The sequence below is a fragment of the Pelophylax lessonae genome (genome assembly GCF_965119305.1).
Source record: "Pelophylax lessonae genome assembly, chromosome: 8".
NCBI classification, from domain to species: Eukaryota; Metazoa; Chordata; class Amphibia; order Anura; family Ranidae; genus Pelophylax; species Pelophylax lessonae.
This window is the reverse complement of record NC_138775.1, coordinates 279647267-279791445: the sequence shown is the minus strand read 5'-3', so window position 1 is coordinate 279791445 and position 144179 is coordinate 279647267.

Here is a 144179-nt window from a genome sequence, read left to right as displayed (position 1 = left end):
AGCCCAAAGCCCGCTGACATAGGACCTTATTAGGACATACCTTTTTTCATCTTTCAACATAATTTTCCTTAGTTGCTCTCGTCATTTGACCACATGATATCTCCGAAGTCAGTGCTGGAAGACCTCCTGCTGTCAGATGTTTTGATTGCAGATCTAAATGGGAAGAAGATGGTATGAATGGTATAGTATATTCACACAGGGCCACCAGCACAACATACTTTCTTATTGGTGCATTCCCAGGGAGACAAATACCCCGTATTCCTCCCCTGGATTCCATTCCCAACCTGGGAAACATCTAGCAACATGGCTGAAAGACTACCTCCCCCCCGCCCCCACCCCAGCCCAGAATAGATGTGCCAGGCTACTAGCTTGGCCTTTCAGCCAAACTACTTCCGTCATCATGTTTTATCACAGTTACATGATAGTTTACATTTTTGGGGTTTTTCGAGATGTGCAAAGAAAGATCACACAAACCCTTATAGATAAAATCAAACTGTATATAACATTTAATTAGGAGGTGACAGATAAAGACTAAAGATAACAAATTTAATGATATTAAAAATGTAACAGGAATACTTAGCTATAGGTAGAATGTACAGTAGATGCTCTTCCAAGGGTCCCCGCCTGTTTTCCAATGGCTTGTCAGATGATCAAGACAGACACGTGCTTATCGCAGTTCTTTTAGAGGACTAGTTTAAAACAAATTTGGCTGTGGTATATACAGGCCTAGTGAGATACTGGGAATTAATAGAGGGAGTTGTCACAGATATACAGTAAATGGGGCAAAATGACATATTACACTGGGAAATTTGAATAATCCATCAATAAGTAAATAGAATGTTGGGAAAAATGTGGAGAATCTCTCGGCTATTTGGAGAGTCTTAAATACATTGTGTATTTAGATAATGGGAGAAACATTTTGTGACGGTATTCACCGTCACTGGAGGTGAGGAGCAGATACTTAATGGTTTGAATTGGTTCAGATGGGACAGTATCATTTGTCAGCAATATCTTCATATAGAAATATGAAGATTTTATCCTGTTTTTTTAGACTGTTATAGAACATTGCCATGAAGTCTGACTCCTAAATAATGTGTGTATTCCATGTCCCTGCATGCCAGACAGGCTTCCCTATTGTTTGTGTATTGGGAGGGAATGTGGATTGTGCATGTCTCATTGTTAAATGCTAATAATGACCTCTCTTGTTCTGTCTGCCTTAATATAAACGTTTTATGGGATGTATATGTGTATGTGGATTGGCTGCTAAGGGGGAGGGGGGATTGTTTCACAATGTATATCTTTGTGTACACTTTTTAAGAGTGTAAAACTCTGTTTTCATTGGATTGTGAATGTCAGGCCTGTTTTCAACAAGGTCCACCTGGGCGGTAACCTTGTGGAGGAAAACTGTATAAAAGTCTGTTTCTTGTTCAATAAAGTAGAGTTATACTTCACCCTCAATCTAGAATCCTGTCTCTCATTGGAGGAATCGGCTACAAGGGATTAATATGTCCTCCATACTCCCTTGGATAATCACTACTCTCTTGTAAGATCTTGTGTAAGAGCTTGTTCTCTGGGGAAAGAGAGGTTCACCCACGGGAACCTGGAGCCTTGTCGTAGGACCAGGGTGGGTAGGAGATGGTGAGACCCTAACCAAGCTGTGGCGGTTCGTGGGGTCTGAAGTGTTTACGGTGTCTGGTGGAGTGCTTGGAGCCCTCAGAAAGCACTAGGAGCATACGTCAACGGAGGTACCTGGTCGGGGTGTCGGTTGATCCGTTACACACTTAATAATTATTTGTTGTATATAATATAATTCAAGTTTGAAGGAACTGGGTGTCAGGGAATCCCTGTAAGAGGCCTGGCGCATAGATTTGCACATGCGCAGGGTACTTCCCGAGAACTGGCTAACAGGCGTGCGCAACGGGAATGCCCATAAGCATATGCACAATTGCTCTTGGCCCCATACTGGCTGTTTAAAGGGATCCCATTCACATTTTCTTTGCTTACTGATCTTCAGCTGTGTCCTGTGTCCTGGTAGTTTCCTGCATGTTCTGCTGTTGCTGACTTGGCGTGTTCTTGACCTGACTTTGGATTCCACTTCTGCCTAGCTGTTTACCTTCGACCCAGCTTCGTTCCTGACTTTGGCTCTGCTCATGACTTGGTACCGCGCTGCCGGCCTGTTGACGACCCCGGCTATTCCTAAGACTCTGTTCCTGCCTCTGATCCTGGCCCTTGGTCCTACTCGAGTGCTTGCCTGGCCTCCTGCTGCATCAGCCGTGCATACCGCTGTTCGCTCCAGCCTCTGGAATCTTGACATGCGACCTATCCAGAACTATCAGTTTAAGCTGAGTGCCCCTTTAACTTGGACCAGTCTTCCGAATATAACTACTGTTCCTGCTTCTCTGGTTCCACGGTCTACTTGGAGTCGCATTCCCGCTGCGGGTTCTGCAATCAACACCCACAGGCACTCGTGTCCCTCCTGTCCCTCGGCACCCTCTGTCTCATCCTCAGTGGGGCCAGGGTGGGAGATATAAGAGAGGCCGACCTCATCAATTCAGTCTCCTATCAGGTACGTGACACTGGGTCTCAAGAGGGCAAATGGAACCTATGTTTATTGATAAAGATATACGGTATGTATATATTGTAGACTATGAAATATTTTTAAACTAAGAGAACTGGAGCAAAAAGTTTGGTGCATGTGAATTGTGTGTTTTTGTAGAAAGAAGAAAAAGAAAAGTTTAACAAAGATGATCTGAGTTAAAAAAAAAAAGAAGACTAGTTTATAACACGTTTGGCTGTGGTATTTACAGGACTAGTACGTAATGACCAATGGAAACTGTTTGGAAGTGACATCAACTTTTAAGGAAGAAAGATGGCCCACATTTCCTGAAAGGACTTGGATAGCTTGGCCAAATGGTCAGTTTACAATGACATTCCTATAGCATTATGTCAGTTAAGGTAAAACCATCCTTATGTCCTTAAATGGCCCCTCAACCAGGTTTTGGAGTCATTCCTATACATTACTGAGCCACAATCAATGGAAAAATGAATTTTTCCATCACATCAGCCATTGAGGTTTCCATATACCTAAGGAGAAGTTACTAGAGGAAGCCTGTGGTGGCGAATGTCTCAGGTGGCAGAAAAATCTCTCTCTATAAAGCCATGCTGGTTATCAAACCTTTTCCGCCACTCAACTGAAAACAGGGAAATCTATTTTGGCTGATGATCTTTGGGACCTCCTTTGTTTTTTTGGACATGCAGGAACAGATCATGTTGCCCACAGGAACTAGTCAGTTTCTGCAGTCCGCCAAGTGCTGCAGGGGAGAAAATAAGTGAAAATCGAGTTTACTGGTATGGGTAACAGGCACTGTCTCCTCTAACCAGGTCAAGGTGTATCTAAAAGTAGATGGTCAACTGAACTTGTTCTGTAATGTTGAATATGTTTCATAGTTTATCTAAGCCACTTCTTCAGTTCTAATGAGTGTCAGGAATCAGATATCCCAGAATTTATATCCACACAGGGAGCACAGAAATCTTAATCTATTCACCATGGAATGTGTTAAGGCAAATGTTGACTGTCAAAAAACAGAATTAGGAGGTGTGAAAGTTGTGAAACCATCCTCTTCTAGTTACATAATTCCATTCTTGGTGTTACTAATTGTAGCACCCTCCTAGGTAGGTGCTAGGAAAAGTATAGTTGTGGCCCTGTCTGCTTATCAGGAGGGCCTGATCTGTTAGCATCTGTCACATGCCTCCAGGTGTGATCTGTTGAGTCATCATTTTTTCATGGTGGGCTTCCTAATGGCAATAATGGTGGATCATACCTGTGCAATGTTAGTTGGCATATCAGCTTGTAGTCTTTACATGAGTGACACACATGCCAGAAGCCCATGTACCATTTTAGGCATTGAGCTCTTGTATTTTGTACTACGAGTTGATGTATTTGTCATGCGTTTTGCCGCACAATGAAAATGCTGTGTTTGGAGTGCCATTAACCACTTAAGCCCTGGAGGATTTGGCTGCTCAAAGACCAGGCCCTATTTTGCGATTTGGCACTGCGTGACTTTAACGGACAATTGCGCGGTGGTGCGACGCTGTACCCAAATGAAATTGATGTCCTTTTTTTTCCCCCACAAACAGAGCTTTCTTTTGGTGGTATTTGATCACCTGTGCGGTTTTTATTTTTTGCACTATAAACAAAAAAAGAGCGACAATTTTGAAAAAAATAACAATATTTTTCACATTTTTTTATATGAAATTCTCAAAAAAGAAAATGTAAAAATCAAAATTTTTTAACATTTTAGGTCAATTTGTTTTCTGCTACATATTTTTGGTAAAAAAAAATCACAATGAGCGTATTTTGATTGGTTTGCGCAAAAGTTATTGGGTTTACTAACTACAGGAAAGATTTATGTCATTTTTATTGTTTTTTTTTAAACTAGTAATGGCGGCAATCTGCAATTTTTTTTGCGGGACTGCGACATTGCGGCGGACAGTTTGGACCCCTGATTGACATTTTTGACACTTTTGGGGATTTCAGTGACATTACTACAGTAATCAGTGCTATAAATATGCACTGTCACTGTACTAATGACACTGGCAGGGAAGGGGTTAACTTTATTGGTGATCAAGGGGTTAAGTGTGTCCCTAGGGGCGTGATTCTAACTGTAAGGGGGCGTGGCTAGAGAAGAAATCACAGAGACATGCAATCCCACATAGCAGGATCGCATAGCCTCTGTCATTACTTCAGGGAGAATGACAGGCGGCTGTGTTTATATCAGCTGTCTGCCTTTCTCCCTCTCCTGTGGAAGATCGCGAGGGGCCGGCGGACACATGCGCTGGCTAGGCAGGGAACGAGCGGGGGCGGGAGCGCGCCGGTGGCGGCGTGCGCTCACCCCCTACAGGCTCGTGGGCGAGCGACGTAGGTCTACATCGCTTTGCCCAGGAGAGGCTGACTGCCGCAGTAAATAGTCGTGTGGTGGTCGGCAACTGGTTAAAGGAGTTGTAAAGGCAGGAAGGTTTTTTTATCTTAATGTATTAGGATAAAAAGCCTTCTGTATGTAGCAGCCGCCTCATCACCCCCTAATGCTTACCTGAGCTCCCTCTCTATCCACGGTGTCCTCGGCTATCCAGGGACTCTCCCTACTGATTTGCTGAGACATTGGCTCCCACTGCTGTCAATCAAAGTCAGTTAGCCAATCAGGAGAGGGAGTGAGCCAAATGGCAGCCCTGTGTCTGAAAGGACACACAGAGCTGCAGCTTGGTCTCGGGTGCCCCCATAGCAAGCTGCTTGGTGTGGGGGCACTCAACAGGAGGGAGGGGCCAAGAGCAGCAAAGAGGGACCCGAGAAGATGAGGATCGGGGCTGCTCTGTGCAAAACCAACTGCACAGAGGAGGGAAGTATAACATGTTTGTTATAAAAAAAACGAAAAAAAAAAACAAAAACAAGATTTTACAATTACTTTAACCACTTGCCAAATGCTTACTGTATATAAACGGCGGCAGAGTGGCACCTACAGGCAGAATCACATATATATATACGTAATTTGCCTGGGAGGAGCTAGGGGGCGAGCGCGTGCCACCGGCGGCACGCTCCCACCCCCACTCGTCAGCGGGGAAGCCGGCGTGTGTGTCAGTCGGCTCTGATTGCCGCCTGACACTGGCGATCGCTCCCCGCTGAGGGAGAAGGGCGGTCGGCTGATGTAAACACAGGCAAACGTTCTTCTACCTGGGATGATCACAGAGACCATGTGATCCTTCTATATAGGATCACAGGTCTCTGATTATTTCACAAGCCCTGCCCCCCCCCACAGTTAGAATCACTCCCCTAGGGTCTCATTTAACCTCTTGATCACCAACAGTATTAACCCCTTCCCTGTATATGCATTATTACAGTAACAGTGCATATTTTTAGCACTGATTACTGTAGTAATGTCACTGGTCCCCCCCAAAAGTGTCAAAAATGTCAGTTAGAGGTCCGATCTGTCTGCCGCAATGTCGCAGTCCCGCTAAAAATCGCAGATCGCCGCCATTACTAGTAAAAAAAACAAAAAAAAACAATAAAAATGACATAAATCTTTACTGTAGTTAGTAGACGCGATAACTTTTGCGCAAACCAATCAAAATACGCTTATTAATTAAAGTGGTTAAGGGGGTAAATCCTTCCGGGGCTGAAGTGGTTAAGGGGGTAAATCCTTCCAGGGCTGAAGTGGTTAAGGGGGTAAATCCTTCCGGAGCTAAGCGGTTGAGGGGATAAACCCTTCCGGGGCTGAAGTGGTTATGGGGGGTAAATCCTTCCGGGGCTGAAGTGGTTAAGGGGGATAAATCCTTTCGGGGCTGAAGTGATTAAGGGGGTAAATCCTTCCGGGGCTGAAGTGGTTAAGGGGGTAAATCCTTCCGGGCTGAAGTGGTTAAGGGGGATAAATCCTTTAGGGGCTGAAGTGGTTAAGGGGGATAAATCCTTCCGGGGCTGAAGTGGTTATGGGGGTAAATCCTTCCGGGGCAGAAGTAATTATGGGGGTAAATCCTTTCCGGGGCTGAAGTGGTTAAGGGGGTAAATCCTTCCGCTTCAGAAGTGGTTATGGGGGTAAATCCTTCCGGGGGCTGAAGTGGTTATGGGGGTAAATCCTTTCCGGGGCTGAAGTGGTTAAGGGGGTAAATCCTTTCCGAGGCTAAAGTGGTTAAGGGGGTAAATCCTTCAGCTCCAGAAGTGGTTATGGGGGTAAATGCTTCCGGGGCTGAAGTGATTATGGGGGTAAATCCTTTCTGAGGCTGAAGTGGTTAAGGGGGTAAATCCTTCCGCTCCAGAAGTGATTATGGGGGTAAATCCTTCCGGGGCTGATGTGGTTATGGGGTAAACCCTTCCGGGGCTGAAGTGGTTAAGGGGTAAATCCTTTCCGAGGCTGAAGTGGTTAAGGGGGTAAATCCTTCAGCTCCAGAAGTGGTTATGGGGCTAAATCCTTCCGGGGCTGAAGTGATTATGGGGGTAAATCCTACCGGGGCTGAAGTGGTTAAGGGGGTAAATCCTTCCGCTCCAGAAGTGGTTAAGGGGTTAAAACTTCCAGGGGTGAAGTGGTAAAGGGGGTAAATCCTTCCGCTCCAGAAGTGGTTAAGGGGGTAAAACCTTCCGGGGCTGAAGTGGTTAAGGGGGTAAATCCTTCCGCTCCAGAAGTGGTTAAGGGGGTAAATCCTTTCGGGGCTGAAGTGGTTAGGGGGGTAAAACCTTCTGGGGCCGAAGTGGTTAACCAGTTGGTAGAATGAGACCTATGATATAAGAAGGTATATTGATTTTGCATTACTTCAAAATTTTTCATTAAAGCCCAGATCCTAATTCATAACAAACACAAAAAAAGGATATAAACCTCATTAGATTATACTGCAACATTTCTGCTCACAGCCATGCAAATGAACTAACAGAATGGCGTGCTGGCGTCAAGCCTTCCGTTGCGATATCTATTTCTCCCCGCCTGTCTTCCCCTCTCTGGCAAGACATCCGTTTTTGCCAATCTGTGAAATAGCTCCATTGCGCACTACATTGATCAGCTTTTTAATATACATTGTTGACCTTAATGACGGTCTATTGAGATGAGGGCAAGGCTTGTCTGATCAGGTTGAGATTAATCCCCGACCGCCGCTTCTGAAAATGCATGAAAATGCACTCCCTCTCTTTGTATTAAAGCGCGCCGAGGACCTTATGATTGATTGACTAGTTTACAAATGAAGGTGATAAAATTAGTTTGAGGTGCACATACATTTCTTAAAGCGAGGCTGGCTGGCCCCTCGCACAATGAGCTTTGGACAGACAGGCAATCTGCGGCGCGCGTTGAGATTTATTGACTTGCACCGTAATGTTACAATTGCAGCTGTGACTCTCAAATTCTTCCCCACTTTGCTTAAAAAAAGACATTACGGAGTTATGGGCTCTCCGAAAGTCACTTTTCTAATAAATTCCTTCCCGGAGATGGAAACCGCAATTCGGAATCTGGCGGTTTAACCTGCATGTAATGATAACGCTTATTTCGGTGACGGGATTGAATGGGAATAATGATGATTTTTTTTTTCATCTTGTATCAAATCAGGAGGTTAAATGAATCGAGGTCCCAATTCAAAAAATGGAAAGGCTCGGTCCAGCCAAAACTGATATTTGAGTTTTAGGGGGGATACAGCCGTGTTTCCACTATCCAAATGGAAGACCTTTGCATTGTAACTCCCCAGGAAAATTATACCTTTCACCTAGTTAAAGGGTAGTTCCACTTACGTGGTGAAAAAAAATAGCAAATGAACTGGCAGGCTCCAATTTTTTTTTTCTTTGATATGCAGGGGATTATGGGATTATAATACCTAGATAGGTTTCAGGTACTTATGCTAGCAATATATACAAATAAATGCTCATCATGATACAAACTCCAGAGGGAGGATTTCATATTCACTTGGAGTTCTGCCGTCAGAGTAGCACCCTCCTTCAAAAGCAAAACTAAAGCCAAACAAATCAAAAGAAAAAGAGTTTCTACTTTAATAATAAGCTTCAATCCAGAAGTATCCCTGTAGTACTTTTTTTCTGACACTAGAGGGCATCTAGTCTGATGGTCATTCAACTCACTTCCTCTGAACTCAGGTCATCCCGGACGAGCCCCCAACCTGTGACTGGACAGTAAAAGGAGAAGCAGCACGGTGATGAGCTCATCTCTCTGTCACTCTGCTCTCTCCTCGACACTAGATGGCATCTAGTCTGATGGTCATTCAAATCACTTCCTCTGAACTCAGGTCATCCCGGACGAGCCCCCAACCTGTGAGTGGACAGGGAAAGGAGAAGCAGCATGGTGATGAGCTCATCTCTCTGTCACTCTGCTCTCTCCTCCTATCAGCATGCTTTTCCACAGCACAGGAGCTGAGTGGCTCCCTGTGCTGCTATTTCCTCCAGTCCTGCTGTACAGGGTCTGCAAGCGGTTGATTCAACTCACTTTCTCAGAACTCAGGTCATCCCGGACGAGCCCCCAACCTGTGAATGGACAGTGAAAGGAGAAGCAGCACGGTGATGAGCTCATCTCTCTGTCACTCTGCTCTCTCCTCCTATCAGCATGCTTTTCCACAGAACAGGAGCTGATTGGCTCCCTGTGCTGCTATTTCCTCCAGTCCTGCTGTACAGGGTCTCCAAGCGGTTGATTCAACTCACTTCCTCTGAACTCAGGTCATCCCGGACGAGCCCCCAACCTGTGACTGGACAGTGAAAGGAGAAGCAGCACGGTGATGAGCTCATCTCTCTGTCACTCTGCTCTCTCCTCCTATCAGCATGCTTTTTCCACAGAACAGGAGCTGATTGGCTCCCTGTGCTGCTATTTCCTCCAGTCCTGCTGTACAGGGTCTGCAAGCGGTTGATACTTTCTGCACGTTTCACGTGCCTTGGGCAGCCCGTTGAAATGAAAATTGACTGTCCTAAAGGGCTTGTTCAAACCATAAGGTGCGTCAGAGTGTGCATTTTTTCTTTCTTTTGAGTGCTTGTGCATAACACATTTAGGGCAGACTATTGAATTTAAAGAGTGACTCCACTTTTGTGGGAAAAAAATTATCAAAAAAAACAAAAAAAAAAAAAACAATATAGCGTATACAATTGCGACACAAGTCATATTGTAATTGAATGTTAAATTAAAAATGACCTTTCCTTTTCAATCTGCACCTGTTGTAATTTTCTGAAAATGCAATACAATATGGCCGCCTGGAGGTGTTCTGTACACAGAATGTATACTGACCACCAGGGCCGGGACAAGGGGTGGGCAGAAGGGACAGTTGCCCTGGGCACTGTGGTATCACAGGGGGCTAGGAGTGGCGATTTGGGGGGGGATGGGGGAAGAGGATTTGTGCTAGGAGGGGGGTATTTTGGAGGTTTGTGCTAAAAGAGGTGACATGGTAAAGGGAGTGGAATTTGTGATAGTAGGGATGATTGGAGGGGTATCTGTGCTAGAAGGGTAAACTTGGGGGGAGGATTTATGCTAGCAAGGGGGGTTGGGGGGATTTGAAGTGGGGGGGAGAGGATTTGTGCTGGGAGGGGAGGGGGGGTTTGAATGGTAAAGATTTGTGCTAGGAGGGGAGAATTGGTGGGGATTTGTGTGGGGGGGGGGGGGGGTTTGGGGAGAGAGAAGATTTGGGCTTGGAGGGGAGATGGGGGAGCAAAGGATTTTGCCTCCAAGGGGGCAGATTTGAAGTGGAAGGAGGGGAATTTAGATTAGACCTCAATTTTTTTGGGGGGGGGGGGGTTTGCTGACACATAATGCTCATACATCTTGGGGGGTTCAGTTTGGTATGTTTGCCCTGGGCTCTAGCTGACCTTGTCCCGTCACTGCTGACCACACCCCCAGAAACATAATTTTCTGCTTGTGTGATTGGCTCCCCAATTTTCCCAGAAGTCTGCACTAAGATACAAGTCAGATTTCTGGCATCCCCTGCAACAACAATGTCATTTTTGGTGAGATACTCCCAATAGGAATATATAGAAATATTATTTAGTTGTCACTTTATCATAAGCTTAAAGAGGTTGTAAACCCACTTTGTTGACATTTACTTATATAGGTGAGCCTATATTAAGGCTTAGGTGCTATAAATATCTCCTAAACATGCACCGTTTAGGAGATATTTACAGTGCATGCAGCCGATGACGTCATCGGCGCATGCGCTCTGAAGGAACGGCCACCCGTACATGCGCGGGAGTGATGTAATCGCGCCTCCGGCCAATCAGATGGCTGGAGGATACGATCCAGGAAGCAGGACGGCCGAACATGTCGGCTGTTCTGTCGGCACTGCAGGGGCTTCGTTTTTAGGTAAGTACTTCATAATGAGCTAGTATGCAATGCATACTAGCTCATTATGCCTTTGTCTTTACAGGTTTTTTTTTATTTTTGTTTTTTTTTTTCACATTTTTTTTTTTTTTCAGCCGGTTTACAGCCTCTTTAATAATAGCATGCAATGCCAAGCTGCTGTTTCCAAAGCAATCAAAGTCCTTTCTTGTATTAAGTGAGGCATGGACTCCAGAGAGAGAGATAATATCCAGCCCCTGGAGAAAGTGCAGAGAAGAGCAACCAAACTGATAAGAGGCATGGAGGAGCTCAGCTATGAGGAAAGATTAGAGGAACTGAATTTATTCTCTCTTGAGAAGAGGAGATTAAGGGGGGATATGATCACCATGTATAAATACATAAGGGGTCCATATAGTGAACTTGGTGTTAAGTTATTCACTTTAGGGTCAACACAGAGCACAAGGGGGGCACTCATTACGTCTGGAGGAAAAGAGATTTCATCTCCAGATACAGAAAGGTTTCTTTATAGTAAGAGCTGTGAAAATGTGGAAAAGCCCTGGTTCACACTAGGGCGACCTGTGAGGCGACCTGGTCGCCTCACAGGTTGCCGCAGGTCGCCTCCCATAGGAAAGCTGCGGACCCGTTCTAATAGGAGCGACACAAGTCGCTCCGACCTAGAAAAAGGGTCCGGAGCTTCTTTGGGGCGACCAGGAGGCGACCGCCATAGACTTCAATGTTATGAAGTCCGTGGCGGCCGCTCCGAGGTCGCGGCGCGCTGCTCGCACCGCGATCTCGGAGGTCGCCCCTGCAAGTAGCGTCGCTCATATGTGAACCGGCGCATAGACTCCCTCCAGAGGTGGAAAAACAAAAAAAGAAAAAAAAAAAAAAACCTGGATTCTTTCCTGGGTGTACATAATATAAATGGGTACTAATATTTATAGGTAAAGTTGATCCAGGAATATTCGATTGCCTCTCGGGGGATCAGGAAGGATTTTTTTTCCCCTGCTGTAGCAAATTGGATCATGCTTTGCTGGGGGTTTTTCGCCTTCCTCTGGGATCAACTGCGGGTATAGGATTGTGTATATGGGATTGTATGGTTGTTATTTTTTTTTTTTTTTATTGGTTGAACTGGATGGATTTGTGTCTTTTTTAAACCTAAATAACTCTGTAACTATGTAGCTATATAATATTGTTATTATTATTATTAATAATAAATGATTGTTACATTATTATATTGTTATTATTAGGTCGTTACATCGTACTTTTTCTTTGCTACTTTTATTAACAGTCTGCTTAACGCCCCTTTTACACTTGTGCGACTTAATAGTAGCACAATTTTACCTCAATTTTGTTGCCGTGACTTTGACGCGACTTGAAGCAATGCCTATGTCTTTGGACCTCAAAACGCATTAAAATCGCCCCACAGTAGTGCAGGGAATACTTTGAAGTTGTTGCTACTTGAAGTCGTACAGATATGAACGGAACTCATTGGAAATCAATGAGAACGACTTTGCAGTCCCAAATCGCAGGACAAGTCACACAAGTGTGAAAGCGGCCTAAAGTGTATTTCCACTTTTGGAGTCAGGTTGGGATAATACTTAATTTATATTTCACACTTTTTTTGCACTGCGAGAATTCTCAAGTTACTGCAACACATGAAAACATGAGTGGTGTGCATTTTGGTGCTGCGGTGCCATTTATGGCTAAAAAGGAATTTTTACTTACTATCAAAAATAAATTTTTTAAAGTTTTTGGTAAAGGCTGAATGTTTTTTACTTTCATGGATTCTATGCATGAAGGTAGAAAACCTTCAATTTGCAGCTTCCCCCTCAGTCCCCCCTAATACTTAGCTGAGTCTGATCTAGATCCAGCGATGGGTACGAGAGCCGATGCTCTCCCGGGTCTCTCCCTCCTGATTGGCTCCCTGTACTGCTACATCCTCCAGTCCTGCTGTACAGGGTCTGAAAGCAGTTGATACTTTTTGCACGTTTCATGTGCCTTGGGCAGCCTGTTGAAATGAATTGACTGCCCTAAAGGGCTTGTTCAAACCACAAGGTGCCCCAGAGTGTCTGCATAAAACATTTAGGGCAGACTATTGAATTTAAAGAGTAACTCTACTTTCTTGGGGAAAAAAAATGATCAAATAAAAAAAAACAAAAAACAATATAGCATATACAATTGCAATACAAATCATATTGTAATTGAATGTTAATAAAAAGGACCTTTCCTTTTCAATCTGCAGTGCTGTAATTTTCTGTAAAATGCAATATGGCCACCTAGAGGCGCTCTATACACAGATGGTATACAGAACGCCCCCCCCCAGATATGTAATTTCCTGCTTGTGTGATTGGCTCACTGATTTTCCCAGAAGTCTGCACTAAGATACAAATTTAATTTTGGGCCTCCCTGCAACAGAAATGTCATTTTTGGTGAGATACTCCCAATAGGAAATCACGTCTAAAGGGATGCAGACCCTACCACTTTCCTCAAAAGAGCCCTGAAGGTGCAGCAGCTGATTGATAATTAAAAAACAACTTCCATACAGACTCACTCTGTACATGGACACAGACAAACAAACAGCTATTTCTCCAGAATAACAAAAGGTAGAAATCTGCAACAAAGTTTCTTACAGTCCTTGTCATGTACAGGGATCACCCAGTGGGGAATGTTTTTTTTCTTAAACTCTTTAACCCATTACTACCCGGCCTATGGCATATTGATGCTGGCCTCTTGTCCCTCCAGGTGGACGTCATATGACGTCCTCCTGGTTCGCCCCTTCTGCGTGCTAGCAGGACCGCGCTTCACGCAATCTGTCACCAGCTGTGTCCGCGGTCTGCCGGTACCATGTGACCGCTTTAACTGATCACAGTAGATCACATGACAGTTGTAAACAATAGACGGCTTCCTTACAAGCCATCTAATGTGTACAATTGTGTTGCTAGCTGTGATTGGTCACAGTGATCACATGGTACAGACTGGGCCAATCACAGCCCATCTGTGCCATGTGATCAGCTGCTGTGGCCAATCACAGCTAATCACAAAAAAGAAACTGAATGAATTGATTTCATTCAGTAAAAGGCGTTCATATAGCAATTTAATTAACTTTAAATCATATGCAAATATCATGTGTAAAAAAAAAAAAAAAAACGGATTACTTCCCCAGAGTAGTACAATGTTACTATGGTAACATTATATTTCTCTGGTCAAAGTGTGTTAAAAAAATTGTAAAAAAAAAAGAAAAAATATAATAATAAAAGTATATATATATATATATATATATATATATATTTTTTTTTTTTTTTTTTCCTACTGTCACCAGTCAATGTCCCCACCACACCAGTTATATGATGATGTCATACTGCACTGATAACAGTATTTTAAAAAAAGAAAAAACATTTTTTTTTTTTAATTTCTACATTTTCCAGAAAATTATGACAAAAAATTTATTAACTTAACCACTTAAGCCCTGGAGGATTTGGCTGCTAAACGACCAGGGGGTATTTTGCGATTCAGCACTGCGTGACTTTAACGGACAATTGCGCGGTCGTGCAACGCTGTACCTAAACGAATTTGGCGTCCTTTTTTTCCCACAAACAGAGCTTTCTTTTGGCGGTATTTGATCACCTGTGCGATTTTTTGATCACGCGCTATAACTAAAAAAAGAGCGTCAATTTTGCAAAAATAACAATATTTTTCACATTTTTTTATATGAAATTCCCCCCCAAAAAATCATCAAAATTTTTTAACATTTTCGGCCAATTTGTTTTATGCTACCTATGTTTGGTAAAAAAAATCACAAAAAGCGTATTTTGATTGGTTTGCGCAAAAGTTATTGCGTTTACTAACTAAGGGAAAGATTTTTGTCATTTTTGTTGTTTTTTTTTTAACGCGTAATGGCGGCGATCTGCGATTTTTTTTGCGGTACTGCGACATTGCGGCGGACAGATCGGACCCTTGACTGACATTTTTGACACTTTTGGGGTTACCAGTGACATTTCTACAGTAATCAGTGCTATATATATGCACTGTTACTGTAAAAATACACTGGTAGTGAAGGGGTTAACTTTATTTGAGAGGGAGGGGCTGTGTGTGTCCCTAGGGGCGTGATTCTAACTGTGATTGGCTGTGGCTTCAGCTGTATGCAGAGTGATCAACGGATCTACATAGTAGATCCATATGATCAGCTCTCATACAGAGGGGAGAATGACAGGCAGCTTGTTTACACAAGCTGCCTGACTTTCTCCCTCTCCCCCGCCGATCGCAGAGTGGCCGGCGGTCATCGGGTCCGCCGGTCACACGCGCGGGGGGGTCCGTGACCACGCGGGAGCGGGAGTGCGCCTCCGGCGGCGCGCGCTCGCTCCCTAGACCCTCACAAGCTAGTGACATAGCCCTACGTCACTTTGCCTGTGAGGGGCTGACCGCCGACGTAGATAGTCGTGCGGCGGTCGGCAAGTGGTTAAAAAAATGTGCCATGCCTCTTACTAAATATCTTGGACTGTCTACTTTGTAAAAAGGGGTAATTTGGGGGGTATTTGTACTTTCCTGACATTTATGGGCCTCAAGAATTGAGATCAGTACATCAGGATCGATCAATTTTCAGATATATGACATAGTTTGTGGACTCTACAACTTTCCTACAGACTAAATAATATAAACTTATGAAGAACAATTATTTATTTGAAAAACCAGAAAGGAAGAGGGGAAAAGGTTAATCTAACCCCACATGTATTGGACTTTTAAATGGTGACTACCAAATGAAAGAACAACCATATCAATAACTTATTAGAAAAAAATCAAAAATGCATTTATTTAGTATCCACAGTCATATACAAACAACCTCATAGTATGTAAGGCATGAACAGATATGGGGCCCAAAAAACATAGTATAAGGTCACCAGATATTTAAAACGAAATCCGGGGACATATTTTTTTTTGTATTGGCAAATGGCAAAGAACTGCATAATACACAGAGCGCTGGGCACAGGACTGCAGAGCCAATGGGGAAATGGCTCATTTTTGGTGGGGGGGTTTATGTAGCACCCTCCTAGTCAGGTGCTAGGTAAAAGCATCTGTGTGCTCTTCTGCTTATCAAAGAGCAGGATTTCTAGTCTTGACTGCATGTGGGAGCTCTGTGTAGAGGACTGCATAATACACAGAGTGCTGGGCACCGGACTACAGAATACACAGAGCGCTGGGCACAGGACTGCATAATACACAGAGCGCTGGGCACAGGACTGCATAATACACAGAGCGCTGGGCACAGAACTGCATAATACAGAGAGCGTTGGGCACAGGACTACATAATACGCAGAGTGCTGGGTAAAGGAATGCAGAATACACAAAGCGCCGGGTACAGGACTGATTAATACACAGAGCGCTGGGTACAGAATTGAATAATACACAGAGCGCTGGGCACAGGACTACATAATACACAGAGCTCTGGGCACAGGACTGCATAATACACAGAGCACTGGGCACAGGACTGCATAATACACAGAGCGCTGGACACAGGACTGCATAATACACAGAGCACTGAGTTCACCACTGCATAATACACAGAGCGCTGGACACAGGACTGCATAATACACAGAGCGCTGGGCCCAGAACTGCATAATACACAGAGCGCTGGGTACAGGACTTCATAGGGCACAGAGCGCTGGGCACAGGACTACATAATACACTGAGCGCTGGGTGCAGGACTGCAGAATGCACAGAGCGCTGGGTGCAGGACTGCATAATACTCAGAGCACTGGGCACAGGACTACATAATATACAGGAGGGTGTTAGGCATAGAGTACAGGGTTCAGAGGTTCGCTATGCACAGAGGACACATTTGCCCCCACATCCATAGCTCACCTCTGCAACATTGGCGGCTGATGCTCCATGGGCCGGGAGGGGGGGGCGTCAGATGGACCAAACCATACCCCCCCCCCCCGGACCACACCAGCCTGAACACAATACCCCCCCACCCCCATCGCCGACTCATTCACCGTGAAGGGCGGGCGGGCAGGCAGGCAGTCTCAGGACCCGCTTTCTGATTGGCCAAGAGGAGGATCCGTGTGACAATAGTGAATATGTATTCGATATTGTCACACAACTGGGTGGGCTCTTTTTTCCAATTACATGGTTAAAAAAAGAAAAGCCCCATTGAACTCCATGCGTCTGGCGCCCTGCGTGTAGATTAGTGGGCCGGACGCATGAATGGGGGGGCGGCGCCCCTGGGCACCTAATGCACAAGCCGCCACTGCTCTGCACCCTGGGGTGGGTAAAAATGCCCGGTATTGAAGTGGTTAATGGGCTACCCTAAACGCACCGTGCGAATAAAGTACAGTAATCATCCCTTCCTGATGAAGAGTTGCATTCTTTTATGTTTTTTTATATCTGCCTGGAGTTCATCTTTAACTTCTTAAAGCCGCAGCGCATCAATCACGCCTGCAGTCGACGCAGATTTCCGCCCAGTGGTGTCGCGCGCCGGGGACTCATCCTGCACAAGGTTATCAGAATTTCACTCTCCATTCTCCTTTGTGATCTAATTCATGAGCGTTCGGCGGCGACTCGCGAGGCCTGATGGTCAGGTATCTTCCTAACGGTTTGTATATGTTTAAAGTGTATCTATTTTTCATGCCATCCAATCCAGGTGCCTGTTAGTCTACAATTGTCTCCCATCTTTCTCTACGTGTCGGGATAAAAATGGCTTGATGGATAACCCCCCTCCCCTACAACATCCCCCCCTCCCCCCCGCCGTGTCACTGCTCTGGAGTGGTGACAATCACTGAAATGATTGTGTCTGCCTCTACACATATCTGTAATTGATTGCCCAAACCTGAGGACTCTTTTCTCCCACTTGATATGATGAAACATTGGAGGGAAATCACTCTCGGCGAGGTGGAGTCGAGATCATTTATTATGGAGCGGCGGCGCGGCTCCCCCTTCTCCGCTCCCGCGTGGAGTGTCCCACAAGTGTGCATTATGGTAATCAGCCTGGAGAGGGTGTCTAGAAATCAATCACAGTGCGGCCCGTCACAAGAGTTATGACACCGCAAAGTCTGTTTGTAACTTTTGATTTATGGAAGGATCCCGGCTCTCTAAATTGGGACTGAGCCTGGTCGCAATGAGTTAACCCCTTCATCTCCGCCGGGCGGGGGGCTTCTGGAAAGAGAATGTGTCACCGGTGTGAATGGTGTCACCACGGGAGAGTTCTCTAAGGAGATAACCTGATAACATCTGTCTGTCTGTCTGTCTGTCTGTCTGTCTGTCTGTCTGTTAGAGTTCATCTCTAGAAGGGGAACGATGGAGGTGGATATTGGTCAAATATCTATCTATCTATCTATCTATCTATCTATCTATCTATCTATCTATCTATCTATCTATCTATCTATCTATCTATCTATCTATCTGTCTGTCTGTCATCCATTCATTAATTCGTCTATCTATCTGTCTGTCTGTCTATCTATCGAATGATAGACAGACAGACGAATGACAGACAGACAGATGACTGGCAGACAGATAAGTCTGTCTGTCTATCTATCATATAAATACAAAATCTTCCTCTCCTAAATTTCTACTGTTGAATGGGCAATTCCCATGTAGATAGATAGATTGATAGAGAAGATTGACAAGGATCAATTAGATAGATAGATAGATAGATAGATAGATAGATAGATAGATAGATAGATAGATAGATAGATAGATAGATAGATAGTTAGATAGATAGATAGATAGATAGATAGATAGATAGATAGATAGATAGATAGATAGATAGATAGATAGATAGATAGATAGATAGATAGATAGATAGATAGATAGATAGATAGATAGATAGATAGATAGATAGATAGATAGATAGATAGATAGATACCGTATTTTCCGGCGTATAAGACGACTGGGCGTATAAGACGACCCCCCTATTACATGATCTACCGGTAATACTTCTACTTAGGTTACCTTGGAGATATTATACTCGGCGTATAAGACGACCTCCCATTTTTGGGGGATTTTTTTGAGGTTCAAAAGTAGTCTTATACGCCAGAAAATACAGTAGATAGATAGATAGATACTTAGAATGCCTCTTGCCCATGCATACATACAGTATATCATAATATTCATAGTACTGGGGTTATGACCTTAAAAAAAAACTTTGCGGCATGGTTTCAGTGCGGTTGCGGTGCATTCAAATCTGTTTATTTCTGTCACGTTTCATTGTGGAGCAGTTTTAACGCTCATAAAGCACATCGAAACTGCGCACAGGGCGTTTATGGAGCATTTTTAAGGCTTGTAAAATGCCCTATACTAAAGTGCATTGACGCCCATACAAACCAAATGCTATAGAAGCCTTTGCTGAGCGTTGGACATTTATTTAAATATGAACAAGCCCTTAGAGCAGAGACTGCGAGCCAGGCCTTCTCGTCCCCATTCGTGCCTGACCTCACAAATGTGCTTCTGGAAGAATGGTCAAACATTCCCATAGACACACTCCTAAACCTTGTGGACAGCCTTCCCAGAAGAGTTGAAGCTGTTATAGCTGCAAAGGGTGGGCCAACTCAATATTGAACCTTACGGACTAAGAATGGGATGCCATTAAATGTCATGTGCATGTAAAGGCAGGCATCCTAATACTTTTGGCAATATAGTCTATCTATCTATCTATCTATCTATCTATCTATCTATCTATCTACAGTATCTCACAAAAGTGAGTACACCCCTTACATTTTTGTAAATATTTTATTTTATCTTTTCCTGTGACAACACTGAAGAAATGACACTTCGCTACAATGTTAAGTAGTGAGTGTACAAAATAACTCAACACACAGCCATTAATATCTAAACCGCTGGCAACAAAAGTGAGTACACCCCTAAGTTAAAATGGGCCTGAATAGCTATTTTCCCTCCCCGATGTCATGTGACTCATTAGTGTTACAAGGTCTCAGGTGTGAATGGGGAGCAGGTGTGTTAAATTTGGTGTTATCGCTCTCACTCTCTCATACTGGTCATTAGAAGTTCAACATGGCACCTCATGGCAAAGAACTCTCTGAGGATCTGAAAAAAAGAGTTGTTGCTCTACATAAAGATGGCCAAGGCTATAAGAAGATTGCCAAGACCCTGAAACTGAGCTGCAGCACGGTGGCCAAGACCATACAACTGTTTAAAAGGACAGGTTCCACTCAGAACAGACCTCCCCATGGTTGACCAAAGAAGTTGAGTGCATGTGCTCAGCTTCATATCCAGAGGTTGTCTTTGGGAAATAGACGTATGAGTGCTGCCAGCATTGCTGCAGAGGTTGAAGGGGTGGGGGGTCGGCCTGTTAATGCTCAGACCATACGCCACACACTGCATCAAATTGGTCTGCATGGCTGTTGTCCAGAAGGAAGCCTCTTCTAAAGATGATGCACAAGAAAGCCCACAAACAGTTTGCTGAAGACAAGCAGACTAAGGACATGGATTACTGGAACTATGTCCTGTGGTCTGATGAGACCAATATAAACTTATTTGGTCCAGATGGTGTCAAGCGTGTGTGACGGCAACCAGGTGAGGAGTACAAAGACAAGTGTGTCTTGCCTACAGTCAAGCATGGTGGTGGGAGTGTCATGGTCTGGGGCTGCGTGAGTGCTGCTGGCACTGGGAAACTACAGTTCATTGAGGGAACCATGAATGCCAACATGTACTGTTATATACTGAAGCAGAGCATGATCCCCTCTCTTCGGAGACTGGGCTTCAGGGCAGTATTCCAATGTGATAACGACCAGAACACACCTCCAACACGACCACTGCCTTGCTAAAGAAGCTGAGGGTAAAGGTGATGGACTGGCCAAGCATGTCTCCAGACCTAAACCCTAATGAGCATCTGTGGGGAATCCTCAAACGGAAGGTGGAGGAGCGCAAGGTCTCTAACATCCACCAGCTCTGTGATGTCGTCATGGAGGAATGGAAGAGGACTCCAGTGGCAACCTGTGAAGCTCTGGTGAACTCCATGCCCAAGAGGGTTAAGGCAGTGCTGGAAAATAATGGTGGCCACACAAAAGATTGACAATTTGGGCCTATTTGGACTTTTTACCTTAGGGGTGTGCTAAATTTTGTTGCCAGCGGTTTAGACATTAATGGCTATCTGTTGAGTTATTTTGAGAGGACAGCAAATTTACACTGTTATACAAGCTGTACACTCACTACTTTACATTGTAGCAAAGTGTCATTTCTTCAGTGTTGTCACATGAAAAGATAGAATAAAATATTTACAAAAATGTGAGGGGTGTACTCACTTTTGTATGATACTGTATCTATCTATCTATCTATCTATCTATCTATCTATCTATCTATCTATCTATCTATCTATCTATCTATCTATCTATCTATCTATCTATCTATCTATCTATCTATCTATCTATCTATCTATCTAGCTATCTATCATATACACACAAAATCGTCCCTTTCTACAGTTCTACTATTGATTTGATAGTTTCTAGGAAACCCAGCCAGTGACACATTAGCTTTTACGGGAGTCCCAGTGGGAGGGCATTCTTGCAATGCATCCTGGGATTGCTCATAAAAGCGGAGGGGACATGTGACAGGGCGTCTTTGGCGAGAAGCAGAGTCCCAGGAGGAGGCAGACGGCTGTCTCTCCTCCTGCTGTGTATGAGGAAGGTGGTCTTAGGCGATCGACCTAGTGAACCGGATGTGGAGCTGAGCTGCAGAGGATCCAGTGTAGCTGACGGTGGAGTTGCTGGCAGAGTCTTTCAGGGAAATCAGTGTCCGTGAGTATTGAGGGACTTGCCAAAGGGTCGGCTCAGGAAGGGGGACCACTCCAGTGAAGTCAGGGGATCCAGGAGCTAGCTCACACAGAGAGAAGTATAGTAAAGGGGGTGCCGTGTAGAACCCTGAAGAATAGGGATAAAGGGGGTGCCTAGCTGGGCCCTAAAGAGCAATGAACAAAGTAATACAAGTCCAGTCAAATTCTTCTTCACTGCTAGTGACAAGGTGAAGCAGCGGCCTTGCCACACTCAGTTGTATCTAGACGTCCCAGCAAATTGTGCATCGTTTTTTCAAGTTGGAGTAACCCACTCATCCCTTCTCCTATCCTAAGTTCTCAAATAAACTACAAAAAACCAAAACCCCTAGACTGTTTCTTGACTGAGCCAAGCACTTTGAAGTTGCTAAACTATTGTGTTGTTGTTATGGGTAACCCAGGGGAACCCGTCACCAGCAGCTCCCAAGGGAGTAGAGCTACACAATAACAAAATATAGCAAACATTGCTTAAAACAGGAACCAAAATAATAATACAGTAACAAGAAACATAAGGTTGCCGATCTTCGGAGGTACCAAGTATCAATTATCCACTTTGTATCTGCATAACTACTTACACGGTCCCCAGCTGCGAAACACACCGACTCGGGACGACCTCAACATTCTGCAGATACCCCACATTTTTACACTACAAGTTAACCCACCATTAACCACTTGCCGTCTGCTCACGTTGAGCCTACTGCGGCAAAGTGGTTCGTTATCGTCTGACGACGTAGACCTACGTCGTCAGACACTCCCCCTTCTCGGCGGCGCGTGCGCGCGCCGCCGGAGGCTCGCTCCCGCTGCATTCAGTCACAGCGGAAGTCGGGCCAGGGAAGGAGCAGCGGCGATCGCCGCTGCTCTTCCCCGATCTTCGGGGATCTTGTGTGGAGATCCGCCTGCTTGTGTAAACACAAGCGGGTGGATCTCCTAAGTGACAGGCGGGGTCAGATTACAGGGTTCAGCATAGCTGAACCCTGGATCTGTCCTTGTGTCACACAGTCACCTCCCCCCACACACGTTAGAAAGCACCAGGCATACATTAACCCCTCCCTCTCCAATAAAATTAACCCCTTCCCTGCCAGTGTCATTTTTACAGTAACTGCATATATATAGCACTGATTACTGTAGTAATGTCACTGGTACCCCCAAAAGTGTCAAAAATGTCAGTCAAGGGTCCGATCTGTCCGCCGCAATGTCGCAGTCCCGCAAAAAAAATCGCAGATCGCCGCCATTACACGTTAAAAAAAAAAACACCAAAAATGACAGAAATCTTTCCCTTTGTTAGTAAACGCAATAACTTTTGCACAAACCAATCAAAATACGCTTATTGTGATTTTTTTTTACCAAACATAGGTAGCATAAAACAAATTGGCCAAAAATGTAAAAAAAAATAGATTTTTACATTTTTTTGGGGGGAATTTCATATAAAAAAAAACGTGAAAAATATTGTTATGTTTTCAAAATTGTCGCTCTTTTTTTGTTTATAGCGCAAAAAGTAAAAATCGCACAGGTGATCAAATACCACCAAAAGAAAGCTCTGTTTGTGGGGAAAAAAGGACGTAAATTTCGTTTGGGTACGGCGTTGCATGACCGCGCAATTGTCAGTTAAAGTCGCACAGAGCCGAATTGCAAAAAGTGGCCCAGACGTAAGACAGCAAAATCCTCTAGTGGTAAAGTGGTTAACTGGCATTCCACATTCTCCATGCCTTAGATGGGTCCCTAAATTGATAAGCACAGCAGGTTTTTTTTAAACGCCTCCAAAGACCCCAACTGCCAAATTGTGAAGACCAGAAGACCACTTACAGAGGAACAAATCCAGTATAGGGGCGGACGGGCGGGAACATTCTTCCCCCATGTGCTTTACCGCATGTTGGGAAGATGTGTAAACTTCTCAAAGACCTCCTTGCAACCCCTCCTCCCTGCTAAAGAAACCCCCAATTGGGTGAGAGACCAAAGAACTACCTAGTTAACCCTATCTCTCCCTGATTACCTTGTCTACCCAGTCATGCTAGTCCTACGCTTTATTTATTTTTTTGCTTTGGGCTATACTGTACCTACAGGTAAGCCTTACTTGCAGGTACAAGTGGTGGAACAGAGTTTACAACCACTTTAACTCCAGAATCAGCTGGGACAAGCCATGGTCAAGAACTAGACAAGGTGATTAGCAGGCAGGCAGAACAGATCCTGTCCAAGGGCAAGTCAGGTCAGCACCAATAAATCATAACTCGGGTACAAGTTCAGGGTTCAAGTCACAGGGTAACAGGTAAATATTATCCAGCAACTTCCTAACTCAGCTTAGTGTATTAGCATGGTCATGTAAATTACCATGTTCACTCAAACCTGCATGCATGTGTAACCAAAAACACAGAAATAGAGAGAGGGAAGGTACCCTCTCTGGAAGGTTGCTAAAGAAGAGCTCACAGGGATTGGTTTGTGCAAAAACAAAGTATAACCTTTATTAAATTTGGGTGCAGTACATACAAAAAATATGGAAATCAATAGGATAGATACAAAAAATAAAAATAAATAAAAAACTACCTAGTTACAGATTGAGACTCGGTAGCTGATGGCCGACCCCTCGGGTCGGTGTCGGTTGTGCATGAAATGCAAATGCATCAACCTTGCCTGGCACCTGTGGCACCTACTGGGGTTCTGTTTTAGGAGCTTACTATGGGGAGCGGGTGACGTATGATAAATTCATTTGAGTTCATGGTGACTCAAATGAATTTATCAAACGTCACCCGCTCCCCATTGGGGTCGGCCATCAGCTACCGAGTCTCAATCTGTAACTAGGTAGTTTTTTATTTATTTTTATTTTTTGTATCTATCCTATTGATTTCCATATTTTTTGTATGTACTGCACCCAAATTTAATAAAGGTTATATTTTGTTTTTGCACAAACCAATCCCTGTGAGCTCTTCTTTAGCAACCTTCCAGAGAGGGTACCTTCCCTCTCTCTATTTCTGTGTTTTTGGGTACATGTCTGGTTGCGTAGGGTTCCCGGATCAAATTATCCGTATGGGTATGCTTCAATAAGGTCAGAATTTACTGACCTTATGGCGACTGGATCCCATCCACAGCACAGCTTTTTATCCGTAGGTGCATGTGTAACCAGACACAATGGTCAAAGTTGGGTAGATATCTGACGTTATCAATTTTTCGCAGGCTGTTCTTTGGACTCTTTACAATAGGGTGACCATGACCAGACGTCCCCGGTTTCCAGGGACAGTACCCGGATTGAGGACACTGTCCCCGGTCCAAGTCTGTCCCCGGATTCAAGGCCGGATTAATTTAGACAGGGCATCCCGTGCTGGCTGAGAAAAAGCCTGGTGGCTCAGATGCAGACGCCCCCTGCTGGACGATCTCACTGACGCACCTGCTGCTGTTCAGTGGAGGAGAGGCAGAGCCAAAAAATGACTGTTTGGAGGACTGAGAACAGGAAATGAGTAGATGGGGGGGGGAGGGGGGGTTGTTTGTACACAGGTGAGGATAGTGGGGGAGCAGGGGTCAGAGCTGATGCAGCTGCATAGAGAGATGGAGAGTTTAGCTGTTGTGGGGGAAGGGCTAAGAGGTGGCTGCAGAGATAATCTGTGAAAGAAGGGTGCAGAGGTGAGCTATGGATGTGGGGGCAGAAGTGTCCTCTGTGCATAGCAAACCTCTGAACCCTGTACTTTATGCCTAACACTCTCCTATATATTATGTAGTCCTGTGCCCAGTGCTCTGTGTATTATGCAGTCCTGTACCCAGCGCTCTGTGTAGTATGTAGTCCTGTGCCCAGTGCTCTGTGTATTATGTAGTCCTGTGCCCAGTGCTCTGTGTATTATGCAGTCCTGTACCCAGCGCTCTGTGTATTATGTAGTCCTGTGCCCAGCGCTCTGTGTATTATGTAGTCCTGTGCCCAGTGCTCTGTGTATTATGCAGTCCTGTGCCCAGCACTCTGTGTATTATGCAGTCCTGTGGCCAGCGCTCTGTGTATTATGTAGTCCTGTGGTCAGCGCTCTGTGTATTATGCAGTCCTGTGCCCAGCGCTCTGTGTATTATGCAGTCCTTTTCCCAGTGCTCTGTGTATTATGTAGTCCTGTGCCCAGCGCTCTGTGTATTATGTAGTCCTGTGCCCAGCGCTCTGTGTATTATGCAGTCCTGTGCCCAGCGCTCTGTGTATTATGCAGTCCTGTGCCCAGCGCTCTGTGTATTATGCAGTCCTGTTCCCAGTGCTCTGTGTATTATGTAGTCCTGTGCCCAGCGCTCTGCGTATTAGGCAGTCCTTTTCCCAGCGCTCTGTGTATTATGTAGTCCTGTGCCCAGCACTCTGTGTATTATGTAGTCCTGTGCCCAGCGATCTGCGTATTATGCAGTCTGGTGCCCAGCGCTCTGTGTATTACGCAGTCCTGTGCCCAGCGCTCTGTGTATTATGCAGTCCTGTGCCCAGCACTCTGTGTATTATGCAGTCCTGTTCCCAGCACTCTGTGTATTATGCAGTCCTGTGCCCAGCGCTCTGTCTATTATGCAGTCCTGTGCCCAGCGCTCTGTGTATTATGTAGTCCTGTGCCCAGCGATCTGCGTATTATGCAGTCTGGTGCCCAGCGCTCTGTGTATTATGCAGTCCTGTGCCCAGCGCTCTGTGTATTATGCAGTCCTGTGCCCAGCACTCTGTGTATTATGCAGTCCTGTTCCCAGCACTCTGTGTATTATGCAGTCCTGTGCCCAGCGCTCTGTCTATTATGCAGTCCTGTGCCCAGCGCTCTGTGTATTATGTAGCCCTGTTTCCAGCGCTCTGTGTATTATGCAGTCCTGTTCCCAGTGCTCTGTGTATTATGCAGTCCTGTTCCCAGCGCTCTGTGTATTATGCAGACCTATGCCATTTGTCAATACAAAAAAATAAAAAAATACTGTATGTCCCTGGATTTCATTTTAAAAATCTCGTCACCTTGTTTTAGAACTTGTTTACACCAGGTGTATTGTTCTGCTTTGACCAACGCAAGGACACTGAAAGAACATTTGTTTTCTATGTGACCTGTTCGCACGAAGTACATTGGTGTGCATTGTATAAAAAAGGAATGCCTGCATCTCTACGCTATGCAGCGCACAAAAATGGATGTCAATGAGTGTCGATGCAACATTCCTATCATATTACACACAAAAGATGACTCAGTGATTGCAAGCAATGCAAAAAAATGAAAATCTTGCCTTTACCAAGCCGTTAACGGGCAGACATAGATTGGTAAATAGACAGATGTCAGAAACTTTCACACTCTCATCTACTGCTCATGAGCTGTAACAGTGTAGATTGACAATAGATGATCACACGGTAATGAAGTCACCTCTCATCAATTATAACAGTCAGGATTACAGAGGAAATTATGGCTCCCCTGTGTCTATCCCTGTAATATACATAGAACTTGCTCCATCTTACTTCCTCTGTTTTTTTGGACTTTATTGGTTTATTGGTCGTACTGTATAGGAGATTTGCATTATTTATTTTTGTACATTAAGACGAGATGATGGGCAAATAAAAGTGTCAGTCACAAATCAGAGGGTCACCTCTGTACAGCGGTGCCTGGTGATGGCCTCATTAGAGGGATGATAGCCCTAATTGATCAGGGTCCTGCTGTCTGGACACTGGGCCCTGTTTATCTACAGACATTTCAATCTCTGTGTTTATTGCTAGGATTGATCACCCCCTTCAGGCACAACTCAGGCCAACCACTAGAAGGAACATAGCTGTTGTATGTCAAAGGGGTGTTCCATCTATGGTCTACTTGGTTTTTCTTGGTGTGGCTCAGTTTCGGCTCCAGAAACCGATTGCTGCTCAATGGGTCACCCCAGAAAACTCATAGCAAATCCAAAACTTATTCTAAGCCAGGGGTCTCCAAACTTTCAAAACAAGGGGCCGATTTACTGTCATTCTGACTTCATGAGGGCCAGACTGTGGCCATTGGGAGTAGAAAAGGTCCCAACGTCAGTGGAATAAAATAATGCCCCATCGTTTGTTTCAGTGGGAGTAATTGCGCTCCATCACTGGTGACAGTTGAAGGAACTGGGACCTATCATTGATGTCATCGGACCCTATTGTTGGTATCATTGGGAGGAATTGTGTCCCATCAATAGTGTCATTGAAAGGAATTGTGCCCCATCATTGATGTCATTGGGCTTCGTTGTTGGTGTCATTGGGAGGAATTGTGTCCCATCAATAGTGTCATTGAAAGGAATTGTGCCCCATCATTGATGTCATTGAGCTTCATTGTTGGTGTCATTGGGAGAAATTGTGCCCCATCATTGGTGTCTTTGGGCTTCATTGTTGGTGTCATTGGGAGAAATTGTGCCCCATCATTGGTGTCTTTGGGAGAAATTGTGACCCATCGTTGGTGTGATTGGAAGGAATTGTGCCTCATCTTTGATGTCATTGGGTTTCATTGTTGGTGTCATTGGGAGAAATTGTGCCCCATCATTGGTGTCTTTGGGAGAAATTGTGACCCATCGTTGGTGTGATTAGAAGGAATTGTGCCTCATCTTTGATGTCATTGGGCTTCATTGTTGGTGTCATTGGGAGAAATTGTGCCCCATCATTGGTGTCTTTGGGAGAAATTGTGACTCATCGTTGGTGTCATTGGAAGGAATTGTGCCCAATCATTGATGTCATTGGGCTTCATTGTTGGTGTCATTGGGAGAAATTGTGCCCCATCATTGGTGTCTTTGGGAGAAATTGTGACCCATCGTTGGTGTGATTGGAAGGAATTGTGCCTCATCTTTGATGTCATTGGGTTTCATTGTTGGTGTCATTGGGAGAAATTGTGCCCCATCATTGGTGTCTTTGGGAGAAATTGTGACCCATCGTTGGTGTGATTGGAAGGAATTGTGCCTCATCTTTGATGTCATTGGGCTTCATTGTTGGTGTCATTGGGAGAAATTGTGCCCCATCATTGGTGTCTTTGGGAGAAATTGGGACCCATCGTTGGTGTCATTGGAAGGAATTGTGCCCAATCATTGATGTCATTGGGCTTCATTGTTGGTGTCATTGGGAGAAATTGTGCCCCATCATTGGTGTCTTTGGGAGAAATTGTGACCCATCTTTGGTGTCATTGGAAGGAATTGTGCCCCATCATTGATGTCATTGGGCTTCATTGTTGGTGTCATTGGGAGAAATTGTGATCCATTGTTGGTGTCATTGGAAGGGATAGTTTCCCCTATCATTTATGTAATTGGGCCTCATTGTTAATGTCATCGGAGAAATTGTGCCCCATTGTTGGTATCAGGGGATGAAATAGTGCCCCAAGGGAAGGTAAAAGCAAGCAAAGGGCTGCATCTCCCCCCCCCCCCCCCCGGGCCACAGTTTGGAGACCACCGTTCTAAGGGTCTGATTAGTGGAGTTAAGGTGCTTTTCCACTGCATGGAACCGAACGGTTCGGCTCTCTTTTGCGCTTTTCCACTGCTGGTATCGCATGGTACGGTGTTGGAACGGTTCGCTACGGTACGGCGGCGCTTTTCCACTACATGGAACCGAACGGTACGCTTAAACAGTACCACCTCAGTTGTGGTTCCAAGAGGGCCGTACCGGTACCATATCCCACAATCCTTTGCATGCAGCCTTGACTGTTTGTCACTACTAGCCACTGATTGGTCAGAGAGTCGTTGTTATCCCACCCACTTTACTTCAGTGGAAAAGCAAACCATACCAAACCGTACCAAACCGTTCCAACACCGTACCATGCGGTACCATGCAGTGGAAAACCAAACAGAGCCAAGCAGGGCCAAGCAGGGCCGAGTGGAGCCGAGCCGGTACTTGCAGTGGAAAAGTGCCATTAGTATCCACTTAGTCCTACAATCATGACTGTTAACACCATGATGGGTTTTCCACCAAGTGGTCTGAAGATGAAGATCCCATTAAAGGGTGACATTTATATATATATACATATATATATTATTTTTTTTACAGAGTCCCTGAAGAATAAAATGGAGATTATTGCAATATTTTTTATCACACCATATTTGCACAGCGGTCTTACAAACGCAAATTTTTTTGGGGGAAAAATACACTTTTTTGAACTAAAAAATAAAAAAACAATAAAGTTTGCCCAATTTTTTCTATAATGTGAAAGATAATGTTACGCCGAGTAAATAGATACCCAACATGTCAGGCTTCAAAATTGCGCACGCTCGTGGAATGGCGATAAACATTGGTACTTTAAAATCTCCATAGGCGACAGTGTAAGAATTTCTACAGGTTACCAGTTTAGAGTTACAGATTGTGGCGATACCTCACATGTGCGGTTTGAACACCGTTTACATATGTGGGCGCTTCTGCGCACGAGCTATTTTATTCTCTTGTTTTCTATTATATTCTTTTCTAATCTTTTCTTTTCAAATATGTTCTGTTCAAAATTCGATTTTCTAAAGATGGTTAGTTTATATCTATTCTATTCTATTCAATTCTATTCTACTCTATTGTTTTTCTATTCTGTTGGTTTTCCATTCCATTCTTTTCTACTCTTTTTATTTTCTATTCTATTCTTTTCTATTATTTTGGATTCCATTGTTTTGGATTCTTTTCTGCACTATGACAGATTTGCATGGGGCACTAGTGTTACTCTGTGAAAGAAGTTAATGGGACAATGGTACACTGTGGCAGATGTTGGTGGGGCTCTGGTGCACTGTGGCAGATGTTGGTGGGGCACTGGTGCACTGTGACAGATGTTGGTGGGGCACCAGTGCACTGTGACAGATGTTAATGGGACAATGGTACACTGTGGCAGATGTTGGTGGGGCACTGGTGCACTGTGGCAGATGTTAATGGGAAAATGGTACATCGTGGCAGATGTCGGTGGGACACCGTTGCAATGTGACAGATGTTAATGGGACAATGGTACACTGTGACAGATGTTGATGGGACAATAGTACACTATGACAGATGTTGATGGGGCACTGGTACACTGTGACAGATGTGTATAAGGGAACTGTGGTATCCTGTGACAGATTTTGATGGTACACTGTGAAAGATGTTGATGGGGCACTGGTGGTACCCTTTGACAGATGTTGATAGGACAATAGTACATTGTAAAAGATGTTGGTGGGGCACTGGTGTACTGTGACAGATATTGATGGGACAATGGTACACTATGACATCTTATTGATGGGGCACTGGTGTACTGTGACAGATGTTGATGGGACAATGGTACACTATGACATCTTGTTGATGGGGCACTGGTGCACTGTGACAGATGTTGATGGGACAATGGTACACTATGACATCTTGTTGATGGGGCACTGGTGTACTGTGACAGATGTTGTTGGGACAATGGTACACTATGACATCTAATTGATGGGGCACTGGTGTACTGTGACAGATGTTGATGGGACAATGGTACACTATGACATCTTGTTGATGGGGCACTGGTGTACTGTGACAGATGTGCATGGAGCACTGTGGTACCATGTGACAGATGTTGATGGGACAATGATCCACTGTGACAGATGTTGATGGGGCTTTGGTGGTACACTGTGACAGATGTTGATGGGCATTGGTGGTACACTCTGCAAGGGCTGGGACAGTGTTAATAATGGGGTATTTTAACTACCCAGACATTGACTGGAGTAATGGCACTGCTGGAACAGTTAAAGGGCACAAATGTATAAACCTATTACAAGACAATTTAATGGTGCAGTTTATTGAGGCTCCCACTAGAAATGATGCTCTGTTGGACCTGGTAATCTCAAACCATGCAGAGCCTATTAACAATGTTCATATAAAAGAACATCTGGGTAGCAGTGACCATAAAATGATTTAATTTAATGTTAGCTGTAGGCAAAAAACGCATACAGGAAATACAAAAACACTTAACTTTAAGAGAGCAAATTTCCCAAGGATGAGGGCTGCTCTCCAGGATTTAGACTGGGAGGGAATATTGGCATCGATGAGCACAGAACAGAAATGGGAATTTTTCCAAAAGGCTTTATGCAAACTCACTGCAAAATATATTCCCATGGGTAATAAGTTTAAAAGGCTAAAAATAAAACCTATGTGGCTCACGGCAAAAGTTAAAAAAGCTATAGATAAAAAGAAAGGAGCTTTTAAAAAATATAAAAATGAGGGAACACTATCATTGTTTAATTGTTACAAAGAATATAACAAAATATGTAAAAAGGAAATCAGGGATGCAAAAATTCAAAATGAACAACAGATTGCAAAAGATGGTAGGACAAACCCCAAAAAATTCTTCAAATATATTAACAGTAAAAAGGTCAGGTCTGAGCATGTAGGCCCTTTACAAAATAATCAGGAGTGGGTGACTGGGGACAAAGAGAAGGCAAATTTATTAAATACTTTCATCAGCTCTGTGTATACAAAGCAGCATGGGGGGAGCTCATGACTATAATGAGGACGGTATTGACACAGCCCCAAATGATCCACAATGGCTCAAAAGTGATATGGTCCAGAAACATTTAGTCAGAATAAGGGTGGATAAAGCTCCTGGACCAGATGGCATCCACCCACGCATCCCAAAAGAATTGAGCGCTGTAATTTCTAAGCCTTTGTTTCAAATTTTTAGGGACTCGTTAAGGACTGGAATAGTACCACTGGATTGGCATAGGGCCAACGTGGTGCCTATATTTAAAAAGGGATCAAAGTCTTTGCCAAGTAACTATAGACCTGTTAGTTTAACTTCTATAGTCGGGAAGATATTGGAGAGTTTAATAGAAGATCACATAGATGAGTTCTTGCTGGAAAAAATATTTTAAGCAACAGACAGCATGGATTCATGAGAGACAAAAGTTGTCAAACAAACCTAATTTCTTTTTATGAGGAGGTAAATAAAACCTTGGACAGAGAGATGGCTGTGGACGTGGTATACTTGGATTTTGCAAAAGCGTTTGACACAGTTCCCCACACACGGCTAATGTGTAAGGTAAAGTCCAGGCTTGGAAAGATCAGCTGGTAATTGGATACATTGGGACAATGGTACACTATGACATCTTGTTGATGGGGCACTGGTGTACTGTGACAGATGTGCATTGAGCACTGTGGTACCATGTGACAGATGTTGATGGGACATTGGTGGTACACTGTGACAGATGTTGATGGGGCATCGGTGGTACACTGAGACAGATGTTAATGGGTGTTGATGGTACACTGTGACAGATGTTGATGGGTGTTGATGGTACACTGTAACAGATGTTGATGGGGCATTGGTGGTACACTGTGACAGATGTTGATGGGGCACTGGTGCACTGTCACAGATGTGCATTGGGCACTGCTGGTACGCTGTGACAGATGTTGATGGGACAATGGTACACTGTGGCAGATGTTGATGGGCATTGGTGGTACACTGTGACAGATGTTGATGGCCATTGGTGGTACACTGTGACAGATGTTGATGGGGCACTGGTGCACTGTCACAGATGTGCTTTGGGGCTGGTGGTACCCTGTGACAAATGTTGATGGGACAATGGTATACTATGAAAGATGTTGATGGGGCCCTGGTACACTGTGACAGATGTGCATAAGGGAACTGTGGTATCCTATGACAGATTTTGATTGTACACTGTGAAAGATGTTGATGGTGCACTGTTGGAACCCTGTGACAGATGTTGATAGGACAATAGTACATTGTAAAATATGTTGGTGGGGCACTGGTGTACTGTGATAGATGTTGATGGGACAATGGTACACTATGACATCTTGTTGATGGGGCACTGGTGTACTGTGACAGATGTGCATGGAGCACTGTGGTACCATGTGACAGATGTTGATGGGACAATGGTCCACTGTGACAGATGTTGATGGGGCATTGGTGGTACACTGTGACAGATGTTGTTGGGCATTGGTGGTACACTGAGACAGATGTTGATGGGGCATCGGTGGTACACTGAGACAGATGTTGAAGAGCAATGGTGGTACACTGAGACAGATGTTGATGAGCATTGGTGGTACACTGTGACAGATGTTGATGGGGCATTGGTGGTACAGTGTGACAGATGTTGATGGGGCACTGGTGCACTGTGACAGATGTTGGTGGGCATTGGTGGTACACTGTGACGGATGTTGATGGGCATTGGTGGTACAATGTGACAGATGTTGATGGGCATTGGTGGTACACTGTGACAGATGTTGATGGGGCATTGGTGGTACAGTGTGACAGATGTTGATGGGGCACTGGTGCACTGTCACAGATGTGCATTGGGCACTGGTGGTACTCTGTGACAGATGTTGATGGGACAATGGTACACTGTGACAGATGTTGGTGGGCATTGGTGGTACACTGTGACAGATGTTGATGGGCATTGGTGGTACACTGTGACAGATGTTGATGGGGCATTGGTGGTACACTGTGACAGATGTTGATGGGGCACTGGTGCACTGTCTCAGATGTGCATTGGGCACTGGTGGTACCCTGTGACAGATGTTGATGGGACAATGGTACACTGTGACAGATGTTGATGGGCATTGGTGGTACACTGTGACAGATGTTGATGGGCATTAGTGGTACACTGTGACAGATGTTGATGGGGCACTGGTGCACTGTCACAGATGTGCTTTGGGGACTGGTGTTACCCTGTGACAAATGTTGATGGGACAATGGTACACTGTGACAGATGTTGATGGGACAATGGTACACTGTGACAAATGTTGATGGGACAATGGTACACTGTGACAGATGTTGATGGGACAATGGTACACTATGACAGATGTTGATGGGGCACTTGTACACTGTGACAGATGTGCATAAGGGAACTGTGGTATCCTATGACAGATTTTGATTGTACACTGTGAAAGATGTTGATGGGGCACTGTTGGTACCCTGTGACAGATGTTGATAGGACAATAGTACACTGTAAAAGATGTTGGTGGTGCACTGTGACAGATGTTGATGGGACAATGGTACACTATGACATCTTGTTGATGGGGCACTGGTGTACTGTGACAGATGTGAATGGAGCACTGTGGTACCATGTGACAGATGTTGATGGGACAATGGTCCACTGTGACAGATGTTGATGGGGCATTGGTGGTACACTGTGACAAGTGTTGATGGGCATTGGTGGTACACTGTGACAGATTTTGATGGGCAGTGGTGGTACACTGTGACAGATGTTGATGGGGCACTGGTGCACTGTCACAGATGTGCATTGGGCACTGGTGGTACGCTGTGACAGATGTTGATGGGACAATGGTACACTGTGACAGATGTTGATGGGCATTGGTGGTACACTGTGACAGATGTTGATGGGCATTGGTGGTACACTGTGACAGATGTTGATGGGGCACTGGTGCACTGTCACAGATGTGCTTTGGGGACTGGTGTTACCCTGTGACAAATGTTGATGGGACAATGGTACACTGTGACAGATGTTGATGGGACAATGGTACACTGTGACAAATGTTGATGGGACAATGGTACACTGTGACAGATGTTGATGGGACAATGGTACACTATGACAGATGTTGATGGGGCACTTGTACACTGTGACAGATGTGCATAAGGGAACTGTGGTATCCTATGACAGATTTTGATTGTACACCGTGAAAGATGTTGATGGGGCACTGTTGGTACCCTGTGACAGATGTTGATAGGACAATAGTACATTGTAAAAGATGTTGGTGGGGCACTGGTGCACTGTGACAGATGCTGATGGGACAATGGTACACTATGACATCTTGTTGATGGGGCACTGGTGTACTGTGACAGATGTGAATGGTACCATGTGACAGATGTTGATGGGACAATGGTCCACTGTGACAGATGTTGATGGGGCATTGGTGGTACACTGTGACAAGTGTTGATGGGCATTGGTGGTACACTGTGACAGATGTTGATGGGGCATTGGTGGTACACTGAGACAGATGTTGATGGGCTTTGCTGGTCCACTGTGACAGATGTTGATGGGGCATTGGTGGTACACTGTGACAAGTGTTGATGGGCATTGGTGGTACACTGTGACAGATGTTGATGGGACAATGGTCCACTGTGACAGATGTTGATGGGGCATTGGTGGTACACTGTGACAAGTGTTGATGGGCATTGGTGGTACACTGTGACAGATGTTGATGGGGCATTGGTGGTACACTGTGACAAATGTTGATGGGCATTGGTGGTACACTGTGACAGATGTTGATGGGCATTGGTGGTACACTGTGACAGATGTTGATGGGCATTGGTGGTACACTGTGACAGATGTTGATGGGGCACTGGTGCACTGTCACAGATGTGCTTTGGGGACTGGTGTTACCCTGTGACAAATGTTGATGGGACAATGGTACACTGTGACAGATGTTGATGGGACAATGGTACACTGTGACAAATGTTGATGGGACAATGGTACACTGTGACAGATGTTGATGGGACAATGGTACACTATGACAGATGTTGATGGGGCACTTGTACACTGTGACAGATGTGCATAAGGGAACTGTGGTATCCTATGACAGATTTTGATTGTACACCGTGAAAGATGTTGATGGGGCACTGTTGGTACCCTGTGACAGATGTTGATAGGACAATAGTACATTGTAAAAGATGTTGGTGGGGCACTGGTGCACTGTGACAGATGCTGATGGGACAATGGTACACTATGACATCTTGTTGATGGGGCACTGGTGTACTGTGACAGATGTGAATGGTACCATGTGACAGATGTTGATGGGACAATGGTCCACTGTGACAGATGTTGATGGGGCATTGGTGGTACACTGTGACAAGTGTTGATGGGCATTGGTGGTACACTGTGACAGATGTTGATGGGGCATTGGTGGTACACTGAGACAGATGTTGATGGGCTTTGCTGGTACACTGTGACAGATGTTGATGGGGCACTGGTCCACTGTGACAGATGTTGATGGGGCATTGGTGGTACACTGTGACAAGTGTTGATGGGCATTGGTGGTACACTGTGACAGATGTTGATGGGACAATGGTCCACTGTGACAGATGTTGATGGGGCATTGGTGGTACACTGTGACAAGTGTTGATGGGCATTGGTGGTACACTGTGACAGATGTTGATGGGGCATTGGTGGTACACTGTGACAGATGTTGATGGGGCATTGGTGGAACACTGTGACAGATGTTGATGGGGCACTGGTGCACTGTCACAGATGTGCATTGGGCACTGGTGGTACCCTGTGACAGATGTTGATGGGACAATGGTACACTGTGACAGATGTTGATGGGCATTGGTGGTACACTGTGACAGATGTTGATGGGCATTGGTGGTACAATGTGACAGATGTTGATGGGCATTGGTGGTACACTGTGACAGATGCTGATGAGCATTGGTGGTACACTATGACAGATGTTGATGGGCAGTGGTGGTACACTGTGACAGATGTTGATGGGGCACTGGTGCACTGTCACAGATGTGCTTTGGGCACTGGTGGTACCCTGTGACAAATGTTGATGGTACAATGGTAAACTGTGATAGATGTTGATGGGGCATAACTGTTATATTCTTTCTATTTTATTCTGTTGCTTTTCTATTCTATTATTTTCTGTTCTATTCTTTTGTATTATTTCCTCTTCTATTATTTTCTATTCTATTCTATTCTAATCTTGTCTGTTCAAACTCATTCTTTTCTAAATTCGAATTTCGAAAGATAGTTATAATATAACCATCCTAAGAAATATGAATTTCGAATAGAATAAATTTGAATAGAAAAGATTAGACTAGAACAGAGTAGAAAGGAATAGAATAGAAAATAAGATAATAGAAAAGAAAAGAATAGAATAAAAAAACAATAAAACAGAAATGAATAAAATAGAAAGAATATATAATCGAATTTTGAATACATTTGAATTCAAAAAGAAAAGATTAGAATAGAATAGAAAAGAAAAGAATAGAAAATAATATAAAAGAATAGAATAGAAAATCAATATAATAGAATAAAATAAAATAGAAAGAATATTCTTTCTATTTTATTCTATTCGATATTAATTGTTTTTCAAAAACTTTGCATTCTATTCTCTTATTTTCTATTCTATTCTTTTCTATTATTTTCTTTATTCTTTTCTAATCTTTCTTTTCAAATTCATTCTATTCCGAATTCGAATTTCTGAAGATGGTTATATTCTTTATATTTTATTCTATTCTATTTTTTTTGTATTCTATTCTATTCTATTATTTAAAAAAATTTTGGATTCCATTATTTTGGATTCCAATATAATCTATTCTTTTCAAATTTGAATTTAGAAAATGGTTGTATTCTATTTTATTGTATTCTATGAAATTCTATTCTATTCTTTACTATTCTTTTATTTTTATTCTATTGCTTTATTATTTTATATTCTATTTTATTTTATTATTTTTTTAGAAAATTGATTTCTAATTTTTTCAAACTCGATTTAGATTCAAATTTGTTTTTGAATTTGAATCAAATTTCGTCTACATTTCAGTTCCTTATTTCAGATTTGTTTAAATTTCTTACTATTGTAATGCGGTAATTCTGATACATCTGAATTTCTCAATAATGTAAAATGTGTCCGAATTTCAATTCAGAAATGAACTGCACATGTCTATAGGAGAGATGCCGCGTTTACTGGCTAGCATTAGCAGAACACACTGTCTGGAATTCCTCTTTAATATCATTATGGGGTTTTCTGGTGTCGGCTCAGATGTGGAGTGTCAGCACCCGGTGTGTTCGGTGTTTTGAATTATTTACCATTATTGGCCGAGTAAATAGAAGATGCAAACTGTTTGTTGAATCTCAATTAAGGGCTCTGCAATGTTGTCATTTGCAATCATCGGACTATAAAAACAGGCGAAGGAAATCTTTCGATGTCGTGATCTGATGCACCCTTCATCTGTCAGGCCGGGTCAGCGGTCAGAGCCAGAGGTAACAGTTGTGGTCAATACAGATATCCGAGAGGGAAGAATCTTCTCTTCCTGAATAGTCTGCAGAGAGGAGATCCTCCGGAGGGATTACACAAAGATTACAATCAATCAGAGAATGGTGGGATTAACCTTTACATTGCTGGCAAGTATGGACAACAGTGCAGGAGCCCAGTCATTGACTATGATAGAGTGCGTAGAAAAGGACTCTCTGTATTCTTCAACACTTTTCTCTCCTTCCTTCCTTCCTTCCTTCCTTCCCTTTCCTTCTTCGGGAGCCCAGTCATTGACTATGATAGAGTGCGCCGAAAAGAACTCTGTATTCTTCAACACTTTTCTCTGCTTCCATCCTTCCTTCCTTCCTTCCTTCCTTATTTCCTTCCTTCCTTCCTTTCTTCCCTACTTCAGGAGACTGGTTATTGACTATGATAGAGTGCGCTGAAAAGGACTCTCTGTATTCTTATACACTCTTCCTTCCTTTCTTACTTCCTTCCTTCCCTTTCCTTCTTCAGGAGCCCAGTCATTGGCTATGATAGAGTGCGCCGAAAAGGACTCTCTGTATTCTTAAACAATTTTCCTTCCTTCCTTCCTTCCTTCCTTCCTTCATTCCTTCCTTTCTTCCCTACTTCAGGAGACTGGTTATTGACTATGATAGAGTGCGCTGAAAAGGACTCTCTGTATTCTTATACACTCTTCCTTCCTTCCTTCCTTTCTTCCTTCCTTCCTGCCCTTTCCTACTTCAGGAGACTGGTTATTGACTATAATAGAGTTCACTGAAAAGGACTCTCTGTACTCTAATCTTCAACACTTTTCTCTCCTTCTCCTTCCTTCCTTCCTTCCTTCCTTCCTTCCTTCCTTCCTTCCTTCCTTCCTTCCTTCCTTCCTTCCTTCCTTCCTTCCTTCCTTCCCTTTCCTTCCTCAGGAGCCCAATCATTGACTATGATAATAGAGTGCGCTGAAAAGGACTCTCTGTATTCTAATCTTCAACACTTTTCTCTCCTTCTCCTTCCTTCCTTCCTTCCTTCCTTCCTTCCTTCCTTCCTTCCCTTTCCTTCCTCAGGAGCCCAATCATTGACTATGATAATAGAGTGCGCTGAAAAGGACTCTCTGTATTTTAAGCTGTTATAGCTGCAAAGGGTGGGCAAACACAATATTGAACCCTACGGACTAAGACTGGGATGCCATTAAGGTTCATGTGTGTGTAAAGGCAGGCGTCCCAATACTTTTGGTAATATAGTGTATTTGTTGGTAAAAACCCAATTCCAAAAAAGTTGGGACACTGTACAAATTGTGAGTAAAAAAGGAATGGACTAATTTACAAATCTCATAACCTTATATTTTATTCACAATATAATATAGATAACATATCAAATGTTGAAAGTGAGACATTTTGAAATTTCATGCCAAATATTGGCTCATTTTGGATTTCATGAGAGCTACACATTCCAAAAAAGTTGGGACAAGTAGCAATAAGAGGCCGGAAAAGTTAAATGTACATATAAGGAACAGCTGGAGGACCAATTTGCAACTTATTAGGTCAATTGGCAACATGATTGGGTATAAAAAGAGCCTCTCAGAGTTACAGTGTCTTTCAGAAGTCAAGATGGGCAGAGGATCACCAATTCCCCCAATGCTGCGGTGAAAAATAGTGGAGCAATACCAGAAAAGAGTTTATCAGAGAAAAATTGCAAAGAGTTTGAAGTTATCATCATCTACAGTGCATAATATCATCCAAAGATTCAGAGAATCTGGAACAATCTCTGTGTGTAAGGGTCAAGGCCGGAAAACCATACTGGATGGCGGTGATCTTCGGGCCCTTAGACGGCACTGCATCACATACAGGAATACTACTGTAATGGAAATCACAACATGGGCTCAGGAATACTTCCAGAAAAAAAGAAGCCATATCTAAACATGATTTAGAAGCGCAGGCGTTTTCTCTGGGCCAAGGCTCATTTAAAATGGTCTGTGGCAAAGTGGAAAACTGTTCTGTGGTCGGACGAATCAAAATTTGAAGTTCTTTTTGGAAAACTGGGACGCCATGTCATCCGGACTAAAGAGGACAAGGAAAACCCAAGTTGTTCCCAGCGCTCAGTTCAGAAGCCTGCATCTCTTAATGGTATGGGGTTGCATGAGTGCGTGTGGCATGGGCAGCTTACACCATCAATGCTGAAATGTATATCCAAGTTCTAGAACAACATATGCTCCCATCCAGACGTCGTCTCTTTCAGGGAAGACCTTGCATTTTCCAACATGACAATGGCAGACCACATACTGCATCAATTACAACATCATGGCTGCGTAGAAGAAGGATCCGGGTACTGAAATGGCCAGCCTGCAGTCCAGATCTTTCACCCATAGAAAACATTTGGGGCATCATAAAGAGGAAGATGTGACAAAGAAGACCTAAGACAGTTGAGCAACTAGAAGCCTGTATTAGACAAGAATGGGACAACATTCCTATTCCTAAACTTCAGCAACTTGTCTCCTCAGTCCCCAGACGTTTGCAGACTGTTATAAAAAGAAGAGGGGATGCCACACAGTGGTAAACATGGCCTTGTCCCAACTTTTTTGAGATGTGTTGATGCCATGAAATTTAAAATCAACTTATTTTTCCCCTAAAATTATACATTTTCTCAGTTTAAACATTTGATATGTCATCTATGTTGTATTCTGAATAAAATATTGAAATTTGAAACTTCCACATCATTGCATTCTGTTTTTATTCACAATTTGTACAGCGTCCCAACTTTTTTGGAATCGAGTTTGTAGATCTAGGAGATTGCGCAGAACAATTTTAATGTGTGGCAAGCTTAGAAGCCTTTATACCACCATCAGTAAAAGTGACCATGCTTACCAGTGTTATGGAAGAGTTAAAAATGATGATTTTCTTTTAAAGCCTTACTTTCTCCAGGCATCAATATTATACTGATGAATAAAATATTACCCTCCCAGATTTATGTATTTTTTTGCTGTTGTTTTGGGTGATGGATTTTTGTCAGGAACATTCCGTGCTCTCACAAATTCCTCTAAGTGTGCCTTTTTTTTGTAATGTATTTTGGACGTGTCGCGCTATTCACTAATTAAGCTTGGAGGAAGAGCGATGAAATGATGGATATGGCTGGGCTCTCTTTAAAGGTAGATGACAAAAATGGCACCCCAGCTCTTCCGAATATCTTCTGGAGCCTCCATGGCCTTGGGCTGTGGAGATGTGAGAGAGAGGTCCTAGGTGGATTAGATCCTGGAGTGGATCCTTTTGATGGATCACATAGCTCGAGGTCTTAACACCTTTCCCAGTGGGGGGTCCTAACCTAAAAAATAACCTTCTGGCTCTGTTTTTTTTTTTTCACAGTCCAGAATGCAAACTGATTATCTGGTGAATTAAGGCAGTTTAGATAACTACCTGTGTGACCACCAGCTTAAGGCCCAACATTCTACACTGGGTTCAGTGTTCTACTGGATTTCAAAGTCTATGCAACTGAATATTTTTGGGAATGCTTTGAACTCTGTTTTTATTTATTCCTGTTTTTTAATTTTTTTAATACAGATGTGTGCAAGTTTTAGGAAGAAGTTATATTTTTGATGCAATTTTACTAACACACATAGTAATAGTACTGCCATATTACAGAGAACATTGTAGCTTTGTAAGGATCACTGATCCAAAGGAACTTACAGTCTAAAGTAGCCTTTCTCAGCCATTTTACCCTAGAGGAACCCTTGAAATCAGTGGCGGCTGGTGCTCCGTGGGCCGAGGGGGGGGGTCAGTAGACGGACCACACCATACCCCCCCAGGCCACACCAGCACGCACACCATACTTTTTAAAAAGCAATGGGCTTGAGTCTCGAGGACATTGTAAGGAAATGTAGAATAAATGCTTTCCTTCAATACAGAGGAACATCTGGACTCTCCACACCCCTCCCTGGTCGCCGGGTCACTCACCCTGCCTGGACATGTGGAGGGAGGGCAGGCAGCGGCAGCAGCTTCTTTGTCTTCCCTCAGTCTCCTGCATCTCCTCCCTGCTCCTCCATGACCAATGGCATTGCTTCTCCTTTCAGCCAATCGGGAAATGGGTCTCAGGACTCGCTTCCGGATTGGCCAGGAGAAGAATCTGTGTGACACTAGCGAATATTCATTCGCTAGTGTCACACAACTGGGTGAGCCCACCCTTTTTTGAAGCCTATTAGAGCCTCTGGCTCTAATCACGTGCTTCAAAAAAAAAAAAAAAAAAAACCCCATTGGAATCCATGCGTCCGGTGCCCTGCATGTAGATTAGGGAGCCGGACGCATGGATAGGGGGGGCGGCGCCCCTGCGCCCCCCAATGGACGGGCCGCCCCTGAAATCAATTTCAGGTCTGAGGGAGCTCCAGTTAAAATGAATTAATTGGGGCTCAGTGGTAGGAATGGCTCTCATATTGGTGGTCAGCGCATGCTCGCCCCCTACCTGCAGGCGCGTGACCGATGTAGACCTACAGCTGGAGGGCCGCCAGTAATCAGCGGTGAGCAGTCCGGAAGCAGCTAAAAAAAAAAAAAAAAGAATCCAAAATACCCCAAATCCCTTAATCAGAGATCATGTGAAATGCAGGACTCCAATTCTTCCTTATTCAGGTCTGTGTTGTGCGAGGGGCCTTTTTCCCACTACCTCTCTGGTAATGTGGACACTTCCCATTGGCTGTAAGAAAAGGGTAGTGGTGGCCTTCTCATGGGGTTCAGAAAAATTTAGGCGATGGCTTTGTGATGTCATGGCTCAAGGGAAGCAGCAAGACTCATCAGCAGACATGGACTGCAACAGAGGATTATGGGTCTTCACTACTGGGAGAGGTTCCATAGAGGGTCATATGATAGTGGACTCACGTAAGTAAAAAAGGGCAACAGAAGGTTTATTTTTTCATGAATAGATGGGAGTGATAGCGGGGTGTTTGATTTTCCCCAGAGATGGGCTTTAACCACTTAACCCCCGGAGGATTTGGCTGCTCAAAGACCAGGGCCTATTTTGAGATACGGCACTGCGTGACTTTAACGGACAATTGCGCGGTCGTGCGACGCTGTACCTAAACAAAATTGACGTCCTTTTTTTTCCATAAACAGAGCTTTCTTTTGGTGGTATTTGATCACCTGTGTGATTTTTATTTTTTGCGCTATAAACAAAAAAAGAGCGACAATTTTGAAAAAATAACAAAATTTTCACATTTTTTTACATGAAATTCCCCCCCAAAAAATGTAAAAATCAAAATTTTTTAACATTTTAAGCCAATTTGTTTTCTGCTACATATTTTTGGTAAAAAAATCGCAATAAGCGTATTTTGATTGGTTTGCGCAAAAGTTATCGCAGCTACTAACTAACGGAAATTTATGTAATTTTTATTGTTTTTTTTTTTTAACTAGTAATGGCGGCGATCTGGCGGCAATCTGCGTTTTTTTTTGCGGGACTGCGACATTGCGGCGGACAGATCGGACTCTTGACTGACATTTTTGACACTTTTGGGGGTACCAGTGATATTACTACAGTAATCAGTGCTAACAATGTGCACTGTTACTGTAAAAATGACACTGGCAGGGAAGGGGTTAACTTTTATTGGTGATAAAGGGGTTAATGTATGCCTGGTGCTTACTAACGTGTGTGGGGGGAGGGGACTGTGTGACACAGGCACAGATGGCAGGTTCAGCTATGCTGAATCCTGTAATCTGTCCCTGCCTGTCACTTAGGAGATCCGCCCGCTTTGTTTACACAAGCGGGCGGATCTCCACACTTGATCCCCGACGATCGGGGAAGAGTGGCGGTGATCACCGCCACTCCTCCCCTGGCCCGACTCCCGCTGTGACTGAATACAGCGGGAGCGAGCCTCCGGCGGCGCGTGCGCGACGCCCACAAGGGGAGGAGTCCAGCGACGTAGGTCTACGTCGCTGGACGATAACGAACCACTTTGCCTCAGTAGTCTCAACGTGAGCGGTGGCAAAGTGGTTAAAGGCTAATTCCACCTTCTGGCCATGTTTTTATATTCTACCTATATTTAAGGTTCATGGTCACAATCTGGAGCGCCCGTCCCTCAAATCACCTCCTCAACCACTTTCCTCAAGCATGGGGTTATTCTCCAAGCAGCATCTTGTATTTTTTAAAATTTGGTGGAGCCATGCATAGATGGGTAACCATTTACAGATTTTTTTTGCATGGGTTGTGAATGGAAGAGGACGATTCTCATTTACCACACCAACAATTCTTAATAGAACACAAATGTGGTGACGTTGCTGCACTCGAATTCCATTGATTACTTTGAAAGGTCCATATATCCGTACTGACCTGTAGCTCGGGGAATAATCTTCAATGCTTTGCAGGCTCCAATTAAAAAAATGAATAAATGCACATATTTTTATTTATTTCTTTTCAATAAGGATTATTAATCGTTTTTTTTTTTTTTTTATTTATAAAAGTTGGAATTTGGCTTAAAGAGAAATAAGAAATGATTTCAGAAATAGTGATTTTTTTTTTTAAATAAAAAAAATTATTACCTTGATAATAGGGTAATATTAAATAAAACGTAATGATTAACCCAACTGTGACCATGGAGAGAGTTTTAGATTGAATTTGCCTACACAGCAAAAAATAAATTATACATAAAGATTTTGTTTTGAAGAAAAAAAGAAATAAAAAAAAAGCAGACCTCTCCGGCTTGCACTGACCACGATTCAGGAATTGATTTTAGCGTGTGATAGCTTTCTCTGTCCCAAGTGGGTAGGGAGTTTGAGAGCTCACAGCAGCATCATCTGGTAATCCTTCCATGTGATTTTCTTTTCTTTTCATTTTTGTATCTTAGGCCTATTGACTTATGAGGATCAGGAAAACAAATCAAGATATCCTTTAAGTGTTTAAGAGACAGCCCTGAACCGAAAATGTCGGTGTGACCTTGCAAGTCAATATGGATTCCGAACTTAATGTTTTTATTAGGTGTAACATTTACCAGAAATTGAAAATTTTGTAGATTTTTTTCTTTTTTACAAACGAGATATTTACGGGTAATCAGAAGCTGATTATTTTAGCAAGCAAACACAAAGATTATTTTTTTTCCTGGTGAGTTGCATGTTCTCCTGTTAAAGCATATGTCCAACCAAACTTTTTTTTTTTTAAGTTTTGAATAGAAAAGGAAAGGCTCCATTCAAAATATTTTTAAGACTAGCTATCAAGGGAAGAGGTTAAATCAAAAATAGCAGACACGAAAACATCCTCAGATTCTACCATCCCAGAATTAAATCCAAAGAATAAAATGTAGCAGCAAATACATGGGGACTTTAATTGTAACAATGAGGAACACCCATTGAGATATTAGTATATATGTGTAGCGCTTAACCCATTAGTAAGTGCATAAAAAAAAATATTTTATAATAAAATATAAATAGCATGTGATGTTCACAAAATTAAATGTGATAATTATTAAGTCCACTGATAACAGTCCCAATAAATAAGTGCAAAAAAAGAACGGCCCCTGACGACGTCAAGCCTATGACGAAACGCGTTGGGTGGAGTCAGACGTGACGCAACCACACCCCCAGAGCCGGCCTACGATAGTCTATGAGGACGCTGTTATCTACTTCTCTGTATATCTGTATGGGATTGCAAGCCTACAATGAAGTTTGACATGTGAGTGTAATTTTTTAATAAATAGCTGTTATGCTAAACGGTATCACACTATGTCCGTGTTCCTTTTTTTGTCTTTTGGCAATTGAGCTCAGTTGAACATCTATATAAATATGTCATACACCATTAAACCTGGCGGACTCCCTTGAGTGTTTATGAAGCCTGCTGAGGTCTATCCCTGGACTGGGTGACCATGTATATCTGGTAAGCGGCACCTTCGGATGTTTTTGGGTGATTACTCATGGGTGTGTGATATTGGTGTGGTGTTCTTCATCTGCTGGGATCTGTGGTTCATTTCCCTGATTTTGTGCTTTGCATGTTACACACGGGATTAATGAGGTCTTTCATGTGAGTGTAACATCTTACTTGATGGCTGACGCGTTTCAAGGCTTAGCCAGACTGGGTCTGAAGAAGGGGCTAAGCCTCGAAACACGTCATCCATCATCCGCTAAGACCGGTGGGCCCTTTGTTTGCTTTTTGTTTGCAATACCTTCAGACTAACCCAGTCTTATAAGGCAGCAAGGCCTCAGCCATTTGGGATGCCAAGTGTAAGTTCCGTGGAATGAAGTGGACAGGGAGCTCTGGTTCTGAGCGCAGGAGTAAGGTGCTACAGCATCACATTTTGTTTTGGAGCTACATTTAAAGTCCCCATGTATTTGTTGATACATCGGGATTATTAGATTTCCCCTCACTTCACCGTCATGCTCGTTCACAATGGGTTCACCAAAGAAGTTAAAGTGGACCTTCACCTACTTCCTCTCCTCTGCCCCCCCCCCCTCCTCTTTTAAATAATTGAAATGAGAATTGAAATTGAAGCACCAAACCACTGCTAAGAGGGCCAGATACAACTTTATCTTATTTAAGTCAGGGGTACAATTCAAAAAGTAGCCAGCTCATTTTGGGTGTCCAAGCCTCTCCTTCATCAGGGCTTGACCGGCAACAAAGTGAACAAACAAAAATATTTTTTTCCAGTATGAACTATAATCACAGGCCTTATCAACAGCTTGTTTGGCACCTGGAAAAAATATTATTGTAAGTCCAATTCTGTTCTGGTTTTAATCACATTGTTGGCAGTCAAGCCCTGATGAAGGGGGTGCTTCAATCCCCGAAACATGTTGGCTACTTGTTGAATTGTACCTGTAGCAGCCTCCTAGGTAGGTGCTAGATAGGTAGTGTACAGTGGCGGCTGGTGCATATGGGGCACAGGGGCGCCGCTCCCCCCATCCATGCATCCGACCCCCTAATCTACATGCGGGGCATTGGATGCATGGACTTCAGTGGGGCTTTTTTTTTTTTTTTTTAGTCATGTGATTAGAGCCAGATGCTCTAATAGGCTTGAAAAAGGGTGGGCTCGGGGCACAGAGCACTGCGGGCGGATCTTCTCACACTTTCCCCGACAATCGTGGAAGAGAGACGGCAATCACCGCCTCTCCTCCTCTGGCCCGACTCCCACTGTGTCTAAACACAGCTGGAGCGAGGCTCCGGCAGCGCATGCGCGTGCGCCGCCGAGACCACTTGGAGTCCAGCAATGTAGGTCTACATCGCTGGACTCAGGGGAGCTGCTGAGCCGCTGTGCCGCAGTAGCAGCACAGTGAGTGGTCCTAAAGTGGTTAAGAACATGCGTGGGGGACCTCAGGTTCATGCAGACATGCTGTGGGTCTCCACCCATTCCTATAGACCTAGCAGTGACCTTCAGCATGTCTGCACATGCCAGGGATCTTGTTCCAAGAAGACGACATGGGAGCAGGGTGGCAAGAAAGGATTTTGGATGTCGGAAACACAACTCTGGATTCTATAGGGTAGTGAGTATATTTTTTCCTATTTTCACACAATCGTCAGGGCATAGAAATGTAATGGTAGCTAAGTAGAATGAAGTTTCCTCCTGTTGAAGAAAAATCTGCAACAAGGACATCATCAGCAATAAATGATTATACACAGGAACCAATCAGAGGGCACTGCCGACTCGTTGTCCGCCGGCACCCACTGATCATTTAGTACACAGGCAGAACAGCAGTCTGATTATGTAAACAAGGCAGATCGCCGTTCTGTAGGGAAGGCATGGATCCTGTGTTCCTGCAAAGAAGAGACTAGGATCCATGTCTTCTCCTAGTAAAAGCACCTCCTCCACAGTTTAGTAAAACACTGGTTAGGCACACATTTAATCCTTTGATCGCCCCTGATGTTAGCCCCTTCCCTGGCAGTGTCATTAGTACAGTGACAGTGCATATTTTTAGCACTGATTACTGTATTAGGCTACATTCACACCTGAGTGTAGCGTTTTCACGTGATTTTTACCGCGGTTTTACCGCGTTTTACAGGCGTTTTTACAGGCGTTTTTTGTGCAGGCGTTTTTAGATTGAATAGAGACCAATGGAAAACGCCTGTAATCTGCCCAAAAAGAAGCTTATGTACTTTTTTGAGCGTTGGGCATTTTGCTCACAGCGTCAAAACGCTCAGATGTGAACAGGGGCCATTGAAATGAATAGGATTTGTCTTGTTGGGCGTTTTGAGAGCTGATCCTAGAGCAGAAAAACTCCCCAAAAACGCCCCAAAACGCTTACATGTGAATGGAGCCTTAGTGTCACTGGTCCCCACAAAGTGCCAGTTAGTGACAGATTTGTCCGCCGCAATATCGCAGTCCTGCTGTAAGTCGCTGATTATTACTAGTAAAAATAAATTAATTAAAATTCCATAAATATATCTTACGGTTTGTAGACGCAAAAACTTTTGTGCAAACCAATCAATATACGCTTATTGGGATTTTTCTTTTTTTTTACCAAAAATATGTAGCAGAATATATATTGACCTAAATTTAAAAAGAAATTAGATTTTTTTCTTATTTGTTATAGCAGAAAATAAAAAATATTGTTTTATTTTTTCAAAATTGTCATTTTTTTTTGTTTGTTTTTTTTTTTGTTTATAGTGCAAAAAATAAAACCGCACCAAAAAAAAAAAAAATCTCTATTTGTGGGAAAAAAGGACATACATTTTATTTGGGTGACCGGTTGTCAATTAAAGTAATACAGTGCCATATCGCAAAGAATGGCCTGGCCAGGAAGGGGGGTTAAATCTTCCGGAGCTGAAGTGGTTAAAGTAGACCTCTTGGAAGGAGCTTGGGCTGGCCTATTGCTACTTTTTTTTAAAGGCTTTTGAAGGCTGAGAATAAAATACTCCAAACCCACCAGTATGTCAATGGTGCTGAGTCCTGGGAGACTCTTTCATTATCTGAAAGGCAGAACAGGGATGAAACGAGAGAGCTGATTTCCACCGTTGACATCATCTGACTGATGGAGCCACCTGAATATTTATCAGCCATAGGTACAATGTTTCCTCTCAGCTTGTGCAGTCCCATGGAATGTCACTTGGAATAATATTACCCAACCACGCAGGAGGTGTCAGTGAGCTATCTGTGCAGTAGATATCAGTATGTGTTGGTGTCACTAAAGGCCAGAAAATGTGTGAGATTGCTTATTTGGGTAGTGAAACCAGAAATGGCGCCAGCGAGGCTTATAGCTGTGATATCTGAGTGTGGGGTAAGCAGGCTGGGCAGTGATATATTACCGGCAGGTATTCTTCCTTGCGGTAGGGCTGTTCCTGCACTGCAAGGGTTAACTGCTCATTTACTCTAGCTGTTCTGTTTTAAATGCTGCTTTATGCATTAAAATACCTCCTTTGACCCAGTCCCTGTAAACCAGCCTTTTTCAACCAGGGTGCCCAGTAGTGATCGTCCGATATCGTTTTTTCGTTGCCGATACCGATATTTTGCTGATCACATATCGGTATCGGCTGATATTGGCCGATATTTTCACACATGTAAAAATTACCCCAAAAAAAAAAAACACAAGACGGCGTTGAAGACGTTGGATGACGAAACGCGTACAGCGCCGTCGCATCACTTCCGGTTGCGGCATTCGCGTGGAGCGCATTGTGTTGCAAACACTTGTACCACACTCGTTTCATATTGGATTAATGTGAGTACCCATTCATCTGTTTACATGCTAATAAAATGTTTTAGCAATATTACACCTTTGGCCTTTTTCTTGCCCTACATGATTCATCTGCCCACACTCCGTCCCGCTATACCTGGCTGATACTGGAGTATATACCTTATATGAGAGCGGTACCGCCCTGAGACCTGGGCATACCTGTAGGAACCATTCCCAGAGCCCTACTGGGCACTCCTGACCTACACCTACCCCAGGACCCCCCTGAGAGGAACAGGATCCAATCGAGGGATTACCTGCTATATCTATATACCCACTCTTTACCCCTGTGTGGGGTGGGTATTTCTTGTGAGTGGGCTACCTACCTTATGGGTTACCGAACACCTCAGCTACCAATGGGTTGTTTCCAGTATTTTCATATGAAGAATTTTGTCACATATATGGACTTATTACGTCACCTTGTCTCTACCTTATTATTGGACCACCAGTTTTGTGTCACTTAGTTTATCTTTATAAAAAAATTTTTTGATGCGCCTGTTATATACAGCACATTATATTTGCTGTCACAGAGTCACTTTATTTAGATCCCATCAATTATTTGCACTGGTCACCTTATTTATTCATTACTTGCCATATCATTTACACTTTGCACTTTATTGGACCTATTTTTGCATTTATACATCTCTGTGTGTGCGCATAGTCACTTTATACACTGTATTTTGTTATTCATATATTTTATAAGATTTGCACTTTTCACCAATTGTCACATTATAGTTTCGCTTAATTTGTGACTATATTTTTCATCATTATGCAGTTTTGATGCTTATTTATTCAATTATTTATTTATTTATCTTTGTGCATACCTTTACACACTTTCCTGTCTAATTATTTATACTCCATACAGTAGGCAGCGCCATTCCCTTACCTTGTTTTCACTTTTTATATAGACTCTGACTATATTTCTGGGAGTATATAGGGGACAAAAATAAAATTAGTAAAAGAGGTACACTGGGCAATGGGCTATATAACAAAGGTAATAAGATAAAATCGTAATGTAGTATTGAACTCACAGTAAATTATTGTAGATTGGTACAAACAGCCCATTGCCTAACATATCTAACAGGGGAAGCAATAAAAAAGGGGGGAAATGAGTGTGTTTGGGTCACTATATCTGCATACTGTAAGTCTCCATCTAAAGCTGGATACACACTATACAACTTTTGTGGTTAGATTTCCTTTGGATTTACCTTCAACTATGTAGTGCAAGGGCCTGCCAGATTGCATACAAATTGAAAGGGTTTAGATTTGACCTCACATATTATATGGTTTTGGTAAATCTAAAGGAAAAAAAAAAATCTAAAGTCAATTGTTTAGTGTGTATGGCCCATTACACTCGTAGAAGTAAGACCGATTTAAAAAATAAATCTCTAAGTTTTCATTTTCAAAATTAGATTTTTTTGATAAGAGCCGAACCTACATAAAAAAATAAATAAAATAAATATTTTTGCACTTTTCTTATTTATCAAACTGAATGTACCCTGAACTTGAATATGGGCTCAATATAAATAAAAAAAAAATGTAAAAGCAACAATGTAAAAAAGCAATAAATATCCTCATTATATGTCATAGCACAAAACATTTACCTTGAGCATTCTATATACATGGGAAAAAAGATGTCCAACTGCCTTTACAAATTACACATTTATGACAGGAACTTGGCACTTTAGAAAGAATTTAGAATGCATGCCTTTTTTTTATTTTTTTTTTTCTACCAACATTTCAAATACTATTAGAATTGAAGTGTTTTGCCCCTATTCCGTAGGGCTAAATATCCTTGAGTGGTAAAAATCTTTTGAAGGTCAGGACCATTTCTTTAGAGTTCACCAGTCTATTTAATAACTTGCAGCTGTGTCAAAAAATATATTCATCATACAGCCGGTGTAGGAAGTATTGTGCCATGTAATTCCATCTATCGATACGCGTTAGCTGTCCCTGTTATTCCATATTCTGTCCATCTCCAGACAAGGCTTCGAGATACAAAGGGTACAGATCTTGTTAGGTAATGCCTCTGACACTTTCACTATCAATTGTCTTTTTGCAAGCTCTGATCATCACCTCAATTATCTGCTGTCCAGCCTACCTGATAGGTTTTTGCCAACTATAAGTCTTCTGTCGATGAACACAGAATAATGACAGCTAGGGCAAATGGACAGAATACAAAAGAGACAGGGGGAGTACAATCTACATTGAAAAGTAAGAAAAACACTGTCTTATTTAGAGTCTGTCTCCTTATGCTTAGAACATTTTTATTTTAGTTGTCAAAAGCTGATTCTGATTAACACAAAATAAATACTTCTTCTAAATTCTTCTTCTTCTTCTTCTTCTTCTTCTTCTTCTTCTTCTTATTATTATTATTATTATTATTATTATTATTATTATTATTATATTATTATAATTCTTCTTATTATTATTATTATTATTATATTATTATAATTCTTCTTCTTATTATTATTATTATTATTCTTCTTCTTATTATTATTATTATTATTATTATTATTATTATTATTATTCTTTTTATTATTATATTATTATTATATTATTATAATTCTTCTTCTTCTTCTTCTTCTTCTTCTTCTTATTATTATTATTATTATTATTATTATTATTATTATATTATTATAATTCTTCTTCTTCTTCTTATTATTATTATATTATTATAATTCTTCTTCTTCTTATTATTATTATTATTATTATTATTCTTCTTCTTATTATTATTATTATTATTATTATTATTATTATTATTATTATTATTCTTTTTATTACTATATTATTATTATATTATTATAATTCTTATTATTATTATTATTATTATTATATTATTATAATTCTTCTTCTTATTATTATTATATTATTATAATTCTTCTTCTTATTATTATTATATTATTATAATTCTTCTTCTTCTTCTTCTTCTTCTTATTATTATTATTATTATTATTATTATTATATTATTATAATTCTTCTTATTATTATTATTATTATTATTATTATTATTATTATTATTCTTCTTCTTTTTATTATTGTATTATTATAATTCTTCTTCTTCTTTTTATTATTGTATTATTATTATTATTATTATTATTATAATTCTTCTTCTTCTCATTATTATTATAATCCTTCTTCTTCTTTTTATTATTGTATTATTATTATTATTATTATTATTATTATATTATTATAATTCTTCTTCTTATTCTTCTTCTTCTTCTTCTTCTTCTTCTTCTTCTTATTATATTATTATAATTCTTCTTATTATTATTATTTTTATTATTCTTATGCAGCAAATCTTATTATTGATTATCATGAGAGTTTATTTTTTAATGTTTAATAACAACCAAATGCCATCTACTATTAGTGCCTATTCACACTACCGCGACTTGTCAGGCGACTCCTCAGCCTGACAAGTCGCGGTCCATGCAGTGCTACGGGAACCGTTCTAAAAGGAGCGACTCAAGTCACTCCAACTTAGAAAAATAGTTCCTGTACTACTTTGGGGCGACATCGGAGCGACTTGCATTAACATTCATTATATGAAGTCCGTGCAAGTCGCGCCGAAGTCGCGGTGCACGCGACTTCACAGGTCGCCCCCGAAGTCGTGCCGTGGTAGTGTGAACTGGCACTTATTTTTGTGTCTTATGATATATTTTTTTCCTGAAAAAATAAATAAATAAATAAATACGGGGGGTTGTGTAAAAACAGAATAAAAGCAGGTTGTGAATACCCCCAATAAATATAAAAAAACCCCAGTAATTTATTTAAGTTTTTTTTTTTGCATTTTTTCTATATATATGAGTACTTTTACTCATATTTTACTTTGACTCACTTTTGTTCCACCTGCTGTATATGATTTTTTTTCAAGATTGTTGGTTGTTAATGTTTTAAAAACTCAAAGAAAATTCTTTCTTTGTATAGTTACTGTAAGTATACAGGTGCATCTCATCAAATTAGAATATCATCAAAAAGTTAATTTATTTCAGTAATTAAATTAAAATAGTGGAACTCATATATTTTATATAGATGCGTTACACACAGAGTCATATATTTCATGCATTTCTTTTTTTAATTTTGATGGTTATGGCTTACAGCTAGTGACACCCCATAATTTAGTATATTAGAAAATGTGAATATTACATAAGACCAATAAAGAAAAAAAAAGTTTTTTAATACAGAAATGTTGGCTTACTGAAAAGTCTGTCCATGTACAGTATAGGATGCACTCAATACATGGTCGGGGTTCCTTTTGCCTGAGTTACGGCATCAATGCGACGTGGCATGGAGGCGATCAGCCTGTGGCACTGCTGAGGTGTTATGGAAGCCCAGGTTGCTTCTCTCAGCTTCCACTTGACATCACCCCACAGATTCTCTATGGGGTTTAGATCAGGCAAGTTTGCTGGCCAATCAAGCACAGTGATACCATGATCATGTGACCAGATATTGGTAGTTTTGGCAGTGTGGGCGGTGCCAAGTCCTGCTGGAAAATGAAATCCGCATCTCCATAAAGCTGGTCAGCAGAGGGAAGCATGAAGTGCTCTAGAATTTCCTGCTAGAGGGCTGCTCTGACTTTGGACTTGATAAAACACAGTGGACCAACACCAGCAGATGACACGGCTCCCCAAATCATCACTGACTTGGTACCATGATCATTAAACTTGGTTTAATGATCATGGTTTTACTGTGTTTGATTGGGCAGCAAACTCACCTGACCTAAAACCCATAGAGAATCTGTGGGGTATTGTCAAGTGGAAGCTGAGAGACACCAGACCCAACATTGCAGATGAGCTGAAGGCCGATATCAAAGCAACCTGGGCTTCCATAACACCTCAGCAGTGCCCCAGGCTGATCGCCTCCATGCCACGCCGCATTGATGCAGTAATTCATGCAAAAGGAGCACCGACCAAGTATTGAGTGCATACTATACTGTACATGGACAGACTTTTCACTAAGCCAACATTTCTGTATTAAAGACCTTTTTTTTTTTTTTATTGGTCTTATGTAATATTTGCATTTTCTGATATACTAAATTATGGGGTGTCACTAGCTTTAAGCCATAATCATCAAAAAAAAAAAAGAAATGCTTGAAATATATCACTCTGTGTGTAATGCATCTATATAAAATATATAAGTTTCACTTTTTGAATTAAATTACTGAAATAGATTAACTTTTTTGATGATATTCTAATTTTATGAGCACCTGTATATATATATATATGTACATGGGTTCAGCTATATTTGTTCATTACATATGTGGGCTTTACTTTCTGCTTACTAGTGTTGCACAGTGGCTGTACTTCACTGCTCCTGAATTTCAAAGCAGCTGTATGGGTCAGATTATTGTTCTTAAATGTGTTCCTCAATAAATAAATAAATAAATAAATACATATATATATATATATATATATATATATATATATATATATTTATTTCTATCTGATGTAGGGCCTTTACACCTTAGACCCCGCCTCAGACAATCTTTGGTATACTCTCCCGATTTTCAGCATATACACTCCTAGGGATGCGGTACCCCTTTCCAACATAATACAAACATAACTCTTTTTTCATATATATATATATATACTGTAAATACACCGGACAGTGAACAACGCAATTCATAGGACTTCCATAACACTTCACAATCAGTTAACATCAGTTGACGCCTTCTGAGGGGAAACGCGTCGGGTGGAGAAGCCGCGCCGTCACTTCTCACGGTCCACGCTGCAGAGCGGCCGCGAACATCTGATGCTGAAATAATTTTGCCTGTTTATCGTTGATGCTATGTAAGTGCCCTACTTCTCTTAATAAATTGTGTACCGGGGTAATGCACCATTGCCTGCTTCTTGCTTTTCCCACATGGGGACTGTTGTATCCTTGCTAAGCTGAGAGTTACCACTGGTGAGGCTTAATACCAAAACAGAGAGGGGATCTAGCAGGAGCATGCAGAGCGGAACATCTCGACTTTAACCCCTTTACCACCGGAGGATTTTGCTGTCTTACGTCCAGGCCACTTTTTGCGATTCGGCGCTGTGCGACTTTAACTGACAATTGCGTGGTCGTGCGACGCTGTACTCAAACTAAATTTACGTCCTTTTTTTCCCACAAACAGAGCTTTCTTTTGGTGGTATTTGATCACCTGTGCGATTTTTACTTTTTGCGCTATAAACAAAAAAAGAACGTTTATTTTGAAAAAATAACAATATTTTTCACATTTTTTTATATGAAATCCCCCCCAAAAAATATGTAAAAATCGAATTTTTTTTTAATTTTTGGCCAATTTGTTTTCTGCTACCTATGTTTGGTAAAACAAAAATCACAATAAGCGTATTTTGATTGGTTTGCGCAAAAGTTATTGCGTTTACTAACTAAGGGAAAGATTTCTGTAATTTTTGGTGTTTTTTTTTTTAACGCGTAATGGCGGCGATCTGCGATTTTTTTTGCGGGACTGCGACATTGGGGCAAAACAGATCGGACCCTTGACTGACATTTTTGACACTTTTGGGGGTACCAGTGACATTACTGCAGTAATCAGTGCTATATATATGCACTGTTACTGTAAAAATGACACTGGCAGGGAAGGGGTTAATTTTATTGAAGAGGGAGGGGTTAATGTATGCCTGGTGCTTACTGACGTGTGTGGGGGGAGGTGACTGAGTGACACAGGGACAGATCGCATGTTCAGCTATGCTGAACCCTGCAATCTGTCACTGCCTGTCACTTAGGAGATCCACCCGCTCTGTTTACACAAGCGGGCGGATCTCCAGACTCGATCCCCGACGATCGGGTAAGAGCAGCGGCGATCGCCGCCGCTCCTTCCCGTGCCCGACTCCCGCTGTGACTGAAAACAGCGGGAGCGAGCCTCCGGCGGCGCGCGCGCGCCGCCCACAATGGGCGGAGTCCAGCGACGTAGGTCTACGTCGCTGGACGGGAACGAGCCACTTTGCTGCAGGAGCAGCAATGTGAGCGGGGGTAAAGAGGTTAAGGGCCCTGGAGTGGAGTTTGCGTTTGCCTGTGAATATCCAGTACATAGCACAGACACGATATCTTAACATCTGGTAAGATTCCTATCCCCACTTTTCCATGAGGTGATTATTTTGTTTGTGGGAAGATACCTTGTTCCATTGACCTTTGCTCTTGACGTTTTGAGTGCATGTTTTAGAGAAGCTGGTAAGGGTACCCTCATAATATCAGCTTTCACGTGGTGCTGTTGGGAATTGGAGTCTGCGAATCCTATTTCATTCAACTTTTTAATTATTATCACTAAGAAGATTGAGCAGTCACTTATCTGTTTGGACTTTATGGACTTCATTCATATGTGATTTAAGCATATTGTATTCCACAAGTGTTGATATACACTGTTCACATTTATATATTTATATGCTTCGATGTACATTAATTTTGTCTTTTACCTATATTACTGAGCGCACTTACTCTTTTTTCTATATATATATATATATATATATATATATATATATATACACTGTATATACAGTATATTATACAGTATATGTAAAACACAGTGTACACTGTTGGCGTTGTATGACTACCTGTAATAAATAAAAGAAAAAAAATATAAAAAAATATATATATATATTATATACATATATATTGTATATTGAGAGAGACAGAGAGAAGTTTAATTTATAATAAGGTTTAAAAATAATATTAAAATATAATTTCCGTTTAACTAACTGCAACATGAATAATAATAGTAGGTAATCATACTTTCATACTGTATAAAAATATTACATTTCCCTTTTTCCTATTTTTTATAATTATTTGTGATAGCATTTTAATCCATTATATAGCCTTATTTTTTACTGTTTGAAAAATAAGTGGCTAGAAAATGCTTTAATTGTACATTTTTTATTATGATCTTGATTTAATATAAAAAAAAAAAGCTAAGAGAGCTCAGCATTTAAATAAATTATGCTTACGTTTGCCACATCAACAATATGAGTATTAAATAATATTTTTATTCTATGTAAATTTAAAACCATTTATCTCCCCCATGTAATGAATGGCTATAATTATGCTGCTTCATTGGAAGGAAGGTCATTGATAATCTTGTAATTTCTCATTGGTGTAAAGAGAGAAAACAGAAGTGTTTGTGATAAATGTATTCAACCTTTTGCATACTTTGGTAGTCTCAACAGGGATTAAAATGCAACAAGAAATTAAGTTCTTGGCTTGTACAGAATTTGTAATCATGTCCCCACTTAATTTGTCAGAGACAGAAAAAACAACTTGTGGCGATTCTTTTCATGGCGGTATCTAAGAAACAGGAAATTACATTTTATTATCTGAGACTTTCAAATGCAGTTTTTTAAAGTGTATATCAGGGAAAAAGAAAGGATTCAGTACATTTTTGCATCACATTTCCCTGTTCTGTCTCTTTTAAAAAGCTTCTAATGAAGAATATTTGTTGATCTGTCAGAAATCCAGTGAGTCCCTCACTTCCTGTAGGGAACAGACACTGCATTCTCCACTGCCCTGAAAATACCAAGCGGTGTTGGCGGCACTGCCTAGATTTTGCTTCTGGCCTACAGACTCCTTTCCCCTCTCTTTATCTTATAACATTAACCATTTAGGGTCCATCCTTTAGCAGTTTTACTGCTACAGGGCGGCATCTTTGTGCCAGGTAGGGGTCGCGCATGCGCAGCGCCAGCAGCTCGCTCCCGTCATGATTACACACAGTAGGAGCCAATTGGCAGGTACCGCAGACTCAATGTCCGCCTATCAACAGGCAAGGAGGCAGAAGAGAGTTCTGTCTATGTAAACAAGGCTGATCGCCATTCTGACAGGGGGGAAGGGATGGAATTTGTGTCCCTGAAAAGCAGGGAATACATTCCATCTCTTACCCTAGTAAAAGCACCTCCCACAGTTTAGTAAAACACTGGCTAGGCACACAGGTAACCCTTTGATTGCCCCTAATGTTAGTCCCTTCCAAGCCAGTGTCCTTAGTACAGTGACAGTGCATATTTTTAGCACTGATCACTGTATTATTGTCACTGGTCCCTAAAAAGTGTCAGTTAGTGTCCAATTGTCTGCTGCAATATGGTACTCCCACTATAAGTCAATGATCGCGCCATTACTAGTTTAAAATAAATAAATAAAAATATCCCATCATTTGTAGATGCAATTTTTACCAAAAATATGTAGCAGAATATTAAAATTCAGAAAATTTTTTGTTTGGGAATGTTATATAGCAGAATGTGAAAAATATTGTTTTTTTTTTCTTCAGAATTGTGGCTCTTTTTTTGTTTATAGTGCAAAAAATAAAAATCGCAGAGGTGATCAAATACCACCAAAAGAAAGCTCTATCTGTGGGAGAAAGGACATCAATTTTATTTGGGAACAGCGTCGCACGAGCGCGCAATTATCAGTTAAAGTAACGCAGTGCCAAATCGCAAAAAATACCCTGGTCATTAAGGAGGAAAATCTTCCGGTTCAGAAGTAGTTAAGGTCCCTTTCTTACCTGCCAGTGAACCCAATGTGCAAGAGAACGTTGAGGCTAGATTATCACCTCCTTTTTTAATTTGGTGTGTGGCGCTACCCGCTCAAGGGAAATTAAAAAATTGCACAGTATGTACAGTATGTACCTAAACCATGTGGTTAATACCAATCCTAAAGGTACATTTTTAGTGGATATATTTATACCATCCAATAAATAACCATTTTAAAAAAAAAGTAAACGTGTAAAGTGCACCATGCTGAGTAAAATGTTATTATAGTACCTTACTGAAAAGTGCTGAGTGCTTGGTGCAAGTGTAGCTGTGCAGTTGATAAGAGAATTTTTTACTAGTGCTCATATACTGTGCTGTTTGATACAACATTAATATATAAATGTATAAGATAATTAAAATAAATAAACGTGCTCGATTGTGATTAAAAAATATTAACTCAATTTACTTCTTAACCATCCACCGCAGCTCCAGAAGACGTCGATGTGACGAAACGCGTATGGCGGAGTTTTCAGCGTCACACTTCCAGTTAATGGGACTCTAACGGGGGAACACGGAAGCATCCCGGCGTCCCCGAACTCATTGGTGAACTTCTAACTGTGAGTTTTCCTGCACGTGTCTTGCAATACACCGAACGTACTACACTATGGGGCAATGTCTGCTTGTATCTTGAGTCTGCCAGACCCAGTGGATATTCAGAAGGGGAATCTGAGCCGTAGCAGCCACAGATAGCCCGGACATCCAGGACCCCGTGGAAGCAAGCACACCCAACATTGTGCACACACAGCTAGCACCCCTGTTGCAAGGGGACGTCTGTGGGGTGAGTGCAATACCTAGTGGGGGGCCACGGATAACAGCACTACAGCACCTGCACGGGTACCTGGCTTGTTCCCACCACAAACTAATTGGCACACACCTATGCCTAAACACCAAGCACAAGTTATATATGATCCTTTATTGAACAACACTACAGCACTTATGATTTGAATCACCCAGTATTGGTGGATGGTTAAGAAGTAAATTGAGTTGATATTTTTTTATCACAATCAAGCAAAATTGTTATTTTTTTTTTTGTGAATTGGAATTTATTTACCGCATGCAAAAGTTTATGCAAATGAGAATCCTGATACCCTTGTCACATGCGGTAAACATTAGTGAATTGATCCCCTTGCCTCATGCTAGGACTGGTCATGTTTAAGAGCTAGCCAGGGTCAGTCAGTGTCAGAAAGTTCAGGCTAAGATCATGCTTAAGATCTGCATGGCCTGATACATAGGGTCACGGCTGTGGACCCTTGCACTTGTCAACATGAATGAGTGTGCACATCCAGCACTGTGTTTGGCACCAGGTGCTCTGTTTAAAGCACACCACAAGTGAAAAAAGTTGCTGAGTTGTTGTGAGCTCCTGCAACGTATGACTTGACCTGCGTTTTGATATTTTGCATTAGATCTGTCTTGCATATGGATATATCCAAATCCTATGCTGCTGACCTTGGCAAGTGTCCTGACTTGACCCAGCCATATATAATAGATGTATTCAGGGGCTGACTGGCAACTTTTGGCCCAGAGGGTAAGTAAAAACCAGAAGCACATGGTGCAGCAACTTGGCCTCCCTCCCACTCTCTCTCTTTCCCACCTTCTCTTGACCCCCATTCCAGGCTGAAGCTCCGCTCCAGGTACTTCAGGTCCAGGTTCCGGATCTGGCCAGCAGGGGGCATTTGGGGGAAGCTGGGACAGCTCGGTCTGGGCTGCCTGGGGGAGGAGAGTCTACAGTGGGGCATGGAACTGGCCTCTGCTCAGACACAGTGTACACCATCCATGCTGGGGGGGGTGTCTGCGCTCTGTCCTTGTTTTAATCCCGCACTCAGTAGGTCTGCAGTGAGAACTTTTTACTTCTCTTCACCAGGAATCCTTTAGGCATGTCTGTGGCAGAAGCGGTGCAGCCTTTTTGCAGGGCATCAGAGCGGCCCGGGGGGCAATTGCCCCCCTGCCCCCTGGCCCAGTCCTCCCCTGGATGTATTCTGATAGCGGGAAAGTCTCCGCGCTGTCAGAATGCAATAGCTCAGTGGGGAGGATTCCCCCATCAACCTCAAATGTGTGGATGGGGGAATCAAGTCATTTTGTTTCCTTCTATGGGCTGCCTTAGCCTTCTGCCTGCTATTTTGGTACCTCAGCTGCCCATATCTTACCAACCTTGGTATGGCTTTTGCTCTGCTCCTGCTTTCTCAGTTGGCTCCTCTGCTGCCTGGCTTTTGATGCTTTTTGTAATTACGGCCTTGGTTCCCTCTCTTCCAGGTTTTTGTGTCCATCCTACAAACCACAAGATCCGGTCTGAGAATCTTCAGCATCCCAGCAGTTTCCAGACTGTCTTCAGAACCCCCACCTGTCGTAGGCACCCGTGCCACTTCTTGTTCTGCTACACCCTGTCACCTATTCCAAGCGGTATTGCTTAGGAGGTCTACTCTTGTAAACTCGGCCTCTACCAGGTATGAAGCAACCAGTCACTAAACTGGAAAAAAAAAGAACGTTGACAGCAGAACCTTAAAAACACCTTTTCACTGTCTCAAGGCAATATTATTATTACAGGTACTTCTATAAAGCTGTCAGTTTGTGCAGCACTTGACATATTGATTATACATTCACAACAGTCCCTTCCCTCAATGAGCTTACAATCTAAGGTTCCTAACTCACATTCATACATACACATACTAGGGCCTATTTACCTACAAGCATGTATTTTGAGTGTGGGAGGAAGCCTAAACAGGCACAGGCAGAACATGAAAACTCTATGCAAATAGTACCATGGTTGGTAACCGACAACCTTAGTGCTGCAAAATGGAAGAGCTAACCACTTAACCACCCTGCTGCCCAGAAGCACTGCAAATTAAAAAAACAGTTCAGCACTTGCCTACTAAAATTTTACACCTTGTGAAACTTACAGCCATCACCCCTTTTATAAGATCAGAAAAAAAAAATCTTCATCGTGGTGGATACATTAAGTGAAAATACTTAGTCAGGGAACTTCCACAAAAAAAGTTTTATGGAAGTCTTATAACAGTGGAATCAGTTTGCTATGGTCTGTGTAGTCTTATCATTTGGATACATGCCAGGGTCTAGGATTTGGGCATTGGGCTTAAAAATACCACTGTCAAAAAAATATTTGGTTCTTATAACATATGCCTTCCATTTTCTTCAGACCAAACTACGCAAAGGGTCAGTGACAGGGTTTGGAACACATTATAGCTTTACCAGGGGTGCTGACAATGGGCATGTTTTATTTACATGGTTTAAAGCACCCCTGTAAACAGTAGACTTTGGCATTTGTACTGTATATTGGTATCTGTTGGCACAGGAAAGGCTAAGTTAGGTTTTGCTGTAGAAGAAATTGGCATGCTAACAAGGGTTTCTATTATGGGAACCTATGGCTACAAAAAGGTTTATTGTGATGGTTATTGTTACAAGGATAGTTAATAAAAGGCAGGGTTTCTCAACCAGGGATCCTCCAGAGGTTGCTAGGCATTCTTTGAGCAATGAGCAATTTCTGCCACTTAGATAAGTTCCCACTGACACCAACGTTCTTTTAGAGTAGGGTTTCTCAACCAGGATTCCATGGAACCCTAGGGTTCCTCCAAAGGTTTCTAGAGGTTCCTTCAGCAATGAGGATTTTCTGCCTCTCAGATAAGCTCCTACTGACACCAATGATCTTTTAGAGTAGGGTTTCTCGACCAGGATTCCATGGAACCCTTGGGTTCCTCTAAAGGTTTCTAGAGGTTCCTTGAGCAATGAGCAATTTCTGCCTCTCAGATATGTTCCCACTGGCACCAATGATCTTATAGAGTAGGGTTGCTCAACCAGGATTCCATGGAACCCTAGGTTTCCTCCAAAGGTTTCTAGAGGTTCCTTCAGCAATGAGCAATTTCTGCCTCTTAGATAAGTTCCCACTGACACCAATGATCTTTTAGAGTAGGGTTGCTCAACCAGGATTCCATGGAACCCTAGGGTTCCTCCAAAGGTTGCAAAAGGTTCCTTGAGTAATGAGCAATTTCTGCCTCTCAGATAAGTTCCCACTGACACCAACGTTCTTTTAGAGTAGGGTTTCTCAACCAGGATTCCATGGAACCCTAGGGTTCCTCCAAAGGTTTCTAGAGGTTCCTTCAGCAATGAGGATTTTCTGCCTCTCAGATAAGCTCCTACTGACACCAATGATCTTTTAGAGTAGGGTTTCTCGACCAGGATTCCATGGAACCCTTGGGTTCCTCTAAAGGTTTCTAGAGGTTCCTTGAGCAATGAGCAATTTCTGCCTCTCAGATATGTTCCCACTGGCACCAATGATCTTATAGAGTAGGGTTGCTCAACCAGGATTCCATGGAACCCTAGGTTTCCTCCAAAGGTTTCTAGAGGTTCCTTCAGCAATGAGCAATTTCTGCCTCTTAGATAAGTTCCCACTGACACCAATGATCTTTTAGAGTAGGGTTGCTCAACCAGGATTCCATGGAACCCTAGGGTTCCTCCAAAGGTTGCAAAAGGTTCCTTGAGTAATGAGCAATTTCTGCCTCTCAGATAAATGCCTACTGACACCATTGATTGTTTTTTTGCTATCTGTAAGAGGGTTATTCTTCCCAATGTCCATCACACAGGAGCATTCTCCCTACTGACCATCACACTAATGTATCATGAGTTGTAGATATCGTAATTTTTAGCAGGGGTTCCCTGAGACCGGAAAGTTATTTAAAGGGTTTCTCTGTGTTGAAAAGGTTGAGGATTACAAGAAAGATTAGTGTTAGGATTACAGAGAGTGTTAGTGCTAGAGTTACAGGGTTAGTTATGGTTCGGGTTACGGGAAGGGTTAGTGATACGCTTACAAGGAGGATTAGTGTTAGGTTTATAACATGGGTTAGTTGTACAGTTACAAGGAGGGCTTGTATTACAGTTACAAGGAGTGTTAAATCGATGGCTACAGTAAAGGTAAGTGTTAAGGTTTACAAGGAAGGTTATTGATAGGGTTATAAGGAGGTTTAGTGATAGAGTCGAAAGGGAGGTGTCAGGGAAGAACTTTGAGCAGAACTGGCAGATATGCCAATGCCCAAAATGGCCGCGCTAATGCGCACATGTGTGTTAGCAATAGGTATGCAATGGCACATTGGCGCACGCAATGGCGCATTGGCGTTCGCCACGCTGCATGCTAATTAGTGCCAATTAGTGCTAATTACCAGCATTCACTGCCTATATAAACTCAGCACTGGCTATCATTCATTGCTGGATTATCTTCAGTTAGTACCTGTGTTCCTTCTGCCTTGAACTTCAGCTTGATTACCCGTTACCGACCCGGCTATCCTTGACCTGCTCTGGCTTATCTTCTGGCTCTGAAACCGGCTTGCTTTATGGACTTTCTCCTGCCTGCTCCTGATTGACTCCTCGTGTTTGACCCTGGCTTGATCCTGACAACTCTACCTGCCTCTGTTCCTGATTGACCTGCGGTGTTTGACCCTTGGCCTGGCTACTGACCTTGATTGCATTTGACCTGCCTGCACTTCCAGTGATCCAGTGGCGGTGACCACCTTACCCACTACGGATCCAATTTCTGAAGTAGCTACACCTGCAGGCAACCCGTGCACCTTTGGGCACAGCACCCTCTGTCACCATCTCCAGGTGTGCTTTGCACTCAGCCGCAAGGGGAGCCCTCTCGTCTCCTCAGCCTCCCACCTGGTTCCTGACAGGAGGTTAGTGTTAGGGTTACGGGTAGCGTTAGGTTCTAGAATGCAGCTAATCACTTCAGTAACAACCAGGAATTTCACAAACTGAAAACAAGCCTCATAATAGCCAAAGGACAAGCAGTGCCAGTTGTTCTTAGTAATATTGTTGGCCTTTTACCTTGGTAGGAAGCAACACCTTATTAAGCCAGAGCATAAACTGTATTACTAATTCTTAGCAAAATGATTGGCAGCATTTTAATTCAGCCAACAAAGTTGGTTGAAAAAGTCAAATTAGTAATTTTTTCTACCAGGATGTTAGATCTTTCAGTTAATTGAACTAAAGACCTTTGTTGGCCACAAAACAGAATTTCTAAAGCATTTTAATTTTTTTGTTTTTCTATTTTATTAGGTCATACAGAAGTAACCAATGACACAAAATGACAATATAATTTAATGCTTACATTTATTATTCTATAACGGTTATTGTGTTGTCTAAGCAGGTGTGTATCAATATGCATATACCATATCATTCACGCCATATAGAGTAAGGTTAGATAGAGGCCATGTCTATATATGAATAGGTTACAAAGAGGGCATCCAATCAACATCTCTTTAGTGCACTATTAAATTTCACACTCAGTGTGCTCAGAATTCAATCATCTGTTCTACTTCACAACAAAAGTATATCTAACATCACAAATCTTTACCTTAAATTACAAAATAATTATTTTTTTCCAAAACAAATTTTTATTAGATTATAAAAAATCAAAGGTAACATACCAAAGAGAGAATACTTAGCATGTTTGAAAACATTGAAATATATCATGGCATATATTTCTAAATCTGTTCACAACATTATCATAGATTGTGAAGGCAAACGACTTCTTGATTACAAAATTAGTTCTTAATCATATATAATCATCGGGCAAATAATGGCTACATTTAAAGAACAACAATGTCATAAATTAAATAAAAATACTTTACTTTAAAAAATGGTTGATATCACAAAGAAAATGTAAAAATAACCCTACGCAAAAAAAAAAAAAAAAAAAAATTAAAATAACCTTACACAATAAAAATTGAAAAAAAATAACCTTACACCAAAAAAAAATAAAAAAAAATAACTTTACCCAAAACCCCCCCAAAACTTTAAAGTTTAGGCGTTTAAATTGGTGGCATAACAGGGTTAATTCAGTCCGTTATAATGCACTGATTTTACACTTTTTTTATTGTTATAATTATATATCTAGAAATCTGAAAACTTTTCTGCCAAGCCAAAATATTGAATTAGTTTGTGGAAAGAATTATAATAAAAATAAATATGCTAAGTACATCCTTTAAAAGGATTGGAACTTTTTGGACGCCAATAAAATGCATGCCTTAGAATTTATCACATGAAATAGTATTTTGTGCTGCAGGTAGTGGTCACTGGGCACCACATCCCCAAAAAAGTTACATATGTACTAAATATGTCCTTCAAAAGGATTGGGACTTTTAGGGAACCAAAAAAAGCATGCCAACCAAATTTTCACATAAAATACATTTTAGTCTTTATTACAACTTGAGGCATAAATAGACCATTAAAACAAGTGACTCTCCATTAGTCATTATTAATTAACAATGAAGATAACAACACATTAACAAAAAATTAATTAATAACAAATTAATAACAAATGAATTAACAACAAAGATTAACAACATTAATTAACAACAAAGATGTTGTTCAAATGCACAAAAAACATGTCAACGCTGATTGCCTCATAGCCTCTTATCATAGCAATATAGTTCAAAATAGTTAAAAAGTTGGGACATTTTAAATATGACGTTCCAATTTTTGGTAGCCAGGTAGTCTCAACGTGTTTCATTGGTTGCTTCTTCAGGAGAACAGGAGGCAGTCTAGGTTTCTAACATATAGTTAAGTATGCACATATATATATTTAAGTCACCCATATAATTGATACATGATTTCTCTCTAAAACACAACTTATACAGCAACTTAAAAGTTTTTGTACTTTATTGATATACTAAGTAGCTATGAGGCAATAAGTGTTGACATGTTTTTTTGCATTTGAACAACACCTTTGTGGTATAATGACTGATGAAGAGTCAATTGTTTTGTTGGACTATTTTTGCCTCAAGTCAGACATCCACTGCTGGGAGAAGGTTTGCCTAAGAAGTACTAGTTCAAGTATGATGTGATTGGCCTCTGCCCGACTGATAGGCTAATAATTGGACTCCAGTTGAGACTTTTGGTCTCTGGTTTGCACATCCTACCTGCTCCATATCTATTGGTACCATCTTGATCTTAGACTTGTAAAAACCCTCTCTACAAGACTACTACTTCCTGTGGGTGTTATATGGAAATCCTTGTTTTTATCTGGCGGCAAAACAATTAATTTGTGTTCATATTCCAACCAACCATAACTAACTATTTCCAGTACAAACCCTGAAGAAGAGGTCTCCACCTCGAAACGTTGGATCATACCTGGAATAATCGGTTGAGTGTATATGCACATTTTTTTAAAAAAACACCAGTTTTGCCAAGTTTTATCATATATTCAACATATATATTTTGTATGTGTTTTTTTCTTTGTTTTTTGTATACACCAATAAAATTTATGAATATTTAAAACCATTTACATTTTTTCGAGTGGCCTATAAAGTCCCACCCCCAGGGGATTTCCTACAATTTGCTTTATTTTGGACTTTATTTGTATCTTGGATATTTTCACTTGTTTTCACATGTGATATTGTGAGCGCCACTATCTACTTTATTATCTGTCTGATATTTTTTGCTTTCACTTAGTAGATACGTTATTTTAAAGTATTTTAGTCCAATGTGTAACTGCGCTTAGTGCCGGTTCACACTAGTACGACTTGTCAGCCTGACAAGTCGCGGTCCGTCGCGGTCCATTGACTGCTACAGGAACCGTTCTAATAGGAGCGACACAAGTCGCTCCGACTTAGAAAAAGGATCCTGTACTACTTCGGGGCGACCTGGAGCAACTTGCATAGACATCCATTTTATGAAGTCCGTGCAAGTTGCGCCGAAGTCGTGGTGCACGCGACTTCACAGGTCGCCCCCGAAGTCGTGCTGCCTCAGTGTGAACCGGCACTAATGGCTCATTCTACCATCCACTCTGGAGTTGTCCGCTTGTACAAGGCTATTGGACACAAATAGTCGAATTCCTCCATGACACTATGGGTTCCCAATTAACAATACACCCTAAACAGAGTTTATTGGGAATATTTCATGAACCAGAGTTACATAAATTCACCAAGATCTTTCTCCAAGAAACTTTATTTATAGCCAGAAAAGCGATAACCCAAACCTGGATGAGAAACGTACCCCCCTGAACCCAATAAGACACGAGAAATCAACAATACTTTGCCCTCTAAAAGATTTGTATATATTCACAGGGGATGTCCTTCTAAATAGAACAAAATTTGGGATCGTTGGCTACAATTCTCTGAAAACTTGTGCCTAAATACCTTACCTCCTTGATACCATTCCATGGTCTCTTACCATGTTATATGTTATATATTGTATTACCTATCCATACATGTCCTGACTCCTAACATGATTTTCTCTGGTCTATTTGATAACCCATAAATTGTGCTTAGGTACTATTGATATTATCAGGGGATGTAAATATGTAAAAGGGTGGGATGCACCAACCCAAATTGGGGAGCAGCAATTAGAACTCCCTGAACTTGGGGAGAGAAAAATGTAATGTATACAGTATGTGCTAGTGAGCTCTAAATAATGTTCACAACTAAACATATAATTAAAAAAAAAAAAAAACAGTAGGGAATGCAGGAACATTCGATTACAGCGAAATATATAAAAATAAAAAAATTGGATTGTTCATCCCCTGATAATGGAACTTAACATATAATTAAAAAAAAAAAAACTGTAGGGAATGCAAGAACATTTGAGTACAGTGAAATAAATAAAATTAACATATAAATAATAATAATAAAATAACAAACAGTAGGGAATGCAAGAACATTAGATTACAGTGAAATAAATAAAAATAAAAATAAATATGGCATTGCATCAGTGTTCAGACTTTGTGCAAAAGTACAAAAAAAAAAAAAATGCTCAGTGCTAAAGTGCTTGTTCACCAGTGCATATATTAATAATATTAGTAACAAGATTAATATATGCACTGGTGCACAAGCACGTTAGCACTCAGCATTTTTATTTTTTTTGTACTTTTGCACAAGTCTGAACACTGATCCAATGCCATATTTATTTTTAATTTCATTTATTTCACTGTAATCTAATGTTCTTGCATTCCCTACTGTTTGTTTTTTTATTATTATTATTTATATGTTAATTTTATTTATTTCACTGTACTCAAATGTTCTTGCATTCCCTACAGTTTTTTTTTTATTATTTATTTTTTAATTTTATTTATTTCACTGTAATTGAATGTTCTTGAATCCCCTACAGTTTTTTTTATTATTATTTATTTTTTAATTTTATTTATTTCACTGTAATTGAATGTTCTTGCAATCCCTACTGTTTTTTTTTTTTTTATTATATGTTAAGTTGTGAACATTATTTAGAGCGCACTAGCACATATACATTTCATTATCAGTTACATAGTTACATAGTTACATAGTTAGTGACGTTGAAAAAAGACATCAGTCCATCCAGTTCAACCTATGATGTGTGTGTGTGTTTGCTTTTAACCGTACATTGTATACCCCTGTATGTTGTACATTGTATACCCCTGTATGTTGTACATTGTATACCCCTGTATGTTGTGGTCTTTAAGGTGTCCATCTAATAGTTTTTTGAAACTATCAATGCTCCCGGCTGATACGACTGCTTGTGGAAGAGAATTCCACATCCTTACCGCTCTTACAGTGAAGAACCCCTTACGCACTTTAAGGTTAAACCGCCTTTCCTCAAGTTTTAGTGAGTGGCCACGTGTCTTATTGTATCTCCTTTCTCCGAATAGTTTGTTCCTTATGCTCGGGTCGCCAGTACAGTATTTGTACATTGATATCATATCCCCCCTCAATCGTCTCTTCTCCAGAGAGAATAAGTTCAGTGCTTGTAGTCTTTCCTCATAGCTGATGTCCTCCATTCCCCTAATTATTTTTGTTGCCCTTCTCTGGACTCTCTTCAGTTCCAGCACATCCTTCCTGAGGACCGGTGCCCAGAACTGGACAGCATACTCCAGATGTGGCCGGACCAGAGTCTTGTATAGTGGGAGAATAATCTCTTTACTTCTGGAGTGAATCCCCTTTTTTATACATCCCAGTATTCTGTTGGCTTTGCTTGCGGCGGCTTGGCATTGCATGCCACAGTGGATGAACAACCCAATTTTTCTTGCAATTCATGTATGTATCAGTGCTACTTTGTATTCGATATACTTTATATAATCCTGTATGAACATTTTTCTTAATAAAAGTTAATGTTTAAAGTAAAACGAGCATTAGTATTTTTTTTTTTATTTGTTTATTTATTTTTATATTTTTATTATTTAATTTAAACTTTCCCAAAAAGTCAAAGCAATGCACTGGATAGGGCAAGTTGTACTGTTTTTTTTTTTTTTTTCATTTATATGTTAATTTTATTTATTTCACTGTAATCGAATGTTCTTGCATTCCCTACTGTTATTTTTTTTTTAATTATATGTTAAGTTGTGAACATTCTTTAGTACTACAACATATACATTCTATTATCAGGGGATGAACAACCTAATTTTTCTTTCAATTTATGTATGTACCAGTGCTACTTTGTATTTGTTACACTTTATATGATTGTAAGCTCTAACGAGCAGGGCCCGCTAAATCCTCCTGTATTGAATTGTATTGTAACTGTATTGTCTTCCCTCATATTGTAAAGCGCTGCGCAAACTGTCGGCGCTATATAAATCCTGTATAATAATAATAATAATAATATGATCCTGTATGAACCCTTTTCTTAATAAAAGTTCATGTTTAAAGTAAAACGACCATTGGTAATTTTTTTTTATTTGTTTATTTATTTTAAACTTTTTATAATTTAATTTAAACTTTCCCAAAAAGTCAACACAATGCACTGGATAGGGCAAGTTGTACTGTTTTTCTTTTTTTTTTCATTTATATGTTAATTTTATTTATTTCACTGTAATCGAATGTTCTTGCATTCCCTACCGTTATTTTTTTTTTAATTATATGTTAAGTTGTGAACATTCTTTAGTACTACAACATATACATTCTATTATCAGGGGATGAACAACCCAATTTTTCTTGCAATTTTTTGTATGTACCAGTGCTACTTTGTATTAGTTATACTTTATATGATTGTAAGCTCTAACGAGCAGGGCCCTCTAAATCCTCCTGTATTGAATTGTATTGTAACTGTATTGTCTTCTTCCATCATATTGTAAAGTGCTTTGCAAACTGTCGGCGCTATATAAATCCTGTATAATATTAATAATAATAATATGATCCTGTATGAACCTTTTTCTTAATAAAAATTCATGTTTAAAGTAAAACGAACATTGGTAATTTTTTTTTTTTATTTGTTTATTTATTATAAAATTTTTATTATTTAATTTAAACTTTCCCAAAAAGTCAAAGCAATGCACTGGATGGGGCAAGTTGTACTGAGTTTTTTTTTTTTCTTTTTTAGTTCAATTATATTCAGCTAATACAAGCTGGTGTTTCTTAGCGTTACAATTTAAAAAAAATTACTCCAAGTGTCATCTTCCTCTGATAATATCATATTAAACCCTGAAGACGTGTCGCACGCATTTCAGAAAAGACTGCTCCTATTAACGAGGCTTACGTTTAATCTCATTATTCTAATAAAGTGAAATCAATTAAGTTGGACAGTGCGAAGGTCTAGTTCAAGCTGAGTTAGTTTTTTTTTTTTAGCACAATGAAGAGCGGGAGGAAAGTTAAGTTAATAGGCCTTTTTTTGTCCACTAATCCCCCTTTCCTAAGCTCCATTTGAGTTTGAAGGAGGGCAATTTAGAAGCTGTCTTAGTACAAATCTAACAAGGGCCCCGTGGCTCTCCAAAGGGAGCATAGCCCCCCTTCAGCATTCACCAAGATATGCTTCAAAGGAGATTGTACTCTTAATCCAATCTACTCAGCCGAAGAACTCCCAGCGGTTCAGCTTGCCAACAAATTAAAATCTAGCTTCATAAAAACACCTTGAATTTGGAAGGTATTGGCTGGACCGCTAGACTTGAAACTTCATCTATTCTGGCTAACTTCTCAATTATCTTCCTTGCAGTAGAGATGTGTAAAAGTGCAAAAATCAATAGTATTCTATTCCCTTTCTATTGGAAAGGGAAAAATTAATGAGATAGGACACTCTCTTAATCAGAAATAAATGTTTTAATTCAGGTAATGACATAGTTTTCCCTAGCCGAAGAATGACAAATGAAGGCCCAGGACCCCCCCCCCCCCTTTCAAACAGAAGCATTTTCAATTTTATTGTAAATATAAAAGGTATTGATCGCCGAGATGTACAAACCCTATTGCTTACAAAAGCCATTCAGGGGGACTGGGAAAAACTATTAAGCACTAGGTCAAAAATCAATAAACAACACTGAAATGTTGTAGAGCTCGCCCCGGGCCTTGCAAAGGCTTAGAAAGGCAGACATGAGAAATAGTGACAGGTACGTCTCTTGTGGAGCAATGTTAGGGATAAAAAAAAAAATCAGGCGTTTTATCTCTGCTACCGTTTGACAGGTTGCGGGATGGGCTAAGGCCATTGCAACAGTCTTCATCTAAATACATGCTAATTCTTCCCGCTATTGGCAGCTACTGATTAGGGTTGTAAAATATGGCACTTAATTACCCAATCCCAATGTTTTCAGGTAATTTAACACATGATTAAAATGTATTTGAGCTAGCAAAGTCGCCATTCCCGCCTTACTTTATCTATTTGTTTTAGTTTATTTTGGAGATCCATTTTCATTGGGTCATTTGGAATCACTTGTTGTGTATTTAATGGACCTAGGGCCTGATAATTCCTATTTTGGCTTAATGTGTTTTTGATGTCGTTTCCTAGCAATACAGATACTGCTTTATGCTCTTTTAGCCTATAAGAGTATTAAAGGAACAATGGCAATAATAAAATAAAATTAAATGTATATATGTATATAGAATTTATTAAAATAATTAGATAATGATCAAGATGTTCAGTAAAATATGCAATGTAAATAAATATTGGAAAAAATAAAAAATATTTAATTATATTTATTATAATAATTAGAATCTAAATGATTTATTATATTATAAAATAATTATACATCTTTTTTTTACTACTAATAATAATAATAAAAAAAGAATACTAATAGAAAAATGGATTATTAATACTAATTTAAAGGTTTTCTTTAAAAAAATAGAATATAACTTACGTATTTATTATATTGATATAAAATAATAACAGCAATTACATATATATATATATATATATATATATATATATATATATATATATATATATAGAGATAGATACATATTATTATATATTATATAATATACATTATATATATATATATATATATATATATATATATATATATATATATATATATATATTATATATGTATATTATATAATATATAATAATATCTATCTATCTATCTATCTATCTATCTATCTATCTATCTATCTATCTATCTATCTATCTATCTATCTATATAAATAAATAGATAGATATTTATATATATATATATATATATATATATATATATAGATATTATTATATATTATATTATTATATATTATATATCAATTTTTAAATTATTATTTTTTAATTAAAAAATATATATTTTTAATTTTATTTTAAATTGAAAAAATACTAATTAGAAAATTGATTATTATTACTATTTTACAGGATTTCCATAGCATCAATCAGAGCTTTACAAAATATTAATAAATAATAATAATTAAAAAAATAATACCAATTGAAAAATGGATTATTAATACTAATGTAAAAGTCTTCTATAAAAAATAGAATATAACGTACATATTTATTATATTAATAGAAAATAATAACAATTAAATATATATATATATATATATATATATATATATATATATATATATATAGTATAATATTATATTATTATATATCCACTTTTTAATTATTATTTTTTAATTAAAAATATATATTCATATTAATTTTTAATTAAGAAAATAATAATTAGAAAATTGATTATTATTACTATTTTACAGGATTTCCATAGCATCAATCAGAGCTTTACAAAATACTAATAAATAATAATAATAAAAATAAAAAAATAATACTAATTGAAAAATGGATTATTAATACTAATGTAAATGTTTTCTATAAAAAATGGAATATAACGTACGTATTTATTATATTAATATAAAATAATAACAACAATTAAATATATATATTATAATATAGTATAATATTATATTATTATATATCCACTTTTTAATTATTATTTTTCAATTAAAAAATATATATTTATATTTTTTTAATTAAAAAAATAATAATTAGAAAATTGATTTTTATTGCTATTTTACAGGATTTCCGTAGCATCAATCAGAGCTTTACAAAATACTAATAAATAATAATAAATCCTGTCTAAATGGCCTTTAAGGGTTGATTTACTGAAAGCAAATAGGCTGTTCACATTGTAAGGGAATTTCTCTTAGTTTAGTGAATGTGGCAAAAATTCAGTTTGCAAAGAATACCCAATCACATGCAAGGAAAATAAAAAAAAGCAGTAATTTTGCTTGCACGTTATTGGATGGGTGAAGTCAGAAAAGCCTCACCTCATTCACTAAGCTAAAGAAAAAATTCCCTAGTCAAGTGAAAATTCCCTTGCAAAGTCAACAGTCCATTTGCATAATTTTTTAAGCAGAAATGATCTGCAAACAATCTATATTAATAAAATGCAAGTGTCCCTGTGTCCGTCCCTGTGTCCGTGGAAATGCGCTACTGCGCATGTGCTGCACAAACAGCCGTTGGGACGCAGAGAACACCGGCTGGCGCTGGGTGGGCTTGTATACGAGAGGATCCCGCCCACCTTTCAACATCCGCCTCAGTATTGGCTGTGGAAGGAAACCATACCTAGGTGGCTGAGAAGACCGCGGCTCCGGTATGGAGAAGACCGCGGCTCCGGTATGGAGAAGACCGCGGCTTCTGTCTCATAATGCCTCCCGTGGAAAGATCCATCTGACAGGGTGTCCTTGTATTGAGAAGACCGCGGCTCCTGTCACGTTGAAAATTCCATCTGACAGGGGCTCCGTCATGGGTCAGGAGAAGAGGCAGGCGCCGGGGGATCTGGATAGAGCCGCTAGAGGCCATGACCGGCCACACACACAATCCGCACACCGACCGACCGAACTCACTGACAGCTCCGAGTCCGGGCAAAGAGCAGCAAGACTACAACTACGGAGAGCGGCCGGAGACAAATCATCTCCGCCTGAGGAAACCACCGCCATCTACTGGCCAACTGTGAGTATTACAACTGGGAATTCACCTCACAGGGCTGAGGACAAAAATCACCTCATCATATATTGTGATATCCTACATACACCCCAGTATTATCACCTCATCATATACTATACACCCCAGTATCATCAGGATATCTGATGAGGTGATGATACTGGGGTGCCGCCTGCTCAGAGGAACTTCCCTGAAGAGCACCATTATCGGGGTGACCCCCAACACTGGGGACCCGGCCTCCGACACAGAGGAGCTCCCCATCCTACACAGGTCAGTGTGACTTACTTCTGGGGCCCCTGACATGGTGCCCGCCCCCAGTCCCAACGGCTGTCCTTGGGGCACATGCGCAATCCCACGGACACAGGGACAGATGCAGAGACACTTGCATTTTATTAATATAGAATATCCTACATACACCCCAGTCGGGCGGCCGGCCAAAACTCTTGAAACGCCGCTCGGTCAGCTTTGCGCGTGTCTCTGTTGCTAGGGCAACAGGGACGCTATGTGCAGAGCTGGCTACGTCATGCGGCTCTCGCGTTGTTAGAAAAAAAAAAGAGATAAGCCAGAGCCGCTCAGTCAGCCATATGTTCTAGCGCCCGTTAATTTAACAGGCTTAATGTCTAGTTAATCCATAAAGTTAGTTACTAAACCCATCATGGATTTTTTAAAGTACTATTTATAAGTAGTGTATTAATTCCCGAAGCACAGTAGTAAATTTTAGACTTAGGTAAGTACGGCGCTCTGTAGAAATAAATTGGTTATCCAATTAAGTCCAGCACTTTTGGGGTTGATTGAATAAGGGCTTTTTCTTACAGTCTATAGGAGGGATCCTCAAACTACGGATTGTAGTTCCTGAACAACTGGAGGGCCATAGTTTGAAGACCCTTGGTCTAGTTATTCACTGCTGCAGGGGAGGCCCACTTGCTCTATGTATGGAAGCAGCGGCCTCTATGCACAATCATGAACCCAACCCCCACCCCAGAGTAAGTCAAGAGCTCCCCAATCAGCTGGGAGCTTGCGTGTTGATGAATATAGTAAATATTATAAAATAATTTCATAAAGCGTATCTAAACCCTAGAAAAAAAAAAATGAAAAAATGATTGCCGTTGACCGGTCCTAAGTTGTGGTGGCTGCATTAATTTTCTTTTTTCAGGCTTTCTTCCTTTATTTTCACCTGGTGATTGTGCCACTAACACACTTCCTGTCCCAGGGTGACAACGCTACTGTTATCTGTGGGGCAATGTCTCCCTAAGCTGCTCGCCTGATTTGGACTGCAAACACCTCCCTCTCTCCTTATCTCAATTACATAGAGAGGAGATGTACTGTAGTTCACAGAACATAGCTGGGAAAGCAGATATCAAGGCTTTAGATTGCACTTCAGTGCACGAGAAGTTATACAGGACACTGGATTTTTTTTTTTTTTTTAGCAGCATTTACAGTTTTTTGTACATTAAAAATTTCCCTAGCCTGAAAAAATAAAACAAATGCAGCCACATCTAAGGACTGGTAAGCTGTGATGTATTTCATTTTTGTTCTTCAGTTTAGATATGTGTTAAAGTGTAGCCTGGACCGACTCTGTGTCTTCCTCCCGCTGTCTGCTGAAAAAAGGTCACAAGAGTGTAGAATAAACTGCATTCCTGTGACCCACAGGAGAAGTACAGCCCAACGAGCTTTAGCTGTACTTCTCCTTTAAGTAATCCATCTCTTTATCCCTTATCTCTTTAGTGCATCAACTATTTGGCATCACATGAACGCAAGACACCTTCTATAGAGAGAAAGAGAGATAAATAGATGGACATATGAAAAAAAAAATTATATTGACAGATAAATATATAGATAGTTAATAGAGTGCTAATCAATATAAACAGATAATAGATATATTAGATAGAGAAATTTAATAAACTGATATATAGAGATAATACATGAATAGGTAGAGATAGGTAGATAGATAGATAGATAGATAGATAGATAGATAGATAGATAGATAGATAGATAGATAGATAGATAGATAGATAGATAGATAGATAGATAGATAGATAGATAGATAGATAGATAGATAGATAGATATTAGAAAACAGTTTGATAGATCGATATTAGAAAATAGATAGATAGATAGATAGATAGATAGATAGATAGATAGATAGATAGATAGATAGATAGATAGATAGATAGATAGATAGATAGATAGATAGATAGATAGATAGATAGATAGATAGATAGATATTAGAAAACAGATAGATAGATAGATAGATAGATAGATAGATAGATAGATAGATAGATAGATAGATAGATAGATAGATAGATAGATAGATAGATAGATAGATAGATAGATAGATAGATAGATAGATAGATAGATAGATATTAGAAGATAGATAGATAGATAGATAGATAGATAGATAGATAGATAGATAGATAGATAGATAGATAGATAGATAGATTGATATTAGAAAACAGATAGATAGATAGATAGATAGATAGATAGATAGATAGATAGATAGATAGATAGATAGATAGATAGATAGATAGATAGACAATACATATATGTACAGATAGATAATAGATAAGTAATTAGAAAGATAAAGAGATATAACAGATATATTAATATAGTAATGATTTATTATTAGATGTAATAATAGATACATTTATTAATAGATCATCTTCATATGGAAATATTGAATACATTTATAGATAGATAGATAGATAGATAGATAGATAGATAGATAGATAGATAGATAGATAGATAGATAGATAGATAGATAGATAGATAGATAGATAGATAGATAGATAGATAGACAGAATAGACAGATGTCTTATAAGAACAATACAAACCTTGTTTTACATAATCACACTTCCAATTTTGAATGTCTATTTTGTGTTACATTGTTACATGGCAGCACACATTACAATGTAAAGGAACCTCGCCGGGATCCCCCTATCTCCAGCCGGAGGTTACAATGTGTCTCATTGAATCGGCAGCACAAGGGCTAATTTATTTACAGGAGGGAGATCTGTACGGAAGGAATAGTGCGGAAAGACTTCCTGCTGCTATGATTATAGATGGGCCGGGGTCATGTCACCTCTCAGCAGGTAAATTGTTCAGCTGATACGGATTCCGCTTCCATCTCACCTTCAATATTATGTCAGTAACATGTCATCGCAGGGGATGATGGAAGATTCTCCAGCACCTCCTGTTATTACGGTCGTTCGACCTCTGATGTAACATCTCTTTAATGCCATTATTTCCGCAGGATCCAGGAATGCATGAAGACACCGCCGCCTCGCGACCCGCCTGGCGTGAAGCAGCACTTCATCCCATATTGTTCTTTGCAGCAATATTAAAGTAGATGTACACCCGAACTGAATGGCGTTTCATTTTATAAAACACTGTGTATCGTATACAATTGTCATTTTTTTAACAAATACTGTTTTCATCCTTTTTATATTCTTTGTGCTTCTGCATGGCGAAGACTGCATGCCATTTTTCATGGTGGTTTCTCTGATGGTGCCTGTGCAATGTGGGTCGATACAGTTGCTCGTAGTCTCCATCCAACTTGTGCATTTCAGAGTGACAAAACATGAGCAAGAAGAGGAAAATAATATTTAAAAGTTCCCTCTGCCAGCCTGTGACTGCACAATGAAAGAAGAAGCAGCAAACCAATGGGTTCATCTCTTTGCCACTCTGCTCTCTCCTCCTATCATCATGTACTTTGTTAGCACATGAGCAATGCAATTTCATCTGCATCTGATAATGTAATCAGGCAACCCCTGACCTGTGTGTGGTAATAGGATCAGGAGGGGGAGGTCCATGCTGTATATCAATTCTGTGTGACCGTTCAATAAAGAGTGATTCCAGTACAAGCTAAGTTGTTGGCTAGCTTTGTATGAGGGCGGCTGGGAAAATCTGGTATATATGTTCATGACTGCAAGGAAGCCGTATACTGACAGAAGACCACAAACACAGTGTGGGTCGGTGGTTCCGTTACATTCATAAAGATACCTGAGCTTCTTCTCTGCGTTTATTGCGTGTGGAACATTGCAATGAATGGGCTGCCATATGCAAGTAGTGTGACAACGTGCAAGTAAATCGCGCACACGTGTGACACCCGACGCTTTGCATCATAGTGTGATTAGGGGGCTTAGGATTGCCTTAGGCCTCATTCACACTATGCGTAGTGGGAATGAGAGTACCTGCATGTGATATTTCAAGGTGTGATTCTCACAGGATTCCATGTGTCACGCATAGGGTAGACTATTGACTTGAATGGGCTGCCCTATGTGCGTTTGTCACCCACCAGAAGCTCCTGCTCCTTTTTTTGGCGACAAGCTTCAAGTGATTTTTAAAAGGCGTGATTGTCACATGATTCAGTCGCACGACAATCGCAGAAAAATAGCACCATGTTTGGGGTGCAATTTAGAATGAACGGCACTCAAACATGCACTGCATGTATTGCAGTGATTTGGAAATGTGGGTACAATTGTGGCGATTCCACCCCACAATTGCAGATCTTGAAGCAATGGCGGCTGGTGCTCCATGGAGTGGGGGGGTGGTATAGTGCGGTCCATCTGACAGATGGGGTGTCAGATGGACCGCACTATACCACCCCCCGGACCACACCAGGCCGCACACCATACCCCCCCCCCCCCCCTTCGCTGGCTCACTCACCCTGCCTGGACATGTGGAGGGAGGGCAGGTAGCAGCAGCAAACGGCGGCGTCTTCGGCTTCTTCCCCCTCAGTCTTCTGCGTCTCCTCCCTCCTCCTCCAATGGCATGGCTTTTCCTTTCGGCCAATCAGGAAATGGGAGTCAGGACTCTCTTCCTGATTGGCCAGGAGGAGTATCCGTGTGACAATAGCGAATATTTTCATGCACTATTGTCACTCAACTGGGTGGGCTCACTTTTTTTTAGCCTATTAGAGCCTCTGGCTCTAATCACATGCTTAAAAAAAAAAAAGCCCCATTAAACTCCATGCGTCCGGCGCCCTGCATGTAGAATAGGGGGCCGGACGCATGGATAGGGGAACGGCGCCCCTGCGCCCCCAATGCACCAGCTGCCACTGTCTTGAAGTGTCAATGGGGCCTTATTATGAAGTTATGATATTTGTGTATTGTATATATGTGTGTTTGTGTATTGATATGGTGACTGTTTTTTTTCTGGTCCTCATTAGATCATCTTTGCAGTAAATTGTTGTTTCTAATTGATTTATGACCTCCTTGTACCATTTAACTGCGCTCCCTGTTTATCAGTGCGTTACACCTCCCCCGTTACACGATGTACTTATGTCATTATATGTCATTGGGCTATCAGCATATAGGAAATGAAATAATGTGTGGCTGACACTGATCCAAATATGATCCCCCTCCGAAAACATATACAGTTCTTCATGTGATATTAATCTAATTTGGAAATTGAATTGAAAGAGAAGTGACATCAATAACCCCGGAATAGATGACATATTATTGTGGCCCTTTGTGCTTTGTAAAGTTGACATGACAGACGATAATTAGAGGAAGTTTTATGCCCTCAGCGTGGAAATGGTGTAAGTTAATTTGGGTCAGGAATGGTTATTATTCAAAATATTCCTTCCCTCCCCCGCTCTACAAAAAGCCTCATTGAGAGTAGCAGGAATACAGAGGGATTTAAAAAGAAATGTTTATTAGAGTGTATAAGTTGGCTTTAGCATTATATCATTGTATAACATTGTATCATTTTATAGCATGCTATCATTATATAACTTTGTATCATTGTATCATTGTATAGCATTATAGCATTGTATCCCTGTATAACATTGTATCATTGTGTAGCATTGTATCATTGTATAGCATTATGACATTGTATCCCTGTATAACATTGTATCATTGTATAGCATTATGACATTGTATCCCTGTATAACATTGTATCATTGTATAGCTTTATAGCATTGTATAACTGTGTATCCCTGTATAACATTGTATCACTGTATAACATTGTATCATTGTGTAACATTGTATCATTGTATATCATTATAACATTGTATCCCTGTATAACATTGTATCATTGTATAGCATTATGACATTGTATCCCTGTATAACATTGTATCATTGTATAGCTTTATAGCATTGTATAACTGTGTATCCCTGTATAACATTGTATCACTGTATAACATTGTATCATTGTGTAACATTGTATCATTGTATATCATTATAACATTGTATCCCTGTATAACATTGTATCATTGTATAGCATTATTGCCTTGTATGCCTGTATAACATTGTATCATTGTGTAACATTGTATCATTGTATAGCATTATAGCATTGTATCCCTGTATAACATTGTATCATTGTATAGCATTATTGCATTGTATCACTGTATAACATTGTATCATTGTATAGCATTATTGCATTGTATCACTGTATAACATTGTATCATTGTGTAACATTGTATCATTGTATAACATTATAACATTGTATCATTGTGTAACATTGTATCATTGTATAGCATTATAACATTGTATCCCTGTATAACATCGTATCATTGTACAGCATTATTGCCTTGTATGCCTGTATAACATTGTATCATTGTATAGCATTATAGCATTGTATCCCTGTATAACATTGTATCATTGTATAGCATTATTGCATTGTATCACTGTATAACATTGTATCATTGTGTAACATTGTATCATTGTAAAACATGATATTATTGTGTAGCATTATAGCATTGTATCCCTGTATAAGATTGTATCGTTATATAGCATTATAGCATTGTTATCACTGTATAACATTGTATTATTGTATAGCATTATAGCATGCTATTATTACATAACAATGTATCATTGTGTAATATTGTATCATGACATAACTTTGTATAATAGTATAGCATTGTATCATTGTGTAACATTGCATCATTGTATAGCATTGTATCATATTATAACATTGTACTATTGTATAACATTGTATCATTGTGTAACCTTGCATCATTGTATAGCATTATAGCATGCCATCATTATCTAACATTGTATCATTGTAAAACATTGTACCATTATATAATATTGTACCATTGTATAGCATTATGTTATTGTATAACAATGGATCATTGTATAATTTTGTAACCTTGCATCATTGTATAGCAATATAACATTGTATCATTATATAACATTGTACTATTGTATAGCAATGTATCGTTGTATGGCTTTGCATCATTGTATAGCATTATAGCATTGTATCATTATATAACATTGTACTATTATAAAGCATTGTATCATTGTATAGCTTTGCATTGTTGTATAGCATTATAGCATTGTATAATTATATAACATTGTACTATTGTATAACATTGTATCACAGTATAGCATTGTATCGTTGTTTAGTATTGCCTCATTTTGTAGCACTGTATCATTGTATAACATTGTACTATTGCATAATATCGTTTCATTGTATAGGATTGTATCATTGTGTAACCTTGCATCATTGTATATAGCAAGGATCCTCAAACTACGGCCCTCCAGCTGTTGCAGAACTGCACGTCCCATGAGGCATTGTAAAACTCCAACATTCACAGACATGACTAGGCATGATGGGAATTGTAGTTCTCAAACAACTGGAGGGCCATAGTTTGAAGATCCCTGGTATATAGCATTGTATCATTATATACCATTGTACTATTGTATAACATTGCATCACTGTATAGCATTGTATCTTTGTATAACATTGCATCATTCTAAAACACTGCACCATTATATAACACTGGTTAAAAAGGAGGGGGAAGTGGGACTTTGAATGAGATTACAAGACATATTTGTATCTTCATGCCTATATCAAAAAGACAAAAGGAAGGTTTGGGACTTTGAGTGAGGTGTGTGCATCAAGCATGACCATGTAACATTAGAGTAAAAATACATGCAAAATGAACCAATACATATGAGATAAAATCAAAAATGTGGACTAGTTTAATTGTATGCAAAAGATGGTAAAAAATAACATAATATAGACAGTGGATGCATTAAATGTAGTCCAAAGGACCAAAGCATGTTGAAAAATATGCAATAATAGATGACAGTGTAAGGACAAAAAATGCATTATATATAATATTAAAAATACATAATATGTAGAGATTGTATCCATGATGTTCTACGCGTTTCGTGTATTATACACTTCTTCAGGAGCTGGCACAATCGACAATCTACAAACAGAATATATATGAAAGTAACAATAGAAATACAAGTATATATATACAAATCCATTTCTATATTTATAGAAATAATATTGGACGGGCATTTGAGGGGACTGTTGTCCCGCCAGTGATAACGGGTTCCATACTATATTTCTATCTTTTTGCCCCACGTGCGCTTGGTATGGCTCCCTCAGCTCCCGGGTTAGACGGTTCTCAAGGACCCTCCACTGCGGGTCCCATAAAGGCAACAGCTTGGAATAATATGTAAGCATGAATGTATTATGGTAGACATTGTCCCAATAATGCTTAAATACCGTATTTTCCCGCGTATAAGACGACTGGGCGTATAAGACGACCCCCCCTAATTTTCATCTACCGGTAATAGTTATACTTAGGTTACCTTGGAGATATTATACTCGGCATATAAGACGACCCCCCATTTTTGGGGGATTTTTTTGAGGTTCAAAAGTAGTCTTATACGCCAGAAAATACAGTACTTGTATTTCCATTGTTATTGTTATATATATTCTGTTTGTAGATTGTCGATTGTGCCAGCTCCTGAAGAAGTGTATAATACACGAAACGCGTAGAGCATCATGGATACAATCTCTACATATTATGTATTTTTAATATTATATATAATGCATTTTTTGTCCTTACACTGTCATCTATTATTGCATATTTTTCAACATGCTTTGGTCATTTGGACTACATTTAGGGCATCCACTGTCTATATTATGTTATTTTTTACCATCTTTTGCATACAATTAAACTAGTTGTTTAACTGAGGGTTGCATGGATGGTTAGTGTTGGTGTTATGGGAAGGGTTAGTGGTGGAGTTGCAGGGAAGGTTAAGGTTACAGGTTAGGGTAAAGGGCTAGTGATAAGGTTACTAGGAAGGTAAATACTAGAATTACAAGGAAGGTTAATGTTAGGGTTACAGGGAAGATTAGTGTTGGGGTTACAGGAAGGGTTAGTATTGGGGTTACAGGAAGGGTTAGTTTTAGGGTTACAGGAATGGTCAGTGTTAAGGTTACAAGAAGGGATAATGTGAAAACCCTGCAGCCTGACTGTCTTACCCTTGCCCTCAGCATATTTACTTTTGTGTATTCTTCCGAACTCTCCCCTGAAGATGTGCTACATCGAAATCATGATTTTTAAATCTGATAAGAGTTAAAGCGTTTGTTACCCCAGCATTTCCTGATATGTGCCTGCTGTACCATGTACTTGTATGAAAAAGTGTCTTGTTCTCTTTGTATTGCTGCCTTTGTGTGAAATCCCTGGTGTTCCTGCCAGTTCCTCTGACCACACTAAGCATGGGATCACAGCATGGTCAGTTCTCTAGCTGTGCTGGGAACTCAGCCTGTTCTCCTCCAATGATCAGACTTGTCGTGACACCCTCCCCCGCACAGCCATTCACTGGGAAGATCAGCAAACTGTTTCTTCTCCTCTCCCCAGCCCTTATGCAGCTGAGAACAGAGGGCATGTGATCACTTTTAAAAAAAAGTATTTATAATTTTTATTTATATCTATGTAAACGTTTGCCTTTCATTTCAATTTTAAATGAAAAGGGTTGTTTTACAAGTTGATCGTTTGCAATCACTTTAAATCTACATGTATGAAACATTACATAACCTAACGGTTCATTTTTGGGTTTTATCACAGAAGAGGACTTATTCTCGGATTTATGATAAGTGTTTCCCAGATCCTATCACTGTGGGTGAGCAGTGTTGGCCATCTATGAATTTAAAAAAAAGTTTGTCCCATTTTTATGCTATCCTGGGAATAGGGATGTGTGAAATTTGAATTTTTGCTTTGCTGAAGTCTGAAGAAAAATCGGACTTTGATTGGATTTTGCCATTTAGCAAGATACATTGCGGTCGATTCAAAAGTCTAAACTAGGTTTTTATTTTTATATTTTTTTAAATGCAATGGGCTCTAAATTGCTCCTTTCCACTATCTCAGATTAGGGACCTCCAAACTTTCTTAACAAATGGCCAGTTTTTTGGCCTTTAGGCTTTAGGAGGGGGTGGACTGTAGACAGTGGGTGTAGGAAATGCCCCCGCATCAATGGAATTAATCAATGCCTTAAGTAAATGTGCAATGTGGAATAGTTTCTAATATTTATCAGTGCAAGGAATGGTGCCCTATTCTTGGTGTCAGTGGAAGGAATAGTGTACCATCATTGGTGTCAGTGGAAGGAATAGTGTCCCATCATTGGTGTCAGTGGAAGGAATAGTGTCCCATCATTGGTGTCAGTGGAAGGAATAGTGTCCCATCATTGGTGTCAGTGGAAGGAATAGTGTCCCATCATTGGTGTCAGTGGAAGGAATAGTGCCCCATCATTGGTGTCAGTGGAAGGAATAGTGCCCCATCATTGGTGTCAGTGGCAGGAAGAGTGCCTTACTTTTGGAGTAAGTGAAAGGAATAGTCCTCTATTATTGGTGTTAGTGGGAGAAATAGTGCCCTATTGATGGAGCCAGTGTGAGAAATGATGCCCCACTGTTGGTGCCATTGAAAAGAATGGTGCCTCGTCGTTGGTGTCAGTGGATGGAATAGTGCCCTATCTATAACGTCAGTGAGAGGAGTAGTGCCTCATCGTTGGCATCAGTGGAAGGAATAGTGCCCCATTATTGGTGCCAGTGGGAGGAGAAGTGCCCCATTGTTGGTTTCAGTGGGAGGAGAAGTGCCCCATCGTTGGTTTCAGTGGGAGGAGAAGTGCCCTATCTTTGATGTCAGTAGGAGGAGTAGTGCCTCATTGTTGGCGTCAGAGGAAGGAATTGTGCCCCATCATTGTTGCCAGTAGGAGGAATAGTGCCCCATCATTTGTGTCAGTGGAAGGAATAGTGCCCCATTGTTGGTGTCAGTGGCAGGAACAGAGCCCCATCGTTGATGTCAGTAGGAGGAGTAGTGCCTCATCGCTGGTGTCAGTAGGAGGAGTAGTGCCTTACCAGTTGTGTCAGTGGGAGGAGTTGTGCCCCATCATTGGTGTCAGTGGGAGGAATAGTGCCCCATCATTGGTGTCAGTGGGAGGAATAGTGCCCCATCATTGGTGTCAGTGGGAGGAATAGTGCCCTATTGTCGGTCAAAATGGGAATAAATGTGCCCCACTGTTGGTGTCAATGGGAGGAATATTGCTCCATTGTTGGAGTCAGTGGTAGGAATGGTCCCTTATTGGTGTCAGTGGGAGAAATCATGCCCAGTTGTTGCTGTCAGAGAGCTGAATAGTGCCCAATTGTTGGTATCATTGGGAAGAAAAGTGCCTCCTATCAGTTGGAGGAATAGTGCTCCAAGGGCTCGATAAAGGCAAGCAAAGGGCCACACACATCTGGCCAACAAGCTGCAGTTTGGAGACCACTGTCTTAGACCAAAAACTGGTCCATCATTACTTGAGCACATGACATTGAATATTGGGGGTACAAAGGAACCCTAACCTAAATGCTAACACCGACTCTTACCCTAATGATAACCATAATGTTAACCCTTTGTTCACCAACAAAAAACATGTGATAATCACTAAGATAGTATTCACACGTCCATGTTTTAAAAAAAAAGCTGTGTGATTCTTTTTTTTTGTAAAGGAAATTTTGCCAATTTCCTCAAAATTTCACCCAAAGTAAAATGAGTAGTTTCACTGCGGAATCAATTTCACAGAAATCACTCCGCTCATCCCTACATGTACAGTACGAAAAAAAAAGGATTTCTTCTGCAGAATACTACACTGCCTGGCCAAAAAAATAAGTCGCCACCTGGAATTAACTAAGCAACTAACTAAACTAAAGGTCCGTACACACGTGCAGATTGTCGGCCGAAAAGATTCGGCCAACGACCGATCGGCCGATTTTCGGCTTGTTAGTATGATGCTTCCGACAGCCGACAGCGCACTTTCGGCCGAACAGAATCTGTCGTGCAAGCATTAAAATTTTTGTATGCCGACACCAGAACGGCCGATTGTTCGCCAGTCAGTACAGATTTCGGCCGACAGACAGCAGATTTGCAAGACTGGGCATGCTCAGAAAAGAAAAAACACAGGGAAAGTTAACCATCACATGACATCACTTCTGCAGTCGGCTGTTGTTGGCGGACAAAATTCGTGTGCAGTCTTTTGCACTTTTCCGCGGACAGGACAGCCCGGGGACAAAAGACGGCCGATCGTTCGGCCGACGATCGGTACGTGTGTACGGGGCTTTAGCATGCAGTCTATGTGAACTTGGGCCTGTGCGGGTTACCTATGCTGGGTTCCACTTCCTGTCATTACTCCATTTTTTTGCCTGATTGTACTTGGCTATTGTGCTACACTGCTCTTCGCTTTTCACCCCAACTGATTTGTTACAGCATTCTCGTGTATACTGTGCTTTTTTGTGTTGTTTGAAACATTAATAAAAAAATTTCTGTTAAAAAAAAAAAAACTAAGCATGCAGTAACAACAAATGCAAAAAGAGAGGGTTTCCCCCTAAGGGGTTGGGACTTTACAGGCACATAAAGAAAAATTAGAAAAGAGTAAAATGGTAAATTTTATTAAACACAGAAGATTGATAAACAAGAGCACATAAGATAAATAAGCAAACAGTTTAGACATAAAAAACACAGCACAGATGCACGGGTTAAACAGGAAAGCAGCAAGAGAATATCCAACGCGTTTCGAAGCGGGGATGTGCTTCTTCTTCAGGGGTAAATGATTGAATGCTGCAGATCTAATTCTACAACAGGGTGATACAGAGTCACATTAGTACATGTAATTTGCAATATATATGGTATAGAAAATGTCTTAGTAAGAATGAAAAAACACACATCATCCGTGATTGTGTTAAATTTCCTGTTTGCTGGATATAAAAACAATGGCTTTTCCAAAGATCCTATCCGCAGGGTTCAGGGAGGTATGTATGGTAAGACTCCTTAATACAGAGGAATAATTCTCTAGTATTATAGGCAGATCAGCAGTTAGGATCCACAGTCCAGGGTCTGCATGGGGCTGGAGTCCAAAAGGTAGAGGAACTCCGATTTTTGGAAGTGAGGTGTATAGGTCCTAATGTAGAGAACACTCTAGATCAGGGGTGTCAAACTCCATTTCCATCGCGGGCCACATCAGCATTATGGTTTCCCTCAAAGGGCTGGTTATATCTGTAAGATTAGATGTCCAGAGCATCCCACGCCCCCTTACACCCTTACATCACAATGCAACCCTTTACCAGAAGGTGGCTCTTGGAAGAAGTGCAGGGTCTGGAGGAGAACCAGAGAAGGGCTGGAGTCAGCTTCCAGAGTCTGCTGAATGCGGAGACCAGGGGAGGCAGAGACAAGGTGGTGTTGCGGCTGCACAGAGAGGTGCAGGATCTGCAGAGTTCTGCCCTCCTCTCTGATGCAGACTGCTGAAGAGGAGGGGGGGCAAAGACAAGCCTTTCTGCAGCTGCACAGAGTACTGCAGGATCTAGCAAAGGAGTTATGTCCTCTCTGCTGCCGACTACAGAGAAAAGGTGGGGGCAGAGACAAGGGGGCTGTCACAGCTGCATGAGAGGTGCGAGGGCCACATTAAATGGCCTGGGGGGCCGCATTCGGCCCGCGGGCCTTGTGTTTGACACCTGTGCTCTAGATTAACAAGGGAGTATTAGGTTCCTCATATAGCTAGGTAAGTGTTAGGGATGGGAATAAATAAAGAGTAGCATGCAGACCCCTGGACTGTGGATCCTAACTGCTGATCTGCCTAAAATACTAGAGAATTATTTCTCTGTATTAAGGAATCTTACCATACCTCCCTGAGCCCTGTGGATAGGATCTTTGGAAAAAGCCATTTAGGCTTAGGCTTTAGGCCAATTTGTATTCTGCTACATATTTTTGTTAAAAAAAAATCCCAATAAGCATATTTTGCTTGGTTTGCCCAAAAGTTATCGCGTCTACAAACTAGGGGAAAGATTTATGTCATTTTTATTTTATTTTTTTACTGGTAATGGCGGGGATCAGTGATTTATAGCGGCATTGTGGCGGACAGATCGGACCCCTAACTGACATTATTGACACTTTTGGGGGGGGGACCAGTGACATTACCACAGTAATTTAGTAGTGTTGGTCATGTAACCTAAAAAAAGTAATTAGTTATAGTTACTAGTTACTTCTCCCAAAAAGTAACTGAGTTAGTGACTGAGTTACATCAGTAAGAAAGTGACTAATTACCAGGGAAAGTAACTATTGCGTTACTTAAAAAAAATAATCAAATATGTCAAATAACTTATATGCCCCTTGTATGCGTGGTATTTGCTGAGTGGTACCTGAGTGGTATTTGCTGAGAATGGCACTGTGGTACCTGCATGGTACACTGCCGGTGTATAGGGTGGGTGGGTAGGTGTATATAGGGGTCAGTGGGTGTATAGGGTGGGTGGGTAGGTGTTTATAGGGGTCAGTGGGTGTATAGGGTGGGTGGGTAGGTGTATTTGGGGGTCAGTGGGTGTATAGGGTAGGTGGGTAGGTGTATATAGGGGTCAGTGGGTGTATAGGGTGGGTGGGTAGGTGTATTTGGGGGTCAGTGGGTGTATAGGGTGGGTGGGTAGGTGTATATAGGGGTCAGTGGGTGTATAGGGTGGGTGGGTAGGTTTATATAGGGGTCAGTGGGTGTATAGGGTGGGTGGGTAGGTGTATATAGGGGTCAGTGGGTGTATAGGGTGGGTAGGTGGTGGTGGCTGATGGCGGTGTGGCGCACTGTGGGGGTCTGAGTCCTGAGTCCACCTGACTGTGTGAGTAACCGTATTTTGTTTTTTTTTTGGTACCTGCTGCTGCCTGGAGTGGCTGGCTGCTGGTGGTGGCTGGTGGTGGTGTGGCACACTGGTGGCGGGGGTCTGAGTCCTGTGGTATGGCACAATGGTGGTGGGCATCTGAGTCCTGACTGAGTCCTCCTGTCTTGACTGTCTGTGACTGAGTTTAGTTTTTTTTTTTTTTTTGGTACCTGTTGTGCTGCTGCTGCAGTGCTGCCTGGCTGGCTGGTGGTGGTGATGGCTGCTGGTGGTGGGGTGGTGTGTGGCCTGCCCAGGCACACTGAGGTCCATCTGGCTCCATCCTCCTCCTCCAGGCCTGTGCAGCTGCCTCTCTCTTCTGGCTGGCTGCCTGTGTCAAGTCTGGCGGTGGTGGACCGGTGGTGTACTGCCTGCAGTACCGCCCGCCTATATATAAATTTATTAATTAATGGCCACCCTCTGCCCCCTGAGTGCCCTCCTCATGGCCTGCCTGGGCCGCCTGGCGTGCTGTACTCCGCTCCGCACTGCCTCTCTCTCATCGACTGAGGTCAGTACTGCGGACAGCGGCGGCCTCGGTCATAGAGGAGAGGAAGAATTACACTACTGCCATCTAGTGGAGGTAGATGTAATTGTGGTAATGCGGCCGAAGTAATTTCAATGGTGTTACCATGAGGGGACGAGTAATCAGTTAGATTACTCGTTACCCTCTAAAGTAACTGCGTTAAGTAACACCGTTTACTTAAACGCAGTTACTTCCATCACTGGTAATCAGTGCTAAAAATATGCACTGTTACTGTAATAATGACACTGGCAAGGAAGGGGTTAACCCAGGGGTAATCAAAGGGTTAAGTGTGAGCCTAGGGGAGTGTTTTCTAACTGTGTGGGGGAGGGACATGTGAAATGAACACAGAGACCTGTGATCCTATATAGGATGATCACAGGCAACCACAGGCACCGTTCTTCTCTCTGATCATTTCAGAGAGAAGAACGGTCTGCTGTGTTTACAACAGCAGACCATCCTCCAGAGTGATCGTGGGTGCCCGGCGGCAATCGCTGCCGCCGGTCCAGTGGATCGGCATCCCCGCTGCCCAGCGCTCTATGTATTATGCAGTCCTGTGCCCAGCGCTCTGTGTATTATGCAGTCCTGTGCCCAGCGCTCTGTGTATTATGTAGTCCTGTGCACAGGGCTCTATGTATTATGTGGTCCTGTGCCCAGCGCTCTGTGTATTATGTAGTCCTGTGCCCAGCGCTCTGTGTATTATGCAGTCCTGTGCCCAGTGCTCTGTGTATTATGCAGTCCTGTGCCCAGCGCTCTGTGTATTATGTAGTCCTGAGCCCATTGATCTGTGTATTATGCAGTCGTGTGCCCAGCGCTCTGTGTATTATGTAGTCCTGTGCCCAGCGCTCTGTGTATTATGCAGTCCTGTGCCCAGAGCTCTGTGTATTATGCAGTCCTGTGCCCAGTGCTCTGTGTATTATGCTGTCCTGTGCCCAGTGCTCTGTGTGTTATGCAGTCCTGTGCCCAGCGCTCTGTGTATTATGCAGTCCTGTGCCCAGTGCTCTGTGTATTATGTTGTCCTGTGCCCAGTGCTCTGTGTATTATGCAGTCCTGTGCCCAGTGCTCTGTGTATTATGTAGTCCTGTGCCCAGCGCTCTATGTATTATGCAGTCCTGTGCCCAGCGCTCTGTGTATTATGCAGTCCTGTGCCCACGCTCTGTGCATTATGTAGTCCTGTGCCTAGCACTCTGTGTATTATGCAGTCCTGTGCCCAGCGCTCTGTGTATTATGTAGTCCTGTGCCCAGTGCTCTGTGTATTATGCAGTCCTGTGCCTAGCGCTCTGTGTATTATGCAGTCCTGTGCCTAGCACTCTGTGTATTATGCAGTCCTGTGCCCAGCACTCTGTGTATTATGTAGTTCTGTGCCCAGCGCTCTGTGTATTATGCAGTCCTGTGCCCAGCGCTCTGTGTATTATGCAGTCCTGTGCCCAGCACTCTGTGTATTATGTAGTTCTGTGCCCAGAGTTCTGTGTATTATACAGTCCTGTGCCCAGTGCTCTGTGTATTATGCAGCCCTGTGCCATTTGCCAATAAAAAAATATGTCCCCGGATTTCATTTTAAAAATCTGGCCACCTTACCCCAGGAGCGATCCCGCGAACCACTGTACAGGTATGGCGATTCGCGCAGCCGAGCCAGCCTGCCACAGTATACATGCGGCGGGTGGTCGGCATATGGATAAGATTGTTTTTGGAGCCTTTATATTTCGTTACTTAATGTCTTTATAGGTCAATATTACCTACTGAGGCCTATACTGTCAAGCCAACCCTCACTTCTCCTTTCACTTGGCCGCCGTTCCCTGTCGCACCCATCAGCCTTTCCCTATAGTGGACAGAGTGCAGCGAGAGCTTCGGCGTCCATGGCGGTAATCGTCGGGAAAACAAGCGGCAGATATTTCGAGATAACATATGGTTTCGCCATTCGCGGCTCTCAAGTTGGGCCCAGATGCCGCGTTTCGCTCTCCTTTATAGTAGAACAAACTCCCCATTTTTCACAAGGCCTGATGTATATTGTGCTTGTGACTAGTCCATAATTCAGGCTAAAGCACACAGGCACTTCCTTCTACACTGTTTTCTCTGGAGCGCGAGAGGCCTTGCAAGGCACCGCAAGCCGAGCGAGGCACAGAGCTGGAGACAATTTATGATGCCATGACATAGGCAGAAGGTGTGATTTATAGTTTAATTTGCTGTTGTAATGGACAGAGGATAATAACATGTAAAATATTAATCAATGTGTTGCGATGGCAGACATCATTTGCTAAGCTTGTTATCTGGAGCTGTACCCCTGACAGTGAACAATTAAACTGACACCAGAAAAAAACGAAAGGAAATGCATGAGGCGCTGCCTAGGCAAAGCAGAGTCCTGACACTGCCAGGAACAAATAAAAGACCTTTTCTTTTCAAAACCCTCCTTTATTTTTATTGAGGACTGCTAACGTGAAGGCTGACACAATGGGACCGGTGCTGGCCGCAAGGGGGCACCAGGACAGATCTATATATAAAGTGACAGCTTGGCAAAACTGCTAACAGGAGTTAAAAAAAAATAAATAAAAAAAATAAAACACACAATAAGGCCATTTCCATAGCTGCAAAAAATTGCCCGTAGAATTGCCTTTAGGTCATACCACCTGCAATCTCTTCTTTGGCCATAAGGGGTGCTGCTTCCTTAAAGTGTAAATCCATAAAAATATATTACAAGGTAGCATACCAGTGTTTAGATAAGGAAGCTACATCGTTTTTATTTTTTTCCAGGCTTTGTTTCCAAGGCCAATTCCATAGCTGGGGATTTGCCTATAGAGTTACCTTCTGGAAATCCCCACTGCAATCTCTTCTTTGGCCATAAGGAGCGCTGTTACATTGAAGTGTACCAAAATCCAAAAAAAGGTATCCCCACCCCAAAGGAAAAATCATCCAAAGGAAAACACCCCAAAGGAAATCCCAACGGCAATCTCCTTTTTGGCCATAAGGGGCGCTATTTCCTTAAAGTGTAACCGAATCCATAAAGGGTATTACATTGCAACTTAATGGTGCCTAAAGCAGGAAGCTACATTAGTTTTTCTTTTTTTTCTGGTTTTGGTTCCAAGGCCATTTTCATAGCTGGAAATTTGCCTATAGAGTTATCTTTCTGGAAATCCCAACTGCAATCTCTTCTTTGGTTATAAGGAGCGATGTTACTTTAAAGTGTATCAAAATCCAAAAAAATATTTCCCGACCCCAAAGGAAAATCACCCAAAGGAAAATCACCCAAAGGAAAATACCCCAAAGGAAATCCAAACGGCAATCTCCTTTTTGGCCATAAGGGGCACTGTTTCCTTAAAGTGTAACCAAATCCATAAAGGGTATTACATTGCAACTTACTGGTGCCTAAAGCAGGAAGCTACATTAATTTTTCTTTTTTTCTGGTTTTGGTTCCAAGGCCATTTTCATAGCTGGAAATTTGCCTATAGAGTTACCCTTCTGGAAATCCCAACTGCAATCTCTTCTTTGGCCATAAGGGGGGCTGTTTCCTTAAACTTTATCTAAATTCATAAAAGGTATTACATTGTAGCTTACTGGTGCTTAGAAAATGAAGCTACATTAGTTTTCCTTTTTTCAGGGTTTGTTTCCAAGGCCATTTCCATAGCTAGAAATTTGCCTATGGAGTTATCTTCTGGAAATCCCCACTGCAATCTCTTCTTTGGCCATAAGGAACATTGTTTCTTTAAAGTGTATCAAAATCCAAAAAAGGTATCCCCAACCCCAAAGGAAAATCACCCAAAGGAAAATACCCCAAAGGAACTCCCAACGGCAATCTCTTCTTTGGCCATAAGGGGCGCTGTTTCCTTATAGTGTATCTAAATACACGTAGCACTGCCCCCTAGACAGCTGCTGAGAAGTACACTTTCTTGGGTTCCCTGGGATACTATTAGCAACTGACAGTAGATAAACGGCAGTAACAGTTCTTGGCTCAGACAATAATCAGTCCAGGGGATTTGGTTTTTTGTGTTTTATTTAGAACTGGGATGCGAGAAGGGATGAGTGGGGTACTCCAACTATGAACTATGCACAAACTTGAGGACAACGATCTGTAGTGTGCGGCAAGGCCGCTGCTTCACCTTGCCCCAGAAGTGGAGAAGATAGACTGTTCCTGTTCGAATATTCTCTTCAGGGTTAATACCTTAGCACTCCCTTTACTCTCACTGCCTGTATGCTGACACCCGTCCGCTGACTCTAGCCAGTGGAGTGGTCCCCTTCCTGGGCAGACCCTTTGGCAAGCTTCCCTGTACTGTTTTTCCAGAGTTGCTCTGCCTTCACCTCCACAATCAGTTTCACTGGACCTCTGGGTTCAGCCACACCACTGGTTCACTAGGCCGACCGCCTGTGACCACCTTCCTCAACAAACAAGAGGAGAGACAGCCGTCACCCTCCTCCTGGGACCTGGCATCCCGACCAAAGACACCCTGTCACACGTGTCCCTGGCTTTTATCACATATCTCAGGATGCACCACTGTCTGTGCCAACCCACTGGGACAGTTACAAAGCCTGTGTGTCACTGGCTGGGTTTCCTCCACTGTCCAACAGGCTCCCCTATTGGACACAGTGGGGACACTCCTTCAGACCAGATGAATCACATATAGACACATGCAGCAGGCCTGACTAGAAATCCTGCTCCCCTGTTAAGCAGACAGAGCAACTAGGTTTTTTTTCAAGCTTCTTTTTCTTTTTCTTTTCGTCAGTCTTGATACGAAGATCCAGTATCACTCCTCCAAGGTGACACTAAAGCTATCGCTGTCTACCTACTCCCGTCAAGGCCCTGAGGCCAAGAAAACATACAAGTCCAAAAACCAGGGCCCTTGATGTTCAATGTGACCCTGCGCCATTAAGGAGGGGTGGGCTCCCTCCGGTCACCTGTCCTCCATCTATCTCATCAGAATGCATGTGCTCCCATTGTGGAGACTCTTTAACCACTTTACCACTAGAGCATTTTGCTGTCTTACGTCTGGGCCACTTTTTGCGATTCGGCGCTGTGCGACTTTAACTGACAATTGCGCGGTCATGCGACGCCATACCCAAACGAAATTTACGTCCTTTTTTTCCCACAAACAGAGCTTTCTTTTGGTGGTATTTGATCACCTGTGCGATTTTTACTTTTTGCGCTATAAACAAAAAAAGTGCGTTTATTTTGAAAAAATAACAATATTTTTAACATTTTTTTATATGAAATTCCCCCCAAAAAAGATGTAAAAATCAATTTTTTTTTTAAATTTTTGGCCAACTTGTTTTCTGCTACCCATGTTTGGTAAAAAAAATCGCAATAAGCGTATTTTGATTGGTTTGCGCAAAAGTTATTGCGTTTACTAACAAAGGGAAAGATTTATGTCATTTTTGGTGTTTTTTTTTTTTAACGAGTAATGGCGGCGATCTGCGATTTTTTTTTGCGGGACTGCGACATTGCGGCGGACAGATCGGACCCTTGACTGACATTTTTGACACTTTTGGGGGTACCAGTGACATTACTGCAGTAATCAGTGCTATAAATAGGCACTGTTACTGTAAAAATGACACTGGCAGGGAAGGGGTTAATTTTATTGGAGAGGGAGGGGTTAATGTATGCCTGGTGCTTACTGACGTGTGGGGGGGGAGGTGACTGAGTGACACAGGGACAGATCGGATGTTCAGCTATGCTGAACACTCCGATCTGTCACTCCCTGTCACTGAGGAGATCCGCCCGCTCTGTTTACACAGGCGGGCGGATCTCCAAACTGGATTCCCCGACGATTGGGGCAGAGCAGCGGCGATCGCCGCTGCTCCTCCCCTGGCCCGACTCCCGCTGTGAATGAAAACAGCGGGAGCGCGCCTCCGGCGGCACGTGAGCGCCGCCTACAGGGGGAGGAGTCTGGCGACGTAGGTCTACGTCGTCAGACCTACAAGAGCCACTTTGCCGCAGTAGTACTACGGTACTCAGCGGTAAAGTGGTTAAAGGTAGAGTTAGGGTCTGAAGATATCAGGGTGCCTTGCCATGGCCTGCAGCTTACGCATGTATTTGCAAATGTGTGCAACTAAACCCCTGCTTTTAACGCATACTGTTGGACAGGTTAATTTGGTTGGTCGCTGGCTGGTTGGTAAGTAGTGACTGGAAATCCCCTTGCTTTTTTGATCTGCGTTTGCCCTTCCAGTGCTCCTTACTGTGGAGACCAGTTATAGGTGGGGGAGGTGACCACTTTTTGCAATATCGTATAACGTTTATATTGGTCAGGCAACGCACTGACACCTTTGCTGCCAGGGTTAACAACTTGGTACCCCCTTTACTATCACTGCCTGTGTGCTGACACCCGTCCGCCGACTCTAGCCACTGGAGTGGCCCCCTTCCTGGGCAGACCCTTTGGCAAGCTCCCCTGTACTCACGGACACTGTTTTTCCAGAGTTGCTCTGCCTTCACCTCCACAGTCAGTTTAACTCATGGGTGTCCAACCTTTTGGCTTCTTTGGGCCACATTGAGTGTAGAGAAATTTTCTCGGGCCGCATATAAAATATATACTTTAGTTAAGGTATATAAGTAATAAAACGCCGCCGCGCCCTTCCCGCGCTGCTGCGCCCCCCCACCAGCACTAATTTAACACAACTACTGGATCATCCCCTCTGAGGCAGCCTCTGCCTACAGTTAGTTGGAAGCTGCTGTGGCTGTGCCCCCGACTCAACTTCCTTCCTCCCCAGCAAAAAAAAAAATTGTCAGGGGGCAGTGGGCCGCATTGTCTGCGGTTCTGGGCCGCATGCGGCCCCCGGGCCGCAGGTTGGACATGCCTGGTTTAACTGGACCTCTGGGTTCAGCCACACCACAGGTTCACTAGGCCGACTGCCTGTGACCACCTTCCTCAGCAAACAGGAGGAGAGACAGCCGTCACCCTCCTCCTGGGACCTGGCTTCCCGCCCAAAGACACCCTGTCACATGTGCCCCTGGCTTTTATCACATATCCCAGGACGCACCACTGTCTGTCAGTGCTGTGTCTTGGCCTAGGCCAACAAGGCCCAGGCCTAGGGCGGCACTTTGCAGGGGGGCAGCAAAAAAGCTGCACCCTGCACGAAAAAAAAATCAGCCTCCTCCCGGGTCCTGCACGAAAAGGGTCCCCGCCGGCTTGCGCTACACTTTTAGTATAGTGCCAGTCTTATGGGGTAAATTGGACCAGAGGGAAGAGTCCAGGAGGCAAATCAGTCTGGCACCCCCATAAAGTGGTCAGTGATGCGGCTGTACTTATGAGCAGTAATGAGGCGACACTGATAAGGCTGCACAGATGGGCACTGCTGATGAGACTGAATGTATGGGAACTGATGAGGCTACGCTGATGGGCACTGATAGACTTTTGGTCTGTGGTTCACAGATGACAGGGGGGAATCATAAAAAGTAAGGGGCATGGCCTTTACAGGAAGGGGTGGGTCATATGTAAATTAGGGGGTGTACAAGTTTAGTCGGGCCTAGGGCAGCACAAAACCTAAATACACCACTGCTGTCTGTGCCAACCCACTGGGACAGTTACAAAGCCTGTGCGTCACTGGCTGGGTTTCATCCACTGTCCAACAGGCTCCCCTATTGGACACAGTGGGGACACTCCCTCAGATTGGATGAATCCCACATAGACACATGCAACAGGCCTGACTAGAAATCCTGCTCCCCTGTTAAGCAGATAGAGCAACTAGGTTTTACCTACCGCTCTCCTGATAAGCAGGCAGAGCAAACTATACTCCCTACCTAGCACCTATCTAAAAGGGTGCTACATACATAAAAGGCATTACATTTCAGCTTACCGGTGCTTAGAAAAGGAAGCTACGTTAGTTTTCCTTTTTTCAGGCTTTGTTTCCAAGGCCATTTCAATAGCTGAAAAGCTGCCCGTAGAGTTGCCTTTTGGAAATCCCAACTGCAGTCTCTTCTTTAGCCATAACAGGTGCCGTTTTCGTTAAAGTGTATCTAAATCCATAAAAAAGGTATTATATTGTAGCTTGCAGGTGCTTAGCTAAGGAAGCTACATTTGTTTTATTTTTTTCAGGGTTTTATTTCGCTTATTTGGTGACCTTGGTGAACTTGCAAAGAAATACACTTCCAGTTTGTGCCTGACTATATTTTTTCCTCTATGGCACAGGTGTCAAACACAAGGCCCGCGGGCCGAATCCGGCCCTCCAGGTCATTTTATGTGGCCCTCCCACCTCTCCTGTAGCTGCAGGAGAGCTCCAGTCCTCCTCCAGACCTTATACTTTCTGCTTTCCAGCAATTCCTCCAGCTTCTTCTCAGCAGCACCACAAGGTAAGGGAGGTGCACTGTGATGTAAGGGAGGGTGGGGACTCAACTTTTGATGGTGGAGAGGCTCTTGACGTCTTATGTAAGGGTAGGGGATGCTCTTGACATCTAGTTTTATAGATACAACCGGCCCTTTTGGGGGCAATCATAATGCTGATGCGGCCCGCGATTAAATTGAGTTTGACACCCCTGCTCTATGGTATCTCTGGAGGGAGCCATGGTTGTCATCCAGGGTAATAGGTCAATAAAAAAACCAAACCAAAGTCTTGAAAGTCCAAAATCTTTATTTGATTAACTGGTGACAGCAAGAAAAGCAAAGGACAGCAAACAACAAGCTATTTCAGGGGCCCCAAAACGTATATGTTGAGGGAGTCATGTTTGTCCCCTATTGTAATACGTCAATAAAAGCACCAAACCAAAGTCTTGGTAATCTTAAATTTTTAGTTGGTACACTGGTGACAGCAAGAAAAGCAAAGGACAGCCAACAACAAGGGGTTTCAGGGGCCCCAAAATGTATATGTTGAGGGAGTCATGGTTGTCATCCAGGGTAATACGTCAATAAAAGCACCAAACCAAAGTGTTGGTAATCCTAGATCTTTAGTTGGTACACTGGTGACAGCAAGAAAAGCAAAAGACATCCAACGTGTTTTAGGCCTTTCACCAGGGCTGGATGAAATAGCAGAATATTAACCGGTTGCCGACCGCCGCACTACTGCGACGCAAAGTGACGTACCGGTACATCAGTAGCCTGGGAGCCAATAGCGGGCAGGCGCGCACCGCCAGAGGCGCACTCCCGCCTCGGCTCGTTCACAGTCACCTCCGAGCGTGTGACCGGCGGACATCGGGTCACTGTGAAGGGAGAAAGGCAGGCAGCTAATGTAAACAAAGCCGCCTGTCATTCTTCCCTGTGTAAAAGCACTGATCTAATGGTCCTGCTATGTAGGACAGTTGATCTCTGCTGTTGCACACACAGCCCTGCACAGTAAGAAGCGCGCCCCTAGGGACACACATAGTCACTGCATCTCTAATAAAGTTAACCCCTTCCCTGCCAGTGTCATTTTTACAGTAACAGTGCATATGTATAGCACTGATTACTGTAGAAATGTCACTGGTACACCCAAAAGTGTCAAAAATGTCAGTCAAGGGTCCGATCTGTCCGCCCCAATGTCGCAGTCCCGCAAAAAAAAAATTGCAGATCGCCGCCATTACTTGTTAAAAAAAAAACAACAAAAATGACAAAAATCTTTCCCGTAGTTAGTAAAGGCAATAACTTTTGCGCAAACCAATCAAAATACGCTTATTGTGATTTTTTTTACTGAAAATAGGTAGCAGAAAACAAATTGGCCAAAAATTAAAAAAAAAAAAGATTTTTACATTTTTTTTGGGGGGGGGGGGGAATTTCATATAAAAAAATGTGTAAAATATTGTTATTTTTACAAAATTGTCGCTCTTTTTTTGATTATAGCGCATGATCAAAAAATCGCACAGGTGATCAAATACCACCAAAAGAAAGCTCTGTTTGTGGGAAAAAAAGGAAGTCAAATTCGTTTAGGTACAGCGTCGCACGACCGCACAATTGTCCGTTAAAGTCACGCAGTGCCGAATCGCAAAATACCCCCTGGTCAGAAAGGGGGTAAAATCTTCCGGGGCTTAAGTGGTTAAATGGCAGAGGATATTAGGGAAAACTGTTAGTGTAACCAGCAAAATAGCAATGATGTCACCCAGGCTGGGCTTCAAACATTCTGATGTGCATAAAAAACCGGACTTGATTAGGGAACCAATTGAAAGGTTGTTGGTAGATACCAAAAAAATAAATGTGGTAAGTGTCTATCTCGGTGAATACATCACCCAAGAGTAGGCATTGGTAGTGGACTCACTTGAGATCTTGGAGCTGCTACTTTTTTGATATGACCGAACCATGGTTTCAGCTGGAACAACTTGAGTGAGTCTGAAAGAGCGCCTGGTAGCGGAAGATCCTCTCTCGATGGTTTAATTTGGAAACAGGAAGTGCCACAACTCAAGATAAACATGTATATGATGCAAGCGCACAAGGTAGATAACTCCTGCAAGGCCACTAAAGGGCCAGTCCAATAGTCCTGTAAAGAGTTCAAGGGAATTGTCCCTAATGGTAATGGAGAATAAGCCAGGGAGTGGACCAAAAGAAAGTCTAAAACACTGAGGCACTTAGGGCACAAGCTCTTCTCAAGAGTGGAGTTGACTCTGTGAGGCTGATGCATAAGAAAAACAGAAAAGCGCCTTTAAGTGCAATATTTGATGGGATATTTAATAGGTAGAAACAACAATGGAACACTCACATGACTAAAAAACAGTAAATACCTGCGCTTGGAAAAAGAATTAGCAAGAAGGTAAGGCAGCCAGCACAATGGGCAAGATGACACAACCCAAATCACATGTATACAAAAGGGCAGCGCCAATATATGATAAAACAATGATGAAAGTTCATGTGGAAAACATGATGAAACAGTATTGAAAGTTCTTATAAATTCCATATGAAGAGTAACCGGGAAGAGTCCTCCACACACCACTGAATGGCAATGAAAGCGAAAAGGATGAAATCCAATCACCAAACACCACATGGATATAGGTAAACTGCTTACCAGATGTTGTTGACTCTCAAATTATAGAGAAGTCAACACCAGCATGTTTGTACAAAAATATGAGATGTTCCGGTGATATCCTCAAGGTTCATAGGGATGTATATGTAGCACCCTCCTAGGTAGGTGCTAGGTAAACACATAGAGTGGCTCTGTCTGCTTATCAGGAGAACCTGATCTGTCAGTTTAGCCTGTGACATGTTTTCAGGTGTGATTCATTGGGTCTTAGGGAGTCTCCCCATTAAGGGAGCTTGTTGGACAGTGGAGGAACCCTAACCAATAGCACACCAGGGTTTATGACTGTCCCAGTGGTTGGGCATTGCTGCAATGCATCCTGGGATTGGGAATAAATGTGACAGGGTGTCTTTTGGCGGGAGCAAAGTCCCAGGAGGAGGTGGACGACTGTCTCTCCTCCTGCAGAGTGAGGAAGGTGGTCCAGTGTAACGCTCCTGCGTTTTCTGAAACAAGATGGATTTGCAGCTGCAGAAAAACTCCACTCAGTAGTCATGTAGAGATACGTTGAAATACCAATTCCAACTCCCAAGACTCATCACTGTGGTCTGTCTGATTCAGCATACAAATATACACACTCAATAAGATGTTCCTGGAGTGATAGATGTATATAGCAGTATAGTGGTGATGAGTTGAAGAGACAGGTATGAACAGTGACAATAGGTGAACAGCACTTGAGAGAAATGTTCATGAGAGTATAGATGGTAACAGGTAGGATGCAGATAGGTTAGCAATCATGTATGGTAGTAGGTGGTAGGACAGCAGATGACATACAGGAGAGACTAACCCAGTGCAAGGATAGATGTTACTAGGCTCAAGAGCTAGCAATCTAAAACAACAGTGCAGATGATAGTTACAGTCCTTAATATGCAGAGCTAGATAGTGTAAGCTTAGTAGGAAGGTTATGGAGGATTCCCCTGCGGGGTACTTATCACTAATAGCAAGCAGTAGTAGAGAGGTTCGGTATGAGCGAGTGATCCGGTAGCGGGATACAGGGATCAGCAGCGAGGTTCCGACAGCGAGGTACGCTTGTAAGCATATGAGCTTCAAGGCAGGTTGAACGAACATGTGAGTGAGCTCTGCGGCGCTCAGTGATGACAGCATCGGTCTTAAAGGTGTATGCGCACCTACCAGAAGAGAATGGTGGGGCGCATACACGGAATGGAAAGTGGAATAAGGGTACCAGAGGTACCAGAACATTACATCCAGGCGGTCGGCCTAGGGACCAGGTGTGGAGCTGTGTTGCAGAGGATTCAATGTGCTGACCAGTGGAGCTGTGGGTAGAGACTTTGGGAAAAACAGTATCGTAAGTACAGAGGGATCTATCTAAGGGTCTGCCTAAGAGAGGGGACTACTCCAGAGAGGTCAGGGGATCAAGGAGCCAGCTCACCCAGAGTGTTACAGTAAAGGGGGTGCCAAGAGGTTAGACCCTGAAGATAGGGATAAAGGGGGCGCCAGGAAGGGCCCTGAAGTTGTTCAGCAGTACAGTCTATCTCAGAGTACAGCTTGCCTCAGGATAGAGTTACCTCAGGAAGCTTAAGCAAAACCTTTCACAGCCAAGGGCAAAGTGAAGCAGCGGCCTAGCCGTGACTAGTGCAAGTTCAGTGTATTCAGCGTTAACCAGCATTTATTCAAGTCACCCCTGCTTATTGTGCATAGTTCTATTCAGTACGAGTATCCCACTCATCCCTTCTCCTATCCAAGTTCCTAATCAAACATAAAAACCAAAGATACTGGACTGATTCTTGTCTGAGGTAAAACATTTGGGAAAATGCCAGAATGTTCTATTGTTGCTAATGGTAACCCAGGGGAACCCGTAATCAGCAGCTCCCTTGGGAGTAGTGCTACATATAGATCAATGACCTTGACCCTCTCAGGTCTGCCAGCATCCAAAGGTGTAGTACATCTAAAAAATCTTGCAAATTTATTTCAAAAAGTAGCGCACTTACAAGAATCATATAAAAACAGGCATGTGTACACAGTTAGAAATAAACTGCGGCTATTAGCATCCTTACGTCCAATGTCCTGATCTGCTGACGCATTTCGTCATCCAATGACAATCTCAGAGGCGCCTCAACATCTGGTAAGCACCTACCAAATATCACCCTACCAGACATCCACATATATAACAGTGGTGTTTGGTGATTGGATTTCATCCTTATTGCTTTCATTGCCATTCACTGATGTGTGGAGGACTCTTCATTTGGAATTTATAAGAACTTTCAAAACTGTTTTATCATGTTTACCACATGAACTTTCATTATTGTTTTATCATAAATTGGCGCTGCCCTTTTGTAAAAACTCACATGACTGGCATATTTAAACAGCTCGTCTGTAATATGAAGTTCCCAATGGAGTAGATATACGGCATGTCCGTCCAGACATGCTGGGACCTAGGTATGACAGGAGAAGAAGCCCAAGGTCATACCACGGTCCCAGCATACCCGGACGGACGTGGCGTATATCCATTCCTTCAGGAACTTCATCTCACAGGTGAGCTGTTTAATTATGTCAATCATGTGAGTGTTCCATTGTTGTTCTGCCTATTAAATGTCCCATTAAATACTGCACTTGGAAGTGCTTTTCTGTTTTTCTTATGCAACAATTCAAGATAAGGTCCAGCAAATTTCTGTTATTTAGAACCAGGGCTTTTTTCAGCTGGAACTTGGTGGAACTCAGTTCCACCACCTTTGGCTCAGGCCCCCTGCTCCCTGCTCACCACTATCAATCAAACAGAGAGGTCTGGCTTCCTGTGTTTTCCAAGTGCAGTATGGGGACAAAGGAGATGCTGGTGCCTGGGGTTCAGCGTGAATGCCGACACCACCACTGGATGATCTCCCTGCAAATGCGATAGGCAAGCCATCTACAGTGTGAGGGGAGGTACTAGAGAAGAAGAGGGGTAAAAGTGAGATGTGGATGGGGAATGCCGAGCTAAGCAGCTGTGGAAAAAGGCTGAACTTTGCACTCTGTTTGTAGCACACCCCTGAACCCTGCATTGTATGCATAGCACACCCCTGAACTCTGCACTCTGTGTGTAGCACACCCCTGAACCCTGCATTGTAGGCGTAGCACACCTCTGAACTCTGCACTCTGTGTGCAGCGCACCCCTGAACCCTGCATTGTATGCGTAGCACACCCCTGAACTCTGCACTCTGTGTGTAGCACACCCCTGAACCCTGCATTGTAAGCGTAGCACACCCCTGAACTCTGCACTCTGTGTGTAGCACACCCCTGAACCCTGCATTGTAGGCGTAGCACACTCCTGAACTCTGCACTCTGTGTGTAGCACACCCCTGAACCCTGCATTGTAGGCGTAGCACACTCTCAAACTCTGCACGTAGCACACCCCTGAACTCTGCACTCTGTGTGTAACCCTGCAGAACTCTACACTCTGTACATAATGCACTCCTGGTATTTGATGCCCCTTTTAGACCCTCTAGCTGTAAGTGAAACTTTGAACAGTTTGGGGATGAGGTTTTTTTTTGGGGGGGGGGGGGGGGTCGTGATTGAGTTCCTGCACCTTTTTTCTTAGAAAAAAAGCCCTGTTTAGAACAAAAGGTCAGTAAGTCTAATCAATGCGTTTAGGTGGCTTACATATCCCCTTTCATCAAGGCTTGTCGGCTGGCAAAGATTTATGGTAATACTGGGCAGGTGATTATGGCAACTGAAGGTTAAGTAATTCTAGCAGGGGTTGCCTGTCTACCTGATGAGGGGGGATTTGTGAGTCCCTGAAATGTGTTGGATATACTTTAAGGGCTCTTTCACACTGTTCTTCTGTCAGACGGACTCCGTTTATATCAGCGGGGGATCGATCCGCCGATACCCCGCTGAGCAGGAAAATGACACAGCTGCGGAGACACAGCTGTCAATTTCCCATGCATCTCTATGGGGGAATTGGATGGGAACGGACCGTCGGTCCGTTCTCATCCGATCCGCTAGACGGATGGAAAATAGGGTTTCCATCTGTCCAGATCTGACGGATCGGATGTCAGCTGACATGTCTCCGCTGACATCCGATGCCCCATAGACATGCATGGGGGGACCGTTCAGATCCGCCACAAAAAAACAGACAGGCGGATCTGAACGGTCCACCTGTGTGAAAGGGGCCGAAGACCTCTTGTTGTGAGTAGGAATGAGCTTGAGTTTGTCAGAATTTGGGTTCAGATCAAACCCAGAAGAAAGCTGTCAGGGCCAGAGCATTCCTCATAGTTTAGTAGGCAGCAGTGGGTGGGAGTGACAGCTTCCTTCCTAAATCAGTCCAAACCCAAGTTCGGACCAAACCCGAGCTCATCCCTGGTTGTGAGTAGACTGAACATATTCTTCAGTTGTTGAGTTCTCATCCTTTTTTTGGACCTACATAATGCTCTGGAGATCTCCAGAAGCACGGCAACTGATGGAGAGAAGCTTCCAAGGATTGGAATTGATGCCTCTTCTTCAACAAATCGGGGTCCGGTGTCCCACCAACACATCTTTTACACAGGAAGTGACAAGGACACAGTATTTCTGTCAGGATCAACAGGTATTTTCTGTACTTGCTGAAAATGTTCCTAGCCTGAACAAAGAAAATTAATGCAGCCACCACTTCTAAGGACAGGTAAAACTGCAATATATTACATATTTGTTCTTGCGTTTCAGTATCCTTTAGGCCCCTTTTTTTTTTGCTTGAAGCTTGTAGCTCTAAAACACTCAACAATCCAGATCCCATTTATTTCAATGGCCCCCTGTTCACATCTGAGCGTTCTGTCGCCTAAAGTAAAACGCCTGTCGCTCAAAAAAGCACATGAGCTTCTTCTTGGCTCCATGCACATTGGCCTAAAAATCACTGCTTATACAGGAGTTTTGGGGGATCAGTCGAAAAATTATCGACATTCAAATTCTGTGTGAAGATTAGCTGGTTGTTAAGCAGCGGGCCGGAACACCGACCACCGTGTCCTTAACAACCGATGACTCATCAGCTGTCAGCGGGCTTGCCCACTGAGTGCTGAAATGTAAACAAAAGAATGCCGGCAATAGAAAAAAATAAACCAATAAAAATAAATAAATAAATAAAAATAAAAATAAAAAATGGAGTGGGGTCCCCCCCAAAATCCATACCAGACCTTTATCCGAGAATGCAGCCCGGCAGACCAGGAAAGTGGGGGGGACGAGCAAGTGGCCCCCCCTCTTAAACTATACCATACCACATGCCCTCAACATGAGGGGGGGGGATGCTTTTGGGCAGGGGGGATTTTTTTTTCACTTTTTTCCCCTTTTCGGGTCCGGTGGTGTGGCAGGTGTCGTGATTGACGATGGATCTACATCAGGGGACATTGTTTTTTATTTTTTTAATAAAGGAATTGTCAAAAACTCTTGTGTCTTCATTCACTTGTGTTTGGTGAATAAGAATGGGTACTATGTATCCCATACTCATTCACATTGGGGGGGCCAGGATCTGGGGGCCCCCTTGTTAAAGGGGTTTCCATATTCTGATAAGCGCCCCACCCATAGACCCCCACAACCACCGCCCAGGGTTGTGGGAAAGAGGCACTTGCCCCATCAATATTGGGGAAAAGGTGCTTTGGGGTGGGGGAGGCAGAGCCCCCCCCCCCTGCCCCGAAGCACCCTCCTCTATGTTGAGGACTTGTGGCCTGGTATGGATCAGGAGTAAGGGCACTCACTCACCCCCCCCCCTTAGCTGGCCTGCCAGGTTGCATGCTCGGGGGCAAGGTTCTGGTATGGATTTTGGGGGGGACCTCACGCCATTTTGTTTTTTTTAATTTTGGTATGGGGTTCCCCCTAAAATCCATACCAGACTGAAGGGCCTGGTCTGGATTGGGAGGGAGGACCCCACACTGTTTTTTTTCGGACTTTTCAATTGCCGACATTGTTTTGTTTGCATTTCATCTCTCAGTGGGTAAGTTGGCCGACAGCTGATGACTCGTCAGTTGTTAAGGACTCCCAGGCAGTCGTAGGCGGCGCCAGGCACATAGAACAGAGCGGGGGCGGAGCGGGACTTGGCAGGACTCGGGAGCAGCCGAGCTGCCGAGGGAGGCCAGAGGCCCCGCCCCGAGCCATCGCATACTTGGACCATATGGCATAGTTTACGCCAGAATGCATTAATATGCGTTGTGTTAACATGTTTGGGTTTTTTTTTCTAGAGGCACTGTGTTTTTAAGGGCCCCAGTTCGAGTTCAATGGCTAAACCCAGGTCAATGGGCCCAAAATGCAGCTGGTGGCATTTTTCTCAACATACTGCAGCCCAAGACATTGGTGGTAACAGGACTTTTTTAATGTCCATGGGTTTTCTTAAAAAAGATATGACAATATATCTGGTTTGAACATTCTCTACGGGGCCCCCAGTCATCCTGTGCATATTGCATGATGCTTTTTTTTTGCATGTTGATGTTGGGTTGCAAAAGTGCACATACGCATTTGGGTGTGCGCCCATTCATTTCTAATTAGACCCAAATAATGGTACATACCCAAATAATACAAACACAACCAATCGCCAGCACATGGAACAGAAAAAAACTGCATTGCCTTGTGTGAACTGGAAAAAAATAAGTCAAGAACATTTTTTTGATGGGCCGTCTTCCCATAAACATGGTACAACAGTGTGAGTGGGCCCTTAAATCCCAGTTAAAGCTTTGGATTAAATCAGTGAAATACAGTGGCAGGCCTGTCCATACGGGAGCAGGGGCGCCGCCCCCCTAATGCATGCGTCCGGCCCCTAATCTACATGCAGGGCGCTGGACACATGGATTTCAATGAGGTTTTTTTTAAGCACATGATTAGAGCCTGAGGCTCTAATTGGCTTCAAAAAAGAATTGGCTTGGGTCACTTGTGTGACAATAGCGAATTATTATTCGCTACCGTCTTTCTGATTCTCCTCTCGGCCAATCAGGAAGCGAGTCCAGAGATCTGATTGGCCAGGGAGTCTTAGGACTCCCGGCCAACCAGGTCTCAGGACCCACTTCCTGTTGCATGTGCTGGGGATTGGTTGTGTGTGTATTATTTGGGTATGTGCCATTATTTGGGTCCCATTAGAAATAAATGGGCGCACACCCAAATGCGCATATGCGCTTTTGCAACCCAACATCAACATGCAAAAAAATAAAAGCACCATGCAACATGCACAGGATGACTGGGCCCTTAGAGAATGTTCAAACCAGATGTATTGCTTAAAAAAAAAAAAAAAAATTGAAATCCATGCCTCCGGAGCCCTGCATGTAGATTAGGGGCCGGGTGCATGGATTAGGGCACCCCTGTTCCCCGGAGCGAGGAACAGCAGTCCTACCATCTGCCTCCTGCCTTCCTGCCTCCTGCCATCTGATCACCTCATTCCCATCTGTTTCCCAAGGGGGTGGCGTTGGTTTGCCACTTCCCCCAAAATTTTGAGCACCAGCCGCCACTGGTGAAATACATTCCGGGTGCATCAAAACACAAGATGTTCAGAGTCTTAAAGCTTGATTATTAGGCTGAAACAGCCTGAGTAGAAAAGCTTGTCTCTCTCCAGAGGTATGACATGCCCCTGCAGTCAAAGCCAGAGCTCTCCAATCAGCAAGGAGCATGCACTTTGCTGGTCCTAGAGCTATACAGGTCTGATTTAGTAGAGGGTGTCGTCAGGGGCTGACTGGCAACTTTCGGCCCAGGGGGCAAGTAACAACCAGAGGCCCATGGGGCAGAAAACACTGCGCCCCTCACACTCTACCTCTTCCCGGCCTCCTCCTGACCCCCCATTCCAGGCTGAAGCTTCACTCCAGGTACTTTCTACTCTCCGGGCTAAATCTGGGTTCCCAACCTGGCCAGCAGGGGGCGGTTGGGGGAAGCTTGGTTGGGACTGGCCGGGGGAGAAGAATCTCCAGTGGGGCATGGAACAGGCCTCTGCTCAGACACAGTTTACATCATCCATGCTGGGGGGCCTGCGCTCAGTCTTTGCCTTTAATCCGCACTTAGTAGGTCAGTGGCAGGGACTTTTTACTTCTCTTCACTAGGAATCCCTTAAGGCATGTCTGTTGCAGAAGCGGTGCAGCCTTTTTACGCCACTGCCCCCTGGCCCAGTTCTCCCCTGGGTGTTGTGGATCTCTGCAGAGAGAACACTGCTTCCACACAGAGAGCAAGATTTTCACTCACTGACAGCTCACTGTTTTGACAGCTGGTAAGATGGGCCCTCTGTCATGTGATCACTGTGACCAGCAATCCCGGTAATTATATGATCGGGAGCTTGCCTACCAACTTCTGATGTTAAGATCCTCTTAAAGGGCCATCTCCCCCTGGTTGGAAGAGGTTAATGCTACATTGTGTGTGTAGAGCATGCAAAGATTTCTAACAAATAAAGCCAGCACTAGCACTATTCTTGTTGAATGCTCCAGGTTGAGGAGGATGGGAGCCTCTCCTCAATTATTTGGCTATTTCCAATGTTTGTGCATATGTGTAAGGTCCGGTTCACACTGGTGTGACGTGAAAGTTGCACGACTTTTGATCTGACTTTGCCCTGCGACTTTTGTCCGACTTCCATGCGATTTTAATGGACTGGATCCATCTTTGATCCGACTTTGAGATGAGTGTGACTGGTACTTTGACCAATCAAGACAATTCCTTTGGTTATGGTATGGATGAGACCTCACGACAAGTTAATAAAAAAAATAAACAGCGTGAGCCCCCCCCCCCCCCCCCCCCAATCCATACTAGGCCCTTTGGGTCTGGTATGGATCTTGATGGGGAACCCCACACCAAAATCTTTTTAAAAAACAGCATGGGATCCCCCCAAGACCATACCAGATCGAACGGCGTGGGGTCCCTCCCCAAACCATACCAGACCCTTCGGTCTAGTATTGATTTCAAGGGGAAACCCCACACTAAAATAAAAAATAAACAGTGTGGGGTCCCCCCCAAAAATCCATACCAGAAGGGACAACCTTGCAGCCCCGGCACACTTCGGGAGCTCATGGGATTCTGATATTGCACATATGGACTTCTATATCAAGCATTGAGGCAACATAATATTCTACCCTAACTGATACGGGAGGGAGCTCCATAGTGTGGTAATAGCTTACCTGGTCGATTCATGAGGGGATAAAATCCTGCGAGGTAACCAGCCCACTAATCCTTACTGCAGTATCTCACAAAAGTCAGTACACCCCTCACATTTTTGTATATATTTGTGTACTCACTTTTGTGAGATACTTGTATATATATATTTTTTTCCTTCTATTGGTTGAACTAGATGGACGTCTTTTTTTCAGCCAGACTAACTATGTAATTATGTAAAAAGTTCCAGCTGATGTCAAATAACAGTTGCGGGGAGTCTCAAAAACCTCCACAGCAATAACTCCTATTCTGATTTGCGTAGGCAAAAAAAAACCATCACCGTGTCAGTCTTCATTTTGGCCCATTTTGCCAAATCAGAATGTTCTATCACAGAAAGATCATTTTATTGGTCAATTTGATGTCATGTCTCCTCTGATTTATTAAACAAAAAAAAATTCCCTCGCCCCTGCTCCTTGGTCAATAGCGGCCCACCAATCCTTGTACCCTCCCCCCTATTTTCCTGCAATGGCCACAGAAAAGGTCATTTTATTGGTCAGTTTGGTGTCACATGACCCTTACCTTCTTTCTTTCCATCTTCCAGCTGCTGCTAAATGACAGTTACTGAGGGTCTCATACACTTGCAGTAGAGTATTACACCTCCACAGCAATAACGACTATTCTGATTTGCGTAGGCATATTGTCACACGGATCCTCCTCCTGGCTAATCCTCGCCAGGCGGGAGGACTCGAGGAGACGCGGGGAACTGAGGAGAAGCCGCCACTGCAGGTAAGTCTCTCTGCATTGAAGGGCGCACGCTGGTCTGTCTGCATTGAAAGGGGGCACAATGATCTCTATGCATTGAAAGAGGGGCACGCTGGTCTCTCTGCATTGAAAGGGGGCACAGCACGCTGGTCATTCTGCATTGAAAGGGGGCATGCTGGTCTCTCTGCATTGAAAGAGGTGCACACTGGTCTCTCTGCATTGAAAGGGGGCACGCTGGTCATTTTGCATTGAAAGGGGGCACGCTGGTCATTCTGCATTGAAAGGGGGCACGCTGGTCTCTCTGCATTGAATGGGGGCACGCTGGTCATTCTGCATTGAAAGGGGGCACGCTGGTCTCTCTGCACTGAAAGGGGGCACGCTGGTCATTCTGCATTGAAAGGGGGCACGCTGGACTCTCTGCATTGAAAGGGGGCACGCTGGTCATTCTGCATTGAAAGGGTGCATGCTGGTCATTCTGTATTGAAAGGGGGCACGCTGGTCATTCTGTATTGAAAGGGGGCACGCTGGTCTCTCTGCATTGAAGGGGGGCACGCTGGTCATTCTGCATTGAAAGGGGGCACGCTGGTCTCTCTGCATTGAATGGGGGCACGCTGGTCATTCTGCATTGAAAGGGGGCACGCTGGTCTCTCTGCACTGAAAGGGGGCACGCTGGTCATTCTGCATTGAAAGGGGGCACGCTGGACTCTCTGCATTGAAAGGGGGCACGCTGGTCATTCTGCATTGAAAGGGAGCATGCTGGTCATTCTGTATTGAAAGGGGGCACGCTGGTCATTCTGTATTGAAAGGGGGCACGCTGGTCTCTCTGCATTGAAGGGGGGCACGCTGGTCATTCTGTATTGAAAGGGGGCACGCTGGTCATTCTGTATTGAAAGGGGGCACACTGGTCTCTCTGCAATGAAAGGAGGCATGCTGGTCATTCTGAATTGAAAGGGGGCACGCTGGTCATTCTGCATTGAAAGGGGGCACGCTGGTTTCTCTGCATTGAAAGGGGGCACGCTGGTCATTCTGCATTGAAAGGGGGCACGCTGGTCATTCTGCATTGAAAGGGGGCACGTTGGTCACTCTGCATTGAAAGGGGGACACGCTGGTCTCTCTGCATTGAATGGGGGCACGCTGGTCTCTCTGCATTGAATGGGGGCACGCTGGTCTCTCTGCATTGAAAGGGGGCACGCTGGTCATTCTGCATTGAAAGGGTCACGCTGGTCATACTGCATTGAAAGGGGGAATGCTGGTCTCTGCATTGAAAGGGGGCACGCTGGTCTCTCTGCATTAAATGGGGGCACGCTGGTCATTCTGCAATGAAAGGGGGCACGCTGGTTATTCTGCATTGAAAGGGGGCACGCTGGTCATTCTGCATTGAAAGGGGGCACGCTGGTCTCTGCGTTGAAAGGGGGCAAGCTGGTCATTCTGCATTGAAAGGGGGCACGCTGGTCTCTTTGCATTGAAAGGGGGCACGCTGGTCATTCAAACTTGTATTTAGATGTATTTTACTTTAATTACATCAGTATTTTAATAACAAACAATACATGTGCTTAGGGGGTAAGGGTTTCTTTAACTAACCTAGTGGAAGAGACTCGAGTGCTGAAATCCCGCGGGTTAGGGGGCGCAAATTACTTGCCTTGCCCCGGGTGCTGACAACCCACGCTACGCTTCTGCTGGCAGCAGAGTTGTTCCCGCAACCGAATGTTGTTCCATCCCAGAAAGGTCAATGTTTAAATTTTGTACCATTTTGCAAATTGGAATTTTGTTCTTTTACAGAAAGGACATTTTATTGGTCAGTTTGGTGTCACGTGACCCATACCTTCTGCTGCTAAATGACAGTTACAGAGGGTTTCATACACTGGCAGCAGAGTATTGCATCTCCCTCTGATTTGCGTAGGCATAAAAAAAAAAAAGAAAACCCCCCAAAAAACCTTGCATCCAATCCCTAAGCAATATCCTCCCGCCAATCTTCATTTTCATCCCATTTTCCTGCAGTGGTCATTTATTGGTCAATTTGATGTCATGTGACCCATACCTTCCTTCTTTCCATCTTCCAGCTGCTGCTAAATGACAGTTACAGAGGGTCTCATACACTGGCAGCAGAGTATTGCATCTCCATCTGATTTGCGTAGGCGTAAAAAAAAAAAAAAAATCCCTCGCCTCCGCTCCCTATGCAATATCCTTCCCGCCAATCTTCGTTTTCCTCCCATTTTCCCGCAACGGAATGTTGTTCCATCCCAGAAAGGTCATTTAATGTTTAAATCACCCTGCCTGTCACTATTCGAAACGCGCTGGAATAATTCCCACCACGCCGGCCTATCCACAAAAAAAAAAAAAATTCCATCATGAATTCCCAACGCCAGCTACCAGAATAGCCCTCTATTATCCTCCACTGAATCTATTTTACGTGTATTCCTCCTCTTTTCTTTTTTTTTTTTTTCTTCTTTTTTTTTATACATATATAAATTCCATCAAGCAATCTCCCTGCCATCTCCTCTTAAAAAAAAAAAAAAAAAATCCAGCGTGAAGCGCGGATCCGTTGCGGCGACAGATCTATGGAAGGTCAGCACGGGAGATGAGCAAAGCAGAAGTCGCCTAACCAAAAGCTTTCAAAAATTCAATTACAGAGAAAAAGAAATTAATAAATCCTTTCTGTTGCTATAGAAGGAGAATTTGTCAACCTGTCCATTTTTCAGCATCTCCCGTTGACCCTGGTCAATTACATTGCTTGTAAATAGTTTTAATACGTGTTCAAATAATTGCTCATCTTAATGTGCAGTGATCTGTATTCTTCACGCTCGGCGGACTCCAGCCCATCACTACACCGCCACCAGGAGCCATTATCCGGCTGTAAGTGAAATTGGAATTGAAGTTATAATTGATACCGGGGCCCCATCACCATAATGGGTTCATCATAGCGCCATCTAAAATATTAATTTTCTAATTATGGATAAATGATCAGACAAGCTGAGCCACTGTTGGCAATGGGGCCTCTGGGAATTGAAGGCTTTGCAGGATGAGTGGATAGGGGCCTTGTAACCAGAGCCGATCTTTTTTTTTTCTTTCTCTTTTTTTTTTTTATTCCTTGCTACGGACGAGATTCAATTCTCCCGGATAATGGGTAAATAATAGTTAAAGATCCGGCAGTTAGGCTCAATTTTAGCCTCTTTGTCTTCCTAGGTTTTTTTTTTTTTTTTTCTCTCTCTCTCTCTTTCTTTTGCTCGCCCCCTTTTCATAATTTAAAGTAATGATATTAGGAGGACCGTTTCGCATTCATTTGTCAGCGCGCCTAAATGATCATTTAATTTTAATCACAATAACAAGGCCGTGCGTTAATAATTTCTCATCTTGTGATCCTTCACGGGAGGGGAAAAAAAAAAAATAGAAAAAACGTTTACTTGTTTATTTTTGCTCCCTGTATGGATGGAATGTCTAAAGTGATGTTTTTGCTATATTTGTTTTTTTTTTTATTTATTTTTTTTTAAATATTGACGCGCACTTTCTAAAGTTTTTTTTTTCTTTTTACTTTAGGATATGTAGGGAATGACTTAAAACTGATGTTTTTTCTATATATATATATATATATATATATATATATATATATATATATATATATTTTTTTTTTTTTTTTAATATATACGCTCTTTTTCCATGTTTTTTATTTTTTCTTACTTTGGGATATGTAGTTTCAAAGAGGTTGTAACCCCCCTATATTTTTAATTGTTTATTATTTCTCCCTGTATGGATGGAATGACTTAAAAGTGATTTTTTTGCTATTTTTTTTTTTTTTAAATAATGGCATGCGCTTTCTAAAGTTTTTTTTTTTTTTTACTTTGGGATATGTAGGGAATGACGTAAAACTGATGTTTTTTCTATATATATATATATATATATATATATATATATATATATATATATATTTATTTTTTTTAATATATACGCCCTTTTTCCATGTTTTTTTCTTTTTTTTCTTACTTTGGGATATGTAGTTTCAAAAAGGTTGTAACCCCCCTGTATTTTTAGTTGTTTATTATTGCTCCCTGTATGGATGGAATGACTTAAAAGTGATGTTTTTGCTATATTTGTTTTTTTTTTTTTTTTTTTTAAATATTGACGCGCACTTTCTAAAGTTTTTTTTTTTTTTTTTTTTTTACTTTAGGATATGTAGGGAATGACTTAAAACTGATGTTATATATATATATATATATATATATATATATATATATATATATATTTTTTTTTTTTAATATATATATATATTTTTTAATATATACGCCCTTTTTCCATGTTTTTTTTCTTTTTTTTCTTACTTTGGGATATGTAGTTTCAAAAAGGTTGTAACCCCCCTGTATTTTTAGTTGTTTATTATTGCTCCCTGTATGGATGGAATGACTTAAAAGTGATGTTTTTGCTATATTTGTTTTTTTTTTTTTTTTTTAAATATTGACGCGCACTTTCTAAAGTTTTTTTTTTTTTTTTTTTTTTTACTTTAGGATATGTAGGGAATGACTTAAAACTGATGTTTATATATATATATATATATATATATATATATATATATATATATATATATATATATATATATTTTTTTTAATATATATATATATATATTTTTTTTTAATATACACGCCCTTTTTCCATGTTTATTTTTTTTTTCTTACTTTGGGATATGTAGTTTCAAAGAGGTTGTAACCCCCCTGTATTTTTAATTGTTTATTATTGCTCCCTGTATGGATGGAATGACTTAAAAGTGATGTTTTTGCTATATTTGTTTTTTTTGTTTTTTTTTTAAAATATTGACGCGCACTTTCTAAAGTTTTTTTTTTTACTTTAGGATATGTAGGGAATGACTTAAAACTGATGTTTTATATATATATATATATATATATATATATATTTTTTTTTTTTTTTAATATATACGCCCTTTTTCCATGTTTTTTTTTTTTTTACTTTAGGATATGTAGTTTCAAAGAGGTTGTAAACCCCCCCCCCTGTAATTTTAATTGTTTATTATTGCTCCCTGTATGGATGGAATGACTAAATAATTATATTTTTGCTACATTTGTTTTTTTTTTTTCAATATTGACGCACGTTTTCTAATGTTAGGATATGTAATTTTAAAGAAGTTGTAAGCCCCCCCCCCCCCCTTGTAATTTTACTTATTTATTTTTGCTCCCTGTATGGATAGAATGACTTAAAACTGATGTTTTTGCTATATTTATTTATTTATTTTTAACATTGACGTGCGTTTTCCATGTTTTTTTTTTTTACTTTAGGATATGTAGGGAATGAGTTAAAACGGATGTTTTTGCTATTTTATTTTTTATTTTTTTATTAATATTGACGCCTTTTTTCCATTTTTTTTTTACTTTAGTATATGTAGTTTTAAAGAGGTTGTGTCCCCCTGGAATTTTTTTTATTTTTTTTTGCTTCCTGTATGGATGGAATGACTTAAAATGGATGTTTTTGCTATATTTTTTTTTTAATATTGATGCCCTTTTTACGTTTTTTTATTTCTTCTTTTATTTTACTTTAGGATATGTAGTTTTAAAGAGGTTGTAAACCCCCCTGTAATGTTTGTACCTATGGGTAAGCATATAATAAGTCTTACCTATAAGTACTGTAAATATCTCCTAAACTTGCACTGTTTAGGAGATATTTACATTGCATGAAGCCGATGACGTCATCGGTGTATACGCTCTGAAGAAACAGCTGCCCATGCCGTAACAGGCGGCTCCTGCATGCATGCGCGGGAGTGACATGCTGGAGTCTGCAGACCTGGAAGGAAGATGGGAGAAGATGGATGCGGCCTCCAGCAGGGACGACGCAGGCTTCGTTTGCAGGTAAGTGCCACATAATGTGCTAGTATGTGTTGCATACTAGCACATTATGCAATTACTTTGCTGGTAACCAAAAATATTTTTTTTTCCCCCAGGCTTTACTTCCTCTGTAAGTTGTTTAAAAAAAGAATAACTTTTTTGCTCTTACTTCCTGTTTTGGCTATGGCTATGGGACATGAAGTTAAAGGAAATGTGACAGAGATGGAAAAAGAAAAAATGTTTTCCGTACGGACGGAATTACTTCAAAGGGATGTCTTTGCAATATTTTTTTTTTTTTTGGGGGGGGTTATTTTTATAATGACTTGCATTTTTTTTTCACTTTAGGATATGGAGTTTTAAGTATATTTTTTAAAATAAAAGTATAGTTTTGTTAGTTTGGGATAGTGGAGTAGGATTAGAAACCGTCTGGTTTTAAATTGCTGTCCCCCCAATAAGACACAGATGGCAAAAAAAAAAAAAAACTTGTTTACTTGTTTATTTTTGCTCCCCGTACAGATTAATGTTTTATGCTATATTGCTATATTTGTTTTGTTTTTTTAGGTTTTTTTTTTATAATGACGTGTTTTCCATGTTTTTGTTTTTTTTTTCACTTTAGGACATCGAGTTTCAAGTATACTTTTTAAATAAAAGTATATAACTTTTTATTTTATTTATTTTTTATTTTTTATTTTTGGATAGTGGAGAGGAATTGGGACACAGATGGCCAAAAAAAAAAGAAAAAAAGTTTACTTGTTTATTTTTGCTCCCCGTACGGGCAGAATCACTTAAACAAGATGTTCTTACTATATTTGTGGTTTATTTTATTTTATTTTTATAACTCGCATTTTCCTTTTTTTTTTCACTTTAGGGTATAAAGTTTTAAATAAACTTAAAAAAAATTATATCTTTTTTTTTTCTCTTTTTATAATGATGTGTTTTCCACGTTTTTTCATTTTTTGTTTTTTCACTTTAGGATATCAAGTTTTAAGTAAATTTTTTTAATAAAGGTATAACTTTTTTTTTTTTTTTTGGATAGTGGAGAGGGATTATAACCCATGTCTGGTTTCTTTTGCTGTCTCCCCAATGAGACACAGGTGGCCAAAAAAAAAAAAAAAAAGAAAAGAAAAAAAGTTTACTTGTTAATTTTTGCTCCCCGTACGGGCAGAATCACTTAAACAAGATGTTCTTGCTATATTTGTGATTTATTTTTATTTAATTCAATTTATTTATTTTTTTTAAATAGGTCGCATTTTCCATTTTTATTCTCACTTTAGGGTATGAATTTTTTAGTAAACTTAAAAAAAAAGTATATATTTCTTTTTTTTTTATTTTTATTTTTTTTAGTTTTGGATAGTGGAGAGGGATTAGAACCCCTGTTGAGCCCCCTGTTTTTTTTTTTTTTTGCTGTCTGTGTCCCTGTTAGAGAAATTCACCCTCTCTATTTTTCCTGTTATCGCCAAAAGTTAAAGCGAAAGAGAATCCCAAATTGTAGGTTGTCACCAGAACAGGAATAGGGGAAACTTTCCGATAGGGATGCTAGTTCTGGGGATTCTGTCACTTTGGAGGAGTTTCCTCTTACTTCTTGCTTTGGCTATGGGACAGGAAGTAAAGAGAAATCTCCCCAATGGGACACAGATGGCAAGTAAAAAAAAAAATAAAAAGTTTGCTTGTTTATTTTTGCTCCCCATACAAACAAAATTACTTATGTTTTTGCCTGTTTTTTTTTTTTTTTTTAATTAATGATGCGCATTTTCCAGATTTTTATTTTTCACTTTAGTTTATAGAGTTTTAGGTATATTTTTTTAAAAAAAAAATTAAATTTTTAAATTAAATTTTTTTTTTTTTTTAATTTTGGATAGTGGAAAGGGATTAGAACCCCTGTTGGGTTTTTATTGCTCTCTGTGTCCTCGTTAGGAAGATTCACCCTCTCTGTTTTTCCTGTTATCGCCAAAAGTGAAAGCGAAAGAAAATCCCAAATTGTAGGTTGTCACCAGAACAGGAATAGGGGAAACATTCCAATAGAGACGTTAGTTCTGGGGATTCCATCACTTTAGAGGAATTTCCTGTTGATTTTAGTTTTGGTTATGGGACAGGAAGTGAAGAGAAATCTACCCAATGAGACACAGATAGCAAAAAAAAATCAGTAATAGAGGGGAAATCGACCTTGGGGACACTAGTTCTGGTGACAACCAAGAATCCCCCCGCTTTGGAGGGATTTCCTCTAGCTTTCACTTGCAAACATGTGACAGGAAATGAAGGGAAATCTCCCCAATGGGACCCAGATGGCAAAAAAATGAACAGTAATAGAGGGGGAATTGTCCATGGGGACACTAGCTCTTGTGACAACCAGGGATTCCCTCGCTTTGGAAGAATTTCCTCTCACTTCCTGTTTGGTTATGGGACAAGATGTGAAGGGAAATCTCTGCTATGGGGTACAGATGGCAAAAAAAAAAAAAATCAGTAATAGAGGGGAAATCGACGTCGGGGACAATAGTTCTGGTGACAACCAGGAATCAACCCCATTTTGGAAGGATTTCCTCTAGCTTTCAGTTGCAGACATGGGACAGGAAGTGAAGGGAAATCTCCCCAATGGAATCCAGATGGCAAAAAAAAAAAAAAGCAGTACTAAAGGGGAAATTGTCCATGGAGACACTAGTTCTTGTGACAACCAGGGATCCCCTCACTTTGGAAGAATTTTCTCTTACTTCCTCTTTGGCTATGGGACAGGAAGTGAACAGAAATCTCCCCAATTGGGACTCCTCCCTCAGGACTAGTGAATAGCATAAAAGAAAGACTTTAGCCCCCCTATCCCATCATTCTCATAATATAGAATACCAGGGTGGGAGCGTATGCTGCCATGGATAGGCACCAGGAAAGGAAAATTACGGTTAGTATGATACAATTTTCCGTTTTCCTGGTGCCTCCATGGCAGCATACAGGTGATAAATAACTAGGTCAGACGGGTGGGTTAATGCTGAACAAAAGTATTTTAATTAGGTAAAGGCATAGCCACTTGGATTGCTTTCCTTCCAAACTCCACAGTCGTGAGAGCACCTGGGTCAATATGGTAGTGCCTAAGGAACGTATGGCGAGAAGACCAGGTGGCAGCCCTGCATACTGTTTCCAAGGAAACATTAGCCCTTGCTGCCCAGGAAGCTGAGACTGCTCGAGTCGAATGAGCGTTTACCCGTGAAGGAGGGACCATGTTCCTCGTTTTGTAAGCTTTCTGAATTAACTTTACGACCCAAGAGGCTAACGTCCTGCTGGTTGCCTCCTTGCCTCTGTTCTTGCTAAAGGGAACTACAAAAAGTCTTTGGGAGTTCCTGAAAGATTTGGTAGAGTCTAGGTAGGCCCTGAGGACTCTAGAGAGAGTCGTGACATGAGCCAGAAATACTGGTAATGCCCAAGGTTCCAGAAGATGACACGGAGTTGTAACTTTAGGAGTAAAACCACGAAGAGGGAGAAGTTCCACTCTATCTGGGAAGAAGGTAATGTAGTCATCGCCGATCCCTAAGGCGTGCAGCTCTGAAATCCTTCTCCCCGAGGTGATGGCCTATAGGAATGCGGTTTTAAGGGTTAGATTCCAAAGTGATGCCTCTTCTGTAGGGGAAAATGGTTGACCTGATAGAGCTTGGAGTACCAAGGACAAGTCCCACTGAGGAAATGGACGTCTGACAGGTGGTCTGATTTTCAGGACTCCCTTGAGGAAGGTTATCACCAAAGGGTCTTCAGCCCACCTTTTATTGGTTGCAGATGAAATGGCTGCCACTTGCACTTTGAGAGAACTTAGGCTGAGTCCTAGGTCAAGACCTGTCTGGAGAAAGCTGAGGACATCAGATGTGGCAGGCGAGGCTGGGTCCACACTGCGTCCTGTGGCGAAAGATAAGAACTTGTTCCACACCTTCGAATATACTGCATTCGTGGAGGGCTTTCTTGCTTTCATTAAAGTGGATATAACCTCCGAGGAGCAGCCTAGGGCCTGAAACCTTTGCCTCTCAAGCTCCAGACTCGAAGGTCTAGCTTTTGGAGATTCGGATAGGTCAGTCCTCCTTGGGATAGAAGGTGAGGAAAGGGGGGATTCTGACGCGTGTTCACCGAGATACATGACCAGGGGAAACCATGGTCTCTTTGGCCAAAAAGGTAGAATCGCCAAAACTTGCACAAGTTCCCTGAGGAGTCTCTGAAGGAACCTCAATATCAAAGGTCAGGGGGGGGGGGGAGGCATAGGCTGTGGTGAAAGTCCAGGGGCATGATAGGGCATCCACTGCCTCCGCTTGAGGATGTGGAAGACGAGAGAAGAACCTCGTTAATCTCGTGTTCTCTGAGGTGGCAAACATATCCACCTGAGCGGGATCCCAAAGATTGTAGATCTTGTTGAAGATGTGGGAATGCAGGGACCACTCGTTGATGTCCACAAATTATCTCGACAGTCTGTCTGCCTCCGTGTTCGAGCTGCCTGGGAGGTAAACCGCCCTTAGGTCCAAGAGATTATTTTCTGCCCAAAGCATCACTGGTTCTACTTCCCTGAGAAGAGACCTGCTGCGGGTTTCGCCCTGTTTTTGTAGGTAGGCGACTGCCGCCCTGTTGTCAGAGATGCTAATGATGTCAGAGCCAGGAAAGTTGCTCTCATCTCCAGGACATTTAAGACTAACCCTCTTGTGGGATATGACCATCTTCCTTGTACCCTGGTTCCCTCGCAAAGAGCTCCCCAGCCTAGGCCACTGGCGTCAGATGTAATTGTGATCCAGGGAAATGAGCCTAGATGGCGAGCACTGGACAGGTTTTTCCGATCCGTCCACCAGTGCAGGCTAGTGCGCATCCGGCTGGTTAGGAGGATTCTCTGAGAGAGACGCTGTCTCCTCCACTGTGACAGGAAGCCTGTCTGGAAGTACCTTAAATGCCAATGGGCCCAAGGGACTACCGGAATGCACGATGACATCGTGCCTATGAGGCTCAGACACTGAGATGCCGTTAGATGGGGAGATCTCATGATCCTCGTCATCCTCTGCATAATAACTCCCACCTTCTGGGAAGGCAACCACACAGTTCCCAGTTGCGTATTGAAAAGTATGCCTAGGTAGATCATCTGTTGAGAGGGAACAAGTTGACTCTTGCCATGATTTATGAGCCAACCTAGCTCCGATAGGTACCGTAGGAGCATATCCCTGTGGGAAATGAGCTGCGCCGAGCTGTTGGCTAGGAGAAGGATGTCGTCCAGGTAGTGGTGTACTCGTAAACCTTTCTCTCATAATGGCACCAGTGCTGAAATGAGGATCTTCGTGAACACACGAGGTGAGGTGCAGAGGCCGAAGGGGAGAGCCTGGAACTGCAAGTGGGTCTGACCTACCACAAACCTCAGGAACCTCTGGAATATTGGACTGATTGGAATGTGAAGGTAGGCGTCCTGTAGGTCGATTGAGATCAGCCAATCCCCTGGCTGGACTACTGGATGATCGTTTGTAATGACTCCATCTTGAAGCTCTCCAGATCTATGTATTGGTTGAGTCTCTTCAGGTCTATTACTGGCCTCCAGTCTCCTGTCTTTTTTCGCACCAAAAAGAGAGGGGAATAAAAACCTGTAAAGCGTTCAGCTGCTGGAACTGGGATTGCTGCCCCTTGCAGCTGGAGTAATCTTATGTAATGTGTTAAAGCTTGAGCCTTTTGAGGCGACGTTGGAATTTCTGTTTCCTGAAAGGAGGACCAAGGAGGAAGATGAGAAAAATTCCAGGAGTGGCCTGAACGAATTGTTGACAGGACCCAAGGATCCTGGCAATTCGTGATCCAACAGGGAAGAAAGAGTCTCAATCTTGCCCCCACCTGAAGGACCCGTGCCCCTCTGGCGTCAAAAAGGTTTCGTGGCTTCCTGCGGAGTGGTTAGGGAACTGTTTTTACAAGAAGTAGAGAAAGAAGCCCCTCCAGGGTCTTCTGCCATCTCTCTGTGGTCTTGAATGTCTGAAATCTCTGACGTTGGATGGACAAAATCTAGCTGTATGGGCTCTGGGGTTCCTGACTTTCCGATCCTGCGGCAAAAGACCTGACTTTCCTCCTGTCACTCGTGAGATGGCTTGGTCTAATTTTTCTCCAAAAAGAGCCTTGCCGTTGAAAGGAATCTTGCACCAACTTTGTTTGGACGTCAGGTCGGGCTTTAGCCAAAGGGCTCTTTTAGCCATAACTGAGTGTAACATGGCTCTGGCTGAGCAGTGCATTGTATCGATAGCTGCCTCCCCAATGAAATCTGCTGATAATCTGAGCTCTTCCAGCTCCTTGATTATATCCTCTCTGGGAATCTCCTGCCGCAAGGCCATCTCAATGTTATTCGTCCAGGTTCTGATGGTGTTAGAGACAGAAGTAAGGGGAATGCTGGCTTGCATGCTGCTCCTGCTGCGAGATAGCCCCTTTTGAGATCTAAATCGATCCGTCTGTCTAGGGGATCCTTGAAGGAGGCAGAGTCGCCCAAGGGGAGGTTGACATTTTTGGCTAAACGGACTATAGCCGCATCTACCACCTCTGTTAGCCGTGCTCTCTTTTTTTTTTTGTTTTTACTCACCAATAGTTACTCACATACCTATTGCAGGGAAGATCTTGATTGCGAGATGAATGGCTCATGGTGGGATGGTGGGGGGATCAGCTAGGAAAAGAAAAGAAGGAAGGTAACGAGAAGGAACAGATAGTTAAAAAAATTAAACAGATATTGCAGGCGGATATAAGAAAAAAACTTTTTTTTTTTTTACCAGCAGGGCTTTAAGGCAGGGAGAAGCAGGGCGCCACTGAGCAGGAGAGGCCCGGGACTGCTTCGAAAGACCACCTAAATATTGTGAGGGCGATTAGGAGGGAGGGGAAAAGCCCAGGGATCATCCTCCTCATTTAGAAAAGTTTTGAAAAAGGAAAAGGGCAAAATTGGCACTTTTTCCCTTATCCAAGATTGCCACCGGAGCGTCGCGGCGCCGCGCATGCGCACAGCACACCCGGCCCGAGAGTTAGATCTAGAGGAGGCGGTGCAACGGGCGGAGAACCGCCCGGAGGACAACAGAGCGGTAGGAAACATGCTGTACACGCTGGCTGGGGAATATATGCACCATATATAGGGTGCTGGAAAAGAGAAAAGGTACCTGTAAAATCCTGGAAGCTTTATGGATGGGAAGGAGGGGGGAGGGGGGAAGGCAGAATGCCGGCGAAAAGGAAGGGGAGACAATTTCTTAAAGGAAAACACTACTCAAGAGCCTAGAGCAGAGAGGGGAGATGAGAAAGGAAAAGCATGACAAGGAGCTGATCCTCTGGCGACTCCCACCATGCCAGACATCTAAAATTTAAAGGCAGGATAGTGTGTTCCTATGAGCAAACCCTGCAAATAAGGCCCCAAAGATCCACAGAAGGGGGCCCCCAGTCTTTTTAGTGCTTTGAGCGACCCGAGATCAGGGACTGCGCACGGGAGAGGCTCAACCCAGCAAAAGCTGCCGCAGGCAGAGGTACTGCTACTCTTCACCAGTCAAGAAGGTATGAGGAAAAAGAGGAGAATGATGGGATAGGGGGATAGGTCTTTCTTTTATGCTATTCACTAGTCCTGAGGGAGGAGTCGAGGCGGAGCTCTATCACCCGTATGCTGCCATGGAGGCACCAGGAAAATGGTATATTGTATCAAATACTTACCGTCATTTTCCTTTCCTGACGCCAATACAGAGCAGCATACACATGATATAGCTCCGCCCCTATATCCACCCACAGGACCTGTTGAAATCTATAAAAGCATGACTGAGAGCAATCTCCCCATTCTTCGTATTAAGCATAAAGATCAGAGGGAGGGTCCGCATACTGCCATGTATTGGCATCAGGAAAGGAAAATGACAGTAAGTATTTGATAAAATTTTCCATTTTCCTGACGCCAACATGGCAGCATACACATGATAAATGATGAGCTTTGAGAGGGAGGGTTTAATGAGATAATCCAGCCTTTATTTAACAGTTAGATATGGGCACCTGAATAGTCCTTCTCCCAAATTCTAAGGTAGTGAGAGCTGCCGGATCCACCCTGTAGTGCCTCAAGAACGTGTGGTGGGAAGACCAGCTTGCTGCCCTGCACACAGTCTCTAGAGATACCCCTGCATGCGCTGCCCAGGAAGAAGATACCGCTCTGGTTGAATGAGCTCTTACCACCTCCGGAGGAGACTTTCCAGCCGCTCTATATGCATTATGAATAGTTTTAACTATCCATGAGGATATCGTTCTTGCCGAGGCTTCTTTTCCCATTAACCTTCCAGAAGGTAGGACAAAAAGCCTTTCCAATTGTCTGAAGGAGGCAGTGGCTTGAAGATAGGACTTCAGGGTCTTTGGAATGTCCAATTCCTGCAAGTTGGCCTCTGATTCCTCTGGGAATGCTGGAAGCACCCATTCATTGGTGAGATGAAACATAGAGGCTACTTTAGGTACAAAGTGATTGAGTGGCCTCAATACTACTCTGTCCGGAAAGAATGTAGTATAGGGGTCTGTAGCTCTTAAGACCTGGAGCTCTGACACCTTCCCGCCTCAGGTTATAGCGATCAAGAAGGCAGTCCTCAAGGTGATGTTCCATAGTGAACAGTTCTGAGTAGGGGCGCAAGGAGGGTTTGCCAGAAAATTTAGTACCAACGTCAGGTCGCTCTGAGGAAATCTATTTTTTCTAGGAGGGTGCAATCTGGTCACTGCTCTCATGAAGCGCTCCACCAATGGATTTGCTGCCCATTTTGTTTGAGTAAAGGCCGAGATGGCCGACACTTGGACATTTAAAGAACTCAGGCCGAGACCAGATCTAGTCCTGTTTGTAGGAATGACAGTTTCTGTGCAACGCTAGGGTTGCTAGGGTCGAATTGACGACCGGTCGTGAAATTTGTGAACCTATTCCATATCCTGGTGTACGTGGCATTTGTAGAGCCCTTTCTGGAGCTTTGTAATGTTTTTATGACTTCTGGGGTACATCCTAAGTCCCGTAACCCTTGCCTTTCAATCTCCAGGCCGCTAGGGCCAGCCGGGATGAATTCGGATGAATTCGGAGTTACTGGCAGCATGATCTGAGGGCATATGCTCAGGTCCATTGCGAGAGAGAACCATGGTCTGCGTGGCTAGTATGGAAGCACCGCAATGACTGTCAAAGTCTCTGCCAATAACCTCCTCAGAAACTTCAATATCAGGGGGATCGGAGGGAAGGCATAAGCCAGATGTGCCGACCAGACATGAGTCAGTGCGTCCGTCCCCTCAGCCACCGGGTGAGTGTACAGAGAGAGGAAGTGGGCTACTTTGTAGTTGGTTGAGGAGGCAAACAGATCCAGCGGCAGGAGTCCCCACCAGAGGACAATCTGTTTGAAAACCTCCGGGTGAAGAGCCCATTCGTTGGGGTCCTTGAAGTGCCTGGAGAGAAGATCTGCTTCTGTATTCTGCCTGCCTGGCAGATATATTGCTTTCAGATCCACCAGGTGTTGTTGTGCCAAAGCCATTATGGGGCCTACCTCCGCTAGGAGGGAATGGCTGTGTGTTCCTCCTTGTCTTTGGATGTAGGACACTGCTGCCGTATTGTCCACACGTAGTAGGACTGGACGTCCTTGTATGTAGGGTAGCAGGGTGGTCAATGCCATGAGGGCCATCCGGAGCTCCAAGATGTTGGAGACCAAACTCTGCGACGGGAATTCCCATCTGCCCTGGATCTTGTGTAGACTGCAGGTGGTGCCCCACCCTGCTGCGCTGACATCCGTGGTAACAATGATCCCGTTTTGTGGACCTAACGGACAAAGTCTCAATAGTGTTTCTTCGCGCGTCCACCATCAGATACATTGGCTCATCTGGACGCTGACTCGGATGGGTTTAGCTAGTTGCAGTTTCCTCCACTGCGCTAGAAACCCCAATTGAAAGATTCTGAGTCTCCAATGAGCCCAGGGGAGCATCGGAATACACGATGACATGGTCCCCAATAGGCTCATGCATTGGGCTGCGTACATCACTGATGCTACTAGCGCCTGCTGTACCTTTTCCCTTATCTTGGGGATTTTTTGTCGAGGTAAGAAAACTGTGGCATCCTGGGTGTTGAATTGGGCCCCCAGGTAGACCATGTTCCGCGTAGGTTGCAGTTGGCTCTTCTGCAGGTTTATAATCCAGCCGAATGTCCTTAAGGTGGACAGGAGCATATCTCTTCATTGCTGCAAGAGATTTTGGGCTATCAGAATAATGATCGTCCAGAAAGTGATGGACTCTGAGCCCCTTCTCCCTGAATGGTGCTAGAACTGCAATCAGCACCTTGGTAAAGGTTTGCGGGGATGTTGATAGCCCGAAGGGAAGGCATACAAACTGGAAATGCCGGTCCCCTACCGCAAACCTGAGGAATTTTTGATAATTCTGGTGTATTGGGACGTGTAGGTATGCGTCCTGCAAATCCACTGATATCATCCAATCTCCTGGCTGAATGATCTGGATAATGGAATTGAGAGATTCCATCTTGAATCTCTCCAATTTTATAAATTTGTTTAGCCTCTTGAGGTCTAGAAACAGAGGAGAGTAGAACCCCGTAAACCTTTGACAGATAGGAACTGTTATAATTGCCATTTGATGTAGCAGGATATCTATATATTCCTGCAAAGGGGGGGACTGGGATGTTTTGGTGGTCACAAACGAATACTCGGGGGGTTGTCTCTTTAATGACCAATAGTGGCCTAGTCGTATCGTGGACTGAACCCACCGGTATTGGACATTGTCCTGCCAGACAGACCTCGGCGAACCCCAGCAGTCTTGCCCCCACCATCTCCCCTTGGACTGGCGTGGCGCAAAAAGGGCTTTTGGGTGGCCAGGGGAGCCGTAGGGGCCTTATTCCTTTGCCTTCTGAGGAAAGTGGCTTGAGTACCTCTCCAATTCCTCCTGGAGCCCCTATTATAGCGGTTGTACCCGAAATCTCTAAAACTATTCGGGGTAGCTCTAAAGGGACGTCCCCTTTGCCTCCTAGCTCTCCTGTCCTGGGGGAGAAGAGAGGATCTTCCGTCCGTAAGCCTGGAGATGGCCGTCTCCAGCTTCTGACCAAATAGGGATTTTCCGTCAAAGGGGAGTTTGTAGCAGTTCTGCTTTGACGACGGATCTGCTGCCCAAGGCTTCAGCCATAATGCTCTTTTTGCCGTTACAGAGTTCAGCATTGCTCGGGAGGACCACCTGATGACATCAATGGCTGCCTCACCGACAAAATCTGCTGAGAGCTTAATTTCATCTAAAGCTTTGATGATTTGCTCCTTTGGCAGTTGGTTCTTAATGGCGCATTTCAAGTTCTGCGTCCATACTCGTAGGGTGCTTGCCACTGATGTCAATGCCACTGCCGGTTTGCAGGCGCTGCCTGCTGCAAGACAGGCTTTCTTTAAGTCCGTGTCTATCCGCCTGTCCAGGATATCCCGGAAGGAGGAAGAATCCTCCATTGGCAGAGTGACGTTTTTAGCCAACCTTGTCACTGTAGCGTCCACAACTGGTGGATTGGACAATGATGCCCCATGCCCTCTGTGAGGGGGTATAATTTGTGGTGTCTATTTGAAGAAGAGGACTTCCTTTCTCCCTTCTCCCATTCCTCCTGAAACAGGGCTCTTATTTCAGTCATAAGAGGGAAGGTGGTCACCTGTTTATGTAACCTAGGGTAGTAGGTCTTCCCTTTTTTTGTGGGGGTTCTGGCTCTTCCCATTCCAGTGCCGCTTTAATGGCTCTGATAAAAGGGGGTACCATAGAAAACTCGAATCCTGAGTCTTCTAGATCTTCCGCTGAAGAGGAGGATATGTCTTCTCCTTCTTCCCGCGTGTTCAGCTGTATCGCTGAGCCTGGGGATTCAGCTCGCACAGACCGCTGAGCTGATGCTGTCCCCGAAACGCCTGGCGCATCCACAGAAAGGGATGTCTGTATGGCTGGGTCATGGGCCTGTCCGGGAATCACAGCCTGTCTGTGTGTCGCCTGTTGTTCCAGTCGACCAGAGAATTCCGACAGGGTGTCATGAACCACTTTTTTAAGTAGTGTTGACACTTGATGGCTTTCAAACTCTTGGTCCCAGAATCACAGCGATCCTGCCCACGGTCCTAAATCGCTACATGAGAACAGTCAGGGTCTAACACAACAGCAATGAAAGACTCAGCCCAGGCCCAGCTTCAATCGCCAACTTTGCCAGCAGTTGCCACAGTCTCTCTGATACCTAGTATGAATGACAGGAAGGAATTCAGCAGCACAGCAGTTTTATGCTAGCCTGACTCACTGAGGAGGACACAAGGGAAAGGGGGGGACACAGCTGGAGTGGACTGGGTCACGCGAACGGAGAGCAGCAGTCAGCAGCACTTCAGAACAAGTCCATCCACGTCCACATGGCAGGCCAGTGGCTACACAGCACCCTCGAGGACCCAGGCAAAGCTTTTTCCCCAAGCGGAAGCAAAAGGCAGGAAGTGGCACTACAAGGAGGCGGAGCCAATGGGAATAGAGCAGTGGGCGGGACAAGCGTCAGAAGCTCCGCTCAGTGCTGCCTCCTGTCCTGGAAGCTGGACATGAGAGTCATGGAGTAATGGACGGAGGCGACATGGTGGAGATGTAAGACAACAGTAGACATGTGCATGATGGAAAAAATGTGTTTCATTTTGTTTCGTTAAGATTCATTATTCTAGTTAAATTCAGTTGATTCATTCAATTCGTATTCAGAATTCATTTTGTCTTTTTTCTAATTTTCTTAAAATTTACCGATTTTTTTTCAATTTAAAATATTCAAATCAATACATTTTGAATTGGTCTAATTGAAAACTTTAGTTTTTTTTTTTTTTCCAGTTGGAATGTTGCAAAGTGAACAAACAAAAGAAAAATCTTCATCAAATGATTACAATGACTCTTTAAATCATTTTTGGCTTAAAGCGTAACTCCACTTTGTTTGGGTACGGCTGGCGGGTACTGCTGGCTACTACTGTATATGTGGGGTGTGTACTCACTTTTGTGAGATACTGTATCTCTATCTCTCCTTATCTTCCCTTATCTCTACTTATCTCTATCTCTCCTTTTCTCTCCTTATCTCTATGCCTTCTTACCTCTCCTTATCTCTATCTCTCCTTATCTCTGTGCCTCCTTATCTCTATCTCGCCTTATCTCTGTGCCTCCTTATCTCTCCTTATCTCTACCTCTCCTTATCTCTATCTCTCCTTATCTCTATCTAGCCTTAGCTCTATCTCTCCTTATCTCTATCTAGCCTTAGCTCTATCTTGCCTTATCTCTCCTTATCTCTATCACTCCTTGTCTCTCCTTATCTGTATCTCTATCTCTATCTCTAAATCTATCTCTATCTCTCCATATCTCTCCTTATCTCTATCTCTCCTTATCTCTCCTTATCTCTAGCTCTCCTTATCTCTATCTCTCCTTATCTCTGTGCCTCCTTATCTCTCCTTATCTCTATCTCTCCTTATCTCTATCTCTCCTTATCTCTGTGCCTCCTTATCTCGCCTTATCTCTCCTTATCTCTGTGCCTCCTTATCTCTATCTCGCCTTATCTCTGTGCCTCCTTATCTCGCCTTATCTCTCCTTATCTCTGTGCCTCCTTATCTCTATCTCACCTTATCTCTGTGCCTCCTTATCTCTCCTTATCTCTACCTCTCCTTATCTCTACCTCTCCTTATCTCTACCTCTCCTTATCTCTATCTCTCCTTATCTCTATCTCTCCTTATCTCTATCTAGCCTTAGCTCTATCTTGCCTTATCTCTCCTTATCTCTATCTCTCCGTATCTCTCCTTATCTCTATCTCTCCTTATCTCTATATCTCCTTATCTCTCCTTATCTCTAGCTCTCCTTATCTCTATCTCTCCTTATCTCTGTGCCTCCTTATCTCTATCTCTCCTTATCTCTGTGCCTCCTTATCTCGCCTTATTTCTCCTTATCTCTATCACTCCTTGTCTCTCCTTATCTGTATCTCTATATCTATCTCTATCTCTCCGTATCTCTCCTTATCTCTATCTCTCCTTATCTCTATCTCTCCTTATCTCTATATCTCCTTATCTCTCCTTATCTCTATCTCTCCTTATCGCTATCTCTCCTTATCTCTATCTCTCCTTATCTCTGTGCCTCCTTATCTCTCCTTATCGCTATCTCTCCTTATCCCTATCTCTCCTTATCTCTATCTCTCCTTATCTCTGTGCCTCCTTATCTCTATCTCTCCTCATCTCTATCTCGCCTTAGCTCTATCTCGCCTTATCTCTCCTTATCTCTATCTCTCCTTATCTCTATCACTCCTTGTCTCTCCTTATCTGTATCTCTATCTCTCTCCTTATCTCTATCTCTATCTCTCCTTATCTCTATCACTTCTTATCTCAATCTCTATCTCTCTTTGTCTCTCCTTATCTATATCTCTCCTTATCTCTATCTCTCTTTATCTTTATCTCTCCTTATCTCTATCTCTCCTTATCTCTCCTTATCTCTATCTCTCCTTGTCTCTCCTTATCTGTATCGCTAACTCTATCTCTATCCCTATCACTATCTCTATCTCTCCTTATCTCTATCACTCCTTATCTCAATCTCTATCTCTCCTTATCTCTATCTCTCCTTATCTCTATCTCTCCTTGTCGCTCCTTATCTCTATCTCTATCCCTATCTCTATCACTCCTTATCTCAATCTCTATCTCTCCTTATCTCTATCTCTCCTTATCTCAGTCTCTATCTCTCCTTATCTCTATCTCTCCTTATCTCAATCTCTATCTCTCCTTATTTCTATCAATCTTCTGATTTTATTTTAAATATGGAGTCACAGTATCCTTTAGGTTTGAGACAAGTTAACCCAATAGGTCCCTCTAGCCCATCCCAACCTGAAGCGCTGTTACCACCTTGGCGTTGCTCGAGTTGCGTAAATAGTACGGGTGATTACTGTTTTTCTGCCCCCTTTGATCCATAATTAAAAAATGTGGCCTTTTAATTAAGGCATTAAAAAAACGGCAGTTGTAGGCCGCCCTATCCGCGCCGTGGCTCCAGGCATCTGTTCGGCTCGGAGTCTCGGCTCACCTTTAAACATTTGTCACCCTGCTCATTACTGGCCAAGGATCCGACACGGCAGAAATGTCTTTTTGACAAGGAAGTTTATACTGGAATGAAAACTGAGGCTAGGGGGAAAAAAAAGAGAGAGGGCACGGCGAGGAGGATGAAGGGCTCATTTATAACGCCGGCTTGGCAATCCGCGTCTTGTCAGGAAGACAGGATAGATGTCAGGACGGAGAAGTGGCAGGAGCCTCGGGCTGTGCCGGGCCGCGCTCAGGTGCACGCCGCCTGGCTCATTTCACAGCTCAGCAGGGGAACCAGACGCTGGGCCCGTGTTACCGGGATGGACAGCGGTGTGAACATTGGTGGTGGTGGTGGTGGGGGGGAGATAATGGCGGACGTTATATAGATAGATAAACTGCCAGAGAACCGCGGAAATAATGCAATGGATTTACTCCACGGCAAAGAAAAATACAATAGGGGGAGGGGAGATGTCTGCATGATGAACACCGAACAGATCCCAGACTTTACTGATATTGTTTTATTTATAGCGGAACTATCCGGATATTATCATAGATGTCACTTTGTTTTTACAGCAACAAAAAGTTCTAAAAATATAATCATAAGAAACATTCACAAAACACCAACTCTGTCACTCAGACTATCTATCTATCTATCTATCTATCTATCTATCTATCTATCTATCTATCTATCTATCTATCTATCTATCTATCTATCTATCTATCTATCTATCTATCTATCTATCTATCTATCTATCTATCTATCTATCTATCTATCTCACAAAAGTCAGTACACCCCTCACATTTTTGTAAATATTTTATTCTATCTTTTCATGTGACAACACTGAAGAAATGACACTTTGCTACAATGTAAAGTAGTGAGTGTACAGCTTGTATAACAGTGTAAATTTGCTGTCCCCTCAAAATAACTCAACACACAGCCATTAATGTCTTAACCGCTGGCAACAAAAGTGAGTACACCCCTAAGTGAAAATGTCCAAATTGGGCCCAATTAGCCATTTTCCCTCCCCAATGTCATGTGACTCGTTAGTGTTACAAGGTCTCAGGTGTGCATGGGGAGCAGGTGTGTTAAATTAGGTGTTATCGCTCTCACTCTCTCATACTGGTCACTGGAAGCTCAACATGGCACCTCATGGCAAAGAACTTTCTGAGGATCTGAAAAAAATGAATTGTTGCTCTACATAAAGATGGCCTAAGCTATAAGAAGATTGCCAAGACCCTGAACCTGAGCTGCAGCACGGTGGCCAAGACTATACAGTGGTTTAACAGGACAGGTTCCACTCAGAACAGGCCTCGCCATGGTCGACCAAAGAAGTTGAGTGCACGTGCTCAGCATCATATCCAGAGGTTGTCTTTGGGATATAGACGTATGAGTGCTGCCAGCATTGCTGCAGAGGTTGAAGGGGTGGGGGGTCAGCCTGTCAGTGCTCAGACCATACGCCGCACACTGCATCAAATTGGTCTGCATGGCTGTCATCCCAGAAGGAAGCCTCTTCTAAAGATGATGCACAAGAAAGCCCACAAACAGTTTGTTAAAGACAAGCAGACTAAGGCCATGGATTACTGGAACCATGTCCTGTGGTCTGATGAGACCAAGATAAACATATTTGGCTCAGATGGTGTCAAGCATGTGTGGCAGCAACAAGGTGAGGAGTACAAAGACAAGCATGGTGGTGGGAGTGTCATGGTCTGGGGCTGCATGAGTGCTGCCGCCACTGGGGAGCTACAGTTCATTGAGGGAACCATGAATGCCAACATGTACTGTGACATACTGAAGCAGAGCATGATCCCCTCCCTTCAGAGACTGGGCCACAGGGCAGTACTACAACATAATAATGACCCCAAACACACCTCCAAGATGACCACTGCCTTGCTAAAGAAGCTGAGGGTAAAGGTGATGGACTGGCCAAGCATGTCTCCAGACCTAAACCCTATTGAGCATCTGTGGGGCATCCTCAAATGGAAGGTAGAGGAACGCAAGGTCTCTAACATCCACCAGCTCCGTGATGTCCTCATGGAGGAGTGGAAGAGGACTCCAGTGGCATCCTGTGAAGCTCTGGTGAACTCCATGCCCAAGAGGGTTAAGGCAGTGCTGGAAAATAATGGTGGCCACACAAAATATTGACACTTTGGGCCCAATTTGGACATTTCCACTTAGGGGTGTACTCACTTTTGTTGCCAGCGGTTTAGACATTAATGGCGGTGTGTTGAAGTTATTTTGAGGGGACAGCAAATTTACACTGTTATACAAGCTGTACACTCACTACTTTACATTGTAGCAAAGTGTCATTTCTTCAGTGTTGTCACATGAAAAGATATAATAAAATATTTACAAAAATGTGAGGGGTGTACTCACTTTTGTAAGATACTCTATCTATCTATCTATCTATCTATCTATCTATCTATCTATCTATCTATCTATCTATCTATCTATCTATCTATCTATCTATCTTTTCTTCCATCTATTTCATCAATATCTAACTATCTATCTATCTATCTATCTATCTATCTATCTATCTATCTATCTATCTATCTATCTATCTATCTATCTATCTATCTATCTATCTATCTTTCTGTCTTTTCTTCCATCTATTTCATCAATATCTATCTATCTATCTATCTATCTATCTATCTATCTATCTATCTATCTATCTATCTATCTATTTTATCAATATCTATCTATCTATCTATCTATCTATCTATCTATCTATCTATCTATCTATCTATCTATCTATCTATCTATCTATCTATCTATCTATCTATCTATCTATCTATCTATGTATCTATCTATCTTTTTACAATCTATCTATTGCACTCTCTGTATTCATTTTCTTCATTTCTTTCTTTATTTTTTTCTTTTTCAGAATTAGAACCAAAAAAATGTATCCATTTCTTCTCTTTTTACCTATTTTTTCTTTCTTTGTGTTTCCGGAAGGCCAGTCATCGCTTCTGATCACACAAATGATCTTTCACAAATAACTTTTCCTATAACTCCAGTTTTCTTTTCTTCCGTTCCGTCCTTCTGTATCTAAATTGTTTCTGTTACAATAATTGGCGTCCTGTGAGCCCTGGAATGGAATCAAATAATAAAAGTAGGATCTCACATTGGGCGATGTTTTCTGTGTGTCAGCATTTAGGATGCAGTTGACTCTCGTTATAGAATGTAACAAGCTCCAAGATTGATGTGTTTATTCTGAAAAAAAAAGGTTCCGTCGGATGAAGGGACTCATTGAGAGACGTATTGGAGCATTTATTCCATTCCCTGTCGTATTATGCAGCCGAGGAGAGCTGAACAGACACCCATTGATGCATTTACACTGTAACAAATATGTTTAATTGCCATGAAAAGAGACTAACCAAGCCCTGCTGGGGAGGCCATTATTCCCCAGGACATCTTATTTACTTAAGCTGCAATAGAAAACGAGATAAAAGACCTGAAAACTGATGTTTGGTGTCTGTTATCCGGGGCCATGAGACACCGTGGAGGTAGATTTCACCAATGATCGAGGTAGGTGGTCATTTGGTGGAAAATCGGCAAATCACCCATAGACAATAAATGGTGGTTGGGATATCTAATCACCCCAAGAACATTCTACAGATGGGATAAGGGTACATGTTCAGTTCAGACCAACGGGCATTTTTCTGCACTGAGCAGACACTCTAAAACTTATCTCAGGTGAACAATGGGCATCATTCAAGAAAATGTCATCCAGAAGACTGATTCTTCATCCAATATTGGCTGTAACTGCCAGGACTGAATGGCATTCAACTGTCTATCTATCTATATGTCTATCTATCTGTCTATCTATCTATCTATCTATCTATCTATCTATCTATCTATCTATCTATCTATCTATCTATCTATCTATCTATTTATTATTATCATTATTATTATACAGGGTTTATATAGTGCCGACAATTATGCAGTGCTTTACAGCTTGAGGGTAGACCGTGCAACTGTAATACACTTTAATACAGTAGGAATGAGAGAGCCCTGCTTGTTAGAGCTATCTATCTATCTATCTATCTATCTATCTATCTATCTATCTATCTATCTATCTATCTATCTATCTATCTATCTATCTATCTATCTATCTATCTATCTATCTATCTATCTATCTATCTATCTATCTATCTATCTATCTATCTATCTATCTATCTATCTAGCCATTTAGCCATCTCCCTCCTTCCTTCCTTACCATCCATCCTTGAGTCATTCCTTTACACAAACTCTTCCATTCTCCTTTCTTATATTTATACCAGGGGGGTTTGAGATCTCGGGGAACCCCTGAAATAAAGTTCACATCTACAGCTCACAGAACTTTGCTTGCTTTTTTTCTGCACAGATGCTCAATTCTAGCTCCAATTTGAGATAAACAGTGTACAGGGGGGCAGCAGGGCGGGGTACAGGGGGTCTGGAGGGCACAGTATACAGGGGCAGCAGGGCACATTACATGGGGCAGGGCAGCAGGGCACATTACTTGGGAGCAGGGCACATTACATGGGAGTAGGACACATTACATGGGGCAGGGCACATTACTTGGGAGCAGGGCACATTACATGAGAGCCGGTCACATTACATGAGAGCAGGGCACATTACTTGAGAGCAGGGCACATTACTTGAGAGCAGGGCACATTACATGAGAGCAGGGCACATTACATGGGAGCAGGGCACATTACATTAGAGCAGGGCCCATTACATGGGAGCAGGGCACGATACATGAGCGCAGGGCACATTACATGGGAGCAGGGCACATTACATTAGAGCAGGGCCCATTACATGGGAGCAGGGCACGATACATGAGCGCAGGGCACATTACATGGGAGCAGGGCACATTACATGAGAGCTGGACACATTACATGGGAGCAGTACACATTACATTAGAGCAGGGCACATTACATGGGAGCAGGGCACGATACATGAGAGCAGGACACATTACATGGGAGCAGGGCACATTACATTAGAGCAGGGCACAATACATGAGAGCAGGGCACATTAAATGGGAGCAGGACACAATACATGGGAGCCAGGCATATTACATTGGATACACCATAATACAAAGACAAAAATATCCAATGATTGCACTTCTCCACAATCCAGTTAATATAGATCTATGCACATTACATATAAGCAGGGCACATTATGGGGCACACAGCAGGGCACATTAAGGAGCACACAGAAGGGCACATTATGGGGCACACAGCAGGGCATATTACATGGGGCACACAGCAGGGCATATTACATGGGGCACACAGGGAGGCACAATATGGGGCACACAGCAGGGCACATTATAAGGCACACAGTGAGGCACATTATGGGGCACACAGCAGGGCATTATACATGGGGCGCACAGCAGGGCACATTATGGGGCGCACAGCAGGGCACATTATGGGGCACACAGCAGGGCATTATACATGGGGCGCACAGCAGGGCACATTATGGGGCGCACAGCAGGGCACATTATGGGGCACACAACAGGGCACATTATGGGGCACACAGCGGGGCATTTTACATGGGGCACATAGCAGGGCACATTATGGGGCACACAGCAGGGCATATTACATGGAGCACACAGTAGGGCACATTATGGGGCACACAGCGGGGCATTTTACATGGGGCACATCACACAGCGGACCCTTTTGATGTGCATGTCCTGTTAGGAAAGTTGTATAATTCCTCATTAGAATCTATACAAATGAGGAAATTTAGAATGCGGGGGAAATAAATCTACACAAACAATATGCTAATCTCAAACATCTATCTATCTATCTATCTATCTATCTATCTATCTATCTATCTATCTATCTATCTATCTATCTATCTATCTATCTATCTATCTATCTATCTATCTATCTATCTATCTATCTATCTATCTATCTATCTATCTATCTATCTATCTATGTGAAAATCTATCCATCTATTTTATTAATTGATAAATTACATGGGGTAAGGTCTGGAATTCGGTGATATCTTCTATACACAGTACTCGGTGCTGTCTCTGGATTTACAGGCTCGGCCCCCATGTTTCCTGTATGATAGAAATGATTTTTAGTCACCTGATCCCCGGCCTTTCCTGGTGTACAGAGCAGAGATCAATCTATAACATTTACCCAGGCTGAAGGATTTCTAAATCATTGCCCTTTAAAGCATGACACATTTCAGCCTCCATAAAGTTATACTTATTTGCTGTCAATCTACATCCATAATTTACAGAGCAGGCCATGTGACGGCCCCCGTGCGCGGTGGGGGTATGGATTTTTTGTCACCGTCTATGTCAGGGGTCAATGTCACTTAGTTCCTTTGGCAGCCATTAAACACACGCTGCAAACTTGTCCACTATTGATCGACAATCTCAAAGTATCTATTATGGGGGAATAAAAAGTGGTTTTCACATCTTTCTAAAACAGATAACTCAAAAGGGCCAAGGGGTCAAGCCCTGTGATATATTGTTATTCTGCTGTATCGAAAGCCGAGCCGGGCATGGCGAGAAGTGAGAGCACGACCGTATTATATAATGTCTTCCACCAACCCGGCAAAGCAACACAGGACCGGGTCCATCACTCCGCATGTGAGGAAAGATGGACAGATATGACCGCATCAGAAAGATAGATAGATAGATAGATAGACAGACAGACAGACAGACAGACAGACAGACAGACAGACAGACAGACAGACAGACAGATAGATAGATAGATAGATAGATAGATAGATAGATAGATAGATAGATAGATAGATAGATAGATAGATAGATAGATAGATAGATAGATAGATGTTTGAGATTAGCATATTGTTTGTGTAGATTTATTTCCCCCGCATTCTAAATTTCCTCATTTGTATAGATTCTAATGAGGATAGATAGATTTGTGCACTGGTGCGCAGTCATGTTGGAACAGGAAGGGGCCATCCCCAAACTCCTCCCACAAAGTTGGGAGCATAAAATTGTCCAAAATGTCTTGGTATGCTGACACTTTAAGAGTTCTCTTCACTGGAACTAAGGGGCCAAGTCCAACCCCTGAAAAACAACCCCACACCATAATCCCCCCCCCTCCACCAAATGATTTGGACCAGTGCACAAAGCAAGGTCCATAAAGACATTGATGAGCGAGTTTGGGGTGGAGGAACGTGACTGGCCTGCACAGAGTCCTGACCCCAACCCAATAGAACACCTTTGGGAGGAATTAGAGTGGAGACTGCGAGCCAGGCCTTTTCATCCAACATCAGAGCCTGACCTCACAAATGTGCTTCTGGAAGAATGGTCAAACATTCCCATAGACACACTCCTAAACCTTGTGGACAGCCTTCCCAGAAGAGTTAAAGCTGTTATAGCTGCAAAGGGTGGGCCAACTCAATATTGAACCCTACGGACTGATGCCCCGTACACGCGTTTAGATAATCGTACGATAAAACTCGCTTTGGACCTGATCACACGATAATCTGATCGTTAGTACACAGCTTTCTACAGCCAATCACGACAGTTTGTCCAACAAAATCCGAAGGGACAAACAGGAAAACTTCTGTTGTACGATAGCCTAGCGAACGACAATCGTTTAATCAGTACACTATGCGTCCGCTAAAAATCGATCGACAAAGACCGCGCATGATCAGAAACACTAAAATAGCATGGAAAAAGCCTGGCTGCCATTGTTTTTGTTTTGCACCATCTGACACGTAGCTACGCAACCAGGAAGCTTTTCCAGAATCGTACAAAAAAATATCCTACGTTTATATGCATTGTTGAATTCGATATTAGTATCATGCAACAAAATGCGAACGATAAGTCGTCCGATTATCTGAACGTATGTACGAGGCATAAGACTGGCAGGCCATTATAGTACATATGCGAGTAAAGGCAGGCGTCCCAATACTTTTGACAATGTAGTGTAGATAGATAGATAGATAGATAGATAGATAGATAGATAGATAGATAGATAGATAGATAGATAGATAGATAGATAGATAGATAGATAGATAGATAGATAGATAGATAGATAGATAGATAGATAGATAGATAATGTGGTGTCAAGCCAAGAGGATCCTTGTAGGTGAGCAAAAGGATCCTAAAATCTATGTGAAACCTGACGGGAAGCCAATATAAGGACTCCAGGATAGGGGTAATATGGTCACAAGTTTCAATTTGATACATATTGTAGTGGAGTAATAGTGGGTTTAGTCAGGGCAGCCATCAGGGGGGGACAGCCCATACACATGTAAAGGGCCCAGGCGTTCCAAGGGGCCCAGCTGCCCAGGCCCCAACCAAGGAGACCGAGTAGTTGCAGCTGTAGTAACTAGCAATTGCTGAAACATAGCGGCTGCAGAGTAAGCTGATGCAACTGAAGGGATGTCTCTTTGCTGGATTGCGCTGTCTCTTTGTTGAAAATAGGAGGCTGTCTCTTTGCTGGATTGGGATATCTCTTAGCTGAACATATGAGGTTGTCTCTTTACAGAATTGGGATGTGTTTTTGCTGAATATATGAGACCGTCTCTTTGCTGGATTGGGATATCGTTTGGCTGAATTTATGAGGCTATCTCTTTACTTGATTGGGATATCTCTTTGCTGAATATATGAGGCTGTATTTTGCTGGTTAGGGATATCGCTTTGCTGAATATATGAGGCCGTCTCTTTACTTGATTGGGATGTCTCTTTGCTAAATATATGATGCCGTCTCTTTTTTGGATTGGGATGTCCCTTTGCTGAATATATGGGGATGTCTCTTTGATGGATTGGATTCATTTGAATTTATTAAGTTATAAGAGTGTTAAAATAGAAGTGGGTGCACTGAAGGATTTGGTGGGATGGCCAGTAGGCGATTCAGTGGGAGAGCCAGAGGGCGGGCCCTTTGGAATGTTATTGGTCAGGCCCAGAGGGGCCCAAGCCTAAAGCTGTGTAAGGGGCCCCAAAATTTCTGATGGCTGCCCTGGGTTTAGTAAAGCATTGCAGTAAAGCCGGGAGAACACAAATGTATGGGATAGATAGATAGATGGATAGATATTGAATGAATAGATAGATAGATAGATAGATAGATAGATAGATAGATAGATAGATAGATAGATAGATAGATAGATAGATAGATAGATAGATAGATAGATAGATAGATAGATAGATAGATAGATAGATAGATAGATAGATAGATAGATAGATAATGAATAGAAATAAAGAAAAGAAAGAAAGAAAGAAATTGGATAGATAGATAGATAGATATTGAATAGATAGATAGATAGATAGATAGATAGATAGATAGATAGATAGATAGATAGATAGATAGATAGATAGATAGATATTGAATGGATAGATAGATAGATAGATAGATAGATAGATAGATAGATAGATAGATAGATAGATAGATAGATAGATAGATAGATAGATAGATAGATAATGAATGAATAGAAAGAAAAGAAAGAAAGAAATTGGATAGATAGATAGATAGATAGATAGATAGATAGATAGATAGATAGATAGATAGATAGATAGATAGATAGATAGATAGATAGATAGATAGATATTGAATAGATAGATAGATAGAGAGATAGATAGATAGATAGATATTGAATGAATAGATAGATAGATAGATAGATAGATAGATAGATAGATAGATAGATAGATAGATAGATAGATAGATAGATAGATAGATAGATAGATAGATAGATAGATAAGTTATCTTTTTTTCTATGTAGTTTTTTCTACATTGCATTCTAATAGAGAAAGAATAATTTGCAGTGATTTGTAGAAGGAATGGGTAAATTGTTCTCTATGTTGAGTAGAAGAGATGAAGGGAAAGGTAAACCAATGGGGAGGGGTTTGCTGAGTCTGCAGCCTTGGAACTCATCCCAGGTGAGGGCCCTTTCATCCTCCTGTCCATACTTTGCCCCCCACGCACAGCACTCTCTGGGGCCCCCTGCTGTTCGGCACCATTGACACCACATTTCTGTGCGCTGTTCTTAGTGGCTCCCTGTGAAGAGGCCAAGATAAATCACGGCTGTGTCCAGAGCGGCTCTGGAGGGCACAGGCCCGTCTCCTCCAGGTAACCCGCCTCCCACCGTTCAACATTTTAATTAATTCCAACACTAACGCACAAATGAGACTTAATCACCGCACTGTGTGCCTCTCTGAATTAGCAAGTTTGTTCATTAGAACTTTCCAGACTCCACTGGAATTGAATGTCATGCCTTTTTTTTTTTGTAATAAATGGATTGGAAAATGCCTAAAGGGTCGCTGAGCGGAGTGCTGGAAAGGTGTGGGGTGCCGTTTTACTCCGGGGTAAGATAATATACCAATGGTAATGTGGCTGCCTGGAGGGGTGAGAAGAAATACTGAGATGGCTGTGAGTGGAAAGGAACATTTTTAGACAGTTAATAAAATGTGGCACATCATCCCTTTGCATTAAAAACCATTATTACCTGCCAGTCTGCAGCAGCTGGACTGGTAGGAGGAAGCGGGGAAAAGTGTTGTGTCAAGGTACGGTGCAGATTTTGGTGAACCAGTTACCTTTTGCTCCTTCAGGAAACATGGTCCATAGTAACGTAGAAATCGCCCAAGAGGCCTGTTAGTGGTTCTCAGGGACCCAACATTGTACCATTCTTTTCTTGGCATACACTGTAGCCAGGTGGGACAAGGTTTAAAAGGGTCAAAGCAGGCCTCCCACCCATGTGTGGTTACCAGGGGTGCACCATTGTACCAACGTTTTCTTGGCCCTGACTACACTGTATCTGGATGGGACAAGGTCAAAAGGGCTAAAATGGGCCCCCCATCCAAATGCAATGAACTACTTCAGCAGCATAGGTTGCAGAGCCTAAGGAAGTGGGAGCCAAGCTAACGTAGAAATTGAGCAATTTAGTGGTATCCAAAGATGCATCAATGTTACGAATGTTTTCTTGGCCTACACTGTAGCCAGGTGGGACAAGGTCCAAAGGGCCAAAGCAGGCCCCCCACTCATATGTAGAACCCAGGGATGCAATGTTGTACCAATGTTTTCTTGGCCTTGCCTACATTGTATCCAGGTGGGACAAAGTCAAAAGGACCAAAGTGGGCCCCAAACCCATTTGTGGTACCCAGCGATGCAATGTTGTACCAATGTTTTCTTGGCCCTGCCTAGATTGTATCCAGGTGGGACAAGGTCTAAAGGGCCAACGCAGGCCTTCCACCCATGTGGGGTACCCAGAGATGCATGGCTGTACCAATGTTTTCTTGGCCCTGCCTACATTGTTACCTAGGTTGGACAATGTCAAAAGGGCCAAAGCAGGCCCCCCACTCATATGTAGTACCTAGGGATGCAATGTTGTACCAATGTTTTCTCGGCCCTGCCTACATTGTATCCAGGTGGGACAAAGTCAAAAGGACCAAAGTGGGCCCCAAACCCATTTGTGATACCCAGGGATGCAATATTGTACCAATGTTTTCTTAGCCCTCCCTACATTGTATACAGGTGGGACAAGGTCAAAAGGGCCAAAGCGGGTCCCAAACCCATTTGTGGTACCCAAGGATGCAATGTTGTACCGATGTTTTCTTTGCCCTGCCTACATTGTATCCAGGTGAGACAAGGTCAAAAGGACTAAAGTGAGCCCCAAACCTATTTGTGATACCCAGGGATGCAAATGTTGTACCAATGTTTTCTTGGCCCTGCCTACATTGTATCCAGGTGGGACAAGGTCAAAGGGGCCAAAGCAGG